The sequence below is a fragment of the Cetorhinus maximus genome, unplaced genomic scaffold, assembly GCF_964194155.1.
Source record: "Cetorhinus maximus unplaced genomic scaffold, sCetMax3.hap1.1 HAP1_SCAFFOLD_140, whole genome shotgun sequence".
NCBI classification, from domain to species: domain Eukaryota; kingdom Metazoa; phylum Chordata; class Chondrichthyes; order Lamniformes; family Cetorhinidae; genus Cetorhinus; species Cetorhinus maximus.
In genome coordinates, this window is record NW_027596136.1 from 634,752 (window position 1) to 756,647 (window position 121,896).

The following is a 121,896-nucleotide window of genomic DNA, read 5'->3' on the forward strand; positions in this document are numbered from 1 at the left end:
GCGTTAATGTCTCACAGACACTGTGATTGGGTTGTTGTCTCAGGGACACTGTGATTGGGTTATTGTCTCTGGGACACTGTGTATTGGTTAAAAGCAAAGAACTGCGGATGCTGGAAATCCAAAACAAAAACAAAAATATCTGGAAAAAATCAGCAGGTCTGGCATCATCTGCAGGGTGGAACACAGTTAACGTTTCGAGTCCGTATGACTCTTCAACAGAACTAAGGAAAAATAGAAAAGACGTGAAATATAAGCTGGTTTAAGAGGTGTGGGGGTGGGACAAGAAGAGCTGGATACAGCGCCAGTGATAGGTGGAGATAACCAAAAGATGTCACAGACAAAAGGATAAAGAGGTGTTGAAGGTGGTGATATTATCTAAAGGAATGTGCTAAATAAGGATAGAAAGCAGGACAAGCAAGGTACAGATAGTCCTAGTGGGGGTAGGGTGGGGGGAAGGAATCGAAAAAGGCTAAAAGGTAGAGATAAAACAATGGATGGAAATACATTTAAAAATAATGGAAATAGGTTGGAAAAGAAAAATCTATATAAATAATTGGAAAAAACAAAATGGAGGGGGAAAATCGGAAAGGGGGTGGGGATGGAGGAGAGAGTTCATGATTTAAAATTGTTGATCTCAATATGCAGTCTGGAAGGCTGTAAAGTGCCTAGTCGGAAGATGAGGTGCTGTTCCTCCAGTTTCCGTTAAGCTTCACTGGAACAATGCAGCAAGCCAAGGACGGACATGTAGGCATGAGAGCAGGGTGGAGTGTTGAAATGGCAAGCGACAGGGAGGTCTGGGTAATGCTTGCGGACAGTCCAAAGGTGTTCTGCAAAGCGGTCACCCAGTCTGCGTTTGGTCTCTCCAATGTAGAGGAAACCGCATTGGGAGCAACGAATGCAGGAGACTAAGTTGAGGGAAGTGCAAGTGAAATGCTGCTTCACTTGAAAGGAGTGTTTGGGCCCTTGGACGGTGAAGAGAGGGGAAGTAAAGGGGCAGGTGTTGCACCTTCTGCGGTTGCATGGGAAGGTGCCGTGGGAGGGAGTTGAGGTGTAGGGGGTGATGGATGAGTGGACCAGGGTGTCACGGAGGGAATGATCCCTATGAAATGCCGTCAGAGGGGATGAAGGGAAGATGTGTTTGGTGGTGGCATCATGCTGGAGTTGGCGGAGGATGATCCTTTGAATGCGGAGGCTGGTGGGGTGATAAGTGAGGACAAGGGTGATGCTATCATATTTCTAGGAGGGAGAAGAAGGTGTGAGGGTGGATGCGCGGGAGATGGGCCGGACACGGTTGAGGGCCCTGTCAACCAACCTGGGTGGAAAACCTTGGTTAAGGAAGAAGGAGAACATGTCAGAGGAACTGTTTTTGAAAGTGGCATCATCAGAACAGATGCGACGGAGGCGAAGGAACTAAGAGAATGGGATGGAGTCCTTACAGGAAGCGGGGTGTGAGGAGCTGTAGTCGAGGTAGCTGTGGGAGTCGGTAGGCTTGTAATGGATATTGGTGGACAGTCTATCACCAGAAATTGAGACAGAGAGGTCAAGGAAGGGAAGGGAAGTGTCAGAGATGGACCATGTGAATTGGTTATTTTTTCACAGACACTGTGATTGGGTTATTGTCTCATAGACACTGTGATTGGGTTATTGTCTCACAGACACTGTCATTTGGTTGTTGTCTCAGGGACACTGTGACTGAGTTAATGTCTCACAGACAATGTGATTCGGTTATTGACTCACATACACTGTGATTGGGTTATTGTCTCACAGATATTGTGATTGGGTTATTGTCTCGCAGACATTCTGATTGGTTCATTGTCTCACAGACAGTGTATGGGGGTATTGTGTCAGGGACAAAGTAATTGGGTTAATGTCTCACACACACTGTGATTAGGTCATTGTCTCAGGGAGACTGTGATTGAGTTATTGTCTCAGGGACACTGTCATTGGGTTATTGTCTCAGGGGCACTGTGAGTGGGTTGTTGTCTCAGGGACACTGTGATTGGGTTAATATCTTACAGACACTGTGATTGGGGGTTATTGTCTCAGGGACATTGTGATTGGGTTATTGTCTCACAAACACTGTGATTTGGTTATTGTCTCACGGACACTGTAATTGGCTTACTTTTTCGCAGACACTATGATTGGATTATTTTCTCTGGGACACTGTGGTTGGGTTATTGTCTCATAGTCACTGTGATTGGGTTATTGTCTCACAGACACTGTGATTGGGTTATTGTCTGACACACACTATAATTCGGTTGTTGTGTCAGGGACAGTGTGATTGGGTTATTGTCTCACAGACGCTGCGATCGGGTTATTGTCTCACAGATATTGTGATTGGGTTATTGTCTTGCAGACATTCTGATTGGCGCATTGTCTCACAGACAGTGTATGGGGGTATTGTGCCAGGGACAAAGTAATTGGGTTAATGTCTCACACACACTGTGATTAGATCATTGTCTCAGGGACACTGTGATTTGGTTATTGTCTCAGAGACACTGTCATTGGGTTATTGTCTCAGGGACACTGTCATTGGGTTATTGTCTCACTGACACTTGTGATTGAGTTTTTGTCTCAGGGACACTGTGTTTGGGTTATTCTCTCACAGACACTGTGAATCTCTTATTGTCCCAGGGACACTGTGATTGGGTTGTTGTCTCACAGGCACTGTGATTGGGTTATTGTCTCACAGACACTGTGATTGGGTTATTAGCTCACAGACACTGAGATTGGGTTATTGTCTCACCGACACTGTGATTGGGTTATTCTCTCACAGACGTTGTGATTGAGTTTTTGTCTCAGGGACGCTGTGTTTGGTTTACTCTCTCACAGACACTGTGAATCTGTTATTGTCCTAGGGACACTGTGATTGGGTTATTGTCTCACAGATACTGTGATTGGGTTATTGTCTCACTGACACTTGTGATTGAGTTTTTGTCTCAAGGACGCTGTGTTTGGGTTACTCTTTCACAGACACTGTGAATCTGTTATTGTTTCAGGGACACTGTGATTGGGTTATTAGCTCACAGACACTGTGATTGGGTTATTGTCACACAGACACTGTGATTGTGTTATTGTGTTATTATGTCAGGAACAATGTGATTGGGTTATTTTCTCATGGACACTGTGATTGAGGTATTGTCTCAGGGACAGTGTGATTGGGTTATTGTCTGAGTGATACTGTGATTGGGCTATTGTTTCAGGGACAGTGTAATTTGGTTATTGTCTGAGGGGCCTTGTGACTGAGTGAATCTGTCACAGACACTGTGACTGGATTATTATCTCAGGGACCCTGTTATTGGGTTATTGTCTCATAGTCACTGTGAATGGATATTTGTTTCAGGGACAGTGTGATTGGGTTATTGTGTCACAGACACTGATTGGGATATTATCTCACAGACACTGTGGTTGGGCTATTGTTTCAGGGACAGTGTAATTTGGTTATTGTCTGAGGGGCACTGTGATTGGGTGAATCTGTCACAGACACTGTGACTGGATTATTATCTCAGGGACCCTGTTATTGGGTTATTGTCTCAGGGATACTGTGATTGGGTTATTGTCTCGCAGACATTATGAATGGGTTATTAGATCACGAACAATGCGATTGGCTTATTGATGCAGACACCGTGATTGGTTTATTGTCTCAAAGACATTGTGATTGGGATACTGTCTCACAGACACTGTGATTGGTGTATTGTCTTACAGACACTGTGATTGGTGTATTGTCTCACTGACACTGTGATTGGGTTATTGTCTCAGGGACACTGTGATTGGTTTATTGTCTCACAGACACTGTGATTGGGTTATTGTCTCAGGGACACTGTGATTGGTGTATTGTCTTACAGACACTGTGATTGGTGTATTGTCTCAGAGACACTGTGATTGGGTTATTGTCTCACAGACGCTGTCATTGTCTTATTAGCTCACAGACACTGTTATTGGGTTATTGTCTCAGAGCCACACTGATTGGTTTATTGTCTCACAGACACTGTGATTGGGTTATTGTCTCAGGGACACTGTGATTGGTGTATTGTCTTACAGACACTGTGATTGGTTTATTGTCTCAGGGACACTGTGATTTGGTTATTGTCTCACAGACACTGAGATTGGGTTATTGTCTCACAGACACTGTGATTGAGTTTTTGTCTCAAGGACGCTGTGTTTGGGTTATTCTCTCACAGACATTGTGAATCTGTCATTGTCCCAGGGACACTGTGATTGGTTTGTTGTCTCACAGACACTGTAATTGGGTTATTGTCTCAGGGTCAATGTGATTGGGTTATGGTCTCATAGGGACTATGATTACGCTACTGTCTCAGAGACACTGTGATTGGGTTATTGTCTCACAGACGCTGTCATTGTCTTATTAGCTCACAGACACTGTTATTGGGTTATTGTCTCAGAGCCACACTGATTGGGTTTTTGTCTCACAGACACTGAGATTACATTAGTGTCTCAGGGACACTGTGATTGGGTTATTATGTCAGGGACAATGTGATTGGGTTATTTTCTCATGGACACTGTGATTGGCTTATTGTCTCAGGGATACTGTAATTGGGTTATTGTCTGAGGGATACTGTGAATGGGTGATTGTGTCTCAGGGACAATGTGATTGGGTTATTGTCACACAGACGCCGCAATTGGGCTATTGTTTCAGGGACAGTGTAATTTGGTTATTGTCTGAGGGGCACTGTGACTGGGTGAATCTGTCACAGACACTGTGACTGGATTATTATCTCAGGGACCCTGTTATTGGGTTATGGTCTCACAGGGACTGTGATTACGCTACTGTCTCAGAGACACTTGTTATTGGGTTATTGTCTCACAGACGCTGTCATTGTCTTATTAGCTCACATACACTCTTATTGGGTTATTGTCTCAGGGACACTGTGATTGGTGTATTGTCTTACAGACACTGTGATTGGTGTATTGTCTCAGAGACACTGTGATTGGGTTATTGTCTCACAGACGCTGTCATTGTCTTATTAGCTCACAGACACTGTTATTGGGTTATTGTCTCAGAGCCACACTGATTGGTTTATTGTCTCACAGACACTGTGATTGGGTTATTGTCTCAGGGACACTGTGATTGGTGTATTGTCTTACAGACACTGTGATTGGTTTATTGTCTCAGGGACACTGTGATTTGGTTATTGTCTCACAGACACTGAGATTGGGTTATTGTCTCACAGACACTGTGATTGAGTTTTTGTCTCAAGGACGCTGTGTTTGGGTTATTCTCTCACAGACATTGTGAATCTGTCATTGTCCCAGGGACACTGTGATTGGTTTGTTGTCTCACAGACACTGTAATTGGGTTATTGTCTCAGGGTCAATGTGATTGGGTTATGGTCTCATAGGGACTATGATTACGCTACTGTCTCAGAGACACTGTGATTGGGTTATTGTCTCACAGACGCTGTCATTGTCTTATTAGCTCACAGACACTGTTATTGGGTTATTGTCTCAGAGCCACACTGATTGGGTTTTTGTCTCACAGACACTGAGATTACATTAGTGTCTCAGGGACACTGTGATTGGGTTATTATGTCAGGGACAATGTGATTGGGTTATTTTCTCATGGACACTGTGATTGGCTTATTGTCTCAGGGATACTGTAATTGGGTTATTGTCTGAGGGATACTGTGAATGGGTGATTGTGTCTCAGGGACAATGTGATTGGGTTATTGTCACACAGACGCCGCAATTGGGCTATTGTTTCAGGGACAGTGTAATTTGGTTATTGTCTGAGGGGCACTGTGACTGGGTGAATCTGTCACAGACACTGTGACTGGATTATTATCTCAGGGACCCTGTTATTGGGTTATGGTCTCACAGGGACTGTGATTACGCTACTGTCTCAGAGACACTTGTTATTGGGTTATTGTCTCACAGACGCTGTCATTGTCTTATTAGCTCACATACACTCTTATTGGGTTATTGTCTCAGGGACAGTGTGATTGGATTATTTTCTCACATTCACTGTGATTGGGTTATTGTCTCATGGACACTGTGATTGGATTATTGTCTCACAAACACTGATTTGATTGGTGTCTCTCAGACACTGTGATTGGGTTATTGTCTCAGAGACACTTGTTATTGGGTTATTGTCTCACAGACACTGTCATTGTCTTATTCGCTCACATACACTGTTATTGGGTTATTGTATCAGGGACACTGTGATTGGGTTATTGTCTCGCAGACATTATGATTGGGTTATTAGATCACAGACAATGTGATTGGGTTATTGATGCAGACACCGTGATTGGTTTAATGTCTCACAGACATTGTGATTTGGTTATTGTCTCACAGACACTGTGATTGGGTTACTGTCTCACAGACACTGTGATTGGTGTATTGTCTCACAGACGGTGTGATTGGGTTATTGTCTCACAGACGGTGTGATTGGGTTATGGTCTCACAGACACTGTGATTGGGTTATTGTCTCATAGACAGTGTGATTGGGTTATTATCTCAGGGACAAAGTAATTGGTTTATTGTCTCACAGAAACTGTGATTGGGTTATTGTCTCAGGGACACTGTGATTGGGTTATTGTCTCACAGACACTGTGATTGGGTTATTGTCTCAGGGACACTGTGACTGGGTTATTGTCTCACAGACACTGTGATTGGGTTATTGTCTCAGGGACACTGTGACTGGGTTATTTTCTCACAGACACTGTGATTAGGTTATTGTCTCACAGACACTGTGATTGGGTTATTGTCTCAGGGACACTGTGATTGGGTTATTGCCTGAGGGACACTGTGATTGGGTTATTGTCTCAGGGACACTGTGATTGGGTTACTCTCTCACAGACATTGTGATTGGGTTATTGTCTCAGGGACACTGTGATTGGGTTACTCTCTCACAGACACTGTGATTGGGTTATTGTCTCAGGGACACAGTGGTTGGATTATTGTCTCACAGACACTGTGATTGGGTTATTGTCTCACGGACACTGTGTTTGGGTTATTGTGTCACAGACACTGTGATTTGGTTGTTGTCTCAGGGACAATGTGAGTGGGTTATTGTGTCACAGACACTGTGATTGGGCCTTTTATCAGGGACCCTGTTATTGGGTTATTGTCTCAGGGACACTGTGATTGGGTTATTGTGTCAGGGACCCTGTTATTGGGTTATTGTCTCAGGGACACTGTGATTGGGTTATTGTCTCAGTGACACTGTGATTGGGTTGTTGTCTCACAGACGCCGTGATTGGGTTTTTGTCTCATAGACACTGTGATTGGGTTAATGTCTCACAGACACCATGATTGAGTTATTGTTTCAGGGACACTGTGTTTGGGTTATTGTCTGAGGGACACTGTGATTGAGTTATTGTCTCAGGGACGCTGTGTTTGGGTTATTGCCTGACAGACAGTGTGACTGGGTTATTTTCTGAGGGACAGTGTGATTGGGTTATTTGCTCACAGTCACTGTGATTGGGTTATTGTCTGAGGGACACTGTGATTGGGTTACTCTCTCACAGACATTGTGATTGGGTTATTGTCTCAGGGACACTGTGATTTGGTTATTGTCTCACAGACACTGTGAATGGGTTTTTGTCTCACAGACACTGTGATTGGGTTATTGTCTCAGGGACACTGTGGTTGGGTTATTGTCTGATGGACACTGTGATTGGCTTATTGTCTCAGGGACACTGTGATTGGGTTATTGTCTGAGGGACACTGTGGTTGGGTTATTGTCTGAGGGACACTGTGGTTGGGTTATAGTCTCACAGACACTGTGTTTGGGTTATTGTCTCACAGACGCCGTGAATGGGTTTTTGTCTCACAGACACTGTGATTGGGTTATTGTCTCAGGGACATTGTGATTATTTCGTGAATAGCTCACAGCCAGTGGCCTTGGGTTAATACCTCACAGACACTGTGATAGAGTTATTGTCTCTGCAGCACTGTGATCAGGTTATTGTCGAACATACACAGTGATTGGGTTATTAGCTCAGATATAGTGTGATGGGGTTATTAATCCAGAAACTGCGATTGGGTTATTGTCTCAGACTCTGTGATTGGTTTATTGTCTCACAGAGGCTGTGATTGGTTTATTGTCTTAGACACTGTGATTGGGTTATTGTCTCAGGGACACTGTGATTGGGTTATTGTCTCAGGGAAACTGTGATTGGTTTATTGTCTCACAGACACTGTGATTGGGTTATTGTCTTAGACACTGTGATTGGGTTATTGTCTTAGACACTGTGATTGGGTTATTGTCTTAGACACTGTGATTGGGTTATTGTTTCAGGGACAGTGTGATTGGGTTATTGTTTCAGGGACAGTGTGATTGGGTTATTTTCTGAGGGACAGTGTGATTGGGTTATTTTCTCACAGTCACTTTGATTGGGTTATTGTCTCATGGACACTGTGATTGAGTTATTGTCTCAGGGACGCTGTGTTTGGGTTATTGCCTGACAGACAGTGTGACTGGGTTATTTTCTGAGGGACAGTGTGATTGGGTTATTTGCTCACAGTCACTGTGATGGGGTTATTGTCTCAGGGACATTCTGATTGGGTTAATGTCTCACAGACACTGTGATTGGGTTATTGTCTGAGGGACACTGTGATTGGGTTACTCTCTCACAGACATTGTGATTGGGTTATTGTCTCAGGGACGCTGTGTTTGGGTTATTGTCTGACAGACACTGGGATTGGGTTATTGTCTGAGGGACACTGTGGTTGGGTTATTGTCTGATGGACACTGTAATTGGCTTATTGTCTCAGGGACACTGTGATTGGGTTACTCTCTCACAGACACTGTGATTGGGTTACTCTCTCACAGACATTGTGATTGGGTTATTGTCTCAGGGACACTGTGATTGGGTTATTGTCTGAGGGACATTGTGGTTGGGTTATTGTCTGATGGACACTGTGATTGGGTTATTGTCTGAGGGACACTGTGATTGGGTTATTGTCTGAGGGACACTGTGATTGGGTTATTGTCTGAGGGACACTGTGGTTGGGTTATTGTCTGATGGACACTGTGATTGGGTTACTCTCTCACAGACACTGTGATTGAGTTTTTGTCTCAGGGACACTGTGATTGGGTTATTGTCTGAGGGACACTGTGGTTGGGTTATTGTCTGATGGACACTGTGATTGGGTTATTGTCTGAGGGACACTGTGATTGGGTTATTGTCTGAGGGACACTGTGGTTGGGTTATTGTCTGATGGACACTGTGATTGGGTTACTCTCTCACAGACACTGTGATTGAGTTTTTGTCTCAGGGACACTGTGATTGGGTTATTGTCTCACAGACACTGTAATTGGGTTACTCTCTCACAGACACTGTGATTGGGTTATTGTCTCACAGACATTGTGTTTGGGTTATTCTCTCACAGACACTGTGATGGGGTTATTGTCTGAGGGACACTGTGGTTGGGTTATTGTCTGATGGACACTGTGATTGAGTTTTTGTCTCACAGACACTGTGATTGAGTTTTTGTCTCAGGGACACTGTGATAGGGTTATTGTCTCACAGACACTGTGTCTGGGTTATTCTCTCACAGACACTGTGATTCGGTTATTGTCCCAGGACACTGTGATTGGGTTATTGTCTCAGGGACAAAGTAATTGGGTTTTTTTTCACAGACACTGTGATTGGGTTATTGTCTCAGGGACACTGTGATTGGGATATTGTCTCACAGACACAGTGATTGGGTTATTGTCTTACAGAGGCTGTTATTAGCGCAGTGTGTGACACACTCACACACACGTATATACACTCACACATGCACATCGACACACAATGCCACCTCTCTGTGCCATGATAGGCTGTGGCTGTTTGCTGTGAGACTGTGCTGCTTTGATTGCTCATTTTGAGCATTTTATACATCTTGTTTCGGGCAGGTGATTGGCTCTCCCTTCCTCAGCTTCCCGAGAACTTGCAGATAATACATGCACACTCATTCCTGTCCTAGATGTGCTGCTTGAAGTCACATATTACACCAACGCTCTCGTGTAATGACATTTCAAAAAGGTACTACAGTGAGTCGGTAATAATTTTCTGGGGTGGGTGGTGCAGGAATCAGGTAACGATTTCGGCAAGAGGCTCGTGAGTTATCCACCACTCTTCTGAGGTTGCCAGAGATGTTTAAAAAAACAGCAAAGGAGAGCGATGCTATGGACTTTAGCAAGGAGAGTTTCGGGCAGGAGGAAAGTTTCACCAAGCAGAAGGCAAGTGTATCATCAGCGCAGTTGTCAGAAAGCCTGAATGGTGGGGTATGTGTTGATGCTGTCATTAGGGTCCTACACTGAATGATTAACCTGACCGTGCTCTTGGTTAAAGTCATTTGTGAACGGCCTAACACAGACTTCAAGTTGAAATAGTTAAGCTATTCTCCTCCCAGGCTGGTTTAGCAAAGCTCTTTCACTCCTGGCATGAAATGTTTCAGTGTTCCTTGAAGGGCTTTGCACGGAAGGGCGTTCCAGGCATGCAGGCACAAAGTCAGATGGCTCGCAGCCTCTTCCCCAGGCCTCACGGCTGGCTATTAATTGGTAATTTCTTATGCAATAGTGAACACTCAATTATGTAGAAAGAAGGAAGTGCACTCATACAGCACCCTTCATGTTCGTAGGACATCCCAAAGTGTTTTACAACCAATTAAATATCTTTGAAGTATGGCCAGAGTGGGTCAGTACTGAGAGAGCGCCGCACTGTCAGAGGGTCAGTACTGAGGGAGCTCTGCACATTTGGGGGATCAGTACTGAGGGAGCACTGCACTGTCAGAGGGTCAGTACTGAGGGAGCTCTGCACATTTGGGGGATCAGTACTCAGGGAGCACTGCACTGTCGGAGGGTCAGTGCTGAGGGAGCTCTGCGCATGGGGGATCAGTACTGAGGGAGCACCGCACTGTCGGAGGGTCAGTGCTGAGGGAGCTCTGCGCATGGGGGATCAGTACTGAGGGAGCACCGCACTGTCGGAGGGTCAGTGCTGAGGGAGCTCTGCGCATTTGGGGGATCAGTACTGAGGGAGCACTGCACTGTCGGAGGGTCAGTACTGAGGGAGCACTGCACTGTCGGAGGGTCAGTACTGAGGGAGCGTCGCACTGTCCGAGGGTCAGTGCTTAGGGAGCACTGCACTGTCGGAGGGTCAGTACTGAGGGAGCGCCGCACTGTTGGAGGGTCAGTCCTGAGGGAGCACTGCGCATGGGGGATCAGTACTGAGGGAGCACTGCACTGTCGGAGGGTCAGTGCTGAGGGAGCTCTGCGCATTTGGGGGATCAGTACTGAGGGAGCACTGCACTGTCGGAGGGTCAGTACTAAGGGAGCGCCGCACTGTCGGAGGGTCAGTCCTGAGGGAGCGCCGCACTGTCAGAGGGTCAGTACTGAGGGAGTGCCGCACTGTCAGAGAGTCAGTACTGAGGGAGCGCCGCACTGCCAGAGGGTCAGTACTTAGGGAGTGCCACACTGTCAGAGGGTCAGTACTGAGGGAGCGCCGCACTGTCAGAGGGTCAGTACTGAGGGAGCGCCGCACTGTCGGAGGGTCAGTACTGAGGGAGTGCCGCACTGTCGGAGGGTCAGTGCTGAGGGAGCGCCGCACTGTCAGAGGGTCAGTACTGAGGGAGCGCCGCACTGTCAGAGGGTCAGTACTGAGGGAGCGCCGCACTGTCAGAGGGTCAGTACTGAGGGAGCGCCGCACTGTCAGAGGGTCAGTACTGAGGGAGCGCCGCACTGTCAGAGGGTCAGTACTGAGGGAGCGCCGCACTGTCAGAGAGTCAGTACTGAGGGGGCACCGCATTGTCGCAGGATCAGTACTGAGCAAGTGTCGCATTAAAAGATGATCAATACTGAGGGAGCTGCACTGTTGTAGGGTCAGTACTGAGGCATTGCTGCACTGTTGAAAGTGCTTTCCTTCACGTTGGAGATTAAATTGAGGTCTTGTTTGCCCTCTCGGGTGTCTGTAAAAGCTTCCATAGTCACTCCTGAAAGAAGAGCTGGGGAGTTCTGCACGGTATCCTAGGTCAACATTTATCCTTCTGCCTGCACCTAAAAGCACTTGATCTGGGTCATTATCACATTGCTGTTTGTGGGAGCTTGCTGTGTAAAATTAGCTACTGTATTTCCTCCTTTACAACCGTGACTGCACTTTGAAAATACTTCATTTGCTGTAAAGCACTTTTGGATCTCCTGAGGTGGTGAAATGTTCTGTAAATGTTATTTCTCCCTCTCTCTCTCTCTCCTTCCTCACTGATTAAAAATTTCTGAAGAAAATATTTGGCGAATCTTTCTGCCAACATAATTGATAGCAGTGGAAGGTGTGAACAGTTGCTTCATTTTGATCAGTAAACAGTATCTAAAATATCTAACATTATTCAGAGAGAGGGCTGGCAACCAATTGGAAAATTATTTCGTTACCAGGATCTTTGAGGCACAATTATTTAATGAACAGATGGGGAAGCACACAGAGGCCGAATTTAAAAGACACTTTAGATTTTTTAAATTATGAACAGAAATACGCAGCCCTCCCCAATGTCATTCTGTCTAAGGTACGGGCTGTTTATAAATAATATGTCGCTCAAGAATATGAGCAACTGAGTCCGACAGTTGTTTTCCAGTGATTCAGGTGTCACGTTGTTTGAAATTTCTTCGAAATTGAGCTGGGTAAAAGTTTCCATGTCTCTGTGGGTTGCTGTTGGGTAAGGGTGGTAAGGACTGTGGAACCAAGGCAGGTAGATGATGGGAGTTCAGGTACAGATTGGCCACAATCCAACTGAATGGCGGAACAGGCTCAGGAGGGACTGAATGGCCTCTTGCTGCTCTTATGGCCCCTGTCTATTTCAGCATATATAGCACAGTAACTGGGGAGATAAAATTAGGATTCAAGTGGTTTGGGAGAAACAATTTCATTACCTGCATCCACATTCTGGGCCAGGCTACATTGCCACTGTCTCCAGTTAGCTGGCGAGGAGCTCTAGCAGGTCCAAGGTTATAGAATATCCGATCCATCAGCGGACCTGCTCCCAAACTTTGGACACACCTACAATCATGTAAATAAAAGGGAGTTCAAGGAAAACTTTCAGCTTAATAGCGATTCTCAACTCTTGTAAAACAGACCCAGGCTCCGAATAAATTACTCCTCCCAGCCCGTCAACATATCCCTTTATTCCTTTCTCCCTCATGTACGTATCTAGTTTCCCCTTTAATGCACCTATGCTATTTGTTTCAATACTCCATATATATAATGATACCCGTGATCAGAGGGTTCAGTTAATGTAGAGAGACTGGAAAAGCTGGGATCGTTCTCCTTAGAACAGAGAAAGTTACGGGGAAATTTAATAGAGATGTTCCCGGGGGTTTTGAGAGACAGAGATATTCCCTACTCTCTGGGTGAAGACGTGTCTCTTGAATTCCCAATTGGGTTTATTAGTGGCTGTCTTATATTGATGGCCCCTAGTTCTGGTCTCCCCCACAGGTAGAAACACCATCTCAACGTGTAACCTGTAGAACTCTTTCATAATTTTAAAGATCTCTATCAGGTCACACACACACCTCCTCCCCCCCCCCCCCCACCCAGTCTCTTCTCTTCTAGGGAAAAGAGCCCCAGTCTGTTTGATTTTTCCTGATAGTTATAACCTCTCGGTTCTGATAGCATCATTATGAATCTTATACCGCACCTTCTCCAGTGCCTTATATCCTTTTTTATTAATTTAGCAATGAGGCCTGTTCATAGTAACTCCAAATGTGGGATATGGAGACCAGCTGGTTTTCACGGGGAACTTGCTGGTGCTGTTACAGGCAAGGCTGGTTGGGGGTAATTTATTTTTTTCCAAACAGACACCGTGAAATGTGCTGAATGCCTGCCCACTGGCTTCAGGGTCAGTGCTGTGCTTCCCTGTGTATCTCCCAACAGCTTCCACATTAGTAACGCCCTCAGTTTTTGACTCTCTGTTCATTGAAAGGAATTTTTGAAGGTGGTAGGACAAGATAATCAGGCTGTTTAAAAAGCATATGGGATTCTGAAACTTATAGATAGAGGCATGGAGTACAAAAAGCAAGGAAGTTATTGCTAAAGCTTATAAATGACGGGTTAGGCCTCAACGGGAGAATTGTGTCCAATTCTGGGCCCCACACTGTCGGAAAGATGTCAAGATCTTGGAGAGGGTGCGGAGGAGATTTACTAGAATGTTCCCAGAGATGAGGGAGTTCACTTAATGTGGATAGACTGGAGAAGCTGGGATTGTTCTCCTTAAAGCAGAGAAGGTTAAGGGGGAGATTGAATCGAGGCGTTCAAAATCAGGAAGGGTTTGGATCGAGTGAATAAGGAGAAACTTTTTTCAGTGGCAGGAGGGTCGGTAACCAGAGGGACACAGATTGAAGAGAATCGGGAAAAGAGCCAGAGGGGGAGATGAGGAGAATGTTTTTTCTACACAGCGAGTTGTTGTGATCTGGAAGGCGCTGCCTGAATGGGCGGTGGAAGCAGATTCAATAGGAACTTTCAAAAGGGGAATTGGATCAATACTTGAAGAGGGAAAATTTGCAGGACCGTGAGGGAGAGAGAGCGGGGAGTGGGCACTAATTGGATAGGTCTTTCAAAGGGACTGACTCACCTGTTGTGATGTAAAATTCTATGGTCACCTATAATAGCTGTTAACACCATTTTAAAAGGTTACGGGGAGAAGGCGGGAGAATAGGGTTGAGAAACTTATCAGCCATGATTGAATGGCGGAGCAGACTCGATGGGCCGAATGGCCTAATTTCTGCTCCTATGTCTTATGTCCTCTAATGAGATATTGAACTTCTTTATGGAACAAGAATTTTTCTAACACCTCCAAGCATTGACTTGAGATTGGATCAATAAATAGGGCAAAAAAATTCTAATTGGACAATAATTTTAGTACATAGACTAAGGAGTGATTGCCCTTCTGTTGAAACTGAGTCACACAAGTTGAACAAAAGCTTAGCCGAAGGTATGTTTTAAGGAGTGACTTAGAGGAGGACAGAGAGGTTGAGAGCCCTGGGGACCTGTGTATATCAATTGCGCAAAACAAGATCCATAGCTATGTGCTGATGATCTGTTTTAGTGATGTTGGCTGAGGGATAAATGTTGGTCCTGAACCAACATTTGTTGTGTTATTCTGCAAAATTGATGTAAAAATGTTTGCATTTCCACAAATTAGGAAAGGCTGTTGGTGAAGGGTGAATGGAGGGTGTAGTAAATCCTGCCTTCTCCCTTTTGGGGCTTGGGCAGAAACTCTGCTCACAGGAATGGCTGAAGTCTCGATCCCAATCCTTGGTCATGAAGCACAAACATTGCCCCTACTTTTGCACCAATCGGCAAAAGTTGGGAATCTCCAGACGGTGGGGTGTGATAGTGAGACGAGAAGGTGAAACTCCATCACAACACAGGCCGGAAAACAATAAGTGGTGAGGGTGAAGGCAGAGGAGGATTGTTTTCACACTCGCTTTATCTCAAAGCAATTCTTATTCTCAATTTGCTCTCGGGATGTGGGTGAAACTCACAAGGTTGTGTTGGTTCCTGCGAAGGTGGGCCTCTGTACAATTGTTTGCATGCATCAGTGCGCAGAGTCAACCGCATCGTGTGGACAAGAGTTATGTCTTGGCCACAGCATTGGTGTTTATGGGGGTTGGGGGGTGACAGGCTCCATCTCCCAAAAGACATCAGTGAAGCAACCGGTCCAGAATTGATTATAGTCATTTATTTTTCCACGGATTGGAATGTGGTGCTTGAAAGGGCAGATGGAACTCAACAGTAACTTTCAAAGGGGAATTGGATAGATGTACCCAAAAGAAAAGTTCACAGGGAAATGGGGAAAGAGCTGGGACAGGCTTATCACAATGAATCTGCGTTACTGAGCTGGCTTGTTGTAGGCCAGCCCTCCTTACAGTCTGAAATCTAATCTTGTACATAGAGGATACCCTCCGTCAGCTTCTCTTGGCCAATATCAACACTCAACCTATATTCAAACAAATACACTAAACAGGGTTCAGCAGGGCTTGAGACAAGGGCTACAGAAAAGAGCAGGGGAGTAGGAATAAAGGGCTGACACAAGTATGATGGACCGAAAGGCCTCCCTCTGTGCTGTGAGATTCCATGGTGTGAATTGGAGCCATGTGTAAGACTGTTTACACACGTTTTTAGGCTGCACTATCTAGTTGATTCTTAATTGATTCAGTTGTATAAGCCATCGGTACACAGGCCCTACCGCTATCTTCCCAGCAACAAAAGTGGATTTGGGAGTGTCACTCGCATCCCCAGAGCAAACAGAAGTAAAGGGCGCTTCTTTTCTCATCTCCGTGATTGCTGCTGTCCTCTCCTCCGCCATTCTCAGCCCACCCATTTGCTGGAGGAGCCTGGGGAATGGTCTTGTCTCTTGTGCACCCGTTAACTAAGCTTCCTCTGACTGATGTCACTGGGCAGTGTTCTGCCCAGGGCAGCACAGTCAACTTCACAGTCTGGTTTTACACTGAGCCCCTCAGCCTTCTTCTCAAGCGCTGAACATCTCACTAGCCATGTCGACCGCCGCTGGCAAAGCTGGCTGCCTAACCTGGCTGACAGGCTGGCTGGGCCAATTCGCTAGATTGAGTGTGAGGCTGGATTCAGATGGAAATCCATTCTGGGTCAGGATGGCTGCAATCTTTCCCTAAAGGTTATTAAGACAATCCGCCAGACTCATGGTCAGGTTTCCTTATTCCGTTTTGCGATTTTCTTAAGACTGAGTACATATATCATCAAACTGCTCCAGTGGGATTGGTTCTCATCTTCCCTGGATTACTGATCGAGATCCCTAGATTACTGGCCCTGGCCCCTGGATCACTGACACGAGCTCCTGGTTTACTAGTTCAGGTCCTTGGATCACTGACCCAGGCCCCTCAATTAGAGTGATGCAGTGAGGGGGGGGGGGGGGGGGGGCAGTGAAGGGGGTGGGACAGTGAAGGGGGTGGGACAGTGATGGGGGTGAGGCAATGAGGGGGTGGGACAGTGAGGGGGGTGAGGCAGTGAGGGGGTGGGGGAGTGAAGGGGGTGGGACAGTGAAGGGGGTGGGGGAGTGAGGCAGTGAGGGTGGTGGGGCAGTGAAGGGGGTGGGGTAAAGGGGTAGTGGGGTAGAGAGGGGGATGTGGTAAAGGGGTAGTGAGGGGGATGTGGTAAGGGGGTAGTGGGGCAGTGGGGTAATGTGGTAAGGGGGTAGTGGGGCAGCGGGGTAATGTGGTAAAGGGGTAGTGGGGCAGCAGGGTAATGTGGTAAAGGGGTAGTGGGGCAGCGGGGTAATGTGGTAAAGGGGTAGTGGGGCAGCAGGGTAATGTGGTAAAGGGGTAGTGGGGCAGCGGGGTAATGTGGTAAGGGGGTAGTGGGGCAGCAGGGTAATGTCGTAAAGGGGTAGTGGGGCAGCGGGGTAATGTGGTAAAGGGGTAGTGGGGTAGAGAGGGGGATGTGGTAAAGGGGTAGAGAGGGGGATGTAGTAAAGGGGTAGTGGGGTAGAGAGGGGGATGTGGTAAGGGGGTAGTGGGGCAGTGGGGTAATGTGGTAAGGGGGTAGTGGGGCAGCGGGGTAATGTGGTAAGGGGGTAGTGGGGTAGAGAGGGGGATGTGGTAAGGGGGTAGTGGGGCAGTGGGGTAATGTGGTAAAGGGGTAGTGGGGCAGTGGGGTAATGTGGTAAGGGGGTAGTGGGGTAGAGAGGGGGATGTGGTAAGGGGGTAGTGGGGCAGTGGGGTAATGTGGTAAGGGGGTAGTGGGGTAGAGAGGGGGATGTGGTAAAGGGGTAGTGGGGTAGAGAGGGGGATGTGGTAAGGGGGTAGTGGGGTAGAGAGGGGGATGTGGTAAAGGGGTAGTGGGGTAGAGAGGGGGATGTGGTAAGGGGGTAGTGGGGCAGTGGGGTAATGTGATAAGGGGGTAGTGGGGCAATGTGGTAAGGGGGTAGTGGGGTAGAGAGGGGGATGTGGTAAGGGGGTAGTGGGGCAGTTCTGGTCAGCCTCTTTAGAAAGCCGTGTATGGGGTTACATTTGGTGTGTGCCCGCCCACTACACAAGCAGATCACCAAAAGAATACAATACTAAGGCGAAAGTTTTAACGAATCACACATATTTGCATATCTTTGTCCCACTGGCATTGAATCATTCATTTAGTGATACAAACTGAACATACAGAACTATGAATAAAGGCCGAGATTTATACCAAATTGATCTGATTTTAAAGTTGTCGTGGACTTGACTGTATATCTTGACTGAAGATATTTTAGTAATCAGTTATATTTGAAACTCCAAAGGTTAATCAGGATTGAGTACAATGGGAATGAATAGGAAGGGGTTTGATCTATTGGGATTGTGTACAATGACAGAGAATGAGTGGGGGTTTGATCCACTGCGTTTCTGTACACCGGGAGTGAATGGGAAGGGTGTGATCTATTGGGATTGTGCAGAGCAGGAGTGAATGGGGAGCCGTTTGATTCATTGGGATTGTGTACATCGGGAGTGAATGGGAAGAGGTTTGATCCATTAGGATTGTGTACACTGAGATTGAATAGGAAGGGGTTTGATCCATTAGGATTGTGTACACTGAGATTGAATAGGAAGGGGTTTGATCCATTGGGATTGTGTACACTGAGATTGAATAGGAAGGGGTTTGATCCATTGGGATTGTGTACACTGAGATTGAATAGGAAGGGGTTTGATCCATTGGGATTGTGTACACCGAGATTGAATAGGAAGGGGTTTGATCCATTGGGATTGTGTACACTGAGATTGAATAGAAAGGGGTTTGATCCGTTGGGATTGTGTACACTGAGATTGAATAGGAAGGGGTTTGATCCATTGGGATTGTGTACACCGAGATTGAATAGGAAGAGGTTTGATCCATTGGGATTGTGTACACTGAGATTGAATAGGAAGGGGTTTGATCCATTGGGATTGTGTACACTGAGATTGAATAGGAAGGGGGTTGATCCATTGGGATTGTGTACACTGAGATTGAATAGGAAGGGGTTTGATCCATTGGGATTGTGTACACTGAGATTGAATAGAAAGGGGTTTGATCCATTGGGATTGTGTACACTGAGATTGAATAGGAAGGGGGTTGATCCAATGGGATTGTGTACACTGAGATTGAATAGGAAGGGGTTTGATCCATTGGGATTTTATATACTGGGAGTGAATGAGGAGAGGTTTGATCCATTGGGATTGTGTACACTGAGACCGAAGAGGAAGGGGTTTGATCCATTAATCTTCTGTGCTTGGGTTGCTTTGTGTTCACCTGGGGTGACTATTGATAGAAAGATTGAAATACTTACAGAATGGAAGGAGGCCATTCGGCCTATCACATTTGTGCATTCACAAAGTCTCCATTTCTTATGGGATGGTGTAAATCTCACAAATTCTAAAGATTAAGGTGAGTGATTATTAAAACCAAACAATGGAAAATGATAAGGATTTAATATATAGATTAATATCAAGGTTACTGTGTCTGAGTGCAGCATAACACAAGCTGCAGCGTCACAGGAAGTTAAGCCGAAGTTTAAAACATCATCAGGTCGAAGAAAAGCCATTGCAAGTTTCATATCTATTCTCAAAATATTAACACCTTTATTGAGATTACGTGTCATTCCCATATTACATTTCTAAAATTTCTGGCACTTCATATATTGTCAAGTTTGTTTTTTTAACCGGAGGACAGTGCCAAATTCCCCCTCACCCCTCCAGTTCTGGTACACAAACTGTTTTTGTGTAGATGCCTTGCCTTTAACCACTAATGATTGAAATCAAAATATTACAGTGCAAAAACTTTATTAATTCTCATTTTTGACACGTTAATGATTTGTATTTGTTTTCAAATAGCATTTCCACTTTAATTTTCGGTGCCCCAATTTCCTGTAAAAGTTAATTGAAAAGCTGGAAGGTGATCTTAAACTTTTATCGAACTTTGGTTAGATCACACTTGGAGTTACTGTGAACAGTTCCGGTCTCCAGATTATAAGAAAGAATATTCAGGCTCTGGAGAAGGTGCAAAAGAGGTTTATAAGGGTGATTCGAGGACTGAGAGGTTGAACTTATCAGGAAAGATTGAATGGGCTTGGCTCTTTTCTCTAGAGAACAGAAGGCTTGGGGCTGATCTGATAGAGGTCTTTAAAATGATGAAGGGGGTTTCGATAGGGTAGACATAGAGAAGATGTTTCCACTTGTGGGGGAGACCAGAAACAGGGATCATTAATACCAGACAGTCACTAATAAATCCAATAAGAATTCAGGAGAATTACCCAGAGAGTTGTGAGAATGTGGAATTTGATACTATGTGGAGTGGTTGAGGGGAATAGGATAGATGCATTGAAGGGGGGGACACTGGATAAATACATCAGGGAGAAAGGAATAGAAGAATATGGTGATAGGGCGAGATGAAGAGGGAGGGTGGGAGGAGGCTTGTTTCGAGTAAACACTGGCGTGGCATCGGTGGGCCTGTTTCTGTGCTGTACACCCTGTGAATGCCGGGTTGGATGCTGAATGCGTGGCCGGGAAATCTAATAAAAATTAAAACAAAATAGCCCCACTTTGTTGTAAGAGTGACGGGCAGCCCGAGACTTTCCTGCGAGTGTGTTAGGCCCCATGAGACCCAAGGCAGGTTACAGAGGCGGCCACAGCTTTTAATCTCACTCACAAGAAAAAGAAAAAATTTGGTGTGGTTTCCAAAAAAATCACGCAGGAGAATGTAGGCTCTGCTTGGGTTTTTTTTTTCTTTTATTTATATTTCTTAGGCGGCTTTTTATTAGTTTGTTGTAGAGTGGAGAGATCTTAATATATGTATTTCAGTCTCGGGTAAGGGAGTTGAGGAACGGGTTAGGGACTTGTGGTTGCAGTGAAATAATAAACCTGTCCAGGAAATGTTTTATTTTCCTGCATTTATTATTTCTCAGCACTATTACCCATACTTTTGAACCTGCTTTGGCTTGAATGGTTTGAATGTGAGATGAGCTGCAAGATCCAAGTGCGCAGGGCAGAGGAGGATGTGGGAAGAGAGGGAGGATTAGAGAAGAAGGAAGGGGTAAGTAATCAGTAGGGGGGGAGGGGGGAAGGAGAAGGAGGGGGAGATCAGTGCTGGGGATGGGGAAAAGGAGTGGAAGAGAAACTTGGGAAGGAGGTGGGAAGGAGGAGAGGGAGAGGAAAGGGAGAGAGAGGGAAAGAGGGGGAGAGAAGGGGCGGGGAGGAGGAGGGGGAAGATCAGTTCAGCGCAGGGGAGGGGAAGAGAAGGTAGGAGAAGAAAGGGGAAATCAGCGGGGGAATTGGAGGAGAGGAGGGGGAGGGGAAGAGACAAGGGAGAGAGAAGGGGGAGAGCAGAGGAGAGGACAGGAGGGGAAGAGACAAGGCGGGGGGAGAGGAAGGGGGAGAGCAGGGGAGGGGAGGGGAGGGGAAGTGGCGTCCAAATAGAATGTGAGTGTAGAATTGGTGCTGTGAAATCAGGCCTGGGTGAATGTGAAACCAGCCTCGCGAGTGACTGCCGCTCTGGACGATGCCAGAGGGGGCCAGGATCCAGAGTTACTAACAGAAACAAACACATTGGATGGATGGTTTCCTTTCTTCTCCTCTTCCTTCTCCCATCTCTCAATGATCCCAAGTGAGTACAGCATCGATTTGTCATTTATAAAAGCATGATGGGTTTTTAAATAATTAGTGTTGTTAGGTGGAGATACAAGAGTAGTTGGGATTATTCGCCATGCAGCAGAGAAGATTAAGAGGAAACTTAACAGGAAGGGTTTGGATTGAGTATACAGAGAGAAACCTTTTCCAGCGGCAGGAGGGTCGGTAACCAGAGGGACACAGATTGAAGAGAATCAGTAAAAGAGCCAGAGGGGGGAGATGAGGAGAATGTTTTTTTGACACAGCGAGTTGTTGTGATCTGGAAGGCGCTGCCTGAAAGGGCGGTGGAAGCAGATTCAATAGGAACTTTCAAAAGGGGAATTGGATAAATACTCGAAAAGGAGAAATTTGCAGGGCTGTGGGGGGTGGAGTGGGGAAGGGAAGTGATTGGGACTAATTGGATAGATCTTTAAAAGAGCTGGCACAGGCTTGATGGGCTGAATGGCCTCCTCCTGTGCTGGGTCATTTTATGAATCCAAAGGCTAATAAAACATTTCAGGATCAGCATAGGTCATCTTTCATTTGAGCTGGGGATGGGGCGGGGAGTAAAAGTCATAAGAAAGTATTCATTTGACGATAATGAAAACCCCACGATAGAAAAACATTCACAAAAGACTATTTTAAAACTGTATATTTAACAAATACATTTTAATATTTGTGAATAATAGTTTGCTTTCTGGGCTGAGAGGGGTTTGGAGTTATTTGCTATGGTAGAGTGCTATTGATTGCGTTTCTGATGTTCACTATTAAGGATGACGAGGCATTAGTACTCTGGCTGTCTGCTGTTCCAGCCAAGACAACAGGAAGATAGAAAACCAAATAGACACACCACAAATAAATACAAATATTGTTCTTAAAGAAAAACTGTTTGAAACGTTAAAACAAATTGATCGGACAGATAGAGAGAAACAATTTCCTCTGGCAGGGGAGTCCAGAACAAGGGGGCAGAACCTTAAAATTGGAGCCAGGCCCGTTCAGGGGTGATGTCAGGAAGCACTTCTTCACACAAAGTGCTTTTGAGTCTGGGGGGGCTCAACTGGAGTTTCAAGACTGAGACTGATAGAGTTTTGTAGGGTAAGAGTATCCAAGAATATGGAGCAAGGGCTGGTAAATGGAGTCAAAATACAGATCACTGTGAACAGTGGAACAAGATCGAGAAACTGAACGGTCACCTCCTTTTCCAGTGTTTTTAAACGATGTCCACATTAATTACAGCTGGATCATTAGCTTTAACACTTGACAAGTATTTCCTCGCGAGATTATTGATTGTACCCTTGTTCCACAACCGGAATATAAGTGCCTCCTGACAGGGGTAATTTTGGAGCGATCCCTGTAAGGCTGGCCTCTGGGACTGTATTGGACATCGCTGTTTGGATTCAGGTTGTTCCTCGCAATTGGGACTCGTTAAAAACAAAACTAAAACTCAAACCTGGAGCCTGAACCTGTGCAACAAAATGTTGCACGTTTACTAGAATGGGTGAGGAGTGGGGGGGGGAGGGGGTGAGAATGAAAGAAATCATGCACCATAAAAGCAGGCCCATTTGGCTCATCATGTCCACGCCAGCTCTTTGAAAGAGCTAGCCAATTAATCCCACTCTCCCCTGCACTTTCCCCACTGCTCTGTAAATCTTTTCCTTTTCACGTATTCAGAAATCCTCTTTTGGAAGTTACTGGTGAATCTGTTTCCCTGTCCCTTTCAGATCACAACTACCCGCTGCGTAAAATAAAACTCTCCTCGTCTCCCCCCCTGCCTTTTTTAACCAATCACCTTCAATCTGTGTCCCTCTGGTTACCAGCCCTTTTGCCAGTGGAAACAGTTTCTCCTTATTTACTCTATCAAAAACCCTTCATGATTTTGAACATCTCTGTTAAATCCCCCCTTCACCTTCTCTGTTCTAAGGAGAACAACCCCAGCTTCACCATTAGCTAATTTATCAGTGCTTAATTTATCCAGATTTACCTCGATTTAGTTAATTAGTTCCAAAGCAGGTAATTTGTGTTCATAATGAAAATCTGTTTCACATCTGCAGCAGATGTGCAGATTAATTTTCTCTCAAGCAGATTGCACTTAAATCAAACTCCCAGTGAGGGAGAGGGGTGGATCGTCATAGGTTCTGTCTAGGGACTATGGCATTGAGTGTGAAGAGCAGTTCAACCCTGCAACTGTTGAAAAGCACATCTTTCGCCTGAATGAAGGAAGCAGGGTCCAAAACCCCTTGTCATTCACCTGCTGTCATAGCCTGTCCACACAGGTTGCGGGTCTGTTGGATATGTGGGCTAAGAGTGCTTTTTTTTCAGTAAAATGTAAGCACAGGCAAGGATGAGAAAAGATCTTAAACCAAAAGACTCTGTTCAGAGTTTTCATGTCCCCAGTGAGTCAGAGTGAGAGCTACACCTCTCACCTCAGGACAATGAAGTTGTGAGTTCAATTCCTACTCCAGAGACATGAGTACAAAATCCAGGCCGACACTCCCAGTGCAGAACTGAGGGAGTACTGCACTGTCATAGGGTCAGCACTGAGGGAGTGCTGCACTGTCAGAGGATCAGTACTGAGGGAGTGCTGCACTGTCAGAGGATCAGTACTGAGGGAGTGCTGCACTGTCAGAGGGTCAGTACTGAGGGAGTGCTGCACTGTCAGAGGATCAGTACTGAGGGAGTGCTGCACTGTCGGAGGGTTGGTACTAAGCGAGTGGCGCACTGTCAGAGGATCAGTACTGAGGGAGTGCTGCACTGTCAGAGGGTCAGTACTGAGGGAGTGCTGCACTGTCAGAGGGTCAGTACTGAGGGAGTGCTGCACTGTCAGAGGGTCAGTACTGAGCAAGTGGCATACCGTCGGAGGGTTAGTACTGAGGGAGTACTGCACTGTCGGAGGGTCGGTACTGAGGGAGTGCCGCACTGTTGGAGGGTCAGTATTGAGGGAGCGTCGCACTGTTGGAGGGTCAGTACTGAGTGAGTGCCGCACTGTCGAAGGGTCAGTACTGAGCGAGTGGGTGCACTGTCAGAGGATCAGTACTGAAGAGGGTACTGCACTGTCAGAGGGTCAGTACTGAGGGAGTGCTGCCTGTCTGAGGTGCCATATTTTAGGTGAGATTTTAAGTTGAGGCCCCATCTGCCCTGTCAGGTGGTTGTAAAAGATCCCACAACCACTAATCGAAGAAGGGCAGGGGAGTTTTCCCCCTTGTCTTGGGGTCAATATTTGTTCATCCACTAACATCACTAAAACACAAATACAAAATCATGCTGTTTATGGAATCTTGCTGTTTACAAAAATTCTGCCGTATTTCCCACATTACTTCTCTGTCTGCACTTTGAAAGGACTTAACTGGCCGCAAAGCGCTTGGGACAACTGCGATTGTGGTATAATAATTCAAGTTGCTACTTTCTTAATGTCCTTTGGTCTCTTTCTGCTGTGCAGGCTGTTTCAAAGACTTATCAACCTGTGAGGAGAGCAACTCTAATATCTGGGCTAAATTTAATCTCTGCTAAATTATATGTTCTGGCCTCATCAGGCTGACTTACTTAGGAGTGATATCCTGTTGCGCCTTACCTACACCAGTTAATATTTTATATAGCTCAGCAAAGACCCTCCACAACCTTCTTTACTCCAGACTCTGGACCGCAACCTTCTCTGATCTGTCTTCACGGGTTTCCCCCATTATACATGGTGTCAGTCCTGCTCCCCTCTGCCTGATTGAGCAATGATAACCAGAACGGCACACAGTTCCCCAAGGTGTCTAATATAAATCCTTAACTCTGGAGATATGCACTTCACAGATCAGTTTACCTATTCCAACATGCGTTTTCATTTGTCTCATTGCCTGGACCGCCTCACTAGGAGCAAGTTGTCTTCATTTCTTTGCTTCTGCCTATGAGTAGATCATACTGAGCACTCCTTACTCAGCAGAGCAATGGGGACCCCTCTGAGCAGCATTCAATTTATTCCCAAACTTAGCATGCGGCCTCCAGTTCAGAAAGAACAAGAGGCGAGTAGATAGAACATTGCTGACACCAGTCAAAGCTCTTCACACCCGGTCTTTGTTGTTTGGATATGCTAAGCTTTTCGGAGTCGTTTGAAATTTCTCAGCCAGTTAAAGAAATGTTTTCATTGGATTTTCAAGACAGTATAGCCATGTATAAAATTTATGAGACCACTGTTAATTTAAATCTACATTCAAAAGGATATTTTATGGCCATTGTATATTTTAAATGTACCTTCACATATTTTTTGATATAGATTAATGTCCCGGATTTGGCTACACAGGGCATAATTTCAATGTTCACAGATTACACAAAACTTGGAGATTGCAGTGAACAATGAGTAGGATAGTAACAGATTTCAGGAGGACACAGACAGACTGGTGAAATAGGGGAACCAGGAGAGGCGATATAAATGGTACATTTTGGGAGGTGCAAGAACAGAATGACGTGGGGGTATATATAAATAAATCTTTAAAGGTGGCAGGGCAAGTTAACAAGATGTAAAAACCAATACAGGATCCAGGGATTTATAAATAGAGGAAGAGTACCAAAGCATGAAAGTGATGCTAAACCTTTTATAAATCCATGTTTAAGGTACAGCTGTGTCCAGTTCTGGGCCCTAAACTTTAGCAACGATGTCAAGGTCTTAGGAAGGGTGCAGACTATTTCCTAGAATGGGATCAGGGAAGGATGGACGTCAGTTCATGTGGAGAGACTGGAGAAGATGGGATTGTTCTACTTAGAGCAGAGAAGGTCATGGGGAAATTTAATCGAGGCGTTCAAAATCATGACTAGGCTTTGATAGAGTAAGTGAGGAGAAACTGTTTGCAGTGGCAAGAGGATCAGTAACCAGATGGTCGCAGGTTAAAGATAATTGTCAAAAAGTTCAATGGAGAGATGAGGAGAGAATTTTATTTATGTAGCGAGATGCTGTGATATGGAATCCCCTGCCTGAAAGGGCGGTGGAAGCAGATTCAATAGGAACTTTCAAAAAGGGAATTGGGTAAATACTTGAAAAATAAATATGTGACAAAAGCGTGGTGGGGGGGTGGGGGCAGGCAGGGGATTAAGAATAACTGCCAGCACTGAGCCATCGCAGGCACCATGGACCAAATGACCTCCTTCCGTGCTACAAGATTCTGCCCCCTGTAAACTTAAACATATCCAAAACTTTTCTGTTCATAAACTAACCCGTACCTATTCACACGAAGCCCCTGTGCTCGCTGGCTCTCAGACTCCCAACATCGCCAATTTAAAATTCTCATCCTTGTGTTCAAATCCATTCAATGGCCTCACCCCCCACTCTATTTCTGTAACTTCCTCCATCCCTACAACCCTCTTGAAATCTCTGCACTCCTCCAATTCTGACCTCTTGCAAATCCCTGACTCACTTCACCCTGCTATTGGCGGCCGTGCCTTCAGCTGCCTGGGCCTTGAGCTCTGAAACTCCTGCCCCAAACCTCTTCACCTCTATCCTCCTGCAAGACGCTCCTTAAAACGGAATTATTAGACCAAGCCTTTGCTCACTTTGTCATGATATCTCCTGAATATGGGTCAGTGTCAAATTTTGACTGATCTTCCTCCTGTGAAGCAGCTCGGGGCGCTTTCCTACTTTATAAATGGGGGGGTGCTGTTTATAGATTATAATACCTCAGTTTCCTGTTTATTTCACTCTCACCTTGTGGCTGCTCCATTAGGAGCATGATGGGACTCGGGTCTGTTTAAGTTCAAAACGATTTTAAGGACTTAAAATATAAAAATGCTGGAAAAACTAGGCAGTTTCTGTGGAGAGGGAAACATAGCTAGTTAATAATTCAGGTTGATGATCTTCCATTAGAAACCTTCACTGTTTCTCTTTCTCTCCAGACTCAAGCTGCCTGGTGTTTTCCGGCATTTTCTGTTTTAATTTCAGCTTCCCAGCATCTGCGGTGTTGTGCTTTCTGTTCTTACTTTTGACTTTTTTTCTTTATTCTTTCATGGGACGTGGGCATCGCTGGCAAGCCCAACATTTGTTGCCCATCCTTAATTGCCCTTGGACTGAGTGCCTTGCCAGACAGCGGCAGTTAAGAGTCATTTGCTGTGGGTCTGGAGTCACATGTAGGCCAGACGGCAGATTTCCTTCCCTAAAGGGACATTCGAGAACCAGATGGGTTTTTACACCAATCGATGATAGTTTCATGGTCACCATTACTGAGACTAGCTTTCAACTCCAGATTTATTCATTCAATTTAAATACCACCAGCTTCCAGGGTGGGATTGGAACCTGAGCCCCCCCTAAGCTGGGTCTCTGGATTACAGGGCCAGTGACATTACCACTACGCCAATTGTCTCCCCCAACTTGACTCATTTAATTTGTAACTATTTTTTGGTTCTAGAATTGAATGATGTGAGTTGTTATTGATCTGGTAGAGTATCTAGTAAACGTTGACATTTAATTACTTCCAACAGTGGTGGCAACCTTGGCTCAGTAGATAGCACACTTGCTTCTGTATCAGCCACTTGAGGGTACGCTTTGACTCCAATCACCTGAGCACAAAATTCAGACCAACATGCACTACAAAAAGAGCATTGTCGGAGGGTCAGTACTGAGGGAGAGCCGCACCGTTAGAGGGTCAGTACTGAGGGAGAGCTGCATTATCAAAGGATCAGTACTGAGGGATTGCCACACCATCTCAGGGTCAGTACTGAGTGGGTATTGCACTGTTGAAGGGTCAGTGCTGACGGAGCCAGGTGGCACTGTCGGAGGGTCAGTACTGAGGGAGTGCTGCACTGTCGGAGGGTCAGTACTGAGGGAGCGCCGCACTGTTAGAGGGTCAGTACCGAGGAAGTGCCGCACTGTTAGAGGGTCAGTACTGAGGGAGCGCCGCACCATCGAAGGGTCAGTACTGAGGGAGCGCTGCACTGTCAAGGCAATATTGAGGGAGTGCTGCACTGTTGGAGGAACAACACAGAGTGGGTGTTGCATTATTGAAGGACAGGATTGAGGGAGTGTAGCACTGTTGGAGGCGTGTCTTTCTGATGAGACATTAAACTGAGATGTTAATCAGCCCTCTCGGGTGGATGTAAAAGATCCCACGGCCACTATTGGAAGACGAGCAGGTGTGAGTTCTCCCCAGTGTCCTGGTGCCGATATTTATCCCTCAACCAACATCACTAAAAACAGATGATCTGGGTCATTATCACACTGCAGTTTAGGAGTTTTTGCTGGGCATAAATTGGTTGCTATGTTTCCTACATTACAATAGTGATTACACTTCAAAAGTGATTTGGGACATTCTGAGGCGGTGAAAGATGATATAGAAATGCAAACTCTTTTTGTAATTTGGTTTTATTTCTGCAGGCAGTTCCCCTTCTGGATTGGATGATGAGTTAGTCTCTAACATTGTCATTTATGACAGCAACACTTTAGTGTCCTGCTGAGTGGCAGTTTATGCTCTCAGTCGGTTTGGGCTGGAATGCAGGAGGAGGACTGGCTGCCTTGACTCCGGTTAACAGGTGGTTTTGCGAAAGGGCAAGGACTGTCCCTGCTCTCTTTCTCTCTCCCCCACAGAGATACAATCGCCAGCCTGGATAAAAGGTCAGGCTGAGAGAGGATTAGTCAAACCGAAATGTTGCTGTAGAGTATTGCCGAACCCTCTGAGCAGAACTTGACGTCAGAGGTCATGTCAGACAGTAGCAGTGGGGAGAGATGTAGTTGGGGCTCTGAGTCAGCAGAAATACATCCAACAAATTCCTGAAGCACAGAACAACTCCACAGTGGGCCTTCAACTGGCATCGTTCTTGCAGTTACACATTGTGACAGGGCATGTCCCTGATCTGCCTGGCTGACGAGGAGGAATAAAACCTCTCTGTTGAAAATGAATCATGATCAATGACTCATCCGAAGGTTCTCTAGATATTGGGAGCAGGATCATCAAGGTATTAGCGTCTGAGGTTTGTTGAGAGCAGGAGGTTTTCTAGAGAGATGACAGTAAGAGCTTGTGTTTCTCCAGTGCCTTTCACAACCTCAGGATGTCTCAAAGTACTTTGCAGCTGGTGAAGTACTTTTGAAATGCAATCACTGCCCTAATGCAAGAAATGTGACAGCCGATTTGCGCACAGCCAACTCCCACAAACAGACCAGGTAAACTCTTTTCTCAGTGACGATTGAGAAATAAATATTGGCCCAAGAACACTGGGGAAAACTCCTCTGCTCTTGGTCTGGTCGTGGCTGTGGGATCTTTTATATCCACCTGAAAGGACAGGTGGAGGTCCCACTTTAACGATTCATGCTAAATTCATCACCTCTGACAGTGCAGCACTCCCTCAGTACCGACCCTGCAACATTGCGGCACTCCCTCAGTACTGACCCTCCGACAGTGCAGCGCTCCCTCAGCACTGACCCTCCGACAGTGCGGCGCTCCTTCAGCACTGACCCTCCGACAGTGCGGCGCTCCCTCAGTATTGACCCTCCAACAGTGCGGCGCTCCCTCAGCACTGACCCTCCAACAGTGCAGCACTCCCTCAGTACCGACCCTGCAACATTGCGGCACCCCCTCAGTACTGACCCTCTGACAATGCGGCGCTCCCTCAGTACCGACCCTGCAACATTGCGGCACTCCTTCAGTACTGACCCTCCGACAGTGCGGCGCTCCCTCAGCACTGACCCTCCGACAGTGCGGCACTCCTTCAGTCTGGCCCTCCAACAGTGCGGCGCTCCCTCAGTACTGGCCCTCCAACAAGGCAGCAGTCCTTCAGTACTGGCCCTCCAACAAGGCAGCAGTCCCTCAGTACTTGCACTAGGAGTGTTATTCTGGATTATGAAGCTGAAGGTTGTGGAGTGGGACCCAAACCCTCTACCTTCCGATTCTCAGGTGAGGGTGATACCCACTCAGCCAAAACTGACACCAAATTGATTAGTGTGGGTGAGTCTGATTTTGATCTTTAAGGTAGTGGAAATCTGGTCAAGAAGCTGTTCTGCCTGATCTCTGCCTCTAAATCTTTAGCTTGAAGAACCATTCGGGTTTGATTGGATATTTTAAACCCTCATCCAAACAGGGACTTAGTTTCCCAAAGTACAGGCATGTGGAACATCAAGTGAAAGGCACTTCCAGGAATCCAGAATATCCAGTGAATGAAATATTGCTGTTAAAGCTTCAGCATAAGACCACTGGAATTTCATCCCTAAACCTCTCTACCTCTCTTTCCTTCTTTAAGATGTTCTTTTAAAAACCTACCTCTTTGACCAAGCTTTCAAACACCTGCCCCAATTTTTTATAACGTGGTTCAGGGTCAAATTTTGCTTTTGTTTGTCTGATAATGTCGCTGTGAAGCACTTTCAGAGGTTTTACTATGTTAAAGGCACGATATAAATGCAGGGGTAGCAGTCATAAAGAACACACCGATACATGATTGTAGGTCAATTCATTGAGGCTGTTGATAATCTACTTTTTTGCCTGCAGCAACTTTACTGGCATGGATGGGATTCCCAATGGGAATTCTCCTGTCTGATGTTAAAAAGAGGGGCAGCTACAGAGAGATGCCAAATATGTCAGGCAGTGCAAGAGCTATTTGACATCAGTCTGTAATTCGTCCCCATGAATGTGCCAGCAGAGGTAAAATATTCTGCCACAGCAGAATGGTACTGTGCTCGGAAGATGTGATGTTGAACTCAATGACCCTTCCACTTTGCAGCTGACACCAGAGAAATGGCCCTGAAAGCTGTTGGACTCTATGGAAGCACTGACTTTAATAGCAATTCCTACCACCTCCAGTCAGTCACACCCAACATGTCCATGGAGCCTTTAACGCTCTCGGGGACGGACTGTTGGTAAAAAAAAATACAATGCTTCTGTTCAAGAAGGGCGACATTCACATTGCAACCCAGTGTCAGACCCAGCCTGAGAACAAGTTTAAATAAAGCCTGATTCTTGTACTGGTACAAGATCCAACAAGCAGCTTAGGCCTGGGGCAGCTCGACACGTTTAAGCAGAGTGATTGCAGCCAGAGCAGAGACCTGACTCGTGGCCACTGGTGTTACTATCTCATTCCCCCTCAGCAGCAGTGAGGCTGCTGTCAACCCCACTGATTTGCTGCCTAAATTGGATTTCTAGAAAGTGTTTTCTTTTCTTGTCTGCACCTTTGGGAATCAGCTTTTCCTGTACAGCTGCCTTATTCTTCCTCTCTGAGGCAGAACGCCCTGCCTCAGTTCATCGGCATAAACCCAAGAGACCCACAGGGAATCAAAAAGAACCTAGATGGCTCAAAAATAAAGTCAGCAACCATCTGCATCTGATCGACAGACTCTCTGCCCCAGTGTACAATAAGAACATAAGAAATAAGAGCTGGAGTAGGCCATTTGGCCCCTCGGGCCTGCTCCTCCATTCAACAAGATCATGGCTGATCTGATGGTGGCCTTAACTTCACATTCCTGTCTGCCGCCCCCCCCCCATAACCCTGGACTCCCTTATAGATCAAAAATCTAACTCAGCCTTGGATATGTTCAATGATCCAGCTTCCACTGCTCTCTGGGGAAGAGAGTTCCACAGGCTGACAACCCTCTGAGAGAAGAAATTCCTCCTCTTCTCCGTCTCAAATGGGAGACCTCTTATTTTGAAACTGTGCCCCCTAGTTCTAGATTCACCCATGGTGGGGGGGAGGAGCGAGGGATGGAGAGAAGGACTGGGCGCTCATCAAAAGGACAAGATAACTCTTGATGGGATATCTCTTGAGGTAAGGAACCAGATATCTCCCGTATTGCAATGTATACGTCAATGCCCTCTGGCTAACACTGAAATCCTGGGTTTTCACATTAACATTCCCCTTCTTGCAGTTTTCCCCTTGGCATCCAATTCCCTTTTGAAAGCTACTGTTGAATCTGCTTCCACCGCCCTTTCAGGCAGTGTGTGGGTACGGGGTGCAGTACCTTGGATTGAAATGACTGGGTTAGTAAAGCAGAGGTCTAGACTAATGATCCAGAGACATGAGTTCATATCCTACCACGGCATACCTGGTCTGGTCGAAATGTGACTCCAGATCCACAGCAATGTGCTGGTTTCTCAACCGTTCTCTAAAATGGCTGCGTAAGACACTCAGTTGTATTCGAGAAGGTGGCTCACCACCATCCTCTCAAGGGCAATTAGGGATGGGCAATAAATACTGGCCTCGCCAGTGATGCTCCCGTCCAATAAATTAAAAAACAGTCTAGAGCATTCTCTTCATCTCCCAATCTGGTTCTTCTGCCAAGTCGGCTAAATCTGTGTCCCTCTGGTTACTGACCCTCCTGCCACTGGAAACAGTTTCTCCTCATTTACTCAAAAACCCGTCATGATTTTGAACGTCTCGATTAAATCTCCCCCTTAATGCTCTCTGCTTTAAGGAGAACAACCCCAGCTTCTCTGCGTTAACTGTCTACCACCTTGCAGGAGGAAGAAACATTTTACTGATCTTGTCTCCCAAGGTCCTTATTGTCCAAATTAAATCACTTGCTTACTCCATCCTGGTCTGATACCTGTTAATGTCTCATGTTTCATCTCAATCTTTTCCCCAGAGTCAGTAAAAAAGTTAGCCTTTCAAGTCTTTTCTTCATTACTGACTCCTCTACGGCCGGGAACCGTGGGGGACCAAAGCATCTCTTACTTATCAGACTGCACAATATAATCTGGAACTGCCTCAATAATTTCAGATTCCCACAGTGTAATATTGCTCTTCAGTCCGTCACCTCAGGAGATGTCGCAAAGCGCTTCACAGCCAACGAAGGGCTTTTTTTGAAGTGTAGTCATTGTGATATCAACAAACACGGCAGCCAATTTGTGCACAGCAAACTCCCACAAACAGCAATGAGTACAACCGGATAAACTATTTTGGTGATGATGGTTGCAGGATTAATATTAGCCCAGGACACTGGAGAGACTCCCCCACTCTTCTTCCCATACTAGCCGTGGGATCTTTTACGTCTAACTGAGAGGGCAGACAGGGTTCGGGTTTAGTGTTTCATCCAAAAGCCAGCTCCTCTGACAATGCTGCGCCCTCTCAGCACTGGCACCTTAGGTGTAGGCCTAGTTTATGTGCTCAAATTTTATAAAATCTTTGGAGTGGGGCTCAAACCCATGGCCTTCTGGCTCAAAGGAGAGAGGGGCTACTGATAGAATGTAGGCTGAAGGAAGGAAAGAAGAAAGGCAGAGAGAGAGAGAGACAGACAATGAGAGAAAGAGAACGATAAACACACAAAAATCATGACAGACAAAAATCAGACAGTGACAAAAGAGTGATGTAGACGACAAGAAATCAATATAGAGCGATTAGGACATTAATAGGAAAGACAGACACAAGAATGAAAGAATGGATGAGAAAATGAGACACAGAAAGAGTGAAATTGAGAGACAGAAAACAAGTAACACACAAACAGGCAAGTGGAGAAATGTAGAGCAAAACAGACCAATTGATAAAGATTTGAGTATTTTAAGATTCCTTGATATACAATGTGGGTCATTCTTCAGTTCAGGCAGTGAGAGCTTGTGTCATTGTAGAGGTGGAATTTACTGACATTATGTTCCTCTCAGGTTAGTCAGAGCTGAACAGCATCATCCCAGTCAGACTGGAACCAGTGTCATACTGAAACAAAACACTTTGTTTTCACGTTTAAATAATCTGCAATTATCCCACACAAGACAAAGCAGGCCTGAGATTGGAGAGCTCCAAACCCCAGCTACCCTTCCAACATCCACTGTCCTGGGCTCCCTCCCTGCCATGTCCTCACATTGCTGACAGCGTGCAGCCTCAGGCTGGGCCATGGGGCTGATGGTTGGCAACTGTCCCCAGAAGCTCGCCCTGAGTCTTCTACACCCCAACCCTCCACTACCTCACCCTCCACTACCTCACCCTCCACCTCAACCTCACCCCAACCCTCCACTACCTCACCCTCCACTACCTCACCCGAACCCTCCACCTCAACCTCACCCCAACCCTCCACTACCTCACCCTCATCCCAACCCTCCACTACCTCACCCTCACCCCAACCCTCCGCTACCTCAACCTCACCCCAACCCTCCACTACCTCACCCTCCACTACCTCACCCGAACCCTCCACCTCAACCTCACCCCAACCCTCCACTACCTCACCCTCATCCCAACCCTCCACTACCTCACCCTCATCCCAACCCTCCGCTATCTCACCCTCACCCCAACCCTCCGCTACCTCAACCTCACCCCAACCCTCCACTACCTCACCCTCAACCCAACCCTCCGCTACCTCACCCTCCGCTACCTCACCCTCACCCCAACCCTCCGCTACCTCACACCAACCCTCCACTACCTCACCCTCACCCCAACCCTCCACTACCTCACCCTCACCCCAACCCTCGACTACCTCAACCTCACCCTATTTCCTCCACTACCTCACCCTCACATCAACCCTCCACTACCTCACCCTCCATTACCTCACCCTCACACCACGCCTCCACTTCCTCACCCTCACCCCAACCCTCCACTACCTCACCCCAACCCTCCACTACCTCACCCTCACCCCAACCCTCCGCTACCACACCCTCACCCCAACCCTCCCCTACCACACCCTCACCCCAACCCTCCACTACCACACCCTCACCCCAACCCTCCACTACCTCACCCTCACCGCAACCCTCCCCTACCACACCCTCACCCCAACCCACCGCTACCTCACCCTCACCCCAACCCTCTGCTACCTTACCCTCACCCCAACCCTCCGCTACCTCACCCTCACCCCAACCCTCTGCTACCTCACCCTCACCCTCCATTACCTCACCCTCACCCCAACCCTCCACTACCTCACCCTCACCCCAACCCTCTGCTACCTCACCCTCACCCCAACACTCCATTACCTCACCCTCACCCAAACGCTCCACTACCTCACCCCAACCCTCCACTACCTCAACCTCACCCCAACCCTCCACTACCTCACCCTCACCCCAACCCTCCACTACCTCACCCTCACCCTCCACTACCTCAACCTCACCCCAACCCTCCACTACCTCACCCTCACCCCAACCCTCCACTACCTCACCCTCACCCCAACCCTCCACTACCTCACCCTCACCCCAACCCTCCCCTACCACACCCTCACCCCAACCCTCTGCTACCTCACCCTCACCCCAACCCTCCATTACCTCACCCTCACCCTCCACTACCTCACCCTCACCCCAACACTCCATTACCTCACCCTCACCCCAACCCTCCACTACCTCACCCTCACCCCAACCCTCCACTACCTCAACCTCACCCCAACCCTCTGCTAGCTCAACCTCACCCCAAACGCTCCACTACCTCACCCTCACCCCAACCCTCCACTAGCTCAAACTCACCCCAAACGCTCAACTACCTCACCCCAACCCTCCACTACCTCAACCTCACCCCAACCCTCCACTACCTCACCCTCACCCCAACCCTCCACTACCTCACCCCAACCCTCCACTACCTCAACCTCACCCCAACCCTCCACTACCTCACCTTCACCCCAACCCTCCACTACCTCAACCTCACCCCAACCCTCCACTACCTCACCCTCACCCCAACCCTCCACTACCTCAACCTCACCACAACTCTCCACTACTTCACCCTCACCCCAACCCTCCACCACCTCACCCTCACCCAAACTCTCCACAATCTCATCCCAACCCTCCACTACCTCACCCCAACCCTCCACTACCTCAACCTCACCCTCCACTACCTCAACCCTCCATTAACTCACACTAACCCTCCACTACAACACCCTCACCCCAACCCTCCACTACGTCACCCTCACCCCAACCCTCCACTACTTCACTCTCACCCCAACCCTCCACTACCTCACCCTAACTCTCCACTACCTCACTCTCACCCCAACCCTCCACTACCTCACTCTCACACCAGCCCTTCACTACCTCACCTTCACCACAACCCTCCACTACCTCACCTTCACCCCAACCCTCCACAGCCTCACCCTCACCCCTCCACTACCTCACCCTCACCCCAACCCTCCACTACCTCACCCTCACCCCAACCCTCCACAACCTCACCCTAACCCTCCACTACTTCACCCTCACCCCAGCCCTCCAGTACCTCACCTTCACCCCAACCCCCCACAACCTCAACCTGACACCAACCCTCCACTATCTAACCCTGACCCCAACCCTCCACTACCTCACCCTGACCTCAACCCTAAACTACCTCACACTGACCCCATCACTCCACGACCTCAGCCACACACCAACCCTCCACTACCACAACCTCACCATCCACAACCTCAGCCTGACCCCAACCCTCCATTACCTCACCCTTACACCAACCCTTCACTGCCTCACCCTAACCCCAACCATCCACTACCTCACCCTGACCCCAACCTTCCATTACCTCACCCTAACACCAATCCTCCACTGCCTCACTCTAACACCAACCCTCCACTACTTCACCCTGACACCAACCCTCCAGTACCTCACCCTAACCCCAACCATCCACTACCTCACCCTGACCCCAACCTTCCATTACCTCATCCTAAACCCAACCCTCCACTACCTCACCCTGATACCAACTCTTCACTACCTCACCCTAACATCAACCCTCCACTACCTCACCCTCCACTACCTCACCCTAACCCTCCACAACCTCACTCTGACCCCAACCCCAGCCTAACTCCAACCCTCTACAACCTCAGCCTGACCCCAAACCTCCACTACCTCACCCTAACCCCAACCCTCCACTACCTCACCCTGACCCCAAACCTCCACTATCTCACCCTGACCCCAAACCTCCACTACCTCACCCTAACCCCAACCCTCCAGTGACTCACTCTAACCCCAACCCTCCAATGACTCACCCTAACCCCAACCCTCCACTCCTTCACTCTAACCCCAGCCCTCCACTGCCTCACCATAACCCCAACCCTCCACTACCTCACCCAACCCTCCACTACCTCATCCTAAACCCAACACTCCACCACCTCACCCCAACCCTCCACTACCTCACCCTAACCCCACGCCTCCACTACCTCACCCTTACCGCAACACTCCGCTACCTCACTCTAACCCCAACCTTCCAACGACTCACCCTAACCCCAACCATCCACTGCCTCACCCTCACCTCAACCCTCCACTACCTCACCCTGATACCAACCCTCCACTGCCTCATCCTCACCAAACCCTCCACTACCTCACCCTGACCGCAACCCTCCAGTGCCTCACCCTCACCCCAACCCTCCACTACCTCACCCTGATACCAACCCTCCACTGCCTCATCCTCACCAAACCCTCCACTACCTCACCCTGACCCCAACCCTCCATTACCTCACCCAGACCCCAACCCTCCACTCCCTCACCCTCCACTACCTCACGCTGACAGAAATCTCCACTACCTCACCCTCACCACAACCCTCCACTACCTCAACCTGATACCAACCCTCCACTGCCTCATCCTCACCCAAACCCTCCACTACCTCACCCTGACCCCAACCCTCCACTACCTCACCCTCAACCCAACCCTCCACTACCTCACCCTCACCCCAACCCGCCACTACCTCACCTTCACCCCAACCCTCCACTACCTCACCCTAATCCCAACCCTCCACTACTTCACCCTAACACTAGAATACCTCACACTAACCCTCCACTGCCTCGCCCTAACCTCAACACTCCACTACCTCACCCTAGCCGCAACCCTCCACTACCTCACCCTAACCCCAACGCTCCACCACCTCACTCCGACCCTTCACTACCTCACCCTAACCCTTCACTACCTCAACCTAACCCTCCACTACTTCACCCTAACCTGTCCCTCCACTACCTCACCTTAACCCCAACCCTCCAGTGCCTCACTCTAACCGCAACCCTCCACTGCCTCACCCTAACCCTGCACTGCCTCACACTCACCCCAACGCTCCACTACCTTACCCTGACCCCGACCCTCCACTACTTCACCCTAACCCCAACCCTCCAGTACCTCACCCTAACCCCAACCATCCACTACCTCACCCTCACCCCAACCCTCCACTACATCACCCTAACCCCAACCTTCCAGTGCCTCACTCTAACTGCAACCCTCCACTACCTCACCCTCACCCTCCACTACCTCACCTGACCAGAACCCTCCACTACCTCACCCTCACCCCTCCACTACCTCACCCTGACCCCAAACCTCCACTACCTCACCCTGACCAGAACCCTCCACTACCTCACCCTAACCCCAACGCTCCACCGCCTCACCCCAACCCTCCACTACCTCACTGTAACCCCAACCCTCCACCACCTCACCCTAGCCCCATTCCTCCACAACCTCACCCTCACCCAACCCTCCATGACTTCACCCCAACCCTCCACTACCTCACCGTAACCCCAACCCTCCACCACCTCACACTAACCCCATTCCTCCACAAACTCACCCTCACCCCAACCCTTCACTACCTCACCCTAACACTTCACTACCTCACCCTAACCCTCCACTACCTCACCCTAACCTCATCCCTCCACTACCTCACCCTCACCCCAACCCTCCACTGCCTCACCCTCACCCCAACCCTCCACTACCTCACCCTGACCCCAACCCTCCACTACATCACCCTAACCCCAACCCTCCAGTGCCTCACTCTAACCGCAACCCTCCACTACATCACCCTCACCACAACCCTCCACTACCTCACCCTGACCAGAACCCTCCACTACCTTACCCTCACCCCAACCCTCCACTACCTCACCCTCACCCCAACCCGCCACTACCTCACCCTCAACCCTAACGCTCCACTACCTCACCCTGAACAGAACCCTCCACTACCTCACTCCGACCCTTCACTACCTCACCCCAACCCTCCACTACCTCACCCTAACCCCAACGCTCCACCGACTCACCCCAACCCTCCACTACCTCACCGTAACCTCAACCCTCCACCACCTCACCCTAGCCCCATTCCTCCACAACCTCACCCTTACCCCAACCCTCCACGACTTCACCCCAACCCTCCACTACCTCACCGTAACCCCAACCCTCCACCACCTCACCCTAACCCCATTCCTCCACAACCTCACCCTCACCCCAACCCTCCACGACTTCACCTCAACCCTCCACTACCTCACCCTAACCCTAACCCCAACGCTCCACCACCTCACTCCGACCCTTCACTACCTCACCCCAACCCTCCACTGCCTCACCCTCACCCCAACCCTCCACTACCTCACCCTAACCCCAACCCTCCACTACATCACCCTAACCCTCCAGTGCCTCACTCTAACCGCAACCCTCCACTACCTCACCCTCACCCCAACTCTCCACTACCTCACCCTGACCAGAACTCTCCACTACCTCACCCTCACCCTACACTACCTCACCCTGACCCCAACCCTCCACTACCTCACCCTCAACCCCAACCCTCCACTACCTCACCCTGACCAGAACCCTCCACTACCTCACTCCGACCCTTCACTACCTCACCCCAACCCTCCACTACCTCACCCTAACCCCAACGCTCCACCGCCTCACCCCAACCCTCCACTACCTCACCGTAACCGCAACCCTCCACCACCTCACCCTAGCCCCATTCCTCCACAACCTCACCCTCACCCCAACCCTCCACGACTTCACCCCAACCCTCCACTACCTCACCGTAACCCCAACCCTCCACCACATCACCCTAACCCCATCCTCCACAACCTCACCCTCACCCCAACCCTCCATGACTTCACCCCAACCCTCCACTACCTCACCCTAACCCTAACCCCAACGCTCCACCACCTCACTCCGACCCTTCACTACCTCACCCCAACCCTCCACTGCCTCACCCTCACCCCAACCCTCCACTACCTCACCCTAACCCCAACGCTCCACCACCTCATTCCGACCCTTCACTACCTCACCCCAACCCTCCACTGCCTCACCCTCACCCCAACCCTCCACTACCTCACCCTGACCCCAACCCTCCACCACCTCACCCTAACTCCATCCCTCCACTACCTCACACTCACCAAAACCCTCGACTTCACCCCAACCCTCCACTACCTCACTCTAACCCCACCCCTCCACTACCTCACCCTAACCCCATCCCTCCAGGACCTCTCCCTAAACTTCCACTAGCTCACTGTATCCCTCCACTACCTCACTCTAACCCTCGATTACCTCACCCTAACCCTCAATTACCTCACCCTAACCTTCCACTACCTCACTGTATCCCTCCACTACCTCACCCCAACTCATCCCCACCTAACCCTAACCCTCCAATTCCTCACCCTAACCCTCCACCAGCTCACACTAATACTAACCCCCCACTACCTCATCCTAACCCTAGGTGCCACAGGTTGCTTTACTACACCGTTTATCTAACCCCGTGCTGTATCTGCCCTGGGAGTGTTTGATGGGGACAGTGTAAAGGGAGCTTTACTCTGTATCTAATCCCGTGCTGTACCTGTCCTGGGAGTGTTTGATGAGGACAGTGTAGAGGGAGCTTTTCCCTGCATCTAATCTGTGCTGTACCTGTCCTGCGAGTGTTTGATGGGAACAGTGTAGAGGGAGCTTTACTCTGTATCTAATCCCATGCTGTACCTGCCCCTGGAGTGTTTGATGGGGACAGTGTAGAGGGGGCTTTACTCTGTATCTAACCCCGTGCTGTACCTGCACCGGGAGTGTATGATGGGGACAATGTCATGGGAGCATTACTGTCTATCTAACACTGTGGTGTATCTGCCCTGGTAGTGTTTGATGGGGACAGTGTAGAGGGAGATTTACTCTGCATCTAACCCCGTGCTGTACCTGTCCTGGGAGTGTTTGATGGGGACAATGTAGAGGAAGCTTTACTCTGTATCTAACCCCATGCTGTACCTGCCCTGGGAGTGTTTGCTGGGGACAGTGCAGAGGAAGCTTTACTCCGTATATATCGCCGTGCTGTACCTGTCCTGGGAGTGTTTGATGTTATTGCAGAGGGATCTTTACTCTATATCTAACCCTGTGCTGTATCTGTCCTGGAAGTGTTTGATGGGGACAGTGTCGAGGGAGCTTTACTCTGTATCTAACCCCGTGCTGTACCTGGCCTGGGAGTGTTTAATGGGGACAGTGTAGAGGAAGCTTTACTCTGTATCTAACCCCGTGCTGTACCTGCCCTGGGAGTGTTTGATGGGGACAGTGTAGAGGGAGCTTTACTCTGTATCTAACCCCGTGCTGTACCTGCCCTGGGAGTGTTTGATGGGGACAGTGTAGAGGAAACTTTACTCTGTATCTATCGCCGTGCTGTACCTGTCCTGGGAGTGTTTGATGTTATTGGAGAGGGATCTTTACTCTATATCTAACCCTGTGCTGTATCTGTCCTGGAAGTGTTTGATGGGGGCAGTATCGAGGGAGTTTTACTCTGTATCTAACACTATGCTGTTCCTGCCCTGGGAGTGTTTGATGGGGACTGTGCCAAGGGAGCTTTACTCTGTATCTAACCCCGTGCTGTACCTGTCCTGGGAGTGTTTGATGGGGGCAGTGTCGAGGGAGCTTTACTCTGTATCTAACCCCGTGCTGTACCTGTGCTGGAAGTGTTTGATGGGGACGGTGTCGAGGGAGCTTTACTCTGTATCTAACCCCGTGCTGTACCTGTCCTAGGAGTGTTTGGTGGGGACAGTGCAGAGGGAGCTTTACTCTGTATCTAACCCCGTGCTGTACCTGTCCTGGGAGTGTTTGATGGGGACAGTGTAGAGGGAGCTTTACTCTGTATCTAACCCCGTGCTGTACCTGTGCTGGAAGTGTTTGATGGGGATAATGTAGAGGGAGCTTTACTCTGTATCTAACCCCATGCTGTACCTGGCCTGGGAGTGTTTGATGGGGACAGTGTAGAGGAAGCTTTACTCTGTATCTAACCCCGTGCTGTACCTGTCCTGGGAATGTTTGATGGGGACAGTGTAGATGGAGCTTTACTCTGTATCTAACCCCGTGCTGTACCTGCCCTGGGAGTGTTTGATGGGGACAGTGTAGAGGGAGCCTTACTCTGTATCTAACCCCGTGCTGTACCTGTCCTGGGAGTGTTTGATGGGGACAGTGTAGAGGGAGCTTTACTCTGTATCTAACCCCGTGCTGTACCTGTCCTGGGAATGTTTGATGGGGACAGTGTAGATGGAGCTTTACGCTGTATCTAACCCCGTGCTGTACCTGCCCTGGGAGTGTTTGATGGGGACAGTGTAGAGGGAGCCTTACTCTGTATCTAACCCCGTGCTTTACTTATCCAGGGAGTGTTTGATGGAGACAGTGTATTTCATGCTGACTTTGGATATCAGGAGGGGGATTCATTCAGTTCACCACCAGAAACTCCGCACATTAATGAGCATAAATTGCTTTATAAATTGGTGCACATATTCTTCAGTAGCCCATAAATGGGTTAACAGAAACCAAAATGTAGATGTCAAAATTACAGTGTGATCTTATCAGCAATTGCCTTGAGTGGGCTTCACTGAGCACTGCTTCCTGTCTCCTCCCCCCTGTTGCTTTCTAGTGGTTTCTGATACACGTAACAAGGGTTTTCATCAGGAACTGTGACCACTGTAGTTTTGTGCTGCGTGTTACACAACCCCGTTCTCGTGTCTCTATTTTTATCAATGCCGTCTAAGCCCTTAAACATCGCACTGCCATTTGTGTGTGACAAAACATGACCGGATATCCTGAGGCCAGCTGGGGAAATGGCAGGGAATAAAGTAAACATTTCTTCACATAATGTTTGTTCCACTTAATGTTGCTTTATCATCTCAGGTACTTTATTACGTTTTTTTTCTTTCAGTTAGATGAACATTTGTGTTCGTCAAAGTGAGAAATGTTATAATGGACCAATTCCCCTGAGTAGCACTCTGGGATAACACTTTTTGTCCACTGCCCCAGTCCGGCACTCTGGGATAAGTTTCCCTATCCACTGCCCCAGTCTGGCACTCTGGGATAAGATTCCCTATCCACAGCCCCAGTCCGGCACTCTGCGATAAGTTTCCCTATCCACAGCCCCTGTCCGGCACTCTGGGATAAGTTTCCCTATCCACTGCCCCAGTCCGGCACTCTGGGATAAGTTTTCCTATCCACTGCTCCAGTCCGGCACGCTGGGATAAGTTTCCCTATCCACAGCCCCTGTCCAGCACTCTGGGATAAGTTTCCCTATCTACTGCCCCAGTCCGGCACTCTGGGATAAGTTTCCCTATCCACTGCTCCAGTCCGGCACTCTGGGATAAGATTCCCTATCCACTGCCCCAGTCCGGCACTCTGGGATACGTTTCCCTATCCACTGCCCCAGTCTGGCACTCTGGGATACGTTTCCCTATCCACTGCCCCAGTCTGGCACTCTGGGATAAGTTTCCCTATCCACTGCCCCAGTCCGGCACTCTGGGATAAGATTCCCTATCCACTGCTCCAGTCCGGCACTCTGGGATAAGATTCCCTATCCACAGACCTAGTCCGGCACTCTGGGATAAGATTCCCTATCCACTGCCCCAGTCCAGCACTCTGGGATACGTTTCCCTATCCACTGCCCCAGTCTGGCACTCTGGGATAAGTTTCCCTATCCACTGCCCCAGTCCGGCACTCTGGGATAAGATTCCCTATCCACTGCTCCAGTCCGGCACTCTGGGATAAGATTCCCTATCCACAGACCTAGTCCGGCACTCTGGGATAAGATTCCCTATCCACTGCCCCAGTCCAGCACTCTGGGATAAGATTCCCTATCCACTGCCCCAGTCCAGCACTCTGGGATAAGTTTCCCTATCCACTGCCCCAGTCCGGCACTCTGGGATAAGTTTCCCTATCCACAGCCCTAGTCCGGAACTCTGGGATAAGTTTCCCTATCCACTGCTCCAGTCCGGCACTCTGGGATAAGATTCCCTATCCACTGCCCCAGTCTGGCACTCTGGGATAAGATTCCCTATCCACAGACCCAGTCCAGCACTCTGGGATAAGTTTCCCTATCCATTGCCCTAGTCCGGCACTCTGGGATAAGCTTCCCTGTCCACTGCCCCAGTCCGGCACTCTGGGATAAGATTCCCTATCCACTGCCCCAGTCCGGCACTCTGGGATAAGTTTCCCTATCCATTGCCCTAGTCCGGCACTCTGGGATAAGCTTCCCTGTCCACTGCCCCAGTCCGGCACTCTGGGATAAGATTCGTAAGGACATATGAATTAGGAGCAGGAGTTGGCCATTCAGCCCCTCCAGTCTACTACCTCATTTAATAAGATCGTGGCTGATCTGATTGTGGCCTCTAGTCTGCTTGCCCGGTTACCCGCTATAACATTTGACTCTCTTGTTGATCAAGAATCTATCTACCTCAGCCTTAAAAAAATTCCATGACTCTGCCTCCACTGCTCTCTGGGGAAGAGAATTTCACACACTCGTGACCCTCTGAGAGAAACATTTCTCCTCGGCAACGTCTTAAATGGGAGCCCATTATTTTTAAACTGTGTCCCCTTGTTCTAGTCCCTCTCTCGCGGGGAAACATCGGGCGGGAATTGTCCGGTCCTGTTGGCATAGGGCATCATGGCGGGCATTGAGCGGACAATATGCTGAGAAGGCCAAAAATTGCTTTTATGCTGCAGTAAAAGCAGTTTGCGATCATCCATTCAACCCGTCAATGTCGGGGCCGTGGTTTCCTGTTGCCGAACCTCAGGAACCTAATTTCAATACTTTAGAGTCTAATTCTAAGCCCTGCTCGCCGTAATTATCCCCCCACGCTGGATCATCCAGGCACAACGCCGACATGTTTCACATCTGTACATGAGCGATGTGCACCTGGCGAGCTGCACCCCACTCGGGTCTTCGAGGTTTGTTTGCCCACCCTGCTTTGGGCAGCACTCGCAGTCATCGGTGCCAGGCTTCGCAGGCAGCACCGCGTCACTTTCAGCGGAGCTTGTGGGCAGGCCTGTACCTACCAGACCGGCCATAAGGTGGGAGTGGCTTTTCAACGGCTGCAGGGCTAGGGGCTTGCTTGGGGCAAGGGGTAGAAATGGCCTCAGGCAAGGTGAGATGCTGCAGGGCGAGGGCTGTGCTGGGGAAGTGGGGGTATTCCAGGCTATGTTTGGGGGGGGGGGGGGGGGGGGCACATGTTGATCTGTGCAATTGGCCTCAAGATGGTGAGGGCTGAGGAGGCAGCCTCCAGAGGAGCTGAGGCCAGATGGAGATGTGAGGGTGCGTGTGTGAGAGAGTGAGCGGTGATGTCCCTTGAGTTGGCAGTGAGTGAGTTGCCAGTGAATGTGTGATGGGCTTGTGAGTGAGTGAGATTAGAGTGATGAGGTGGTTGCCTTACCCTGGCGGCACGGATGAGATCATTCATCCGTTTTCTGCACTGGATGGCCAACCTCATGTGTGCAGTGTTGGCACTGTCCTCCTCTGCCACTGCCTCCGAAGCCAGAGTGGTGAGACTGATGGGCCTCCTGCAGCCAGAGCTGGGGTAGAGGACATTGCGGTGGGCCTCACTGGCGACTAGAAGGCATCCCAGGGATGCATCACTGAATTGAAGTGCTGCACTCTTCTTGGCTTTTGAGGCCACGTCTTCATGGGAGCAGTCCTGGGCTGCAAGCATTGAGAAATGTGCGCGCGGCTGCAGTTTAAATATGGCGCCCAGCGTGAGGAAGTGGCGAGGTAACGGTGTGGCAGGCAAATCAGAGGCTGCCCACCTGCGAGACGGCATGTTTCCTGTAGCTGCATAACTGATGAGGCAGGAAGGGGACAATACGGCACAAAAACCCGCCATTGCTGCTGGCAGGTAAAATGTCTTTTTCATGCTCACTGCTACACACTTAGTGCAAATCTGGGACCATTCCGCCCAACCTTTCGGCATTCACCCCATCAAATCCCCTCAGGATCTTTTATGTTTCAATAAGATCCCCTCTCATTCTTCTTAACTCCAATGGATACACGCCCAGCCTGTCCAACCTTTCCTCATAAATCCCCCATCCCAGGTATCAACAGAGTGAACTTTCTCTGTACTGCTTCTAATGCAATTATATCCTTCCTTAAGAAAGCTGTACACAGTATCCAGTGTGGTTCTCACATGTACAACTGCAGCCAAACTTTTATAATCCATTCCCCTTGCAATAAACGACAACATTCTCTTTGTCTTCCTAGTTACTTGCTGTACCTGCATACTAACTTTTCCTGATTCATATACCAGGACCCCCAGATCCCTCTGTACCTCAGAGTTCTGCAATCTCTCTCTGTTTAAATAATTTGCTGATTTTCTATTCTTCCTGCCAAAGTGGATAAGTTCACATGTTCCCACATTGTATTCCATCTGTCAATTTTTTGCCCCCTTATTTAACCCATCTATGTCCCTTTTCAGACTCCTTATGTCCTCTTCACAACTTACAGCTCATCAGCAAATTTAGCAACCATAGCTTCGACCCCTTCATCCAAGTCATTGATATAGATTGTAAATAGTTGAGGCCCCAGCACTGATCCCTGTGACACTCCACTCGTCACATCTTGCCAACCCAAAAATGACTCATTTATGCCTACGCTCTGCTTCCTGTTAGTGAACCAATCCTCGGTCCAGGCTAATATGTTACCCCCTACGCCATGAGCTCTTATTTTGCGTAGTACCTTTGTGGCACCTTATCAAATGCCTTTTGGAAATCCAAGTACATCATATCTAAGGTTCCCCTTTATCCAAGTTGCTAGTTACTTCCTCAAAGAACTCCAAAGAATTAATCGAACATGATTTCCCATTCACAAAACCATGCTGACCCAGCTTGATTGCATTCAGATGTTCTAAGTGCCTCCTTAATAGTAGATTCTAGCATTTTCCCTATGACAGGTGTTAAGCCAACTGGCCTGTAGTTTAATGATTTCTGTCTCCCTCCCTTATTGAATAGAGGAGTAACATTCACTATTTTCCAATTTGATGGAACCTTGCCAGAATCCAGGGAATTTTGGAAAATTAAAACCAATCATTTGCAGCTACAGGAAACATGCCGTCTCGCAGGTGGGCAGCCTCTGATTTGCCTGCCACACCGTTACCTTGCTGTTTCCTCACACCGGGCGCCATATTTAAACTGCAGCCGCGCGCACATTTCTCAACGCTTGCAGCCCAGGACTGCTCCCATGAAGACGTGGCCCCAAAAGCCAGGAAGAGTGCAGCATCTCAATTCAGTGATGCATCCCTGGGGATGCCTTCTAGTCGCCAGCGAGGCCCACCGCCATGTCCTCTACCCCAGCTCTGGCTGCAGCCACTTTGTTTAAGCCTCTAGGATGAGGTCCATCAGGATTTGGGGACTTGTCAGCCTTTAGATCCCTCCCTGCTGCCCCAGTCAGGTACTCTGGGGTAGGATTAGAGCATTAGAGCACTTCAGTCAGTGTTTGGTGAGAGAGGGAGTTTGGTCAAGAGGGAAGGAGGTGATCCCTTCATTTGCTACCTTCCCTCAGTAAGAAGAGCGGCAGCCTTGGTAAGTAGGACCTGGTAAGTATTTCTTCTGTCCTTAATATTCTCTAAACTAGAGGAAGTAAAAGTAAAGGGAGTAATTTAAGGGTAAGTCACAGCAGGGAAGCTCGGCCAAGTGGAATGCTCCTCCTGTGCAATGCAGGCAGTCAGAGACATTTATAGTGTCCAGGGCGACCATGTGTGCAAGAGCGATCTCCAGCTGCAGCTACTCGAAATCTGTGTTTTGCAGCTGGAGCTCCACCTGGAGTCACTGTGCAGCATCCACAAGGATGAGATCTTCGTGGATAGGACGTATAGCGAGATGGTCATACCGCAGGTAAAGAGTGCACAGGCACAAAGGGAATGGGTGACCAGCAGAGTAAAAGCACTATGCAAGGTAGTGCAGGAGTCCCCTGGGTCCATCTCCCTCTCCAACAGATTTTCCATGGGGGGAGATGGTTTTTCAGGGGAATGCAGCAAAAGCCAAGACCGTGGCACCACGAGTGGCTCAGCTGCATAGAGGGCGGCAATAAAGAGTAGGAGAGCAATAATGATGGGGGATTCTATTGGAAGGGGAACAGATAGACTCTTCTGCGGCTGCAGACGTGACACCAGGATGGTGTGTTGCCTTCCTGGTGCCAGGGTCAAGGATGTCACTGAGCAGCTGCAGGACATTCTGAAGGGGGAGGGTGAACAGCCAGAGGTTGTGGTCCATATCGGTACCAACAACATAGGTAAAAAGAGGGATGAGGTCCTGAAAGTAGAACATAGGAGGCTAGGAAATAAACTTAAAAGCAGGGCCTCAAAGGTAGTGATCTCAGGATTACACCTGCTAGCGAGTTCAGAAATAGGAGAATAAGCCAGATGAATGTGTGGCTGGCGAGAGGGTGTAGGAAGGAAGGATTTAGATTCCTGAGGCATTGGGACTGATTCTGAGGAAGATGGGACCTGTACCAGCTGGACAGGTTGCACCCCAGCAGGACCATGACCATGAATACCCTCACAGGGGTATTCGCTAGTACTGTGGGGGAGGATTTAAACTAGATTGGCAGGGGGGTGGGAACCTAAGCGAGGAGACACAAGAGAGGGAAACAAAGATAGGAATGAAAGACAGAAAAGTAGAAAGCAAAAGTGGAAGGCAAAGGAAACAAGGGCCTGCAGCAAATAGGGCCATAGTACAAAAAGAAATGTGTAAAAATGTTAAAAAGACAAGTCTGAATGCATTCGCAATAAGGTAGACAAATTAACAGCGTAAATAGATGTAAATGGGTACGATATGATTGGATTAGGGAGACATGGCTGCAGGTGACCAAGGCTGGGAACTGAATATCCAGGGTACTCAATATTTAGGACGGACAGGCAAAAAGGAAAGGAGGTGGTGTGGCTTTGTTAGTTAAAGCATGAAATCAATGTGATAGTGAGAGAGGGTATTGGCTTCGAAAATCTAAATGTAGAATCACTCTGGGCGGAGCTAAGAAGCAACAAAGGGCAGAAAACATTAGTGGGAGTTGTCTACAGGCCTCCAAACAGTGGTGATAAGGTAGGGGACGGCATTAAACAGGAAATTAGTGACGCATGTAACAAGGATGCTACAGTAATCATGGGTGACCTTAATCTACATAGAGGCTGGGCAAACCAAATTAGCAATAATACTGTGGCGAATGGATTCCTGGAATGTGTACAAGATGTTTTTTTAGACCAGTACGTCAAGGAACCAACTAGGGAACAGGCTATTCTAGATTTGGTATTGTGCAATGAGAAGGGGTTAATTACTAATATTGTTGTGCGGGGTTCTTTAGGGAACATTGACCATAACATGATAGAATTCTTCATTAGGATGTAAAGTGAAATAGTCCGATCTGAAACTAGGGTCCTAAATCTTAACAAAGGAAACAACGAAGGTATGAGGGGTGAGTTGACGAAGATAGATTGGGGAACTTCATTAAAAGGCATGATTGGGTGGATAGACAATGGCTAATATTTAAGGAATGAATGTACGCATTGCAACAGTTATACATCCCATTCTGGCACAAAAACACATCAGGAAAGGTGGCCCAACCATGGCTAACAAAAGAAATTAAGGATCATGTTAGATCCAAAGGGGAGTCATCTAAAATTGCTCGAAAAAGTAGCAAGCCTGAGGATTGGGAGCAGTTTAGAAATCAGCAAAGAAGGACCAAGAGATTGATTAAGAGGGTAAAAATAGAGTATGAGAGTAAACTTGCAAGCAACATAAAAGCGGACTATAAAAGCTTCTACAAGTATGTTAAATGAAAAAGATTGTTGAAGACAAATGTAGGTTCCTTACAGTCTGAAATAAGAGAATTTATGGTAGAGAACAAGGAAATGGCAGAGCAATTAAACAACTACTTCAGTCCTGTCTTCACAGAGGAAGACACAAATAACTTCCCGGAAATGCTAGGGAACCAAGAGTCTAGTGAGAAGGAGGAATTGAAGGAAATTAGTATTACTAAAACAATAGTGTTAGAGAAATTAATGGAACTGAAAGTCGATAAATCCCCAAGGCCCGATGATCTACATCCCAGGGTAGCAAAGGAGGTAGCAATGGAAATAGTGGATGTGTTGGTTGTCACCTTCCAAAATTCTGTCGATTCTGGAACAGTCCCAGCAGATTGGAGGGTGGCAAATGTAACCCCACTATTTAAAAAAGGAGGGAGGGAGAAAACAGCGAATTACAGACTGGTTAACCTAACCTCAGTAGTAGGGAAAATGCTAGAGTCTATTATAAAGGATGTGATAAAAGGACACTTGGAAAATGTCAACGGGATTAGACAAAGTCAACATGGATTTATGAAAGGGAAATCATGTTTGACAAGCCTACTGGAGTTCTTTGAGGACGTAACTAGCAGAATAGATAAGGGAGAACCAGTGGATATGATGTATTTGGATTTTCAGAAGGCTTTTGATAAAGTCCCACGTAAGTAATTAGTGTGCAAAATTAAAGCACATGGGATTGGTGGTAATATATTGGCATGGATTGAGAATTGGTTAGCAGACAGGAAACAGAGAGTAGGAATAAATGGGTCTTTTTCGGGATGGCAGGCGATGACTAGTGGGGTACCGCAGGGATCAGAGCTTGGGCCCCAGCTATTCACAATATATATCAATGATTTTGATGAGAGAACCAAATGTTATATTTCCAAGTTTGCTGACGACACGAAACTTGGTGGGAATGTGAGCGATGAGGAAGATGTTAAGAGGCTTCAAGGTGATTTAGACAGGTTGAGTGAATGGGCAAATACATGGCAGGTGCAGTATAACGCAGATAAGCGTGAAGTTATCCACTTTGGTAGGAAAAACAGAATGGCCAATATTATTTAAATGGTGATAGATTGGGAAATGTTGGTGTACAAAGGGATCTGGGTGTCCTTGTACACCAGTGAAAACAAGTATGCAGGTGCAGAAAGCAGTTAATAAGGCAAATGGTAAGTTGGCCTTCACTGTGAGAGGACTTGAGTACAAGAGCAAGGATGTCTTACTGCAGCTTTACAGGGCCTTGGTGAGAATTGGATAAACGTGTGCAGTATTGGTTTTCTTACCTAAGAAAGAATATACTTGCCATAGAGGGAGTGCAGCAAAGGTTCACCAGACTGATTCCTGTGATGGAAAGATTGTCATATGAGGATAGATTGGGCTGACTAGGCCTGCATTCATTGGAGGTTAGAAGAATGAGAGGAGATCTCATTGAAACATATAACATTCTGACAGGGATGGACAGACTGGATGCAGGGATGATATTTCCTCTGGCTAGTGGTGGGTGGGGGGGGTTCTGGAACAGGGGGTCACAGTCTCAGGATACAAGGTAGGCCATTTAGGACTGAGATGAGGAGAAGCAGCCCATGTCCAAATGCAGCAAGACCTGGACAATATCCAGGCTTGGGCTGACAAGTGGCAAGTAACATTCAGGCCACACAAGTGTCAGGCAATGACCATCTCCAACAGGAGAGAATCTAACCATCGCCCCTTGACGTTCAATGGCATTACCATCACTAAATCCCCCTATCAACATCCTGGGGGTTACCATTGACCAGAAACTGAACTGGATTAGCCATATAAATACTATGGCTACAGGAGCAGGTCAGAGGCTGGGAATCCTGCGGTGAGTAACTCACCTCCTGACTCCCCAAAGCCTGTTCACCATCTACAAGGCACAAGTCAGGAGTGTGATGGAATACTCCCCACTTGCCTTGGTTAGTGCAGTTCCCACAACACTCAAGAAGCTCGACACCATCCAGGAAAAAGCAGCCCGCTTGATTGGCACCACATCCACCCACATTCACACCCTCCACCACCGGCACACAGTAGCAGCAGTGTGTGTACCATCTACAAGATGCACTGCAGTAACTCACCAAGGCACCTTAGACAGCACCTCCCAAGCCCATGACCACTACCATCTAGAAGGACAAGGGCAGCAGATAGATGGGAACACCACCACCTGGAAGTTCCCCTCCAAGTCACTCACCATCCTGACTTGGAGATATATCGGCCGTTCCTTCACTGTCGCTGGGTCAAAATCCTGGAACTCCCTCCCTAACAGCACTGTGGGTGTACCTACACCACATGGACTGCAGCGGCTCAAGAAAGCAGCTCACCACCACCTTCTTAAGGGCAATAAATGCTGGCACAGCCAACAAAGCCCACATCCCGTGAATGATAATGGATTAAAAAAACTCAGAGGGTGGTGAACCCATGGAATTCTCTACAAGAGGGCTGGATGGCCAAATCACTGAATATATTTAAGAAGGAAATAGATAGATTTCTGGACTATAAAGGCATTAAGGGGTATGGGGAGAGTGCAGGTGTATGGCGTTGTGATAGAGGATCAGCCATGATCATATTGAATGGCGCAGCCCTTTAGCAAAGGGCTAAACGACCTACTCCTGCTCCTAGTTTCTATGTTTCTAAGATTCCCTCTCTACTGCCCCAATCCAGCACTCTGGGAAAAGATTCCCTCTCTACTGCTCCAATCCAGCACTCTGGGAAAAGATTCCCTCTCTACTGCCCCAATCCAGCACTCTGGGAAAAGATTCCCTCTCTACTGCCCCAATCCAGCACTCTGGGAAAAGATTCCCTTTCTACTGCCCCAATCCAGCACTCTGGGAAAAGATTCCCTCTCTACTGCCCCAATCCAGCACTCTGGGAAAAGATTCCCTTCCTACTGCCCCAATCCAGCACTCTGGGAAAAGATTCCCTCTCTACTGCCCCAATCCAGCACTCTGGGAAAAGATTCCCTCTCTACTGCCCCAATCCAGCACTCTGGGAAAAGATTCCCTTTCTACTGCCCCAATCCAGCACTCTGGGAAAAGATTCCCTCTCTACTGCCCCAATCCAGCACTCTGGGAAAAGATTCCCTCTCTACTGCCCCAATCCAGCACTCTGGGAAAAGATTCCCTTTCTACTGCCCCAATCCAGCACTCTGGGAAAAGATTCCCTTTCTACTGCCCCAGTCCAGCACTCTGGGAAAAGATTCCCTCTCTACTGCCCCAATCCAGCACTCTGGGAAAAGATTCCCTTTCTACTGCCCCAATCCAGCACTCTGGGAAAAGATTCCCTTCCTACTGCCCCAATCCAGCACTCTGGGTTAAGATTCCCTTCCTACTGCCCCAATCCAGCACTCTGGGAAAAGATTCCCTTCCTACTGCCCCAATCCAGCACTCTGGGAAAAGATTCCCTCTCTACTGCCCCAATCCAGCACTCTGGGAAAAGATTCCCTTTCTACTGCCCCAATCCAGCACTCTGGGAAAAGATTCCCTCTCTACTGCCCCAATCCAGCACTCTGGGAAAAGATTCCCTCTCTACTGCCCCAATCCAGCACTCTGGGAAAAGATTCCCTCTCTACTGCCCCAATCCAGCACTCTGGGAAAAGATTCCCTTTCTACTGCCCCAATCCAGCACTCTGGGAAAAGATTCCCTTTCTACTGCCCCAATCCAGCACTCTGGGAAAAGATTCCCTCTCTACTGCCCCAATCCAGCACTCTGGGAAAAGATTCCCTCTCTACTGCCTGAGTTGGGAGCTGTTTGGTAAGACTTCACTAACAACTCGCCAAGCCTCCTTTGACAGTGCTTTCCAAGCTCATGACCTCTACCACCTAGAAGGACAGGGGCAGCACGGGAACCATCACCATGTATAAGTTCCCCTCTGAGCCTGACTTGGAAATATATCAGCCGTTCCTTCACTGTTGCTGGGTCAAAATCCTGGAACTCCCTCCCTAACAGCACTGTGGGTGTACCTACACCATATGGACTGCAGCGGCTCAAGAAGGTGGTTCATCACCATCTTCTCAAGAGGCAATTAGGGATGGGCAATAAATCCTGGCCTAGCCAGCGATGCCCACATCCTGTGAAAGGATTTAAAACATCTTGGCCTCTGCATGGATATTGGACACTGAGGCAAGATCCCCAAGTGTTGGATATTAAGGATTTAATTGCAATGGCACCAATTCAGCAATTTCAGGTGACTGATTCAACAGGATCACAAAATTCCACCATTCTATGAATTCAAAAATGGAACTTGGACTTATTCAATCAATGGCTGTTGATTTACAAGGATGATGCGAAAGGTTAGAACTATCAGGATAGATTGAACAGGCTGGGGCACTTTTATCTAGAAAAGACAAGGCCGAGGGGTGACCTTAAAGAGTTTGATAGGTTAAATATAGAAAAGATGTTTCCACTTGCAGGGGATGACCAGAACTGGGGGACATAAGTATAAGATTGTCACTAATAAATCCAATCGGAAATTCGGGATAGAAGGGTATGCTGATCAGGTGATTGAAGACACGGAGAAGGCTCATTTGGAGCATAAACACCACTGGTGTGGACCCACTCACACCTAGAGTACATGCAGTAACATCCTACACACTCACTCACACTCACCATCCCTCAGTACTCGTAGTCAGTGCTCACTCGAAATGGAACCCCTCTTTCCCGCACCACTCACTAAAGGAGTGGTGCGGGAAAGAGGGGTTCCATTTCGTGGGGCACTGGCATCAGTATTGGAACAGGAGGGATCTGTACCTTTGGGAGGGTCTCCACCTGAACCGATCTGGGACCAATGTTCTAGCGAAAAGGGTAAATAGGGTGGTCAACAGGACTTTAAACTAGAAAGTGGGGGGGGGGGGGGGGAGGGAAGGGTAAAACTCCAAGAAGTATGACTAATGGGAAACAAAGCAGCAGGTTAGCGTGTGGGGGCGTGGATTCAACTTCATGGAAAATTACGAAAAAACTGAAAAGAAAGGAGAGCCCAGGAGAGGCTATTAAAGTCTCCAGAACACAAAATAGGACAGAGTGTTTGGAAAGGGCTAGGAATCTAACTTCAAGCACATCAGATAAAGGAACGACAATGAGAAAGGGGTCAGGAAATACAAGCCTGAAATTGTTGTATCTGAATGCACGCAGTATACGAAATAAGGTAAATGAGCTTGTGGCGAATATTGAAATTGGCAGGTATGATGTGGTGGGCATTACGGAGACATGGCTGCAAGAGGATCAGGACTGGGAGCTAAATATCCAAGGATATACATCCTATCGAAAAGATAGGCAGGTTGGCAGAGGGGGTGGAGTTGCTTTGTTAGTAAGAAATGAAATTAAATTGATAGCAAGAAATGATTTAGGGTCAGATGTAGAATCTGTGTGGGTAGAGTTGAGGAACCGCAAAGGTAAAAAAACCATAATGGGAGTTATGTACAGGCCTCCGAACAGTAGTCAGGATGTGGGGCACAAGATACACCAGGAGATAGAAAAGGCATGTAAGAAAGGCAAGGTTACAGTGATCATGGGGGATGTCAATATGCAGGTAGACTGGGAAAATCAGGTTGGTAGTGGATCCCAAGAAAAGGAATTTGTGGAATGTCTACGAGATGGCTTTTTGGAGCAGCTTGTGGTGGAGCCCACTAGGGAACAGGCAATTCTAGATTTAGTGATGTGTAATGAGGCAGATTTGATAAGGGAGCTTAAGTTGAAGGAACCCTTAGGAGGAAGTGACCATAATATGATAGAATTTACCCTGCAATTTGAGAGGAAAAAGCTGGAATCAGATATAATGGTATTACAGTTGAATAAAGGCAACTACAGAGGCATGAGGGAGGAGCTGGCCAGAATTGACTGGGAGATGAGCCTAGCAGGAAAGACAGTGGAACAGCAATGGCAGGAGTTTCTGGGAGTAATTTGGGAGACACAACAAAAATTCATCCCTAGGAAGAAGAAGCATACTAAAGGGAGGACGAGGCAACCATGGCTGACAAGGGAAGTCAGGGACAGCATAAAAGCTAAAGAGAAAGCATACAATGCGGCGAAGAGCAGTGGGAAACCAGGGGATTGGGAAGCCGTCAAAGACCAACAGAGGACAACTAAAAAAGAAATAAGGAGGGAGAAGATTAAATATGAGGGTAAACTAGCCAGAAATATAAAAGAAGATTGCAAGAGTTTTTTAGATATATAAAGGGTAAGAGAGAGGCAAAAGTGGACATTGGGCCGCTGGAAAATGACGCTGGAGAAGTAGTAGTGGAGAACAAGGAAATGGCGGAGGAACTGAATAGGTACTTTGCGTCAGTCTTCACAGTGGAAGACACGAGTGACATCCCCAAAGTTCAAGAGAGTCGGGGGGCAGAGGTGAGTATGGTGGCCATTACCAAGGAGAAGGTGCTAGGAAAACTAAAAGGTCTGAAGGTGGATAAATCACCTGGACCAGATGGATTACACCCCAGAGTTCTGAAGGAGATAGCTGAAGAGATAGTGGAGGCGTTAGTGGTGATCTTTCAGGAATCACTGGAGTCAGGGAGGGTCCCAGAGGACTGGAAAATCGCTAATGTAACCCCCCTGTTTAAGAAGGGAGGGAGGCAAAAGACGAGAAATTACAGGCCGATTAGCCTGACCTCGGTCATTGGTAAGATTTTAGAGTCCAGTATTAAGGATGAGATTTCAGAAAACTTGGAAGTGCATGGTAAAATCAGGCAAAGTCAGCTTGGTTTCATCAAGGGGAGGTCATGCCTGACAAATCTGTTAGAATTCTTTGAGGAGGTAATGAGTAGGTTAGACAAAGGAGAGCCAATGGATGTTATCTACTTGGACTTCCAGAAGGCCTTTGACAATGTGCCGCACAGGAGGCTGCTCAGTAAGATAAGAGCCCATGGTGTTAGAAGCAAGGTACTAGCATGGATAGAAGATTGGCTGTCTGGCAGGAGGCAGAGAGTGGGGATAAGGGGGTCCTTCTCAGGATGGCGGCCGGTGACTAGTGGAGTTCCACAGGGGTCAGTGTTGGACCACAACTTTTCACTTTATACATTAATGATCTAGATGAAGGAACTGAGGGCATCCTGGCTAAGTTTACAGATGATACAAAGATAGGTGGAGGGACAGGTAGTATTGAGGAGGCGGGGAGGCTGCAGAAGGATTTGGACAGGTTAGGAGAATGGGCAAAGAAGTGGCAGATGAAATACAACGTGGGGAAGTGTGAGGTCATGCACTTTGGTAGGAAAAATAGAGGCATAGACTATTTTCTAAATGGGGAGAGAATTCAGAAATCTGGAGTGCAAAGGGACTTGGGAGTCCTAGTCCAGGATTCTCTTAAGGTTAACTTGCAGGTTGAGTCGGTAGTTAGGAAGGCAAATGCAATGTTGGCATTTATTTCGCGAGGACTAGAATATAAAAGCAGGGATGTGCTGCTGAGGCTTTATAAGGCTCTGGTCAGACCACATTTAGAATATTGTGAGCAATTTTGGGCCCCGTATCTCAGGAAGGATGTGCTGGCCCTGGAGAGGGTCCAGAGGAGGTTCACAAGAATGATCCCAGGAATGAAAGGCTTAACATATGAGGAACGTTTGAGGACTCTGGGTCTATACTCGGTGGAGTTTAGAAGGATGAGGGGGATCTGATTGAAACTCACAGAACACTGAAAGGCCTGGATAGATTGGGACGTGGGGAAGATGTTTCCATTAGTAGGACAGACTAGGACCCGAGGGCACAGCCTCAGAGTAAAGGGAAGACCTTTTAGAACAGAGATGAGGAGAAACTTCTTTAGCCAGAGAGTGGTGAATCTATGGAATTCATTGCCGCAGAAGGCTGTGGAGGCCAGGTCATTGAGTGTATTTAAGACCGAGATAGACAGGTTCTTGATTGGTAAGGGGATCAAAGGTTACAGGGAGAAGGCGGGAGAATGGGGTTGAGAAACTTATCAGCCATGATTGAATGGCGGAGCAGACTCGATGGGCCGAATGGCCTAATTTCTGCTCCTATGTCTTATGGTCTTATGGTCACTCACACAGCACACCAACTGCACAATCAGGACACACTCCCTTAAATTTATAGCACACATTTACAGTCTACACCATCACGCAACCAGTGCACACACCTAGTACATACCTTTACACGCCCAGTTCACACACCTTTACACACCCAGTACACACAATGCACTCAGCTTACACATCCAGTAAGCACACTGCACACACCCAGCACAAACATCTTTACACACCCTGCACATACTCAGTACACACACTGCACACACCCAGTGCACACCTTGCACAAGCTTAGTGCACATACTGCACACACCCAGTATACACACTGCACAAGCTCAGTGCACACGCTACACACACCCAGTACACACACTACACACGCCCAGTACACACATTGCACAAGCTCAGTGCACATACTGCACACACCCAGTACACACACTGCACAAGTTCAGTGCACATACTGCACACACCCAATACACACCCTGCACATGCTCAGTACACGTATTGCAAACACCCAGTACACACACTGCATATGCTCAGTACACACACTACACACGCCCAGTACACACACTGCACACGCCCAGTACAGAAACTGCACAAGTTCAGTGCACATACTGCACACACCCAATACACACCCTGCACATGCTCAGTACATGTATTGCAAACACCCAGTACACACACTGCATATGCTCAGTACACACACTGCACACACCCAATATACACCCTGCACATGCTCAGTACATGTATTGCAAACACCCAGTACACACACTGCATATGCTCAGTACACACACTACACACGTCCAGTACACACACTGCACACGCCCAGTACACACACTGCACAAGTTCAGTGCACACGCTACACACACCCAATACACACCCTGCACAAGCTCAGTGCACACACTGCACACACCCAGTACACACACTGCACACACCCTGCACAAACTCAGTGCACACACTCAGTGCACACATTGCATACACCCAGTACGAGCTTAGTGCACATACTGCAAACACCCAGTACACACCCTGCACACACACCTTTAAACACCCCGTATGCACACTTTTACGCACCCAGTTCACATGCCGCACACATCCAGTACACAAATCCTTATGTATCCAGTACACATAATCACACACCTTGCACATGCCCCTTACACACCCAGTACACACACACTGCACACATGCACTACACACCCTGCACACACCCAGTCCACACATTGCACTCCCTTCACAGACCCAGTACACACACTGCGCACACCCAGAACACACACCCAGAGTACACACAGACTGCATTCTCCTTACACACCCAGTGTTCTGTTAGTGTGCAGTGCAATGTTGTTAAGTGTCTGCACTCTGTTCTGTTGATGAGTACAGAGTCAACACTCTGAGTGAGATACACATCCGTGTTGGCCTAGAATGGCCTCTGGATATCAAAAGGCACTTTAAAAGCGGCCCACAGCACCCTAGAAACGTGGCTGGTTTGGAAGCTCTCTGACCTGCCGAGACATACCTGACGAGAGTTAGCGTACACAGCTGCCCAGAAGCAGTCAGAGATACAGAAGTGTCAACGCACCCATAGGAGTCAACAGAAAAACAAGGCGAGGATTCGAGCAGATATGACTTTTCAAGATAGCATAAGTACTGCGGTCACAGGAGGAAGGAAATGCCGTCTCGTTCAGCCTCACAGTGTAGCTTCAAGAGAGGTTAGTCACCCAATAAGATTAGCAAACTTAAGCAAAAGAAAGAGGGGAACAAAAGACATAAATTAAGAGTCCTGAGGGGGGGGGAAATATAGCAAACAGAACGAAACCACGAGATGGGTGAGTCTCAGACCTACCTGCAGAAGGTTAGTGTAAACTATTTCCAACTTTAGACAGCCTAGACATGGAGGGAGAGCTTAACAGCTGTAGTGTAGAGCAACTTCGACTACCAACAACTCTGGTAAGTTAGTCCTTCAATCATAAAAAAAAACAAACTGTGATCAATTTGTAGCAATTTTCTCAGGTAGGTGATGTGGTGAAATATATGGTGGCAATTTTAAAATACAATATGCAATAAGATGGACTTAGAAATAACTCCCCATTCAAACCCGAAAGAACCTTTACTGGAAACTTTCCACGAGTACGTTCACTGCTGCTTTGGTCAGTCTGTCGAGCTGCCCCAAACCAGCGTGGTTCTCAGGTAGAAATAGCTGTGAAGACAAGACTCCATAACTGAAGCTAAAGGTCAGTGCCTGCGACATGTGGCACTGTACAATTAGGAGTTGGCTTTTGGTGGCAGTTGTTATTCAGACTCTTTCTTTAGCCCCACTCCCAGCCCGTATTAATCCCCGTTTATTTCCTCGCTTGGTGACACTGGTCTGTTTCAGCCAGCAGGTGAGGGATGTATAGATGGACACTTCCCTCTCACTTGCTACCTACTCACGGTTTGAGAATGGGGAAGGAATCTTTACGGGTTACGCAGGGATTTAATCTCAAAGCCCCATGAACTATTATTACCAATCCTCGGGTCAGAATTATTGGCCTCTGTGATTGGCAATCCCAAGACACTCCAACGACGTGAAAAGCCAAAAGGTTCTGTTAACTTTGTATGGAGCTATACAATCCCATATATACAGACTTTGCTAGGCCATACTTTGAGCACTGTGAACAGTTCTGGTCCCTATGTTATATGAAAGGATACAGAAAAACTTGAGAAGAGATTGACAAGGGTGATACCAGAAGTGAGAAGTTACGCCTATTAAGAGTGATTCAATGGGCAGGGCCTGTCGTCTCCAGGAAAGAGAAGGCTGAGGGATGACCCGATAGAAGTATTTAAAATAATGAACGGGGTTTCGATAGGGTAGATGTAGGCAAGATGTGCGGGAGACCAGAATTCGGGGTCATCAATATAAAGACAGTCACCAACAAATCCAATGGGGAATGCAGGAGAAAGTTCCATACCCAGAGAGTGGGGAGAATATGGAACTCACTACCAGAAGTGGTTGAGATGAATGTTTTAGATACATTTAAGCGGGGGAACTGGATAAACACATGAGGGGGGAAGGAATAGAATGATAGGGAGAGATGAAGAGGGGGTGGAATGAGGCTCATGTGGAGCAGAGAAAATGGCAGGGAGCTGTTGGGCTAAATGGCCTGATTCTGTGTCATATATACAATGTAATACTAACCAGAGACTGACCTGCACAGAACAGGGTCAGAAAAAGTTCAGTGTGAAACAGCCCCATGTATGGTGGAGGCTAAAAATTAATGTTTCCATTGTTGTGTACGCTTCACACTGGGAGACAGTGACAGCAGTCAGTACTGGCACATTCAAATGCAAAGTAGATGAATATCCTTCAGAAAATAATATTTTGGGGTCCAGTAAATGCGTAACGGGAGACATGATGTTGGTGAGTAAAATGTAGCTTGGGCGGAACAGGTGATTTTGGACCTATGGTTACTAAAGTTCTCCAGCACTGAGGGTTTTCCTTGCCCCGTGTATGGGTCTGTCATAGACTTAGCAGTAGACACTGATAAACAAGATTAGCCAATAGTTATCAGTATTTTGGTCATTACCAGGATGGTAGCAGACTGGATAGACCTCGGCTTTTCTCTACCTTGGAATTCTTCTGTTCTTTTTGTTTAAAAATGACACAAAATCTGAAAATTCAAAATAGAAATTCCTCAGAAGATGGGATAGTTCAGTTCATGAGCCCCTTCAGCCTCTGGAACCAGACAACCTAAGGGAGCACAGGGTTCAGGCACTTTACTGACACTGGTAGACCAGGGTCAGCTGTGATTCACTGGCTAAAACTATTGTCTCTTAGACAAAATGTCATAGGTTCAAGCTCCGTTCACGAGACCTAAACCCCATAATCCAAGCTGATGGTCCCAATGAGTGAGCGCCGCACTGTCGGAGTGTCAGTGCTGAGGGAGCGCTGCACTGTCGGAGGGTCAGTGCTGAGGGAGTGCTGAACTGTCGGAGGGTCAGTGCTGAGGGAGCGCCGCACTGTCGGAGGGTCAGTACTGAGGGAGCGCCGCACTGTCAGAGGGTCAGTACTGAGGGAGCGCCACACTGTCAGAGGGTCAGTACTGAGGGAGTGCCGCACTGTCGGAGGGTCTGTGCTGAGGGAGCTCCGCACTGTCGGAGGGTCAGTACTGAGGGAGTGCCGCACTGTTGGTGGGTCAGTGCTGAGGGAGCGCCGCACTGTCAGAGGGTCAGTACTGAGGGAGCACCGCACTGTCGGAGGGTCAGTGCTGAGGGAGCGCTGCACTGTCGGAGGGTCAGTGCTCAGGGAGCGTCGCACTGTCGGAGGGTCAGTACTGGGGGAGAGCCGCACTGTCGGAGTGTCAGTGCTGAGGGAGTGCCGCACTGTCGGAGGGTCAGTGCTGAGGGACAGCCGCACTGTCGCAGCGTCAGTGCTGAGGGAGTGCCGCACTGTCGGAGGGTCAGTACTGGGGGAGAGCCGCACTGTCGGAGTGTCAGTGCTGAGGGAGTGCCGCACTGTCGGAGGGTCAGTGCTGAGGGACAGCCGCACTGTCGCAGCGTCAGTGCTGAGGGAGTGCCGCACTGTCGGAGGGTCAGTACTGAGGGAGCGCCGCACTGTCGGAGGGTCAGTACTGAGGGAGCGTCGCACTGTCAGAGAGTCAGTACTGAGAGAGCACCGCACTGTCAGAGATTCAGTGCTCAGGGAGCACCGCACTGTCGGAGGGTCAGTGCTGAGGGAGCAATGCACTGTCAGGAGGGGTCAGTACTGAGAGAGCGCTGCACAGTCGGGGAGTCAGTATTGAGAGAACAACGCACTGTCGGAGGGTGAGAACTGTGGCAGTGCCGCTCTGTTGGAGAGTCAGTACTGAGGGAGTACTGAGGGAGCGCTACACTATTGGAGGATCAGTACTGAGGGACTGTCAGAGGGGCACGAATGGGAGAATGCGATTCCGTTGGAGTCCCATCTTTGAATGGGACTTCAAAATGAGGCTCCGTCAACCCACTTGGGTGTGTTTAAAAGACCCGAGGCCACTATTGGAAGGAGATCAAATGTCAAGTCTCAAATCGACTGCTGCATTTTCTACCTTACAACACGGGCCACGCGTCAAAAACGCTTCATTTTCTATGAAACATTCTGACGTGGTGCAAGTCACCATATAAACTGGAGTCTTTCTTCCATCCTTCCTGTTTATTACGTTAGACTGTGTTTCCCCAAGGACCTGCTTAAGGACCAGGAGCAAAGTCGTGAGTAAAGAAACTGTCATAAAACTGTAGGGGTGTCAGCATCCGATACAGTAAACGGAATCTACACTGAAATTTTCCTTTTCTTTCTCAGGTGCTGATTGACATATGGTCATCAGAGAGACGGACAGGTTTAGGAAGAGAACTCCAAAGCTTAAAGCCCAGGCGGCCACTGGCGGAGTGATTAAAATCAGGTATGCGCAAGACGACCGAATTGGAGGAGAGATCTCCAAGGCTTTGTGGAGATTTCAGAGATACGGAGGGGCAAAGGCATGGAGGGATTTGAAAACAAGGAAGAGAATTTGGGCTATATAAATGCTAGTTCCAGTTGTTCATTGAGCCCAATTTTGGGTTTATTCTGTTCAGTGTAGTCGTGACCAGTGAATTCATACGATAATATTGAAGAATAATAACCTGGCCACAATCATGGCACCAAATTAATAAAATATTCCCAACACCACACAACTCCTCAGACCGCTTTCTCTGCCAATCCTGACCATCCCAATCCCAACTGCTGCCGCTGAAGCACCTGTACGGGGAGACCCTTGTCAGACGCCAGCCACCAGGAAGGTTCCGCCATGGTGAGGGTGACCCAGAGTCGGTCACAGCATGCCATCCGGGTTCACCAGTGTCACATGTGGCATAGCTGAAGACTTGGAGCAAAAGACCATCAGTAAAGCAGGGCAGCTAAAGGGATCTACACATCCAGACCCGGAAAACAGGGAAAAAATGGAGAGTACAAATCAAAAGCCATCCATGGCAAATTCACCACTTCTGCAGCAGACTGCACAGGTTAACATATTGCTGACCTTTCAATTCGGAAATTCTGCATCAAATGATTGATTGAAAATCACTTCTGTTTGATTGAATCTCAAGCTGGTTATGGATCTATAGAGTGTTTGATGGGGACAGTGTAGAGGGAGCTTTACTCTGTATCTAACCCCGTGCTGTACCTGTCCTGGGAGTGTTTGATGGGGACAGTGTAGAGGGAGCTTTACTCTGTATCTAACCCTGTGCTGTACCTGTCCTGGGAGTGTTTGATGGGGACGGTGTAGAGCAAGCTTTACTCTATATCTAACCCCGTGCTGTACCTGTCCTGGGAGTGTTTGATGGGGACAGTGTAGAGGGAGCTTTACTCTGTATCTAACCCCGTGCTGTACCTGTCCTGGGAGTGTTTGATGGAGACAGTGTAGAGGGAGCTTTACTCTGTATGTAACCCCGTGCTGTACCTGTCCTGGGAGTGTTTGATGGGGACGGTGTAGAGGGAGCTTTACTCTGTATCTAACCCCGTGCTGTACTGATCACAGAATCACGGTGCAGAAGAGGCCCTTCGGCCCAACAAGTCTGCACCGACACGTGAGAAACACCTGATCTACCTACCCTAATCCCATTTACCAGCACTTGGCCCATAGCCTTGAACGTTATGACATCCAAGTGCTCATCCAGGTACTTTTTAAAGGATGTGAGGCAACCCGCCTCCACCACCCTCCCAGGCAGCGCATTCCAGACCGTCATCACCCTCTGGGTAAAAAAGTTTTTCCTCACATCACCCCTAAACATCCTGCCCCTCACCTTGAACTTATGCCCCTTTGTGACTGACCCTTCAACTAAGGGGAACAGCTGCTCCCTATCCACCCTGTCCATGCCCCTCATAATCTTGTTCACCTCGATCAGGTCGCCCCTCAGTCTTCTCTGCTCCAACGAAAACAACCCAAGTCTATCCAACCTCTCTTCATAACTTAAGTGTTTCATCCCAGGCAACATCCTAGTGAATCTCCTCTGCACCCCCTCCAGTGCAATCACATCCTTCCTATAATGTGGCAACCAGAACTGCACACAGTACTCCAGCTGTGGCCTCACTAAGGTTCTATACAACTCCAGCATGACCTCCCTACTTTTGTAATCTATGCCTCGATTGATAAAGGCAAGTGTCCTATATGCCTTTTTCACCACCCCACTAACATGCCCCTCCGCCTTCAGAGATCTACGGACACACACGCCAAGGTCCCTTTGTTCCTCAGAACTTCCTAGTGTCATGCTGTTCATTGAATACTTCCTTGTCAAATTACTCCTTCCAAAGTGTATCACCTCACACTTTTCAGGGTTAAATTCCATCTGCCACTTATCAGCCCATTTGGCCACCCCGTCTATATCTTCCTGTAGCCCAAGACACTCAACCTCATTGTTAACCACCCTGGTCCTGGGAGTGTTTAATGCGGACAGTGTAGGAGTGGCTTTACTCCAATTTAACCCCGTGCTGTACTAGCCCTGGGAGTGTTTGATGTGACAGTATAAAGGGAACTTTACTCTGTATCTAACCCCGTGCTGTACTTGTCCTGGGAGTGTTTGATGGGGACAGTGTAGAGGGAGCTTTACTCTGTATCTAACCCCGTGCTGTACCTGGCCTGGGAGTGTTTGATGGGGACAGTGTAGAGGGAGCTTTACTCTGTATCTAACCCCGTGCTGTACTTCTCCTGGGAGTGTTTAATGGGGACAGTGTAGAGGGAGCTTTACTCTGTATCTAACCCCGTGCTGTACCTGTCCTGGGAGTGTTTGATGGGGACCGTGTAGAGGGAGCTTTACTCTGTATCTAACCCCGTGCTGTACTTGTCCTGGGAGTGTTTGATGGGGACAGCATAGAGGGAGCTTTACTCTGTATCTAACCCCGTGCTGTACCTGTCCTAGGAGTGTTTGATGGGGACAGTGTAAAGGGAGCTTTACTCTGTATCTAACCCCGTGCTGTACCTGCCCTGGGAGTGTTTGATGTTACATGTGGGATGAAGGAACATAATAAAATGTGGAGAGAAATTTTCCATTTCCAGCCACTAATGTCCCGCACTCTGGTGAGCAGAAAATTTTGCCAAATAGTAAATTAAGACTGCGTTGAGCGTAATGAGATCCAAGTATTAGTGAATGAACATTAGTGAGAAGTAACATTGGTTGATGTCTGTCTGTTCAGTGGAGGGAATTCATTTGACAAAACACATCCCCGGAAAGGCTCCTGATCTGAATTATTCCCCACCATCCATTGCAGTAGAAAAGATTTTTCACAATGTATTCGGGTGTCTCCACAAGCCATCAGATTCAATCTCAATTTGCTAAAAGCATTTGACCAGAAGTCTGATTTGAAAACTCTGCCACCTGAACTGTGATTGTTCCAATAGTGCGTTCTCTCAGCCAATTCATAAAATCTCTTGTAATCTCTCAGCCCAGTGAGCAGAGAGTCATCCAGACCTCAGATAGGGACCTCAATCTCTGCTCCCTGGCGTGTCGATGCAGCACACCAACACAGCCTGGACACACCGCCTGTGCCAGGGCAGCCACCAGCCAGCAGCTGAGCTCTGCTGAATTGGCCAGAGAACCCAGGTTCTTTCCTGGGACTCCTGTCCATGGTCCCCTTCCCTGACTGACAGCAGACTGCTCTCTGTATGGAAATATGTCCCAAGAGCAATTGCAAGAAGCCATTCCTCCCCCCACCCTCCTACCCACAGAGGGGTGCACTCCCCCACATTCCTGCACCTTCTCAATGGGGTACACCTCCAAACCCGCACCCCAACTCCAATCCGCGGTGTGGGAAATCTCCCAAATTGTTAAAACTTCCTGATTGGTGATTCATTCCTCATCTTTGTTTCAGCTCAGGGCTCCGGTGACTGATGACCTCCAGATTCTATTGGCCTACGCGGATTAGCCAGAGGGGTGTCAAGCCATGGGCGACCAGCAGCTGAGCCAGCCGGAGACCAGCGAGGGAGTGGGACTGCTCTTCTTTCAGCATCACCAGGGGCAGTGCGGCCCTCTGCCCGGGATGGACGGCAGCCTCTCGCACGCGCTTGGACTGGAGGGTGTCCCGGAGACCAACTCTCCCGCCTCGCCCTGCTTTGATCCTGACCCCACGGACGACAGGCTGGGAATGGACGGACACAAGGGGATGGAGCTGGCTGGGAACACTGGCTGGAGCCACTCGGATATGGGCAGCCAAGTGAACGTGAAGCAAGAACCTGGCAATCCCAGGCTGGTGAGGGCAGCGAGTGGGTATACCTACGGTCTCCCCTTTGAGCAATGCGAGAACCAGCTGCCTAAACGGACGGATGGGAAGTTGGACTCGTTTAACGAAGCCTTTGCCAACCGGCACTCCCTCGTTCACGGCTCCAGTGTGATGGGCAACTATGCCCAGAACGTCACGCTGCGCCAGATGCTTTCCGAGAAGCCTCCAGCGCACCGCTACCCCCACCCCAGATTGCCCCAGCACTTGCCGTGTATGCCCACAACCCAGCAGCCTAAAGTCATGCTTCCACAATCGCTGCACTACACCTATCCCCAGCTGCGGCGCTTGACAGGGCTACAGCAGCAGCAGCAGCAGCAGCAGCAGCAGATGCCCACTGTCACCCAGCAGATGGCACAGGATATCCTGCAGCAGCCCACGGTCCCAATGCAGCAACAGCAGCTCCATAAGCCCTCAGGAGAGGCCAAGCAGCAGAGTGACAGCCAGCACCAGATGAGCCACTATCACCAGATGCAGCAGCCGAGTCACCACCATCTGCTGCAGCACATGCAGATGGCACAGATCAGCAGGGATCCAGCCCAGCGCTCCGTCCTCCAGCATCAGTGTCAGCCAGGAAAGTTCGAGCAATTCCACCACTCGCTCAATGCACCACCTCAATACCTGTACGGTGAAAGACAACACTACAGGGTACAAGGACAGCAGAGAGACACCCTGACACACCAGCTGTACCAGCAGCCCACTCACAGCTCACCAGGTACCTGATCTTCTCCTGTACTGCAGCTTGTACTACAGTTCATGGCGTGCCAGGAATCACAGTGAGGGGTGTGGGATATATCAGAGTGTTACAGTGAGGGGTGTGGGATATATCAGAGTGTTACAGTGAGGGGTGCGGGATATATCAGAGTGTTACAGTGAGGGGTGTGGGGTATATCAGAGTGTTACAGTGAGGAGTGTGGGATATATCAGAGTGTTACAGTGAGGGGTGTGGGATATATCAGAGTGTTACAGTGAGGGGTGTGGGGTATATCAGAGTGTTACAGTGAGGGGTGTGGGGTATATCAGAGTGTTACAGTGAGGGGTGTGGGATATATCAGAGTGTTACAGTGAGGGGTGTGGGATATGTCAGTGTGTTACAGTTCGGGTGTGTATTGTATCAGAGTGTTACAGTGAGGGGTGTGTATTGTATCAGAGTGTTACAGGGAGGGGTGTGGGATATGTCAGTGTGTTACAGTGAGGGGTGTGTATTGTATCAGAGTGTTACAGGGAGGGGTGTGTATTGTATCAGTGTGTTACAGTGAGGGGTGTGTATTGTATCAGAGTGTTACAGGGAGGGGTGTGGGATATGTCAGTGTGTTACAGACAGGGTGTGTATTGTATCAGAGTGTTACAGTGAGGGGTGTGGGATATGTCAGCGTGTTAGTGAGGGGTGTGGGATATGTCAGAGTGTTACAGTGAGGGGTATGGGGTATGTCAGTGTGTTACAGATAGGGTGTGTATTGCATCAGAGTGTTACAGTGAGGGGTGTGTATTGTATCAGAGTGTTACAGTGAGGGGTGTGGGATATATCAGTGTTACAGGGAGGGGTGTGGGATATGTCAGTGTGTTACAGATAGGGTGTGTATTGTATCAGAGTGTTACAGTGAGGGGTGTGGGATATGTCAATGTGTTACAGATAGGGTGTGTATTGTATCAGAGTGTTACAGTGAGGGGTGTGGGATATGTCAGAGTGTTACAGTGAGGGGTGTGGGATATGTCAGAGTGTTACAGTGAGGGGTGTGGGATATGTCAGAGTGTTACAGTGAGGGGTATGGGGTATGTCAGTGTGTTACAGATAGGGTGTGTATTGTATCAGAGTGTTACAGTGAGGGGTATGGGGTATGTCACTGTGTTACAGATAGGGTGTGTATTGTATCAGAGTATTACAGTGAGGGGTGTCAGCACCAGATGTCAGAGAGCTTAAACGCTGTATTGTTTTTGTTCGGTTATGGAAGTCATTATGAATATATAAAAACTTGGATGAGGTTATCAACTAGTGAGGAGCTGGTGTGTGTGACAGAATATTAAAACACAAGGGAGAAACCCCCACCATCTTTCTTCGCATTAGAACAACAGGAGCCATTCAGCCATCTCAACTCCATTTACTCATCGTTGTTCCATATTCATGATTGTGTTACCCAGGTAAAGGCTATCAATATCAGCCTTTACATTTTCAGTCAGGTTAAAGTGGGACATCATTATGGAATAGCAATGACGGGGTATAGTTCCAGTGACCTTAAATTCTATGAGATTACATCATATTTACAGCAGGAATAACTGGTTCATTTTGGCGTTTATATTTCCCATGAACCTCTTCCCACCCTACTTCATCTCACCCACCATTCACCTACTGGCTCTTAGCAGGTAGCGCTACAATAGCGGAACAGGTACCATCCTCCTGTTTATCAGGCTATTCGAGTGTTTTAAGTGCACGGTTTCATTGACGGGGGTATTCTCTCAATGCCCTGGCCAACATTTCTCCCACAAACCAACATCACAAAAAGAAAAGATCAGCCAGCTCCTCACTGCACCACTGTTTTCTGGGACACCTTCTAGTTCCGAATGGCTTCTGCAGTATCCTACCTAAGGAAGTCCATTCAAGCTGCTGTTTGGAGTACTTTACTTGTTAAGGCCTGAGTTAGATGCAAACATTGTGCAGAGAGATGGAACCCATTTAAATCAATGGAACTAACAAAACTGTTAATGCCCAAAACAAGAGGAAACTTTAAGATATGAAAGGGCAGGCGTAGAGATGTTTCCATTTGCAGGAGACCAAAACTAGGGACTATAAATATAACATGGTCACTAATAAATCCAATAGATGCATTTTAAGGAGAAGCTGGATTAACAGGAGGAAGAGAGGAATAGAAGGAGATGTTGTACGGGTGAGATGAAGGAGGGAGGAGATTTGTGTGGTTATAAATACTGGTATAGCCACCTGTTGGGTTGAATAATTTTTCTTTGCTCTTTCATGGGACGCGGGCGTCGCTGGCAAGGCCAGCCTTTTGTTGCCCATCCCTAATTGCCCTTGAACTGAGTGGTTTGCTCGGCCATTTCAGAGGGGCAGTTAAGAGCCAACCACATTGCTGTGGGTCTGGAGTCACATGTAGGCCAGACTGGGTAAGGACGGCAGATTTCCTTCCCTCAAGGACATTAGTGAACCAGATGGGTTTTTACTAAAATCAATGATAGTTTCATAGTCACAGTTACCATTACTGAGACTGGCTTTATATTCCAGATTTATTAATTCTACCGGCTGCCATGGTGGGATTTGAACCCATGTCCCCAGAGAATTAGCCTGGGCCTCTGGATTACTTGTCCAGTGATGTTACCACCAGGCCACATAGTTTTTGCACGGGCCCTGAGTTTGGTTGATTTACCAGCTGATTATTGACTTTCTTCTTTGTGCTACAGTGCAGAGTCCTCAACAGCTCAACACCTCTCCCTCCGTGCAGTACGCACGGAGCTGTTCACGACAGGAGCTGGAGAATGGCGAACACTCAGGGTGCGCGGAGCTCCAGAGTCCGCTGAGTATGGCGGTGTCCAAGGAGGTGGGATCACAGGCCTGCCCATCAGGCATCTTCTGGCAACAGGTAGGGGTGTGCATTGATGCAGTTGTTTGTTCCTGATCACCACCCTGAGGTCTTGTTACTCTGGAGAAAGTGCAGTCATAGTCGTTACGTTGAATAATAAATTCCTCTGTCTTCTCCTCTTTCTCAAAATCTTTACGAACACTGGCCACTTCCTCTTGTCTAAATGATGACTACTCGAGTGTGAATCTTGAAGGTGATTGAGTGGGGCTTGGGCACCAGGATGGAGTTTGACCCCATCCACACATTCAGACCAAGTAGTCTCTCTCACCTATTTCTCCTTCCTTAGTGCAAGATCACTAGGCCAAATGTAATTACCATAAAATAAAAACTTGCATTTATATAGCATCTTTAATGTAAAATGTCCCACAGGAATGTAATCATACAAAATTTGATACTGAACTATTAGCAGATATTACCACAAGCTTGGTCAGATGTATGTTCTAAGGAGCATCTCAAAGGAGGGGAGAGAAGCAGAGATGTTTAGGGAGGGGATTCCACAGATTAGGGTCCAGGCAGCTGAAGCCACAGATGCCAATGGTGGGGTGAAAGGAGAAGACATGCAAGAGGCCAGAGTTGGAAGAGCACAGAGCCCTTCAAGAGTTGTAGGAGATTGCAGAGAAAGGAAGGGGGAGGAGGGATAGGCCCTGGAAGGATTTGAAGGATTAGACCAGAAGACAATCTGCGAGCACAGGGGTAATGAGTGAACTGGGCTCGTTGCAAGTTAGGGTATATGACAGCAGAGTTTTGGACAAGCTCCAGTTTATGGCAGGTGGAAGATGGTGGCACTCCTCAGCAATGTGTTGGAATAATTGAGTATGGAGGTAACAAGGGCATGGCATAAGGGTTTCAGCAACTGGTGGGTTGATATCAGTTAACACAACACAGGCAAGAGAAAGAATGCAGAATCTTTGTGACTTGTCGGGCTCAATTGCCACTCTGGCCAGTGTGTTGCACAAGCGAAACTATGGTGGGAATGAATGGAATGTGTCTAAATGGGCTATTGGGAGCATCAAGGAGAGGAAATGATGATGAATTATTCTTATTCTTGCAGGTTCACCAAGTTCCTCAGGCCTGTGTGAGAATGTCAGACCAAAGGTAACACTGCACAGCTCATAATTTCTTCCTCTGGCCTGTAATGCAGAGACGTCAGTACAGCTGACAGATTTTGCCTGCTGTTAATGGGTTGATGGGAGTCGGTGTGAGACGTGCTGAGGGACACTGTCAGAAATGGATAAAGGGAAAGTAATTTTGGATTGGTTCCTGATAAACCTAAGCCAGTCAGAACAGAACTTGGCATTGATATTTCCCCCCTTCTCTGTTATGAGAGTGAGATGTGCTATCTAAAGACGTTTCAATATGTTTCGAGCTAATGCCCTACTGTATTACTTGTAGGCTGTCTGGAGTCAGCTGTAATGTTTCACTGCTAAGATGGAGCTGTGCTTAAACTCACCTGTCCCTTTAAGTACAGGTTAAGGTTAAGGTACGTCCTGTAGGGAAATGTTCTGAACAGTCACATCCTCAGATCAATCGAGGTGAAATACTGAGAGATATTTCTCCAAGTTGTTTGCAAAGGCGGCAGGAAGTGGCTAGTTTTCCCTCCATTGTAATATGCTTTTGAAACTTCAGAAGTGCAGCATCATGGAAGATAGATGAATTGACACTGTAAGAAGCAGTGTTGAAAATGCATAGCAGGTCAGTCAGCATCTAAAAGCCCCTTAGCAGGAACCGCCAATAGAAACAGTTGGAGGTTGCATGTTCAGATACACCAATTGCTTTCAGCAACTGGGTTTTCTAACCTTCAAATAGATTCCTAAAGAAATAAAATTCCTGCGTGAGTGCTTCAGTAAACAACAACTTGCACTTCTATTGCCTATTCAATGTACCAAGACATCCAAGGCACTTCACAGGAGCTTAATCAAACAGCATCTGACACTGAGCAACATAAGGAACTATCAGGATAGGAGAACAAAAGCTCGGTCAAGGAGGTAGGTCTTAAGGACAGTCTTAAAGGTGGAGAGGAAAGATGGAGAGGTTTAGGCAGAGAACTCCAGAGCTTAAGGCCCAGGCATCAAAAAGCATGGCCGCCAAAGGTAGAATGATGGAAATTGGGAGATTCTCAATTGGAGGAGCACAGAGATTTCAGAGGGTTGTAAGGCTAGAGGAGATTGCAGAGAGAGCTTCGAATATATCATTTTAATAAGGGAGATATTATTTGTGACCTTTTTTTTAGTTGCCCTGAATCTTCCCTGGAGGTCCCGTTGGTGCTGGACATAATCAAGTGTCACTCCCAAGGAGTCCATCTCCACGTGTGAAATTTAACAGTGACAATCAGTGGTGGTATTTAACACTTTAGGATCATGCCACACAGAAGGTGGCCACTTTGCCCATTTTACTTGTGCCCGCTCTTTGAAAGACCTAGCCAATTAATTCCAATCCCTGGGTTGGAATGGCTCTGCTACTCACTGGATGAACTTGCTCACCCATCAGAACTAATTGTGATTATTTGTATAGAGCTCTAGTACTCCCTTAAAGATTATTTATGTGTCAGCCGTGGTTTAGTGAGTAACGCTCTCTCTCCTCTGAGTCAGAAGATCATGAATTCAAGGCCCAGGTCACAGGAATGAACCCAGAAGCCATACTGACACTCCCAGCGCCAGTACTGAGGGAGTGCTGCACTGTCAGAGGGTCAGTACTGAGAGAGCACTGCACTGTCAGAGGGTCAATACTGAGGGAGCGCCGCACTGTCAGAGGGTCAGTACTGAGGGAGCGCTGCACTGTCGGAGGGTCAGTACTGAAGGAGTGCTGCACTGTCAGAGGGTCAGTACTGAGAGAGCACTGCACTGTCGGAGGGTCAGTGCTGAGGGAGCGCCGCACTGTCAGAGGGTCAGTACTGAGGGAGCGCCGCACTGTCGGAGGGTCAGTACTGAGGGAGCACTGCACTGTCGGAGGGTCAGTACTGAGGGAGTGCTGCACTGTCAGAGGGTCAGTACTGAGAGAGCACTGCACTGTCAGAGGGTCAATACTGAGGGAGCACCGCACTGTCAGTGGGTCAGTACTGAGGGAGTGTCACACTGTCAGAGGGTCAATACTGTGAGAGCACTGCACTGTCAGTGGGTCAGTACTGATTGAGCACCGCACAGTCAGAGGTTCCGTCTTTCAGATGAGATTTTATACCAAAGTCCCACCTGCCCTCTTGGGGAGGTATAGAAGATCCCAGGGCCACTATTGGAAGAAGGGCAGGGGAGTTCTCCCCGGTGTCCTGAGAGAATGTTTATCTCCTCACCCAACAGCATTACAACAGATTATCAATTCAATATCACATTGCTGTTTGTGGAAGCTTGCTGTGTGAAAATCAGCTGCTCTTTTCCTAAATTACAACAGCAAGTACACTTCCCTAGTGTTTTATCGGCTGTAATTTTGATATGTCCTGTGCTGGTGAAAGGTGCTATATAAGTATAAGTTCATTCCTCTTACTCTGTTTCTGACACACAGGAGAGGGATGGAAGAGAAGCCAGACACCTCATATTCTTTCACCTGCAGCTACTGCAAGGAACAATTCAGGAGCCTCTCAGCCTTACACATTCACTCGAGCACTAATGGATGTATGAGGACATCTCACAGTGTGAGCCAGGTCAGTTAATACCATGGCAATCGTACAGAGCAGCACAATAGCTCAGTAACTGTGCCGCTTACCGTTTCAGTAGCATAAGGAGCTCACAAAAATAAGGTGATGTGGAGGGCAGGATAAATCCTTGTGTATAAAAGAGGTGGGGTATTTGTGCTAGGAATGGAGTAACTTTTCACTGGAGTATTGAGGGTAAGGAGGCTGGGGCTTTTTTTATGAAAGGTTGTGAGAAAATATACTCTAACCAACTGTTTCCATCAATGGGTGAATCTGAGATGAGGAAAAACAGGAGAAAGGACTAGGAAACTGGATTGGAATAGGAAGCTTCACTTAAAAAGCTAGCATGGGCATGACAGGTGAATGGCCTGTCTACACTGTTCAAAGACAAGAGGGTGAAGAGTGTCTGAGACCCCAAATACACACCCAACAAAAACGGTGGAACTGCAGTGTAGGAGAAGATAGTGAACTAATCTTATATAATTCACATTTAAATGCTATATTCATTCTAGGGAAGTATGTGTTCCTGTTAAGGCTGGTATTTATTGCTCATCCCTGGTAGATACCATGCTGCGTAGCAGTTTAAGTCTAGCTATGATCTGTGCTTTGTACCCATGTCTACAGTTAGAAAAACTAGCTTAGAGTGAGCCATGAGAGAGAGGTTAAAAAAGTTAAACCTTAATTTTATTTTGTCTCCTTTTCTGGCCCCTTCCTTCCCCAACTTAAGCGATCCCTTTCTCCCATCCCATGACCAGAGAGTCTCAGAATCTTACTGCACAGAAGGAGGTCATTCGGTCCATCATGGCCTGTGTCAGCTCTTCAAAAGAGCTACCCAATTAATCCCGCGCCTCCTGCTTTTTCCTCATCGCCCTGCAATAATGCTGAGGGTGGGCTAGCTTAATATACTGCATTCCCATCTACAAATGTTAGACACTGGACCAAAGGTAGCTTGTAGTTTATAGTGATGCAGTTCAGTGAATTGCCGATCAGAAGATCCAAACCAGTGGTCTTCCTTCTGAACCCAAGTTATGAGATGCATACTTCTCACTTTCGCTGAGTTTTTATGCTGCTGCTTGTTGATTGTTGTGCCGTGGGGGTGCGTCACCTCCTCAATAAGTGGTTAAAGACCCACCCAATGACCACAGAAACAGAGTGAGTATCATATACACTGCTGACTCACTAGCAAATTATTTATATTGAATCTCCCAGACATTGTACCATAAAGTTTCAAGAACCATTATATCATCTCTGTGAGTACTGTACAGTGAATCCCCCAATGCAAGTTTTATTCTGATTAACCTCCAATAGCAACAACAAATAAAAATCTTAAACCGGCAGTGAATCCTGACACATGCAGCAAACTACTCCCATCACTTGATTTTGGTGCACTCTTCATCGAGCCAATAGTAGCTTTCCAAAGGGGACTGGATAAATACTAGAAGAGGAAAATGTTTGCAGGGCTTTGGGGTAAAGGGCAGGAAAGTGGGACTAATTGAATAGCTGATACAGGTATACATGGGCTGAATGGCCTCCTTCCATACTGTCTGATTCTATGAAGGCATAGAATAATCAGATATAATCAGAGTATACTCATAGAATCTTACAGCACAGAGGGAGGCCATTCAGCCCATTTTGTCCATGCTGGCTCTTTGAAAGAGCAGTCATGATTGGTTCCACATTCCTTCTTTCTGTACATAACCCTGCAATTTCCTCGTCCTCATCTGTCATCTCCTTTTTAAAGATTATTTATGGAATCCACTGAGGTAGGGCATTCCAGGCCCCAACCGCTTGCTGAGTGAAAAATATTCTGCTCATCTCCCCTTGGGAACTTTTGCCTGTGATTTTAAAACAATGACCTGTGGTTGTTGACCCACTCACCTGAGGGAATTATATCTGCTCTATCAGAATTTCTCATCATCTTGAATTCATTATTCAATTTTTAACCTTCTCTGTTCCAAGTCCCAACTTTTCCAACCTCTCTTTGTAACTGAAGTCCACCAGCCCTGGCAACATCCTGGTAAATCTCCTCTGTACCCTTTCTAATAGCTTTCTGTCTTTCCATCTGTGTTTCCCAGAATAGCTCACAATCCTCCAGCTGAGGCCTAGCCAGTGATTTATAAAGTTCTAGCACAATCTCTTTGCTTTTACATTTTATGCCTCTATTTACAAACGCAAGTAAGCCACTTTTTAACCACTTTATCAACTTGCCATGCCACCTTTAAGGATTTTGTACATGGGCTGGACAACTAAAAATGTAAACACCAAACCTGTAGGTGCACAACATCTCACAGATACAGACAGGTTAACAAAATCAGTTTGAGCAGTGTGATTATACTTGTGACTGAAATAAAGCACTGGATCATTCAGGCCATCAAACTCATTCCTTCCAACAGATCTTGCACCAGTCCTGGTATATTGAACCCTCAGGAAAATGACCATCCCTCTTCATCTACTTTGCAATCCCCCTGACCATGTCCCCTGTCTGTTTGGTAGGGTACTGTTGTAGGGTGTTGGTTGCAGTTCAGTAGGTCTTAAGAAGTCTTTGTAGTCATACGTAAGTCTCTGTTGACTTTTAGAACTATTTAAAATAAACAGTAAAGAGTACAAGCCAAGAGCTGTCTCCATGCTCGCTGGTACACATGGCTCTGTTAAACACTCAACTAACCCCTAGGTGCAGGTCATGTGCTCTATTACAGCATTGTGTGGGTGGTACTGTACTGAGGACCACATTAACTCTATCTTTTTTTGAATTCATTCATGGGAATTGGGTTTCGCTGGCTGGGCCAGCATTTATTGCTCATCCCTAGTTGCCCTTGAGAAGGTGGTGGTGAGCTGCCTTCTTGAACTGCTGCAGTCCATGAGGTGTAGGTACACCCACAGTGCTGTTAGGGAGGGAGTTCCAGGATTTTGACCCAGAGACAGTGAAGGAACGGCGATATATTTCCAAGTCAGGATGGTGAGTGACTTGGAGGGGAACTTCCAGGTGGTGGTGTTCCCATCTATCTGCTGCCCTTGACCTTCTGGATAGTGGTGATCATGGGTTTGGAAGGTACTATCCAAGGAGCTTTGGTTAATTCCTGCAGTGCATCTTGTAGATGGTGCACACCGCTGCCACTGTGCGTCGGTGGTGGAGGGAGTGAATATTTGTGGATGGGATGCCAAACAAGCAGGTTATTGCTAAGCAAGTGCTGCTTGATAGCACTGTTGATGACCCCTTCCATCACTTTACTGATGATGGAGAGTAGACTGATGGGGTGGTAATTGGCCGGGTTGGATTTGTCCTGCTTTTTGTGTGCAGGACATACCTGGGCAATTTTCCACATAGCTGGGTAGATGCCAGTGTTGCAGCTGTACTGGAACAGCTTGGCTAGGGGCGCAGCAAGTTCATCACCAAGAGTGGCTCGGTAGCACCACTACTGACCGAGCTGGCCGAGTCCTAAAGGACATAGCTGCTAGGTTGGGACTGCAGCAGGTGGTGGAGGAACTAACAAGAGGGAAAAACATACTTGACCTCATCCTCAGCAACCTGCCTGTCACAGTACTGTTGTTGGAATATTGTCAGGGCCCATAGCCTTTGCAGTATCCAGTGCCTTCAGCCGTTTCTTGGTATCACGTGGAGTGAATTGAATTGGCTGAAGACTGGCATCTGTGATGCTGGGGACCTCCAGAGGAGGCTGAGATGGATCATCCGCTCGGCACTTCTGGCTGAAGATTGTAGCAAATGCTTCAGCCTTATCTTTTGCACTGATGTGCTGGGCTCCCCCATCATTGAGGATGGGGATATTTGTGGAGCCTCCTCCTCCAGTGAGTTGTTTAATTGTCCACCACCATTCACAACTGGATGTGGCAGGACTGCAGAGCTTAGATCTGATCCGTTGATTGTGGGATCGCTTAGCCCTGTCTATCACTTGCTGCTTATGCTGTTTGGCACGCAAGTAATCCTGTGCTTCACCAGGTTGACAACTCATTTTTAGGTATGCCTGGTGCTGGTCCTGACATGCCCTCCTGCACTCTTCATTGAACCAGGGTTCATCCCCTGGCTTGATGGTAATGGTAGAGTGGGGGATATGCTGGGCCATGAGGTTACAGATTGTGTTCGAGTACAATTCTGCTGCTGCTGATGGCCCACAGCACCTCATGGATGCCCAGTCTTGAGTTGCTAGATCTGTTCGAAATCTATCCCATTTAGCACGGTGGTAGAGTCACACAACACGACGGAGGGTATCCTCAATGTGAAGGTGGGACTTTGTCTCCACTATGACTGTGCAGTGGTCACTCCTACCGATACTGTCGTGGACAGATGCATCTGTGACAGGCAGGATGCTGAGGATGAGGTCAAGTATGTTTTTCCCTCTTGTTAGTTCCTCCACCACCTGCTGCAGTCCCAACCTAGCAGCTATGTCCTTTAGGACTCGGCCAGCTCGGTCAGTAGTGGTGCTACCGAGCCACTCTTGGTGATGGACGTTGAAGTCCCCCACCCAGAATACATTGAGCCCTTGCCACCCTCAGTGCTTCCTCCAAGTGGTGTGCAACATGGAGGAGCACTGATTCATCAGCTGAGGGAGGGCGGTATGTGGTAATCAGCAGGAGGTTTCCTTGCCCATGTTTGATGCCATGAGACTTCATGGGGTCCGGAGTCGATGTTGAGGACTCCCAGGGCAATTCCCTTTCGATTGTATACCTCTATGCCGCCACCTCTGCTGGTACAGGACAGGACATACCCAGAGATGATGATGGTGGTGTCTGGGACATTATCTGTAAGATAGGATTCTGTGAGGATGACCATGTCAGACTGTTGCTTGACCAGTTTGTGAGAAGGCTCTCCCACTTTTGGCACTAGCCCCCAGATGTTAGTAATGAGGACTTTGCAGGGTCAACAGGGCTGAGTTTGCCATTGTCGTTTAAGGTGCCGAGGTCGATCATTCCTTTTTTGGAGGCTTTGTAGCGGTTTGATGCACTGAGTGGCTTGCTAGGCCATTTAAGAGTCAACCACATTGCTGTGTGGTGTAGAATCACATGTAGGCCAGACCAGGTAAGGACGGCAGATTTCTTTGCCTAAAGGGCATTAGTGACCCAGATGGGTTTTAACAACAATTGACAATGGTTTCATGGTCATCATTAGACTTTTATTGAAATTTTTTTTATTGAATTAAAATTGCACTATCTGCCATGGCGGGATTTGAACCCGGGTCCCTGGGGCATTACTCTGGATTACTAGTTCAGCGACAATACCACGACATCATCACCTCCCCCTGCCAGATACTACACCTTCCCCCTAAGTCTTTATCCATTGTATTTTAAGTGATTATAGTTTACCTTATGTCTTACATTGTTATTGCTATCATATATTTACATTGCCATCACTACATTATCACTGCCCGATCTCCCCCACTTCATGTCCTTGGATCCAAAGGTTCAGATGGTTTGGAGGCCTCATAACCCTTCCATATCTCGTTCACACTACTGTCAAAGGAGTGGTGGGCTCTATCATTGCTGGGTCTTTCGGTAGGTTTGGAGATTGTCCTGGCATCCGGGTATGTTTTCATCCTTTTCTTCCACTCCTTCGTGTTGAGTTGCACTTGGTCGATCCAGCTGTTGCGCTGATCGGTGGTTGCTGCCCTAACTCATTTCTTGCGGAATGGACGATCATTGTGCTCATCTCCTTGTGGCTTTTTTTCCCTTCTTCTGTCGTCATGCAGGTTGTCGCAACACATACGGAAGTTCACGTTTTACTTTAAAGTCGAAGATTTGTCGGATCCTGGCTTTTGCTTGTTCTCAGTTTAGTTTGGAAGTCACAATTCTCCTGGATTTTTTTAATCAATTGTTTCTTCCGGTTCGGACGCCAAGGGCAGGATTTTCCAGCCACGCTCACTGCCAGGATCATCTGGTCCTGACGAAAGTCAATGGACTTTTGGCTGAGCTGCCAAATCTCCTGTGGTGGGTCCCACCACAACGGGGGCCAGAAAACCCTGACCCAGGTGTTCAAGTGCCAACACTTCTGAACTCTGAATCATTTAGAGATTTCTCAGCACTTACTGTAGCCTGGAATTCTATAAGATGTAGCTCACCCCTGCTTGGACTGCTGACTCTGCAACCTGGGATTTGAAGCCGTACTTCCAAAGGAGATTCAACGGAGTCTTCTGCTACAGGGAGGAATTTTTAATTTCTGCCTTCAGCTTCCAAGACTTTCTTTGGAGCTTTCTCCTGGCGATTTTTCCTCTGTGCCTCTGCTTCTGGAGTTCTTTTCAGGTCAGAGTGCGTTGCTGAACGTTTTCTGTCTCCAAGCATTTTAGTTTTTCTCTGCAAGGTTTTGGTTTTTCCACAAGCTGCCACCATGTTGTAGGGTGTTGGTTACAGTTCAACAGGTCTGAAGAAATCTTCATAGTCACATGTACGTATACGTGTACATGTATGTATATAACTAAGTCTTTAATGACTCTTAGAACTATTTACCAATAAACAGTGGAGGGTACAAGCTAGGTGCTGCCTGCACACTTGCTGGTACACACGACTCTGTTCAACACTCGGCTGACCCCTAGGTGTGGGTCATGTGCTTTCTTACATTATTTGTGGGCGGTACAGTACTCAGTCCCACATTAACCCTATATGTGCCAGGCCCTTATGCTATAGGTGTGGGAAGACCTGAGAAAAGAATCGTTAAGGATTCCTGTAAGCTGTTCCCAAAGGCCAACTTCATTTTAGTTCCTTTCCTGCGCTTCAGAGTCTTTCCTCTCCCTGTTTGGAAGCTCAATAACAATGTGTGTCAGCAGCCTGATCACTGAGAGCTTTGACGTACATTGTACAATGGCGTTTCTTGATTCTTATCACCCTGCTTTTTGCTAGCACTTATCACTGAATCTCAAACCTTCTTCTGTCTCCTGGGAGATTATAGTGGCTGTGACAGCTACTTGACCTGATGTGGTCACTAAAATGCTGAAACCCAGAACTGAGAAGTTATAGCTACCAGGAAAGACTGAACAAGCTGGGCTCTCTTTTCTTTAGAAGAGAGAAGGCTGAAGGGTGACCTGATTGAAGTCTTTAAGATTATGAAGCAGTCTGATAGGGTAGATGTAGCAAAGACTTTTCCACTTTTTAAAAAATTCATTGTAGTGAGAGAGCATCGCTGGCAAGGTCAACATTTATTGCCCATCGGTGGCCTTGAGATACAATCGAATGTCCATTTCAGAGGGTAGTTAAAGGTCACATGTAGGCCAGCCTGGCAGATTTTTTTTCCCCTAAAGGGTATGGGTAAAGGAGATGGGATTTTATGACATCTATTGTTACATGGTCACCAGATTCGTAGTGAGACTTGAACTCATGGCTTCTGGATCGTTAGTCCAGGCTTTTAGTCCATTATGTTACTGTACCCCATGATACCAGAATGCATCATCTGACAGTCACTGATGAATCCAACCAGGAATTCAGGAGAAACTTCTTTACGCAAAGAGTAGGGAGAATGTGGAACTCACTACCACAGGGAGCGGTTGAGGTGAATAGTATAGATACATTTAAGGGGAAGCTGGATAAACATGAGGGAGAAAGAAATAGAAGGATATGGTGAGTTGAAGAGGGGTGGGAGGAGGAAATCTGTGTGAAATATAAGCACTGGTATAATCCAGTTGGGCCGAATGGCTTGTTTCTGTGATATATATTTGATGTAACTTGATGTAGACTGTTATTTTTTGTAGAATGATGGAGAGAAGCCTCCAAGGGATGGCAGCCAGCTCTCTCCTCCCTTCACAGCCACTTCCATGTCAGTGAAAACTGAAAGATGCAGGCAAGACACCCTCCTGGAGGAGAACACAGGCAGCTTCCTATCTGAGCAGGACATGCCAACCCTCACCAGAATGGTTGACTTTCCAGCACAAGAGGTGGATCAAGTTTATTTTCTGTAACCCTTATTTTCTTTGCTCATTACTCATTTCCTGGTTTCCTCTTCTACAGACTGGCCACTTCCGCCTTGTACCCATGCAGTGGGACACCCCACTGGGAAAGCACTGAGAAGACCCCCTACTTGCACCTCTATAATATCGCCCAGCTCCACCCCTGCCTCAGCCAGACCTTTGTTACCTCTAGGCTCAACTGTTTCAATGCTCTCCCGGCAGGCTCCCAACCTCTACCCTCCACAGCTTTTTGGAGGAGAAAGTTCCAGATTTCCACTCCCCTTTGCTCTCTGGCAGCACCCCTGAATGGCCTAGCTCGAGTTTTAAAGTTGTGCTCCCCACCAGAGGAAGTAGTTTCTTTCTATCAGCCCTATTGAATCCTTGAATCATCTTAAAATAGATCACCCCTTAAACTTCTATATTCAAGGAAAGAAAACTACAGAGACCAAGGCAATTGTACTGCCCCCAACTAACTGCAGACGAGGGGTGGAATCTGGCACTTACTAGTTTGTAAATTCACATGTTTCATGTGCAGTGCCAGCCATGACTCAGTGAGTAGCACTCTCGCCACTGAGTCAGGTTGTGATTTCAAGGCCCACTCCAGAAACTTGACCACTTAACACTTAATTTGAATTGGCACTCCCAGTGCTGCACTGCTGCTAGGTTAAGCCAAGGCCCCGTCTGCCCTCTCAGGTGGATATAAAAGATGGCATGTAACTATTCTGAAGAAGAGCAAGGGAGGCATCCTTGGTGTTCTGGCCAACATCCAACCCTCAACCAACCTCGTTAAAACAAAGTATCTGCTCATTATCAAACTGCTGTTTGTGGGAATTTGCTGTATGCAAATTGGCTTCTTCATCTTTGACTACACTTCAAAAAAAGCACTTCATTAGCTGTGAAGTGTTTTGGGATGTCCTGAGGTGGTGAATGGGGTTACAGAAATGCATGTCTTTCGTTTAGACAATATGTCAGTTATATTTAAGTACAATAATATTAGTGTTAGTGACTCTAGATCTGTTTGTGTTATTCTACAGAGCTCCGAACCTCTCATTCCCAGGTACCATTCTGTCACAGTGTACCAAAGCTATCTTCATTCGACAAACACCATCATGGGAGAGCAGCAATCATCTTCTGGTCTCTCCTTGGAGCCAACCCATTACACACCGCTGCCAATGCTCGATCCTAACCGCAAGGGTTCGGGACTGTTCTCCAATCTCAGCGCCATCGATCCCAGCGCCAATTCCACACCATCCCCGTTCCCATGTAACCAATTCAGTAAGTATCCACGCCTCTCCCTCTCCACCACCATCCTGTCAATAGCTTATTAATTACATGGTTAATGTTCAACGGCAATCACATTGTTAAGACAATTACGTTGTTATCAAAAATACAGAGAGTAACTTGTCAATTTGACCCTTAGTTTTATTGGTTATACTCAAAATAGTACAAATGGGGACAGCTGGAACACTGAGGTCTGGGAATACTGTTGACTGTGAACTAAGTCAATAAACTCTCTCCAGCATAGAAAGAAGCTGTATCTTTGTTTGATCTTCACCAACTGATGTGAATCCAGTTAACACGTCACTCCTCAAAGCAATGACTCTCCCCATTCCACAAGCACTGGTCACACTCCTGGAGCCTACCCATATCCCCATTCTCCCACCTGAAAGCAAATCTCGGGGGTTGTTTGGCCACAATTGGCAACACAGACAAGCTTAACCCCCTCTCCATCGATCGCAAAGGTGTACTTTCCAGAATGGGTCACAAAATGGCCATTAGCAAAGGGATTTTTCCCTCTCCAGTCCTGGAGTAAGGAAACTATTTATATATTCTTACTACTGCCTAGATAAAACAGTACAGAGTAAGAGTCACTGGTTCATCAGCAGAGTAAGGGTCACTCACTGTGTAACTGTACAGAGTCACTGTTTATTCAGGGTAAGGATCACTCACTGTGTAACTGTACAGAGTCGCTGTTTATTCAGGGTAAGGATCACTCACTGTGTAACTGTACAGAGTCACTGTTTATTCAGGGTAAGGATCACTCACTGTGTAACTGTACAGAGTCGCTGTTTATTCAGGGTAAGGATCACTCACTGTGTAACTGTACAGAGTCACTGTTTATTCAGGGTAAGGGTCACTTCCTGTGTAACTGTACAGAGTCACTGTTTATTCAGGGTAAGGGTCACTCACTGTGTAACTGTACAGAGTCACTGTTTATTCAGGGTAAGGATCACTCATTGTGTAACTGTACAGAGTCACTGTTTATTCAGGGTAAGGATCACTCACTGTGTAACTGTACAGAGTCACTGTTTATTCAGGGTAAGGGTCACTCACTGTGTAACAGTAGAGTCACTGTTTATTCAGGGTAAGGGTCACTCACTGTATAACTGTACAGAGTCGCTGTTTATTCAGGGTAAGGATCACTCACTGTGTAACCGAACAGAGTTAATGTTTATTCAGAAGGGTAAGGATCACTCACTGTGTAACCATACAGAGTGACTGTTTATTCAAGGTAATGATTCCTCCCAGTGTAACTGTACAGAGTCACTGTTTATTCAGGGTAAGGGTCACTTCCTGTGTAACTGTACAGAGTCACTGTTTATTCAGGGTAAGGATCACTCACTGTGTAACTGTACAGAGTCACTGTTTATTCAGGGTAAGGATCACTCACTGTGTAACTGTACAGAGTCACTGTTTATTCAGGGTAAGGGTCACTTCCTGTGTAACTGTACAGAGTCACTGTTTATTCAGGGTAAGGATCACTCACTGTGTAACTGTACAGAGTCACTGTTTATTCAGGGTAAGGGTCACTCACTGTGTAACTGTAAAGAGTCGCTGTTTATTCAGGGTAAGGATCACTCACTGTGTAACCGAACGGAGTTACTGTTTATTCAGAAGGGTAAGGATCACTCACTGTGTAACCATACAGAGTGACTGTTTATTCAAGGTAATGATTCCTCCCAGTGTAACTGTACAGAGTCACTGTTTATTCAGGGTAAGGGTCACTTCCTGTGTAACTGTACAGAGTCACTGTTTATTCAGGGTAAGGATCACTCACTGTGTAACTGTACAGAGTCACTGTTTATTCAGGGTAAGGATCACTCACTGTGTAACTGTACAGAGTCACTGTTTATTCAGGGTAAGGGTCACTTCCTGTGTAACTGTACAGAGTCACTGTTTATTCAGGGTAAGGATCACTCACTGTGTAACTGTACAGAGTCACTGTTTATTCAGGGTAAGGGTCACTCACTGTGTAACTGTAAAGAGTCGCTGTTTATTCAGGGTAAGGATCACTCACTGTGTAACCGAACGGAGTTACTGTTTATTCAGAAGGGTAAGGATCACTCACTGTGTAACCATACAGAGTGACTGTTTATTCAAGGTAATGATTCCTCCCAGTGTAACTGTACAGAGTCACTGTTTATTTAGAATAAGGATTACTCATAGTGTAACTGTACACTAATTGTTCAATTCATGTATCCATCGAAAAATATTTTTCTTTCACAGATGGATTTGAGTTTGTTCATAAGGATAACACAGCAACAGTGAACAATCCAATTCCGTGAGTATAATCATCACAAATATGCCTCCAGTGCCACTTTGTAGGCGGCTTTCAACTGTTAAAGAACTGTGGGTCTTCAGTCATTGGACACTGTCAGATATGAATTCCAGATGTCAGAGGCAGTGTCAGTGTTGGGTGTATGGGGGCAAAACATACAGGGGCTTGTTAAGTTGTCCTATGCTGTCAGAGAGAAAATTAAAGGGATTACTACCTTGTGACCAGGGGACGTCCAAGGGACATCTTCAGGCCAGGCACCAACTAACAACACCAGCACTGGACTATTTCTTGTTGCTAAGGTGACCGCTAAGGTGATTCTATCTCTCTTCAGAGAGAATCTAAGAACCAACTTGTGTTGATATTGCAGCTGTCACCTCATCAAGACATTCCAGTTTCACAGCTAACAACAAATTGCTCTGTGCAGTCACTGTGGTTTTGTAGGCAAATATAGCTGCCTATTTATGCAGAGCAAGATCCCACACCTCCCCTACTCTGCCCGTCTCCACCACCCCATCGCAAAATAAAAGTATAAATAATGACCAGATATTCTGCAGGGGCACTAATTCAATATCCTAAGTACCACATTTAATTGTCGCCTGCCATGAATTTAAATTGAATCACAAGGCTGACTGTCATGTCGCCCAATAGATTACTCACTGCACTTAGTATAACATGGAATTTCTAGCACACAATCATGCCATTTGGCCCAAAGGGTCTACACCAGCTTTTATGTTCCACACGAGCCTCCTCCAACCCAGTTCATGTCACCCTCTCACCATATCCTTCTATTCCTTTCTCCTCCATGTGTTTATCCAGCTTTCCCCTCAAATGTATCGATACTATTCACCCCAACCACTCCCTGTGGTAGTGAAAAAAACAAAAAACTGCGGATGCTGGAAATCCAAAACAAAAACAGAAATACCTGGAAAAACTCAACAGGTCTGGCAGCATCGGCGGAGAAGAGCAAAGTTGACGTTTTGAGTCCTCATGTTGAAGGGTCATGAGGACTCGAAACGTCAACTTTGCTCTTCTCCGCCGATGCTGCCAGACCTGCTGAGTTTTTCCAGGTGTTTCTGTTTTCCTGTGGTAGTGAGTTCTACATTCTCCCCACTCTCTGGATAAAGAAGTTTCTCCTGAATTCCCTTCCTGGGTTTATTAGTGACTATCTTATATTGAGACCCCATAGTTCTGGTCACCCCCCCCCACAAGTGGAAACAACTTTACATCGACCATATTGAACCAGGTGTAATTTTAAAGACCTCCCTCAGTTTTCGCTTTTTTAGTGAAAAGAGCCCCAAGCCTTTCCTGACAACTACAACCTCTCAGTTCTGGTTTCATTCTAGTAAATTTCGTTTGCACCTTCTCCGCTGCCTCTATATTCTTTTTTAAAATCTGGAGATCTGAACTGGTCATAGTGCTCCCAGAATGGTCTAACTATGGTGGAGTGCAAGTTTAATATAATTTCTCTGCTTTTCAGTTCCATTCCTCTAGAATTGAAACACAGTATTACGTTTGCCCTTTTAATGGACTTGTTAACCTGCCTCACTACTTTTGGTGACTTGCATATCTGTATCCCTGGATTCCTCTCTGCCCTTCCATTTCATTTAGACACATTCTCAAGGAGAATGTGACCTCTTTATTTTTCCAATCAAAGTGTGAACAGCGATTCTTTTGGAATTACCTTTAGACATCCCGTCATTAGTTGAAGGGATTGCCAGTGGATTTGCTCAGCTTCTTGCTGAGGATCATCTTGTTCGATGAGACAGCTGCGAGGTTGCCCTGACGTTGTCTCCTGGCGACCCACTGAGTAAAGAGTTGTCTTTGTTTCTCCAGCTGCATAAACATCGGGCCTCGTTTCCAGGCTGCAATCCCTGACTTAGTGGACACGTCCCCAGGTGAACAGGACATACATAGAGCGGATTTGGTGTGGAAGCCTTGGAAGGAATTGATAGAAAATGATGAAGTGCAACAGAAGGGTAAGTTAATACTTGGTGCTTTATTCATTCTCCGCCACTTCAACCAAAGTTTAAAATGGGTGTTGGTTAAATTGATCATTTATATTGACCATTAATGTCCATTTCAAAGTTGCTGTTTACAGCTCTGAAGTGCTCCATACATTTAGGGACATACCAGATCAATTTACGCACTCGTTTGTACCTAGTCAAGACACACTCGATTCCAGGACAAACTTAAGAAATAGAGGCTGGAGAAGGCATTTCGGTGCCTCCAGCCTGCTTGCCATTCAACAAAATCGTGGCTGATCCTCTACCTCAACTGTACAATTCGCCATATCCCTTAATTCCCTTCAGGTCCAAAGATTCACAGCTCTCTGGGTGAAGAAATTGCTGCTCATCTCAATCTTAAATGTTCACCCCCTTATCCTGAGAATATGCCTCCTCCTCCTGCTCTCCAGCCAGTGTTGAGTGCTCCATATATCTTGGGCAAGAAAGACTGGTTTATGCACCAGTTCACAACTCTTACGGTGAACTGAATGCAACAACAAACACAAGTAAAATAGCACCTTGTTAATGTCTTTAGTGTACTGAAGCCCTTCTATTCCCCTCTAAGTGGTTTGTACTGAAAATTGACTGCACTATAAGGAAAGCTGCAGGTTCGAATGGAACTGGAAAACCACCAAGGGAAAAGGCTATTGTGCAGAAGGAGCTTTCACTTTCAGCTGTGGTTCAGTAGGTATCACTCTCACCTCGGAGTCAGAAGATTGTGGGTTCAAGCCCCACCCTGGGGATTGGAAAACAAAGATCTAGGCTTATGCTTCAGCGTAGCATTGAGGGAGTGTTGAACTGTCAGTGCTGTCGTCTTTTGAATAAGACATTAAGCTGAAGCCCCATTAGCCCTCTCAGGTGGATGGAAAAGAACCCAGGACCATTATTGGAAAAGTTCTCCCTGCTGTCCTGGGTCCAATATTTATCCTTCAACCAACATCAATGAAACAAGATTATCTGGCCATTACTGTGTTGCTGCTTGTAGGAGCTTGCTGTGCACAAATTGGCTTCTACGTTTCCTGCATTACAACAGTGGACTACATTTCAAAAGTACTTCACTGATTGTGAAGTGCTTTAGGACGTCCTGAGGTTGTGAAAGGCGCTATAGAAATGCAGAAGCAAAAATACTGCAGGTGCTGGAAATCTGAAATAAAAGCTGGAAATGTTGGAAATACTCAGCATGTCTGGCAGCGTCTAAATGCACGTGTCTCTTACTTGCAAAATGAAGAGCCTTAATAAATCAAGAGTTGATCTGATTTCCTTCAATGGAAACCACGTTGGGAATCCTTTTCAATGGTGTGTTTTGTGCTTTCAGTGGAGGACCTGCTGAACATGGCTTGTTCCAGTGTGTTGCCGGGTGGGGGGCTGAACCGTGAGTTCACCCTACACTGTCTCTCCGAGTTGGACGGTGACATCATGGTAAATATTTGCACCTTACTTTCCCAGAAAATATTTTGGGATTCAGTGAATGAGTAATTTGTGACATGTTGTGCGGTGAGTATAGCATATTTGGAACAGAGGGCTTTGTAACCAATTGTTCCCAGAGTTCTCCACTACTGGCAGTAAGAATTCGTCGTCTTGAGTCTGGGTCCAGGTTGGAGGATTAAAAGTCACTCAATGAAGGTGGGTGGATGGAATTGCAATACAGATCAGCCAAGATCTAACTAGCCTCAAGGAGCTGAATGGCTTTATTCTATTCCTATAGGTCTGTTGGATATGAATTGATAGAGATTGATTAGTTAACAACTCCATTTCTCACTGTATTAAGCGATTACCAGGGTGGTAGGAGGCGAACTAGATGGACCTTGGTCTTTCTTCATCTAGCCATTCCTATGTTCTGAGACTCAAACAATCTTGCAACACAAAAGGAGGGCAGTCAGCTCAATGTGTTTGTGCTGACACTTAGTCCCACTTTCCTCGTGCTCATTCCCCCACAGTCCTGCAAATTCCTCCATTTCAATTACTTATTGAATTCCCCTTCGAAAGTTCCTATTGAATCTGCTTCCACCGCCCTTTCAGGCAGCGCCTTCCAGGTGACAACAACTCACTGTGTCAAAAAAAACATTCTCCTCATTTCCCCCTCTGGCTCTTTTCCCGATTCTCTTCAATCTGTGTCCCTCTGGTTACCGACCCTCCTGCCACTGGAAACGGTTTCTCCTTATTTACCCTATCAAAACTATTCAGAATTTTGAACGCCTCGATTAAATCTCTGCTTAACTTTGTCAGCTCTAAGGAGAACAATCCCAGCTTCTCAAGTCTCTCCATGTTAACTGAAGTCCCTTGTCCTGGTTCCATTTTAGTAAATCTCCTCCGTACACTCTCCAAGGCCTTGACATCCTTCATTAAGTGGGCGGCCCAGAATTTGAGACAATATTCCAACTGCCGCCTAACCCAGAGTTTCATAAAAGTTTGGTATTATTTTCATGCTTTTGTACTTGATGCCTCTAGTTATAAAACTCTGGGTGCCTTTTTTTTGAAAAAAACTTCCTATCAACTTGTCCAGTTGCTAAAGAGGCTTTTATTTGTTACCACAGGCTGCACTGGAGATGCTGCTATTGAACAATGGAGCCCGTCCCACATCCCATCCATTGGCTGATTACCATTACACAGGTAGGAGAGTCAGGACATTCCTCAATATGCATTGTTATTACAGTAAGATATTACTGACTACAGGTAGTTTCCAGTATAAAGTCAAACCTCTACAGACAAACAGGAACAATCTATGCACTTTGTTAAAGATGGAACTTCATCACATATCAAAGAGGAAAACACTGCTGAATTTTTATATGATTTTAGATTGAGTAATCTGCATTTAAAATTTGCATTGCTTAGCTGCTCCTTTAGAGAGTTCAGCGATAGCTTGTATTTATGTGAAGCCTTTAATGCAGTAAAATGCCCCAAGGCAATTCACAGATCAGAGAAAATTTGACACCAAGCCACATAAGGTGCTATTAGGTCAAAGAGACGGGTTTTAAGCTCTTAATGAAGGAGAGTGAGGCAGAGAGATTGATGGAGGGGATTACAGAGTTTAGGATTTGGGCAGCTGGAGATAGGGCTGCCAATGGTGGTGTGAAGGAAATCGAGTATACACAAGAGGTCAGCATTGGGGGGATGTGAGATCTGAGAGGGTTGTAGGGCTGGAGAGAGTTACAGAGATAGGGAGGGAGAGATTCAAAAACAAGCACAGGCGAAGTGCTCCCCTGAGGGAGTGCCGCACTGTCGGAGGGTCAGTGCTGAGGGAGAGCCGCACTGCCAGAGGGCCAGTACTGAGGGAGCGCCGCACTGTCCGAGGGTCAGTACTGAGGGAGTGCCGCACTGCCAGAGAGTCAGTACTGAGGGAGCACCGCACTGTCGGAGGGTCAGTGCTGAGGGAGCGCCGCACTGTCAGAGGGTCGGTATTGAGGGAGCGCCGCACTGTCCGAGGGTCAGTACTGAGGGAGTGCCGCACTGCCAGAGAGTCAGCACTGAGGGAGCGCCGCACTGTCGGAGGGTCAGTGCTGAGGGAGCGCCGCACTGCCAGATGGCCAGCACTGAGGGAGTGCCGCACTGCCAGAGAGTCAGTACTGAGGGAGCGCCGCACTGTCGGAGGGTCAGTGCTGAGGGAGCGCCGCACTGTTGGATGGTCAGTGCTGAGGGAGTGCCGCACTGTCGGAGGGTTAGTGCTGAGGGAGCGCCGCACTGTCGGAGGGTCAGTGCTGAGGGAGTGCCACACTGTCAGAGGGTCAGTACTGAGGGAGTGCCGCACTGCCAGAGGGTCAGTACTGAGGGAGCGCCGCACTGCCGGAGGGTCAGTACTGAGGGAGCGCCACACTGCCGGAGGGTCAGTGCTGAGGGAGCACCGCACTGTCGGAGGGTTAGTGCTGAGGGAGCGCCGCACTGCTGGAGGGTCAGTACTGAGGGAGCGCCGCACTGTCGGAGGGTCAGTGCTGAGGAAGCATTGCACTGTCAGAGAGTCAATACTGAAGCAGTGCCACCTTGTCAGAGAGTCAATACTGAGGGAGCACTGCACTGTTGGAGGGTCATTACTGAAGGAGTACAATACTATCAGAGGATCAATACTGATGGAGTGCCACACTGTCAGAGTGTCAGCGTTGAGGGAGCATGTACTGTTGGAGGGTCAGTACTGGGGGAGCGCTGCACTGACAGAGGGTCGGCTCTGAGGGAGTGTCGCAGTGTCGGAGGGTTAGTACTGAGGTTTCATCTTTCCCCTGAGACGTTAAACCAAGGACTTGCCTGCACTTTCAAATGGGCGTAAAGGAGCCGAGAGCCACTAATATAAGGGCAGCAAGGGATTTCTCGCCCTGTCCTGGGGCGAATATTTATGAAACATCACAAAAAAAGATGATGTCGTCATTATCACGATGATGTTAGTGGGATCTTCCTGTGCGCAATTTGACTGTCACGTCTCTTACAACAGGGACAAGACTTCAAAAAAAAGTAATTAATTGACTGTAAAGCGCTTTGGGCATCCTAAGGTTGCAAAATGCGCCACAAAAACACAGGACGGATGTTTTTCCTGCTCAGGTCTCTGGAGTGGGATTTGAGCCCACAACGTTCTGACTCTGAAGCAGGAGGTGTAATTTAGAGCAGTAACCCAATGTGTTAAGGAAGAACAGGGCAGGCACCTGCTTCCTGCTGTTGCTTTGTGAAGTGTACTGGAGCAGTAACATTCACCCCTGACCTAGGACAGCCGGGTTACAGGTGAGCAATTTCACAGCACGTTCACCCTTTCTAACTGTTCTTTCTTTCTCTGGCAGGAAGCAGTAACTGGACTCCCAGCGAACGCAGGGTCTTCAATAAAGCTTTTGGGATGCACAGGAAGGACTTCCACATGGTTCAGAAGATGGTACGTGACAAAGAACAAAGAGGTTGGGGGGCTGGGTGGAGACAAGACTCATTTTAATCCAAGAGTCTAGTCTGTTGCGCACCGACAGCCATACTACAGGATAGGAACTGGACTGAATAACTCAGTGGACTGCACTCATACCTCTGAGTCAGAGGGTCCAAGAGTCAAGGTCCAAACCAGAGACCTTATCACAAAGATCTAGGCTGTCACTCCCAGTACCAGTGCCACCGCACTATGGGAGGGTCAGTAGTGAAGGAGCGCCGCACTGTCAGAGGGCAAGTGCTGAGGAAGCGCTGCACTGTCGGAGGGTTAGTACTGAGGGAGTGCCGCAGTGTCGGAGGGTCAGTACTGAGGGAGCGCCGCAGTGTCGGAGGGTCAGTACTGAGGGAGTGCCGCAGTGTCGGAGGGTCAGTACTGAGGGAGAGCCGCACTGTCGGAGGTTCAGTAGTGAGGGGGCGCCGCACTGTCAGAGGGCAAGTGCTGAGGGAGCGCCGCACTGTCGGAGGGTCAGTGCTGAGGGAGCGCCGCACTGTCGGAGGGTCAGTACTGAGGGAGTGCCGCACTGTCGGAGGTTCAGTGCTGAGGGAGTGCCGCATTGTCGGAGGGTCACTACTGAGGGAGTGCCGCACTGTCGGAGGGTCAGTACTGAGGGAGTGCCGCACTGTCGGAGGGTCAGCACTGAGGGAGTGCCGCACTGTCGGAGGTTCAGTACTGAGGGAGTGACTGTCAGAGGGTCAATAACGAGGTGGTGCCACTTTGTCGGAGGGTCAGTTCTGAGGGAGCGCTGCACCGTTGGAGGGACAGTCTTTTGGATAAGACATTAAACCGAGGGCCATTCTGCCCTCTCAGACCCCGCTTGCATTATTTCAAAGAAGATCGAGGGAATGCTCCCCTGTGCCCTGTAACCAATATTTATCTCTGAATCAAAATCACAACAGCCAGTCTGGTCATTATGACATTGCTGTTTATGTGATCTTGCTGCATGTAAATCAGCTACCACATTTTCTACATTAGAACAATGACAACCCATCAGCAGTAAAGAGCTTGGGCATGTTGTGAAAGATGCTTATAGAAATGAAAGTATATCTTTTTGAGTACTAGTCATTTTTTTCTAATTAGCCTTTGGGACCTGAGTCTGAACCCAGCTCAGAAGTTTCTTAATGTGAACACTAGTGGACCCTGCCTCTCCGCTCCCTTTAGGAACATAGTTGAGTTTTTACAACAGTCAATGATAGCCATGGTTACCATTACTGAGACCATCCTTATATTCCAGGTTTTAATCAACTGTTTAAAATCCATGGTGGGATTTGAACCCATGTTCCCAGAGCATTAGCCTGGGCCTCTGGACTACTAGTCCAGTGCCATTGCCACTACGCCAACATCTCCCACTATCCAAAACTCTGCTGCCCCTATTGTGAATCATACCAATTCCTGTCCACCCCTCACTGCCTATCTTCACTAGCCTACATCAGCTCCTGCTCTAGCAAGTTTAAAATTTTCAACTTTGTGTTCAAAGCCTTCCATGGCCTCACACCTCCCCAACTCTGTAACCTCCCCCAGTCCTGCTACCTTCTGAGATCTCTGTGCTCCTCCAATTTTGGCCTCTTGTACATCCCCGATTTTAACAGCCTTCAGCTGCCTAGGCCCTGAGCTCTAGAATTCCACCACCTCCCCCACTCCCCACTACTCCCCAAGAAACCTCTCCATCTCTCTCTCCCGACTCCTTTGAGGTGTTCATTAAAACCTACCCCTTTGACCTTTATTAAGTGGCTCGGTGTCAAATTCTTGACTCAGTACATTCCTGTGAAACATCTTGGCACACTTCACTATGCTAAAAGCGCTATACAAATGCAGCTTTTGTGGATATTCGGCTTCTGGTATTGCACGTCACAAGAGCTCCACCAAGAGGTCACAACCTGACATGGGCTGATGAAGGAGGGACTAGTGGTGAAATGAGTCAGACGATAATCATTGAAGCTTGAATTTCAGTCTCGTTCAGACTCCTGAGATAGGTGTCTCTCTCTCTGCTGATCGACACTAGCTTCTCAGTGAACTGAACCAATGGCACATTTGGCACTAATCACCAACACCGTACAGCTCCGAGACAAGACGCCTGGACAGTGGCAGAATGAGCTACTCTCATCCAAGGCAGCAGTGGGATGGATATGCTCAGGTTTCCCTAGCTCTCAGTTTCACAATTCTGACCGGGGAATAGACAGTAAAAGGTCACACGCAGTCGCTAGTTATTTGGTGAGGGGAACGAGAGAAACAAAGAAAGAACTTGCGTTTTTATCCTGCTTTCCATGATCTCAGGATGTCTTGAAGCACTTCATGGCCATCGAAGTATTTTGGAAGTGTAGTCACTGTTGTAACGTAGGAAACACAGCAACCAATTTGCGCACAGCAAGCTCCCACAAATAGCAATGTGATAATGACCCAGATCATCTGTTTTAGTGGAATAAAAACAGAAAGTGCTGCTTTAGTGATGTTGGTTGAGGGATAAATATTGGCCTCAGCACACCTGGGAGAACTCCCCTGCTGCTCTTCCAATAGCAGCCATGGATCATTCGCGCAGATAGGGCCCTTGGTTTAACGTCTGATCCAAAAGGTGGCTCCTCCGACTGTGCAGCATTGGGCTCTCAGCCTGGATTACATGTTTGATTCTCTGTATGGGGGAAAATAAGTCTTGAAAACAGCAGCAAATCCAACCACTATCACACCTTGCACACGGGAAACTAATATTTTCTCCCCTCCCCTCCCCTCCTGAAGGCACAGACTCCCGCTGGGGTACAGGTTAGAATTAAAATGAACAATCAGGAATGATTCATTAAATTTTTTTTACTCTTTCATGGGATGTGGGCGTCGCTGGCAAGGCCAGCAATTCTTGCCTATCTCTGATTGCCCTTGAACTGAGCGGCTTGCTAGGCCATTTCAGAGGACAGTTAAGAGTCAACCACATTGCTGTGGGTCTGGAGTCACGTGTAGGCCAGGCTGGGTAAGGACGGTAGATTTCCTTTCTTAAACGGTACTAATGAACCAGATGGGTTTTTACAACAATCGATGATAGTTGTCATGGTCACCATTCCTGAGACTAGCTTTATTTTCCAGATTTGTTAATTGAATTTAAATTCCACCAGGGACCCCCAAAGCATTAGCCTGGACCTTTGGATTACCAGACCAGTGACATTACCAATATGCCCCCACTGTGTGCCGATGCCCAGGGACTCTGTACTTTCTAGTAACCTCTCTGTGTCCATCTACTGGAAAGGGCACCACAGACACATTGTGCTTTACCCAGCTCAGACACAGGCACCCATTCTCCATTCACACACCATCCTGACTTGGAACTATATCGGCCAGTCTGTCGCTGGCTCAGAATCCTGGAACTCCCTCCCTAACAGCACTGTGGACGTTCCTACGCCACATGGACTGCAGCAGTTCATGAAGGCAGTTCACCACCACCTTCTCAAGGGGCAATAAGGGATAGGCAGTAAATGCTGACCAAGCCAGCAACACCCACAACCCATGAAAGAATTTTTAAAAATGGAGGGGACATGGTGTAACAATCTGGAGTTAGTAACCTGACTGGTTCTCTAGGAAAGCACTCCCATCATTGAGAAGAGCAGAGACTGGCAATTGAACCTGGGACTTACCTGGTTTGTGTGGCTTGGTTCCACAAGGTTTAGTGCCTTTAATAACCGAGGCCATTTACTGGGTTAGAGAAAGACTACCTCTAGTGCTGAGAATGTAGAACTCACTCATTACCACATGGGGTAGTTAAGATGTCAAGTGCAGATGCACTTAAAGGGGAAACAAGATGAGGGGGTAAAGGAATCGAAATGTTGACAGGGTGGGAGGTGGGTCGTGTGCAGCATAAACACTGACATGGACCTGTTGCGTAGAATGAATGTGCAGCACATAATCCACTCAAAGTATAATACCATGGAACCTCACAGCCACATTTACTCAATGATCGCCTTGTGACTATTACAGGTGAGATCCAAACTAGTTACAGAATGTGTTGAGTATTATTACAACTTTAAGAAGAGTCTCAAGTTCAACAAGAAGCATCGCCATCGCCCCTTGGACACAGATGAGGATTGGAACAATGTCTTCAGACAAGACACTGACTGTGAGGTGAGTCTCCAACTACTACAATGGCAGATGGAGGAGACCCATCAGACAAGAATTGTAACACATGTGGGTTGTTGCAAGTGTTCCCAGGACAGGTATGGCACGGGGTTAGATACAGAGTAAAGCTCCCTCTACACCATCCCCATCAAACACTCCCAGGACAGGTACAGCACAGGGTTAGATACAGAGCAAACCTCCCTCTACACTGTCCCCATCAAACACTCCCAGGACAGGTACAGCACGGGGTTAGATACAGAGTAAAGCTCCCTCTACACCGTCCCCATCAAACACTCCCAGGACAGGTACAGCACGGGGTTAGATACAGAGTAAAGCTCCCTCTATACTGTCCCCATCAAACACTCCCAGGACAGGTACAGCACGGGGTTAGATACAGAGCAAACCTCCCTCTACACTGTCCCCCATCAAACACTCCCAGGACAGGTACAGCACGGGGTTAGATACAGAGTAAAGCTCCCTCTACACTGTCCCCTTCAAACACTCCCAGGACCGGTACAGGATGGGGTTAGATACAGAGCAAACCTCCCTCTACACTGTCCCCATCAACCACTCGCAGGGCAGGTACAACAGGTAGCTTGTGGTAAGTTAGAACACATTGAACAAGTCAATTGTGATTTTATCTAAAGTTTGTTGAATATATGTCAAAGAACTGCATTAGGGTCTGAGCAAAGAATGTTCCCATTTTATACTGTGATTCATGTAGATCTTGGGGTTGCATGTGTGAGCAGGGGATTTCATCAAGTGTTGAAATACTCTTTTACTGGTGCAGATTCATGGGTAATTGCAATTTTTATTATAATTTAGCCTCAGAATATGTCTAACTTTTTGCTGTTTCATTTGGATTCAAAGCAGCCATTTCCCAGTTCACAATCGATACAGCCTGTTCACAGAGGGGAGCGAGAGAGTCCTTGCCCCACAGTCATCGGCAACTTCCCCTGCAAACAGTGTGGAAAGTAAGTGTACCTCACATCAACCATACAACAGAAATGGAAACACAGAGACAAAGACAGAAAGGCAGAGACAGAAACACAGACGGGGACAGAGATAGAGAGGCAGAGTCACAGACAGAGACAGACAGAAATAAAGACATGAAATGCTGGAAATACTCAATGGGTCTGGCAGCATCTGTGGAGTGAGAAACAGAGTTGAAGTTTCAGGTCTGTGACTTTTCATTAGAACTGGGAAAAGTTGGAAATTTAATAGATTTTAAGCAGGTGAAATGGCAATGGATGGAAAAAGAACAAAAGGGAGGGTCTGTGATAGAGTGGAAAACGGAAGAGGCCAAATGGCAACAGAGTTAGTCATGCAGTGCCAAAGGGAGAGGTAATGGGCAAGAATAGAAACTAAAGATGTGCTTAGAGCAGGTGTGAATGGTAGATACAGGGACACACAGAGAGGCACAGACAGGGTGGGGCAGATAGACACAGACAGATGAACAGAAACATCCACTAACAGACAGGGATAGGGATACTGCCACTGAAACAACACAAGTTTACTCTCAGCCATGAAATGAAGTCGTACCTTTATTGCACACACGCAACACCACAAGAGTTCCTACTAATCATTTTTAAAACTATTTCTCTCCTCCACAATCCTAAAAAAACCTGCAGGATGTTTTACAAAATCAAGAGTCGAAACGCTCACATGAAGATCCACAGGCAACAGGATGACTGGCAGCACAGGTCTCAAGATGCCCTTTATCCTCCAGTCACCTATACAGGGGCAGCCTTGGCCAAATCGACGACTACCCCGCCTGCCTATCCCAGCTGGGACAACAGAGAGATCCAGGAGCAGCTGGAGGCCATGTCGGAGGCTATGACCTGTACAAGTCTGCCCCCTCTGTACCACCAGGATGTCAAACTGAATCTTGCCAAAGAAAAGTGCCAAAATATTTTCATATAACGAGCTCAAGGGAATGGGCCAAGACAATTCTTTGTAAAGCACTAACTGTGAAGATTTAAATGTCTCTGGCGTACAGAGGGCGCAAAGCCACAATCCTGATTTATGCACAGTGACTTTGGTTTAACATCTACAGAAACTGAACCCCTTTTACCAATGAGCATTTACAGCACTGGGACTAATGATTTTATTCATTTTCTCTCACTGGTAGCTTTTTATATTCAAATTATGTATTTGACATTTTTATTGACGTAGCGTATTTGTCCATCTATCCATTTTTGGTTAACTCTCAAATCCCCTCTCACTGCTTCACGACCCCCCTGCACCCCCCCACCTCCCCCACCACGTCCCCCACCCCCCGCCAACTTCTCATTTTTGTTCCTCTTATTTTAAAGGTGTTGCGGGGATGTGATTTTACAAGTACCAGTTTCTCCAGCACATCACCCAAGTAGCCATCTCTCTTGTGCAAGGCAATTGACAGTGACATTTAAAGTCTCTTTTACATCGCCAAAGTATGCACAAGACATCTAACACGGGTCCGACAGCCTCCACATGTCCGTTCCAAGTTGGCTCAAGCCAGGCACTGGGTGGGTGGAATAGGATTTGAATTCTAATCCTTGGCTCAGCATCAACCCAAACTCACGCCACCTGGGGGTCCTCCCAGAGGCTTTCACCACGAGGCTCAGGAGGGCTCTGTTACCTCCAAGTCGAGCCTCTCTTCTAACCTGTACCTGCCCTCCGTCCGACGTGCAACCTCTTCGCCCGAATGTGAAATCCGAGGTTCTCAATCTCACTTCCCTCGTTGGTCATTCTCAAATCCCACTGCAACAGGGATGCAGCTTCCCCTCATGATGTTCTGCACAAGTTCTTAATCAGAACAACAAAAAAAAGCGGAGAACTCAGAACGTAGCAAGCCGACCCTGCTCCTGTGAACTGGTTCGGAAGCCAATCGCATAGTAAAGGCAGGTCTACCTGAAGACCCAACATTCACACAATGAAAAAAAAAGAGGCATATGATTGCCAGTAAAAGCAAGTCTCCATTAAGTTCCACTCCACTTATTCCCTGTTAACTTCCTTCCAATAAATCATGAACATGGGAGACTTTTTTAAAAACACAATGATTTTCTATTCTTAAAAACTGGAATCAACTTTATGTATCAGGCTATTTTTATATATATATAAAAACACACACAAATGTCGTTCGGTAGTACAGAACTTGAAATGAGATTTTTTTGTCAAAGTTTTTCGTCTTGCACCCATCAGGACAATTCACAAGAAAATACCAATGTCAGGGGAAACAACATATTTATATTGTGTGAGAAGAGAGTGCTGATTGGTTGGTAAGTGAACTCTGACTAGTAGTTGATAGTGACTGACAGTTAACTGCCAAGCATTGTTTGAAATTTAAAGCGGGCAGCTTGACTGATTCGTCAAGACATTGCCCTGGGGAACGAACCAGCAAATGGTTGTCACTTATTTTGTTTAGCCTAAGCAGGAGCAATGTGTGTACGTGTTCCTTCTGTCTGCAAAGAACAGGGCCCTGTGTATTAATATGTGCAGCTTCCAATACATGCAAACGTGCCACACTGTGAACCTGACTGACAATCTTAAAATGGTTGTCAGCGTAATTCTTAGCACACTGAGGATTATTTAGCAAACGTTGTCAAACTGCAGAATCACCTCTAATATTTGACACTTGCGAGTTTTGCAAGCACAGGCTGTTTGGGTATGGTCCATAACTTGCCTGTTGCAAACAGCAGAAGGGACACGCTGTTTGGTACGATCCACCAGTCTTTGGGGCTGTACGGGCTATTTACCTAGCATCACACTGGCACTGAAACTCATACATCATATTATTCATTACTTTGATAGGCAGAATGTCTTTTTGGCTTGACAGCAGCATCCTGTCAGTGGCAAATATCACTTATGTTGCTGCTGCGATCGGACAACCAATTTAAGGTAGTCAGTCGAGTTTGCAGTGTGGCACATTTGCATGTACTGGAAGCTACATATGTTAATACACAGGGCCCTGTTTTTTGCAGACAGAAGGAACATTTACACACTTTGCGCCTGTTTCAGCCAAACAAAATAAATGACGGCTATTCACTGGTTCATTCCACAGGGCAATGTCTGGACGAATCAGAGTCAAGCTGCCTGGTTTAAATTTCAAACAACGCTTGGCAGTTCATTGTCAGTCCCCATCAAATGATGCATTCTCCATGGGAACGTCTCTACCAATCAGAGTCCACTTGCCGACCAATCAGCACACTCTTCTCATACTGGATACGAACAAGGCGTAGGCCATTTGGCCCCCACAAGCTTGCTCCACCGCTTAAGAACATGGCTGATCTGATAGTAATTTCAAATCTGCATCCCACCTACCCCCGATAACCAAGAATCTCTCCACCTCCGCCTTAAAAATATTCAAAGACTCTGCTTCCATCGCCATGTTGTTTCCCCTGACTTTGGTATTTTCTTGTGAATTGTCCTGATGGGCGCAAGACGAAAAGCTTTGACAAAAAAAAAACCTTTTTTCAGCAATACACAATTGTGTGGCAAATCCTGTAAATATTTTGTAAAAAAAGACCAACCAGTAAAATGTTTCCAGTAGAAAATATGTTAGTTGCCTGGTAAAACGTTCTGTTTTTAAATTATGAGAGATTTTACAAAAAGCAGCAAACACAATGGGGAAAAGTGTGCCCAAGAGAACGAAAAGAGGATGTTACAGAAATACCTGGAAAAACTCAGCAGGTCTGGCAGCGTCGGCGGAGAAGAGCACCGTCACCACCCTCTGGGTAAAAAAGTTTTTCCTCACATCCCCCCTAAACCTCCTGCCCCTCACCTTGAACTTGTGTCCCCTCGTGACTGACCCTTCAACTAAGGGGAACAGCTGCTCCCTATCCACCCTTTCCATGCCCCTCATAATCTTGTACACCTCGATCAGGTCGCCCCTCAGTCTTCTCTGCTCCAACGAAAACAACCCAAGTCTATCCAATCTCTCTTCATAATTTAAATGTTTCATCCCAGGCAACATCCTGGTGAATCTCCTCTGCACCCCCTCCAGTGCAATCACATCCTTCCTATAATGTGGCGACCAGAACTGTACACAGTACTCCAGCTGTGGCCTCACCAAGGTTCTATACAACTCCAACATGATCTCCCTATTTTTGTAATCTATGCCTCAATTAATAAAGGCAAGTGTCCCATATGCCTTTTTCACCACCCAACATGCCCCTCCGCCTTCAGAGATCTATGGACACACACGCCAAGGTCCCTTTGTTCCTCAGAACTTCCTAGTGTCATGTCGTTCATCGAATACTTCCTTGTCAAATTACTCCTTCCAAAGTGTATCACCTCACACTTTTCAGGGTTAAATTCCATCTGCCACTTATCTGCCCATTTGACCATCCCGTCTATATCTTCCTGTAGCCCAAGACACTCAACCTCACTGTTAACCACCTGGCCAATCTTTGTGTCATCCGCAAACTTACTAATCCTACCCCCCACATAGTCATCTCTGTTGTTTATATAAATGACGAATAATAGGGGGCCCAGCACAGATCCCTGTGGTACGCCATTGGACACTGGCTTCCAGTCACTAAAACAGCCTTCTGTCATCACCCTCTGTCTCCTACAACTAAGCTAATTTTGAATCCACCTTATCAAATTACCCTGTATCCCATGTGAATTTGCCTTCTTTATAAGTCTCCCATGTGGGACCTTGTCAAAGGCTTTGCTGAAATCCATATAAACTACATCAACTACACTACCCTCATCTACACACCTGGTCACCTCCTCAAAAAATTCAATGAAATTTGTTAGGCATGACCTTCCTCTGACAAAGCTTTGCTGACTATCCCTGATCAAACCTTGCCTCTCCAAGTGGAGATAGATTCTCTCCTTCAGAATTTTCTCCAATAGTTTCCCTGCCACTGATGTGAGACTCACTGGTCTGTAGTTCCCTGGCTTATCTCTACAACCCTTCTTAAATAGAGGAACCACATTAGCTGTTCTCCAGTCCTCTGGCACCTCCCCCGTGGCCAGAGAGGAATTAAAAATTTGGGTCAGAGCCTCTGTGATCTCCTCCCTTGCCTCCCTCAGCAGTCTGGGACACAAATCATCCTGACTTGGAACTATATCAATAAACACTTGAAAGTGAAAAAATTACAAAGAGCAAGCCTGGCAATGGGACTAACTGGATTGTTCTTCTGAAGAGCTGCACAGACTTAATGGGCTGAAAGGCCTCCTTTCTGTGTTATTCAATGATTCTATAACAGAATGCGGATGAGATTGCCCTCCATCAGGAATCTTAGAACACCATACTGACAAGTCTCAACATCCAAACAGACTCTGGATGCTGGGAGACAATTGAAACTATCAGGCCTGAGATAGATAGTTCTTCTTTGGGTAAAGGCATCAAGACATATAGAGATAGGCAGGTAAATGGAGCCAAGGTACCATTCAGCCATGAGTAAATTGAATGGAAGAGCAGGCTCAAGGGGTTCCTATCTTCTGATGTGCTGTTGCAAGGTCAGCTTGATAGTAGCATCTTCCTCAGTTAATTAAATGTCAAAGCTTTGAGAGCAATCAAATGAGTGGTTTTCCCCACTGTCCACACACATATATACACCAAAGATGAGCTCATTCCATCCAGATAGAAAAGTCGCATATAGCTGCGGTACCAGCTCACCAAAAGCACCTCAATGAGTTAAAAATATCTCTCAGGACTGACAGAAGGCGTCAATGATGAAACTGTAGGCTGAGGTGTCAAAGTAAACCTGTGGAAATTTGTGTAGTAGGAAAGCATGGATCAAACAAAGAATCAGCTTCCAACAGATGGGGAAAGTCACACAAGCTGCATGTCACAACATTGACACAAACCTCCAATGTCACAATGGGTGGGGAAGTCCTGAGGTTGGTCCAGATGGGTAATAAACAGCCCCATGGCATGCAGGCGTGTTGACTGTCATTTTATGAGGGGCACCACCATATAGTATGACAGTGTGGCCGCCAAAAGACGCATTCCATCAGATCAGGGAGTGTGAGAAGCCCAGGCAAGAACTGGGCTTCCCACTAATACAACAGCAGGGAAACGCAGCACACCTTGAGCTACTGGAAAGCATACAAGTTTAGGTCAACTCATGGACATCCCACACTGTGTTCAAAAAGTTGGGTCCGAGCATTCAGGAGAATTTCCAACAAGAAGGAGTCTGACAAGAGTATTCATTTGAAGACCATTCCTTGAGAAGTATGTCCAAGTCTTCCTGCACAGCCCAGGAATAAGATAATTGGCTCAGTTGATAGGGAAGAGGTGACTCAGATCTGCCTTAGCATTATAGCCAGACAGAAAGCTACCCACGATCAAAAAATACCATCTCAAGAGTCTTGTGTGAACATCAAATCATTGATATAGAGCTCAGTTGAATGCTTATATAGCCCACATATACCTCCACACACAATTGACGCAGCTTTACTTCAGAAATGGCACGATGCCCAAAGATGAAGATCAGGCTCAGGTTAGCAAGTATCAAGTTTAAAACCTGCATGTTGTAGCAGGGAGAAGCAATAGGTGTTCAAAAGTGGAAAAGCACAAACCACTAAATATTTATATCCCGTCCTATCAAGCACAAGTTGAGAGGAATAGTGTAGATGTATAAACAGGGAAGCTGAATAAACAGAGGGAGAAAGGAACAGAAAGATATGCTGATAGGGTGAAATGAAGAGGGGTGGAAAGGAGGTTCATGTGGAGCATGTCAGCATCGACCGTCTGAGCCTAATAGCCTGTTCTGTGTTGTAAATTCTATGCACGTTACACCGTTCTGGGTAAACTTGAACACAGACCTTTCTGTTAAGGAGGCTGTACACAGATGTAAGAATCAATTAGCTCCCAATGCCTGTACAGGCAAATCCAGCTGCATGCTTACTGACCACTTTTTGTTGTAAAGATCCATTGGTCCCCAGCAAGCCTCCCCTTTCCCCAGTTGCCCAGGTGTAGTAGCTTCACAGGCACAATTCTTCTAGAAGGTGAAGTCGTAATATTTTGTGCTCTTTCAGGTTATGGATTTATTTCTAGTCCAAATGTTCTCGCTGTAGTTTGCACCATCCTTGGGGAAGTCTTTCCAAGTGGTCAAACCAATGATACCAGTAACAGATTATGGACCCATGATCTACCATTATGAATCAATGCTCGGGTGTTCCTCGTTTTGGAACACAGTGGAAAACTCTTCAATCCATTTTCAGCGCAAGTGTAGAGCCACACGCACACTTGACAATTTAATTTTTAAAAGTTTATTTTCACACATGCCATCATGAAAACACATGCATAGGTGACAACACAAACTCCATCTCTCCTGAAATGACAATCGCTCACCAATAAACCCACTGCATAGTGCTGATTATCATGCCCATGACTCCAGTCTGCAACACATTTACAAGATGGCTACAGTACAAAGGGCAGGCATCAGGTGAGATGCAGCAACAATCCCAATGACATTCCACACACCCTTTGAAGTGTGTGACAGAACTGTACCGTTAGGAAGCGTAAGTCTCACATCCTCATCCCCAGCAACTGATGGTGGAGCAGGGGGCAAGTAAGAATTCTTTACTGCCAAGTCATGGGGTACAATTAACAAGCTCCCAAACAGCAACTTGATAATGACCGGATAATCTGCTTTGGTGATGCTGATTGAAAGATAAATATTGGCCAGGGCATTGGTGGGGGAATGAGGGGGGGGGGGGGGGGGGGAAGATGAGGGGGAGGGGGAATTCCCCTGTTCTTCTTCAAAATGATAGCAAGGGATCTTTTATGACCATCTGAGGGCTAGACAGAGCCTCAGTTTAATGCCTCATCCAAAAGGCAGCATACCTCAAAGTGCTGCACTCCCTCAATACTGCAGTGGAGTGCAGCCTTAATTTTTGTGCTCAAGTCCTGGAGTGGGACTTGAACCCATAACCTTCTGACTCAGAGGCAACAGCTGAGCCACAGATGACCCACAAAATTAAGGGTCAGCCACAATGCTGTGGGCCTGGAGTCACATGCAGGCCAGACTGGGTAAGGACAGATTTCCTTCCCTGAAGGACATTAGTGACCCAAATGGGTTTTCAGGTCAATCCGGTAGTTTCAAAGTCACCATTACTAGCTTTTTAATTGCACATTTATTTCACTAATTGAATCGAAAATCCTCAGCGGTTGTGATTGGTTTAAACTCATTAGTTCATCTCTCTGAATTACTAGTCCAATAACATGACCACCAGACAACCATGCCCCTACACTTTTGTGCCTTGCTCAAGTCAAGTTGTAGATTCAGGTTCCACTCGAGGCTTGAGCATGTCATCCAGGCCCCCTCTGCCCTCGGGTGGGTGTAATGGTTCCCATGCCACTACTATGAAAAACAGCAAAGGGGTTATTCCTGGCGTCCTGGCCAATATTTATCTAACACCCCCAAGAACAGATATTCATCTCATTTCTGTTTGTGCGATCTTGCTGTTTTGTGTTTACTGACAATACAATGACTGCCCCGCAGAAGTAATTCATCAGTGGTGAACAGCTTTTGGGGTGTTCTGAGGACATGCAAGGTGCTATATAAATGCAAGACCTTTTTCCTCATTGGAAGTCAACAGCGCGTAAACCATTTACTAAGCTACCTAGTGAAATCTACTGGCTGGAGGCTGGTGCTGTAACACATTCCGCTCATTAAACACAAGCCTGATCGGTGCTATCTGTCAGATCTTTTGCATTTTAGTTTCTATAACTGATCTCTGGCTTCACATCCCATTCCTATAAGACAAGGACCCAGCTGACAGACAATTCAACACTGCCTGCTGACTTTGTGAGCCATCGCTTCGGCAAACAACAAGGAAACTTGTGGCCCAGGCTGCTGGCCAGAGGAAGCAACAGCAACAGTGAGCTGAGAAGATAGAGGTCTCAAAAGAAGCTGTTCATAGGATGATGGAGGGAATGCAGGAAAGGTTATCTACCACACAATGGAATCAGGAGCCAGCACACTAATGCCTCACTAGTACACACCACACTGCTCACACGTGGGCCTGAGGGCACTAATTGGGCCCCTTCTGCATAGCCCTGTAATTTTATTCCCTATCAAGTAGGCATCCAATTCCCTTTTGAACATTACTATTGAATCTGCTTCCACTGTCCTTTCAGCCAGTGCATTCCAGATCAAAACGGTTGTTCGGAGACTTTTGCACGCAGCAGAAAGTTACATGCGGGTGCGAGGGGAGGGGGGCAATATTTGATGAACCCAGTAGGGAAACAGGAAAATATAGAGGGTCAGATGATCAACTCTTCATGAGCTATAACCAGGGGTAAAGATGAAACTATGGATATCGAGGGGCTCATTTATCACCTGGTTTACAGAATAAAACCCTCCATGGAACTTGTGTTGTGTGGAAATTCTACTGACAGGTTTGCATGTAAACAGGAAGAGCACCATGCCAGTACGTATCACACCGAGGAGTGTGAACCTGATATAAACAAAGTATCTTGTTACTAGGACACGTTGGGGTGGAGATGGGGAGGCAATGGGTAAATACAGTCCCTTACCAAGTCATAGCTCTGTGGATATCACATCACCTGAGTCAAAAGGTTGTGGGTTCAAGTCCCACTCCACGGACCTGATCAGAAATTCCAGGCCGAAACTCCTCAGTGCCAGTACTGAGCGAATGCCACAGTTTGGGAGGTGCAGTCTTTTGGATGGGATATTCCTCAACCAACATCACAGAATGTCTGGGAATTATCACTTTTAGTTTGTGGGAGCTTGCTATGTGCAAATTGGCTACATTTCCTACATTACAAACAGTGACTACACTTCAATAGCTGTAAAGCACTTTGCTATGCCTTGAGAGCTGCTATATAACTGCAAGCTTGCCTTTTTTTAAAAAAAAACAGCCCTGCACACGCTTATCGCCCTTACCACATAGACGATTGTACATTTACAGAGTGGACGCAAGATTCCTTCAGATACTGTGAATAAAAGACGGCCACAGGATGTAATCAAAATCCCAAACAAACCTCGTAACCCAATACAGTACATACTTATAAAATTACAGAATAATACAGCACAGGAGAAGGTCAGTCGGCCCACTATACTCATGCCAGCGCTTTGAAAGAACTATCCGATCATTCCCACCTCCCCCTGCCCTTACACACATACTGAATATATTATCTGACATAAATGATTTGAAACAGTAAACATCAGAGGGTACAAGCAAAGAGGTTAATGATCTCATGGATCTAAAACCATTTGAGGATCACATTCCCATAAAAGTTTTTATTAGTGATTTATGAACCGTTCCACTGGAAGCCCTTGGCAGCGCCACACTAGATGCAACCAAATAGGAAACATACAAGAGGCAATAAATAGAGAAGCTGAAGGGTTGGCTCATAATTCAGTGCTTCCAACACATCCCATTTATAAAAGACACAATTAGAGGAGTCAGTTCACAACTCATATTAGTAAACTGATTCGTGTTAAGTATTTACAGCCATGGAGAAAGCAGCTTCCCTTCACCGCAGTCGTCTCTGAATATCTCAACCTACAGTCTGAAAGGCTTAAAGCAGCTGGAGATAGTGACCTTTTCCTCCGCCATACTGATTGCTAGCCTGCCTGGCACTCATGTGGAACCATCAAACTCTGACCCGGGGGCTCGGAATGTTCCTTGTAACAGAAAAGGAAGGTCGCATATGTAGAGCGGGAATGAATCTGCACAAGAAGTGGGGGTGTAACCATGCAAGCACAATAAGGAGTGGGGTGCCGGGGAACGGGGAGCAAAGTCATTCAGAAAGGGTCCACTTTACCTCGCCCTTCACAACCGAGATTGGGAATCTCAGTGCAGCTGGGACGCTGGGGGAAGTGGGGAATGGTTGAGGAACTTGACCTACCCCACAAGGCTGCGCGTTGGACTCTCCGATGCTGTGAGGCAGCGAGAGTGTTTTTAGAGGAGGGCTGTAGTGAGTGGATGGAATATAGCAGCAGACATAAAAAGGTGACAATGTCTCACACACACACACAGGGGGAATAAAAGATAGAAAGATTCAACCGCCCAGCTGTCACCTTGGGGTGATCAAGACAACAGGGTGGCTTCAATAGGACAGCACTGCAGTGACCAGAACCCCACCTTTCACTTCTCAGATCCAGGTCAGGGGATGAGCTCTTCAGCTGGGAGGAGACTCTTCCTTGAGTGAATCTGTTTTGCAGCCAGGACTTGATGCATTTGCCAGTTGGCAGAGTGATGACACTACAACCCTTATCTGACCAGCAGTGGCTGAGCCAGAAGGCAGATTAAGGTCTGGTTAAAGCCTAGCATAAGGTGTTCATCCCAGGTCAAGAATCGGCTAACCGACCCCACTGGCTCCTGGTAGGCTGGCAAGTCCTGGAGGCCAGGTTATATAGGGAGAGGGGGAGGCCATTCAGCCCCTTGAGCTTCCTCCGCCATTCAATCAGATCACCTCTGCTCTGTTTCGCTAACCCATTTACCTGCCTTTGCCCCATACAACATTCTGGATACAGGTTATGTAAAATCTAATGAGCTGTCATTAAAGCTTCCCCAGCCTTTGGGTGGGAGCTGTGGAGAGGGAAGGGAAATTCAGATTTCCACCACAAACCAAAAATAACAAACATATTCAGGAATTGCAGTTTTTAAAAGCAGGACTTTTGGAAAAAAAAAATTCATTAATCAATAAATTTCAAACGAGCAATTTCTACCCTTTATAATTTGGATTCTTAGTTAATCACACCATCGGCTGTGAGGTTTGCCGTCCGTGAACAAGAGACCAATTCCTCTGCAACTCGGGCAGACAAAGAGAGAGCTAATTAAAAAATATGGTTTGGACACAAAAAAGTCAGCATCGAAGAATGAGAACACTTTTGTGTCAGCACAAAGAACAAAGCTCCCTCCGATCTGCCGCAAGGGCGCAGTTCTTGACCCCCATCCTCGGATATTCTGCTATCTCACGCTGACCACCCTGAGCTCCAGCAGGCAGCTTAGAGCAGAACTATGGCGGCTTTGTGTTGTGCAGAAGGTTCAAACATGTCCCAACCCAATTAACATTAGGAAACATTGCAAGCTGGTAAGGAGAAATTGCTCCTCTGGATTTAAATCCAGAGCTAAAACCAAACAGGGCTTTTAGGAACATAGAAAGATAAACAATGAAAACATGTATTTGTTTCTAAGATCCTCTGCCTTTGGCATTATACCTGGTGTGAGTTGCTACGCTCTCTGCTCCTTCTAAACCCCATGCTCTCTCCTGTTAGACACTGCTTAAAACAGGATTCAGTGTTCCTCTCTGTACATATCATGCACGCCATCACGCTCCCCCCAACCCAGCACTTGGGTGGCCAGCTAAGCGAGGGTCTGCTTCCGGTCGCTCCAGGTCCTGTCTGTCCACCTTATACCTCGATGTGGACATCTGATCCTTTCCCCTCTTTCAGCAGCAGATCCTCCTGCTTCATCTTGGGCTTCTCGGTGCGTGTGTGCCACACCAGAACCTGAGTGCAGAGGGGAACAAACAATGAAAAAAGAACGGCAGCCATAAGTACCGACAGCAGTCATCCAACGAGGTGAACATTGACACCACCCCAGCAGCCAATGCACTGGAAGCCGGGCAGGACTCTCAAAAAGCAATCTACTTTACAACGAACAGTCTACTTACTCAACAGGTAGCAGAATCTATTTGAACAGAGTTTCTAGGCACTGTAGCAAACTGAACTCATGACCAAAACTACAGCAAATATTTCCAATAAAACTAGGATTATTCCGCCAGCAAAATATAGTGGGTGGAGGATAGTTGATAGGTGCATAAAATCAATCCCAGTCACTTACAGCAGTGCAGTCTCCAGGCATGACTGACAGGAGAATTAGCTCATTATTTCCATTCTACCTGGGACATGTGGTGTCACAATGTGCATGCAGCCATTTAGAGATGATGGATTCAGTAAATGCTCTGTCCAGTGTGGCACTGAAGGACCCTTCCACAAAAGGTTCCGGATGCTGGGTGGGGGAAGAGTGGGTGGGGTTTATTGGGGCTTTCAGGACTGATATTTGTTGAGCAAGGATGTGAAAGGATATGGAGCAAAGGTGGGAAAATGGTCCTGAGGTAAGTTCAGTGATCAATGAGGAGCAAGGAGTTCCCAGCTCGACCACCACCAAAAGTTGCGGCAAATCAAAAGATCTTTCTGTGCACGAAACAGTTACCACATATACTCAAACAAGATGCCAGTGAATAGCAATGTAATTTACCAGAATGGTACAAAGGATGGGGAACCGTTGATTTGTGGAGAGACTGGAGTAGCTGGGGTTGCTCTCCATAGAGAAGGTTAATCGCGGTGTTCAAAATCAGGAAGGGTTTGGGTCGAGTGAATAAGGAGAAACTGCTTTCAGTGGCAGGAGGGTCAGTAACCAGAGGGACACAGATTGAAGAGAATCGGGAAAAGAGCCAGAGGGGGAGATGAGGAGAATGTTTTCTTTAACACAGCGAGTTACAATTAGGAATGGGCGGTGGAAGCAGGTCCAATAGTAGCAGGTCAAAGCAATGGCGCACCACCACCACCACCACCTTCTCAAGGGCAATTAGGGATAGGCAATGTACCAGCCTTGCCAGGGAAACCCACATCCCACAAATGTTTTTTTTTAGTAATCAACATTCAAAAGGGATTTGGATAAATTCTTGAAGGGAAAAAATTTACAGGGGTTATGGGGAAGGGCAGGAGAGAGAACTCTACCAAAGAGCTGGCTGAATGGCCGCCTCCAGTGCTGAATCATAGAGTCATAGTCATAGAGTTATACGGCACAGAAACAGGCCCTTCGGCCCATCATTTTATGAATTGAGGGGAGGCAGTGGCATAATGGTATTGTCACCAGATTGGTAATCCAGAGACCTAGGCACACATCCCAAGGACAATTCCGTGAAGGGTTAGGAATATGATAAGATCCATGTAAGTGGAAGATGCATTTGATTTAGACCCTTTTAACTCCACTGAGACCCCCTATTCTCTTCTAGTCTATGTTGGCAGAGTGGTCACCCCGCAACCTACTGTGTTGCAGTTGTCCGCCTTGGGCTCAAGCTCCTCAATCGAGACCAGCGATTGCAATAGGCTGCTCTCCAGGTAACCCCGCTCCACGTTGATGTCGAACCTGGCCTCACGGTTAGCCAGCAGCAGTTGCAAAGCCATGGCAAACCCTGCCATGTCCATGGGGAAGGGACGGTTCGGTTTCCAGGCCGTATAGAATCCAACCACCTTCCCGTTCTCCACCAGCGGCCTCTCGAAGCGCAAGCCACCAACTAGGCCCACTGGCCAAACCGAAACACGTTTCGTCCAACGCATCTGCGAGAAGAGCAAAGCAGAGGGAAGGATTTCTACTACAGTCCCCAGCACTTAAGGCATCCACGATTAAAACGGAGCCGCTCATAGCAATCAGAACTACTGCCCAGTTCCACCAAGCGTCCATTTCAAAGTTGACATGGTCATTGCATTTTGCGTGCTCCCTGTATTTTGGGCAGTGCTTACTCATCGGGTCGCAGCTCATTCAGGGGAACTGAATGCAACAACAAACATAAGTAATGCTCCATTACCTTTTACGTACTGAAGCTCTTCTAATCCCCTCTAAGTGGTTTGAACGGAACACGGACAGCACTTTAAATAAAACAGCAGGTCAGAATGGGGCTGAAAACAATTGGGGCATATACAGAAGTGCCATCGCCCACTATAAGCAGTGGGGACCATACACACCTTCATTTATGCACCAGAGCAGTAACTCAGTAACATTGCAACGAGGCATCAGCATTATAACACAACCATTAAATTGCCAGCTTTTCTTATTCATTCATGGGATGTGAGCATGCTAGGGTGACCAATATACATGACCCATCCCTAATTGCCCTTGAGAAGGTGGCGGTGAGCCACCTGCTTGAACTGCTGCAGTCCCTGTAGGTGTGGGTACGCCCGCAGTGCTGTTAGGAAGGAGTGCCAGGGTTTTGATCCAGCGACAGTGAAGGAACAGTGACGTAGTTCCAAGTCAGGGTGGTGTGCGATTGGAGGGGATCGTGCCAGGTCATGCTGTTCCCTTTCACATACTTCCTGGTCCTTCTAGGTGGTAGTGGTCATAGATTTGGAAGGTGGTGTTAAAGGAGCCTTGGCGAGTTGCTGTAATGCATCTTGTGATGGTACACACTGCTGCCACTGTGCGTCAGTGTTGGAGGGAGTGAATGTTTATTCACAGTGTGGCACCTGATACTTAGGTTCTCTTTTTTAGGATCAGGTGGCATCTGCCTTATGACCTTTGTTATATTGAGACTTGACTTTTCCAAAGCTCTCCTTGCCGTACTCCAACCTTTCACCCTTTAAACATCAGCTGCTCCCCGTCTTCTAACGCATACTAAATCCCATTAACCAGTTCACTGATCTCTGCATATTCCCTGTTTTAATTGCTCCATCATTGGCAGCCATGCCTTTAGAGTTTTATTTTGGGGGTGGGGGGAGATTGTGTTTTGAGTATTATTTTGGGGGGTGAATGCCTTTAGGTGCCTTGGCTCCAAACTCTGAAAGCTACTCCCTAAACCTCTCCACCTCTAAGGTGTCTTCAAATTGTTCTGTGTTAACGGTGTGATTTAAGTTGTGCTGTGTTAACAATGTGATTTAAGTTGTGCTGTGTTAACGATGTGATTTAAGTTGTGCTGTGTTAATGTGATTTAAGTTGTGCTGTGTTAACGATGTGATTTAAGTTGTGCTGTGTTAACGATGTGATTTAAGTTGTGCTGTGTTAACGGTGTGATTTAAGTTGTGCTGTGTTAACGGTGTGATTTAAGTTGTGCTGTGTTAACGGTGTGATTTAAGTTGTGCTGTGTTAACGGTGTGATTTAAGTTGTGCTGTGTTAACAATGTGATTTAAGTTGTGCTGTGTTAACGATGTGATTTAAGTTGTGCTGTGTTAATGTGATTTAAGTTGTGCTGTGTTAACGATGTGATTTAAGTTGTGCTGTGTTAACGATGTGATTTAAGTTGTGCTGTGTTAACGGTGTGATTTAAGTTGTGCTGTGTTAACGGTGTGATTTAAGTTGTGCTGTGTTAACGGTGTGATTTAAGTTGTGCTGTGTTAACGGTGTGATTTAAGTTGTGCTGTGTTAACGATGTGATTTAAGTTGTGCTGTGTTAACGATGTGATTTAAGTTGTGCTGTGTTAACGGTGTGATTTAAGTTGTGCTGTGTTAATGTGATTTAAGTTGTGCTGTGTTAACGATGTGATTTAAGTTGTGCTGTGTTAACGGTGTGATTTAAGTTGTGCTGTGTTAACGGTGTGATTTAAGTTGTGCTGTGTTAACGATGTGATTTAAGTTGTGCTGTGTTAACGATGTGATTTAAGTTGTGCTGTGTTAACGGTGTGATTTAAGTTGTGCTGTGTTAACGGTGTGATTTAAGTTGTGCTGTGTTAACGGTGTGATTTAAGTTGTGCTGTGTTAATGTGATTTAAGTTGTGCTGTGTTAACGGTGTGATTTAAGTTGTGCTGTGTTAACGATGTGATTTAAGTTGTGCTGTGTTAACGATGTGATTTAAGTTGTGCTGTGTTAACAATGTGATTTAAGTTGTGCTGTGTTAACAATGTGATTTAAGTTGTGCTATGTTAACGATATGATTTAAATGCGAGTTTTTGCTCACAGTACAGGATCCGGCATACCTCATCAAAGAGTTTCAAGCTGTAGGTATTATCATCGTCTGCGAAGTAAACGACTGCCTCCTCGCTGAGCTCCCGATTCTCCCGCAGCCACTGGATCCCCAGGTTCCGCTGTTCCACCCCCCGGGGCTTCAGCCAGTTGGGATCACTCTCCCTCAGTTTGTAGATGGTGGGCGTTGGCAGATTGAGGTGAGTGTAGGACAGGCCGCTCTGTGCCAGCAGATCAGCCACCAGCTTGGAACGGTTGGCAGCATCTTCCACCACAATCCAGTGGAACTTCTTCACGTGGAGGAAGGTTTGGGAGAGACGAACCAGCTCGGCTTTCTGCACCAGCCTGCCGGGAAGAAGGAGGCACAAGGAGAATTACCAACCTAGGGAGTCCGGAGAGTTAGGGATTACCGTGGGAAGGGAGTGCGGAGAGTTAGGGATTACTGGGGGCAGGGAGTCCGGAGAGTTAGGGATTACTGGGGGCAGGGAGTCCGGAGTGTTAGGGATTACTGGGGGCAGGGGGTCCGGAGAGTTAGGGATTACTGGGGGCAGGGAGTCCGGAGAGTTAGGGATTACTGGGGGACAGGGGGTCCGGAGAGTTAGGGATTACTGGGGGCAGGGAGTCCGGAGAGTTAGGGATTACTGGGGGCAGGGAGTCCGGAGAGTTAGGGATTACTGGGGGCAGGGAGTCTGGAGAGTTAGGGATTACTGGGGGCAGGGAGTCCTGAGAGTTAGGGATTACTGGGGGCAGGGAGTCCAGAGAGTTAGGGATTACTGGGGGCAGGGTGTCCGGAGAGCAAGTACAAAATATCACGATTGGCGGATGGTGACAGAGGGGGGCGGGTGGTGAGCAGAGCGAGAACACGGTGTTCCAGGAACTGGTAATACAACTCACCTCATGAGCCTGGATCCACAAACTGAGGGGTCTTTAGTTATCTAGAGAGACTGGAGAAACTGGATTGCTCTCCTTAGTGCAACGAAGGTTAAAGGGGTGATTTAATCAAGGCGTTCAAAATCAGGAAGGGTTTGTATAGAGTAAATAAGAAACTGTTCCCAGTGGCAGGAGGGTCGGTAACCAGGGGGGACACAGATTGAAGAGAATCGGTAAAAGAACCAGAGGGGGGATGAGGAGAATGTTTTTTTTTACACAGTGAGCTGTTGTGATCTGGAAGGCGCTACCTGAGCGGTGGAAGCCGATTCAATAGGAACTTTCAAATGGGTAATCGGATAAATATTGGAAAAGGAGAAATCTGCAGGACTGTGGGGAAAGAGCTTGTGGGGTGGGGGCGGGATTAATCAGATAGTTCTTTCAAAGAGCTGAGACAGGCATGATAGACCAAAAAGTCTCATTCTTTTGTGTCAGCAGTGGCTCTGTAGATAGCACTCACACCTCCAAGTCACAAGGTTCTGGGTTCAAGTCCCATTCCAGGACTTGAGTACAAAAATAAAGGCTGACACTCCAGTGCAGTGCTCAGGGAATGTTGCACTGTCAGAGGTACCAACTTCTGGATGAGATGTTAAACTTAAGCCTCGTCTACCTTCCTTGGGGAGATGTTAAAGATCCCACAGCACTGTTTCGAAAGACAACAGGGAAGTTCTCCCCGGTGTCCTGGGGCCAAGATTTATCCCTCAATCAACATCACAAAGACAGATGATCTGGGTCATTAACACAATGCTGTTTGTGGGAGCTTGCTGTGCACAAATTGGCTGCTGCATTTCCTACATTACGATAGTGACTACTGGCTGTAAGATACCACGATGCCTGGTCATCATGAAAGGCGCTCAAGGGATAAACATCTCTTCCCTGTGCTGTAAAGTTCCATGATCCTCAAAAATCCACAACAGAATAATGGCTTAAAAAGTCTTCCTTCTCTGCTAAACAACGCACAATAGAGGTCTTAAATTATTGTTCATTTTTTAAAAAATGGTCAGAGTGAATGTTAACACCGTTCCGTCAGCCAATGATTTGGAGTTAGTCACAGGATCTGTGGTTTTAATTAACAACCATCTCCAAACACATGGTCGAGACTGCAGCAGAGTCTCCCAATAAAATCTGCAGTCAAACGCAAAGAGAGGAGGATGGTGACAAAATACAAATGTGCGCGCAAAACCAATCCATCGTTTCTAGCTGGGATTGAGGCAGGAAATTCCACGGTCACCTCGGCTCTGGGCGGGGCTTGTGGTGTCACCGTGTGCGGCCAAACACATTCCTGGCACGTCAGTAGAGAGAGGCGCCACAAACTCGGAGCTCAGAATGAATGACTTCATGTTTGATTTCACAGCCTAAAACGTGCACTCGGTCACAGATCACTTCCACGAATGCAAAAACCACATTGGTGGGAAAACTGGAGTGCAGCTCTGACCACCCAGTCACCCAGAGTTTAATTGCAGGGTGAGGGAATGGAAATCACTCACTCATTTCAAGCTCCAGGTCAGAAGGACCTAGTGTTAAATGACTGTCTTTTATTTAAAAAACTTATTTTAGCATTAATTACCAGCTTCAGACTCCCCCTCTCTCTCTCAGTTTGCGTTCGTAGAGTGCGTTACTTGATTAGGGAAATTATAGGGGGTTAAGCGGCTACATAACAAAGGCACAGTTCAGTGTTACTCATGTTAAATAACATTATTTTGGAAAAAAGAGAATTTAAATGTTGAAATCTTCCGTGGATTGGAGGAACAAAGAAAACAGAGGGCTCAGGAACCAAAAGCAGAGGTTATTAAGGGAAAGGAGCTAATGACAAAGTTCATAATCAGAGGAGGAGTTGAGAGGGTAAATAACAAAAGGTCATTAACACTGGTCAGTACCGTGGAGAGATGAACTGACACCAAAATTCAGAGGGAGGCTTATTAGATTTTTAATCACTAAAACTTTAGAATAACATTGAATATGCTCCAAGTGATTACTGAAGGGTATTTAAGAGGGAATTTGATAAAGGCTTGTAGGGGAAACTTTAAAAGGAGTATGGGGAAACAGCAGGGAATGGGGTTACAGTGGCTGGTTTCAGTGAGGGGTCTATCTGTGCTGATGTTGCTATGATACAAGCCCCAGAAGCATTGTGACCATTTGAAAGGATCCACTTCATAATTCAACACCCTACCTGTGCCGATATCTCAGCTCAGCACTGCACCGTACCTGGCGTACGTCGGTGTGATGACGTAAATGGCCGGCAGGGGCTGTCCGTCTGCTGCCGCCTCCTCTGTTTTAAGCTGTCTCTGCAATTTCTTCACCTCAGCCTGGAGGTGCAGCAGCTTCTGGTCCTTCTGCCGAACCAGATCATTTGCCGACTTCATCTGTGGCGTGCAGTCACAGGGCTGACCTGCAGACAACCAAAGGAGGAATAAACCAACAAGAGGACAAACAAAAGAACGGACATTAAGTCCTGGCTTTGAGACATCAGCACCCATCCTCTCCCTCAGCCCCTCCTCTTTCTCCAGGCACACATTTATTCTTCTGGTTAAATATTAGTAATCGCCCCACTCCTTGGATGAAAAGTTCTGCCTGGATTCTGGTGTCTCCTAGGACCAGATGCCACACCAGTCTGAATCATCTACACCCACCAGCCCTCTCAGCTCCATTCAAAATTCTATAAACTACAATATCGCTTCGCTTTTTGTGAAGAGAATTTCCTGGTCCAAAACCTGTGCCCCCTTGAGCAATTTTCAGGTTTACCATTCCTCTATCATTATCCTGTGCACCTCGGTGAAGATATTTCAAAGCCGAAAAGCCCGGGCCTTTCCCTCCAATTCCAAAGATCACTCCTGTGGATTGGCCACACCATGGCCTCCTGTGCTTAAATATCTCCCATCTTTCCATGACCTTAACTAAACACACAGTTCCCGAATACAAGGAATCAGCTACTCTCCTTTCCTAAAGGGACAGACAGGTGGTTGCTGGGATTCACTTCCATAAACACAGGAAACGAGCAGCAGTCACCGAATACCGATCAGAAGAAGCAGCCCTGCCTCCTGGGCCCCAAGAAAAAAAACAGCAAACCCAACAAAGACCAGGACCCAAAATGAGGAGGCAGGGCGATGGCAATTCTGCTCACTGCAGTCTGGAACACTGCATCAGTAATACAGGGTCACAGACTTGAAACATTAACTCCTGTTTCTCTCCTTACAGATGCTGCCTGACCTGAGCATCTACAGACATATAAACAGAAAACGCTGCCATAAGTTGATTCAGTTGGAAGTGCACACAGAGCCAGACAGAGCAAACAGCAACACTAAACTTTGGAGAGCCACAAATGTTCGAATGTTTCGGGAGATATGTTTAAATGAAGGAGATGTTTAAATGGGGAGAGATTGTAACAAAAGGGAGGCAGAGATGTAAGGGATGGCTCGAGGGGTTGATGAGAGAGGGAGGCATGGTGAGGTGATGAGGGGAGAGTCAGATTGCAAAGGGGAAAAGACTGAGGGAAGGAAATGAGGTTATAGGAATACAGTTATGAGGAAGATGATTATGAAAATTAATTTGTTTATGGGGGAATTATGAAGGTGGCAGATTACGAAGGATTTTGAGATATTTATAAGGGAGGACGTTTATGAGGGAAGGGAATTATCGGGGGGGCATTATGAGATGACTATGAGGGAGGATTATGAGGGAGGAGGATTATCGGGGGAGATAATTGTGAGGGAGGGATTGAGAGATGTTTATAAGGGAGGATGTTTAAGAGGGTGGACTGTGTGGGGGATTATCAGGGACGCAGATTGTGAGATGTTTATGAGGGAGCACGACTGAGGGGAGGATGTTTATGAACAAGGGGGATTAGATGTTTACCGAGGTGGGGGGGGGCGCGCTATCAGGAAAAGGGATTATGCAGTGATTATCCAGGGAGGGGGATGGAGGAGGAGGAGGGATGAGATGTTTATGGGGGATGGGGATAGTGAGGAGGAGGGCGGATGAGATGATGTTTACAGGGGAGTGGGTGGTGAGAGGGATGAGTGGATGTTTATGCGGGGGTGGGGCTGGAGAGGATGTTTATGGGGGAGGGTGGCAGAGGGGGAGGGATGAGATGCTTATGGGGGAGGGGGAATGAAAGTATGGGGGGTAGGGAGAGGGGGATGAGATTATGTTTATGAGGGGAGATGTCATCTTTATGGGGGAAGATGTTTATGGAGGGGGAGGGGGAAGATGTTTATGGGGGGAGGGAGGGGGGTGTTTACGAGGGGAGGGGGGATGTCTATGAGGGGAGGGGGGGATGTCTATGAGGGGAGGGGGGTATGTCTATGAGGGGAGGGGGGCATGTCTATGAGGGGAGGGGGGGATGTCTATGAGGGGAGGGGAGATGGCTATGAGGGGAGGGGAGATGTCTATGAGGGGAGGGGAGGGGGGATGTCTATGAGGGGAGGGGAGGGGGGATGTCTATGAGGGGAGGGAAGGGGGGATGTCTATGAGGGGAGGGGGGATGTCTATGAGGGGAGGGGGAGGGGGGATGTCTATGAGGGGAGGGGGGATGTCTATGAGGGGACGGGAGGGGGGATGTCTATGGGGGGGGATGTCTATGAGGGGAGGGGGGATGTCTATGAGGGGAGGGGGGATGTCTATGAGGGGAGGGGAGATGTCTATGAGGGGAGGGGGGATGTCTATGAGGGGAGGGGGGGGAATGTCTATGAGGGGAGGGGGGGATGTCTATGAGGGGAGGGGGGGATGTCTATGAGGGGAGGGGGGGATGTCTATGAGGGGAGGGGGGGGATGTCTATGAGGGGAGGGGGAGGGGGGATGTCTATGAGGGGAGGGGGATGTCTATGAGGGGAGGGGGGATGTCTATGAGGGGAGGGGGGGGGGATGTCTATGAGGGGAGGGGGAGGGGGGATGTCTATGAGGGGAGGGGGAGGGGGGATGTCTATGAGGGGAGGGGGAGGGGGGATGTCTATGAGGGGAGGGGGAGGGGGGATGTCTATGAGGGGAGGGGGAGGGGGGATGTCTATGAGGGGAGGGGGGATGTCTATGAGGGGAGGGGGGATGTCTATGAGGGGAGGGGGAGGGGGGATGTCTATGAGGGGAGGGGGGATGTCTATGAGGGGAGGGGGGATGTCTATGAGGGGAGGGGGGATGTCTATGAGGGGAGGGGGGATGTCCATGAGGGGAGGGGGGATGTCCATGAGGGGAGGGGGGATGTCCATGAGGGGAGGGGGGATGTCCATGAGGGGAGGGGGGATGTCCATGAGGGGAGGGGGGATGTCTATGAGGGGAGGGGGAGGGGGGATGTCTATGAGGGGAGGGGGAGGGGGGATGTCTATGAGGGGAGGGGAGGGGGGTGTTGAACAGTCTCCACTGGTCCCCGGGCTGAGCCGAGCGGCCTCTTTTCTCCTCGGGCTTTTCCTCAGTCCCTCCCTCCCGGGTCCAGGCCTAGGCCTCCGCCTCGCCTGGCGCACTGACCGAGCTGCAGCAGCGCGTACATCAGCCCCAGGACGGAGACCAAGAAATAGACAACGAAGACGCTCCGGAGCTTGAGCCGCGTCAGCCTCATGGCGCCGACCCCAACAGGGAGACGGACACCAACGCGTCATTTCCGCTGCGCGCCAACCGCCCTCGCCGCGCGTCACTTCCGTTCCCCGCAGCCCGGGATAGACCGCTTTCACATCGCGTCACTTCCGGATCCGCCGCCTCGCTTTCAGCTCCCCCCGCCCCCAGCCTACTTCCACAATCAACATGTGTTTTCAAACTCTCTCTGTGAATGCACCATACAGGAATGAATATGCACAACCCTATAAATGACAGATATTATTTAGCCTTGACAAGGAAAAAAAATCCACAAGTTTCTAAACTACCATATTAATTAGGATAACTCGAATCTTCTTTTATGAAACAAGAGCAATATACTGTGGGATGCTGGAAATCTGAAATAAGAGCAGAAAATCCTGGAAATGCTCAGCAGGTCTGGGCACCAGCCGTAGAAGGAGAAACACTCAACTCTTCAGTTCAGCAACTCTTCTTTGGAACTCTTACTTTACAATTTCCCACCACTGGAGAAACTTATTTCTTACACAACCTGTTGTTTGAAGTCTTGTTAATCTCAGGCCAAATGATTCCTTACTTCAAGGGACCCCTAAATTGTGATAACGCACTTGTCCTGGCCAGAGATCTAATTCTTCTGGAGTAAGAATCATTGCAACTTAAAACATGACCTTAAAAAGCAGAGGCGTGTATATTGAAGTAGGATTGTGATCTTCCTTTTTTTATTGTTGACATATTTTAATATACATAATACATAAATCTTACTGCCAGCATTTCTTAAAGAGTTGACAGCTTACAATTTATGGATTTACTGCTGAGT

At 47.4% G+C, this 121,896-nt stretch overlaps 2 protein-coding genes across 6 annotated transcripts; one reads left to right on the top strand and one right to left on the bottom strand.

Moving 5' to 3' along the window:
* Nucleotides 1–59,608: 59,608 nt before the first annotated feature.
* Nucleotides 59,609–99,993, top strand: LOC144672915 (transcriptional-regulating factor 1-like). 4 transcript variants are annotated; one of them, XM_078534924.1, is made up of 17 exons: nt 59,609–59,842; nt 60,013–60,080; nt 63,445–63,544; nt 66,985–68,104; nt 70,801–70,979; nt 72,031–72,074; nt 74,472–74,610; nt 82,290–82,472; nt 83,519–83,759; nt 85,992–86,046; nt 87,877–88,019; nt 89,362–89,465; nt 90,581–90,656; nt 92,804–92,892; nt 96,886–97,029; nt 97,894–97,997; nt 98,655–99,993. In XM_078534924.1, exons 4-17 carry the CDS (start codon nt 67,057–67,059, stop codon nt 98,944–98,946), a joined length of 2,841 nt encoding a protein of 946 aa, XP_078391050.1. In that variant the 5' UTR covers nt 59,609–59,842; nt 60,013–60,080; nt 63,445–63,544; nt 66,985–67,056; the 3' UTR covers nt 98,947–99,993. The 4 variants fall into 4 exon arrangements, with proteins under 4 accessions (XP_078391050.1, XP_078391053.1, XP_078391051.1 ...); XM_078534927.1 differs by having other exon boundaries at nt 97,897–97,997; XM_078534925.1 differs by lacking the exon at nt 60,013–60,080.
* Nucleotides 99,994–105,215: 5,222 nt separating this feature from the next.
* On the bottom strand, nt 105,216–121,151 carry b3gat3 (beta-1,3-glucuronyltransferase 3 (glucuronosyltransferase I)). Of its 2 annotated transcripts, none has more exons than XM_078534921.1 (5): nt 121,019–121,151; nt 117,750–117,933; nt 114,632–114,962; nt 111,993–112,283; nt 105,216–110,447 (listed from the first exon to the last, which is right to left on the bottom strand). In XM_078534921.1, exons 2-5 carry the CDS (start codon nt 117,905–117,907, stop codon nt 110,349–110,351), a joined length of 879 nt encoding a protein of 292 aa, XP_078391047.1. In that variant the 5' UTR covers nt 117,908–117,933; nt 121,019–121,151; the 3' UTR covers nt 105,216–110,348. The 2 variants fall into 2 exon arrangements, with proteins under 2 accessions (XP_078391047.1, XP_078391046.1); XM_078534920.1 differs by having other exon boundaries at nt 120,999–121,138.
* Nucleotides 121,152–121,896: the final 745 nt, after the last annotated feature.

Excerpts from the sequence above, each read along its gene's own strand:
- LOC144672915 (XM_078534924.1), top strand. The coding sequence starts at position 67,057 with ATGGGCGACCAGCAGCTGAGCCAGCCGGAGACCAGCGAGGGAGTGGGA. Across the intron at positions 82,473-83,518 it reads TTGACTTTCCAGCACAAGAG|AGCTCCGAACCTCTCATTCC; the intron begins GTGGATCAAGTT and ends GTTATTCTACAG. Across the intron at positions 89,466-90,580 it reads AGTTGGACGGTGACATCATG|GCTGCACTGGAGATGCTGCT; the intron begins GTAAATATTTGC and ends TTGTTACCACAG.
- b3gat3 (XM_078534920.1), bottom strand. The coding sequence starts at position 121,089 with ATGAGGCTGACGCGGCTCAAGCTCCGGAGCGTCTTCGTTGTCTATTTC. Across the intron at positions 117,934-120,998 it reads GTACGCGCTGCTGCAGCTCG|GTCAGCCCTGTGACTGCACG; the intron begins GTCAGTGCGCCA and ends GGTTGTCTGCAG. Across the intron at positions 112,284-114,631 it reads GCTTGAAACTCTTTGATGAG|ATGCGTTGGACGAAACGTGT; the intron begins GTATGCCGGATC and ends CTCTTCTCGCAG.